Source organism: Cervus elaphus, chromosome X (genome assembly GCF_910594005.1).
Source record: "Cervus elaphus chromosome X, mCerEla1.1, whole genome shotgun sequence".
Classification (NCBI taxonomy): domain Eukaryota; kingdom Metazoa; phylum Chordata; class Mammalia; order Artiodactyla; family Cervidae; genus Cervus; species Cervus elaphus.
The window spans coordinates 66,584,916-66,729,094 of NC_057848.1; positions in this window are offsets into that span (position 1 = coordinate 66,584,916).

Sequence of the window (144,179 nt, forward strand, 5' to 3'; positions counted from 1 at the left end):
AAGGTGTCAATCACCAAAAGGGTGGATAAAGAAGTTGTAGATATGTACTATGGAATAATCTGCAGCAGTAGAAGTAATAAACTAGATTTCCTTATGGTCATCTGGGTGCATCTTGGAAACTCAGTGTACGTGCATGTGTGCTCAGTCCTGTCCGACTCTTTTGCAACCCCAAGGACTGTAACGCGCTAGGCTCCTCTGTCCATGGGAAACCTAGCCCCGAGTGAAAACATCAGAAACCATGATAGCTATGCCACAATATTATTTATATAATTGTTTTTAATACAAAAATACTATATTCTTGACAAAGACACAGGGTCTTGAAAAGTAAGACAATGAAATCTTGCCTCTTTTTTCTTTCTCAACAATAGTTATTTGTATGAGTTTTGGTTTCAGAATTATGCTTATTTCTGCTTTAAGCCCAAGGATATTCTACCTATGAAACCCACCTCTTTACAAGAAACAGACTGATCTCTGACACTGGCTTAGTCAATAAAAGACAATGTGTAAATCACTCTACAGTTGGCACTTGGCAAAGGAAGAAGGCAGAATAGAGGTTAACGTTGGTTTGTGTTTGAAGGTCACTGTTCTAAGAAGAGTGAAGAAATACTTAGTTTCTAACATTTTGCATAAACAGGATTTTGTACCAATTTGGTTAAAAGAAGAAGAGTAAAGCATATTCTTTCAAGTTACAAAGAAACAGTTCATAAAATATCATTGATGTGGCTACTGTTGGATTTGGTAAAGCTTAAAAAGATAAGATGTTCTATAGAAAGTGATCTGTGAACTTCACCAATTGGCCAGTATATAAATAATAGCAATCACATTGTAAATTCAAAGCTCTATTGCACTGTATCTAACAGTTTTATAAGCACTTTCCCTTGCATGGATTGCAAGGCCCCTAAAAAGACACTCTAAGTTAGGCAACTATTACCAGTCCCAGCTTAAGAATTAAAAACTGTGTCCCCAGAGAAGTCAGCATTTAACTAGTAAATTACAGAAGAGGTATTAAGAACGTCTATCTTCTGATTGAACTAGGGAACAATTCTGGAAATTACTAAATCAGAGAGCAGATTTTTGTTTATTTGCATAGAGTATTTTCAAGACAAAGGAAATAGCAGAAACTGAACATGTGTTACACTAAACGCAGACTTCCCCTAATGTTAAATTCTAAATTTACTGCTATCTGTTAGGGAATTAAAGTTACTGAGTACTTAAATACTTGGAAGCTTAGTAAAGTTACCAACTAATAAAAGTAATTAGCAATAAATGATCTGCTATTTTAATATTACCATCACATATCCTGAGTAGGTTCTGAAATATTAAATTAAGAATGATGATATTCTTCAAGAAGATATGCAAAACAGAAAAAAAGTTCTATTTTGCGTGGTAAAATTTCCACTTGATTCATGTTTTATTAATGAAAATTAGCTAACTATGGCACTCAAATATTTCTAAAAATATTATTCCAGAAAGATTTGACAAAGCAATGCAGCACATACGCAGTAAGTGACTATTTACCACAGATGAAAAGATAGCACTTACATTCCCTTTGGTAATTTTAGTATAATTAGCTATTGAAAAGGGTTATATATTTTTCAGAACCATTCCAACATGTAATTCAAATGCCCTCATTTTTAAATTCTTCCTCACAAATAAATCCAGATGGCTTTTTAAAATATTTATTTAAAGTTCTAAATTTACATGTAAATTCATTTTTAACACTTTTTATGAACTTTGGTTATGTGCAAGTTTCAGCATATACACGTTTTCTCAGAGGTTACTACAACAAAAGATGTTTCTGTTAAGCTGGAACATAATTCCAAGTTGCATTATCATCAATACATTATTCAACAAGAATCACTGTGCAATAAATAGTTGTTTTCATTTTTATTTTTATTTTTCATCTTAGTTGGCAGAAAAGTGGCCTGCCTTATCACTTCAGATTATTGCTATGATAGTAATTTATAAGACCAATTTCTGTACCACTACATGTAGGCTGCTTAATTCCTGTGTAAGACTGATTTGCTTCTTGAAATATATCCTAGATTCACTTGAATTTTATTAATTTATAATCCCAAGTATTTTGTCATACCAATTATTTGGTTATAGTATGAATTAGAAGGAAGACCTGCATGGTGTTCACAGTTAGGGAATTGCGTTCAATGATATTTCAACTCTAGCTGATAATGGTGTCTTTAATATAGATAAATCATATTAGAAAAGAAGCAATTCCATCGTGTTTACTTGATTTCCTTGCACAGAGGGCAAGAACTCCATGCAGACCCTAACCTATCACCCTGAACTGCCTTCTTATTCTGCCCTCATGATAAAGCTCTGAAGAATAAGAGGCTGAGTGGCCTCATTGCCATTTATTGATGTCCTAAACCTTGGGAGGTTTGCATTTCATTCAAGACATGAATGTGATGATGGTGGGCTGCATGCACGCTACATGATTTTAAGTACACGTCCCCATAGATAGCCCTTTTGTTGGAGATGCTTGAATTTTACATAAAATAATCATGATTACAGTTCCTGTCTGAAAAAAGCTAAGGTCTAGCTGGCAACAAAGGAGGAGAGAAAAATCCAATTACCTAATGAGAATAGGCCACCTCCAGGGTTGCGTAATTCAAAGGGGTATTATTCACTTAGCTTCTGATATGAACAATGGTCCCTGTTTTTGTGCAAGTAAATGAAAATATAAATGGACTGATAATAAAATAGTAACTTACAGCTGTAACTCAATTTTCTTCAGACCTCAACAAATTGTGAAGAACAGCAAAGTTAGATTAATAATACTGACCCAAATTTCTTATCTTCTTACCTTACCCACATACTTCAGAAGACCCTCAGCCTCTCATTCAGATCCCCATACTTTCAAGTATTTCCGGGAATTCCTAAAAGGGCTCTCGCATTTTCTCATGAACAAATCCAGGCTGCTATGGACAACCACCCTCACCCCACCACATTTGCTCTTAGCTATTACCATGTTCACTGCAATGCTGCCTCTGACTGGTCTGCCACTCTACCCTGCAGGACTTGTTCATAAGAAAATGCAAAATCTCATCCATCTCATTAGAACTGATTCAAATGAATTCTTTTTAATGGCTGAGTAATATTCCATGGTGTATATGTACCAATAAAAGCAAAAATAAACAAATGGGACCTAATGAAACTTAAAAGCTTTTGCACAACAAAGGAAACTATAAACAAGGTGAAAAGACAGCCTTCAGATTGGGAGAAAATAATAGCAAATGAAGAAACAGACAAAGGATTAATCTCAAAAATATACAAGCAACTCCTGCAGCTCAATTCCAGAAAAATAAATGACCCAATCAAAAAATGGGCCAAAGAACTAAACAGACATATCTCCAAAGAAGACATACAGATGGCTAACAAACACATGAAAAGATGCTCAATATCACTCATTATCAGAGAAATGCAAATCAAAACCACAACGAGGTACCATTACATGCCAGTCAGGATGGCTGCTATCCAAAAGTCTACAAGCAATAAATGCTGAGAGGGTGTGGAGAAAAGGGAATCCTCTTACACTGTTGGGAATGCAAACTAGTACAGCCGTTATAGAGAACAGTGTGGAAATTTCTTAAAAAACTGGAAATAGAACTGCCATATGACCCCAGCAATCCCACTTCTGGGCATACACACCAAGGAAACCAGATCTGAAAGAGACACATGTACCCCAGTGTTCATCACAGCACTGTTTATAATACCCAGGACATGGAAGCAACCTAGATGCCTATCAGCAGACGAATGGATAAGGAAGCTGTGGTACATATACACCATGGAATATTACTCAGCCATTAAAAAGAATTCATTTGAATCAGTTCTAATGAGATGGATGAAACTGGAGCCCATTATGCAGAGTGAAGTAAGCCAGAAAGATAAAGACCAATACAGTATACTAACACATATATATGGAATTTAGAAAGATGGTAACGATAACCCTATATGCAAAACAGAAAAAGAGACACAGATGTACAGAACAGACTTTTGGACTCTGTGGGAGAAGGCGAGGGTGGGATGTTTCGAGAGAACAGCATTGAAACATATATATTATCTAGGGTGAAACAGATCACCAGCCCAGGTTGGATGCATGAGACAAGTGCTCGGGGCTGGTGCACTGGGAAGACCCAGAGGGATTGGGTGGAGAGGGAGGTGGGAGGGGGGATCGGGTGGGGAACACATGTAAATCCATGGCTGATTCATGTCAATGTATGACAAAAACCACTACAATATTGTAAAGTAATTAGCCTCCAACTAATAAAAATAAATGGAAAAAAAAAAAGAAGAAAGAAAGAAAATGCAAAATCTCACTAAGACTAAGAGCTTGTGTGCCAGACACTAGTCTCTCACAAAGACGTTCTCCTACTGGGATGGGTGCACTGAGCCCTTAAATGATCAAAATTGTGTGTGGTGAATAGGAGAGACTGTTCAACATCTCTTTGTATTATATTCTGTTAGAGAGGACATACATCTGAAAAGTGAAATAGTCCTCTGTGTTTAAATCTACTGTCCTCTCTCTGACATCAATCCAAAGGGAACTGGACCAGGGAGATACTAACAGCTTCTAAGCTGTCCTTAAAACAACTCTTCTCCTCTAACAACTAAGGTTAAGCCACTGTGAAAAGCTTGTTTATATCTGCATCATCCTTTCATTTTGACGTGTTCTTGTTCAGAAGTCCCATCAGTTAACCACGCAGAGATTCATTAGGACAGTTCATCATACAAGTTTAGCTAACTGAACCATGGATGGGCACTGCTTTAGGGTACACAGGCCAGGAGTCCAAGCACAAATGTATGCCATACATTAGAGGTTACTGTATGTTTTCACACACATTCAGTCATCCAGTCTTCACAGCATCCCTGTGAATTAAACTATGTTTCCCCATAAAAGGCATCAAAATTCAGAGAGGAGATGTTATTTGCTCAAGGTCATTTAAACAGCTTGATAACATTAGGAAACCAAAATTCTTTTCTCCACAAGATTTCTTTTCTTGATTCTTCCTAGTCAGAGGGCTTATTTCATTTCATCTGGAAAACTTCCTGCCGAATTAGGGCATCAAAGTAAACAACACTAAAAGAATTATGCAATGTTTAGACCCTATCAACCCACTCACTGTTTCATCTACATGGACAAGTCATAACAGCAGTAACGATCACATCACCTGATGCAATACACCATACTTAAGGCATGTAAAGAGACTAACCTTACTGAGACTGGGTTCAGTAGGTTGGTGGGGAAAGAAACCTTTGCGAAGATTTGAGGAGAAGAGAGGTTCAAAAGCTGAGAAACAGGGCTAGATTATTTTGATAAACTTGAGCTATCAAGTAACTTATACTATTTGAGGAATTAAAAGACATTTATGAGGATACATATAGAGCAAGAATCTTTGCTACTTGGGAAAAGATATGTTTGACCATACTCAGTAACAGAGAAGCAGCTAATGGAGAAAAATCCAAAGCACAAAAGAGAAAGAATATATTGTAAAGTAATTAGCCCAGCTAATAAAAATAATTGGGAAAAAATAAATAAAAAGTGGGAGAAATGAAAAAAAAAGAGAGAGAGAGAAAGGCAACATCTTGATGAAGTGAGGGCCCAAAGAAGGCAGGAAATGAATTAAATACATATTGTTCTGGCCTTCCCTGGTGGCTCAGTGTTACAGAATCTGCCTGCAAATGAAGGGGATTTGGGTTCAATCCCTTCCAGGAAGATCCCACATGCCTTGGAGCAACTAAGCTGGTGTTCCACTACTACTAAGTCCATATTCTGCAACTCCTGAAACCCATATGCCCTAGAGTTTGTGCTGCACAACAAGAGAAGCCTGTGCACCACAACTAAAGAGTAACCCCCACTAGAGGAAAGCCTGTACAGCAACTAAGACCCAGCACAGCCAAAAATAAATATAACATTTAAAAAAATAAGCAGAGTGTCCTGGGATTAGTCTAGGAGCAAACATACCATAGAATAGGATAAATGAAAAGGCAGAAGAAAATGTCAACTTTCATTGTTGATGAACTGTGATGTTTGAGAAGATTTTTGAAAGTCCCTTGGACTGCAAGGAGATCCAACCAGCCCATCCTAAAGGAAATCACTCCTGAATATTCATTGGGTTGACTGATGCTGAAGCTGAAACTCCAATACTTTGGCCACCTGATGTGAAGAACTGACTCATTGGAAAAGACCCTGATGATGGGAAAGATTGAAGGCAGGAGGAGAAAGGGAAGACAGAGGATGAGATGGTTGGATGGCATCACTGACTCAATGGACATGAGTTTGAGTAAGTTCCAGGAGTTGGTGATGGACAGGGAAGCCTGGCATGCTGCGGTCTGTGGGGTCGCAAAGAGTCGGACACGACTGAACTGAACTGGATCGTTGATGAAGCTTTCAATAGTCTGGTAAACCTACTTTTATTTTAATTATCTTAATGAATATTCATAAGGAAAAATGTGAAGTGGACTTTTCTTCTCCCATCTTGAGAGTCGTTTATGGAAAAGCAGAAATAGCTACAAGAGAGGATTTAAAGTTTAAGTCCAAATTTTGATACATGTCTTGACCCCAACAATATGATGTTATCTACCTAAAAGACTTCTGATGTCTACATGAGATAAGGGACGTGTATATGCTTTGTAAATGACAATGGTAAATATTAGTTATTTTTACTAACTACGCTTTTTTGAAGCTGCTTAAAACTTAATAAATGCCTTTAAGCAGAAAAAAGTCATATAAAGATAAGGAAAGTGGGAATAAAAGATAGAAATTTAGCTAGAATGAGAGAGAGAGAAAGAGAAGTTGAGAGAGAGAGAATCAGCTAAGAAAACCAACATCAATGCCAAGCAGACAAGATTCCAACTGCCATAAATTACCGGAAAAATGGACACTTCTCTGAACTGATAAAATATTAGACAGGATTTCTATCAAAATCCAGTAATGCCACAATGGAATTTTGTGTGTGTGTGTTAGCCTCTCAGTCATGTCTGACTCTTTGCAACCCCATGGACTATAGCCTGCCAGGCCTCTCTGTCCATGGGATTGTCCAGGCAAGAATACTGGAGTGGGTTGCCATTTCCTACTCCAGGGTATCTTCCTGCCCCTATCTTTGATCAAACTCTCAAGACGTGAGATGCCTGAGTTTCTTCAATTGGTTAAGAATATGATGCCAAAATCACCAGAGCATGATTCTTGAACAAGATATTGCATATCTGTTTCTGGTTAACTGCCTGGTTGTTCATCATTAAATCTACCCCAGAGTCTATTTTACATTCTCTTCATTACCTGGTGTATCTGTCAGTGCCGCTGGACTATGACAAAGGTCCAGACCACAGCTGCTTTCTGTTACTTACCTCCTCCCATTTTTCCCCTCCAGCCCCAGCACTGTAATGAGGCCACAGCAGGTGCACCATAGAAGCACATCATGTTGAATTAAGGGGAACATCCCTTTTATTGTGTTCATAATACTTTATTTGCTGATGTTTTGATTACTGTTTAAAACACATAATAAATGTAGCCAAGTAGGCCAGTGTATTACTGGCATATTTTTGTGTCTTTTAATCTATGCTAACAACAGCAGCAATAGCAATGATATCACCCCAATTACTTGATGGCCAAACACTGTATAAACATTATCCCTCATACTTGTAATTCAGCAAGACAGGCATAATTAGCCCTGTATTACAGATGAAAACATGTGATGCAGAAACATTAATTGCCTTTCCCATGACCACACCTGTATAAATGACATGCTCTGACCTAGGTATATATGTGTCTCAAGTCCATTCTTTTTCCATTCTGCCATGTTTTCTACCCAAAAGAGTGGAGGCTTAAATGAACTGATGGCATCTTCAGAATTACATTTTATTAAAGTTAGCTATCAAGCCATGTGAGGTATTGACTTGAGTGTCCCCCTCAAGGGGCATGGTAGCACAGGCAACTCGGGTAACACAACTGAAAGAGAACATACTGGCAATACTCAGATCCCAAATTCCTCAGAGCCTTTCCCTCATCCCCGGTAATGGGATCTCAAGTGAAAAGAGTAGTATTAATCATATACTTCAATTTATGACACATTGTAACTATTAGCTTTTGTAAAGCCTCTCTCGATTTTACATATATTCATTCCCTTTTATCTCCAATTTGCCCTCCCCTTCTCCTCCTACCACAGACAACTGGTGTAATGGGGTTAACATACAAAATGCCTGTAATCTGTGTATCTTTCTCTGTGTGTGTCATGAATTTTTAAATTTGTGTGAGTGGTATTGAGATCTCACCTTCTTTCTTACTATTTTCACTCAATATTTTACTCTATATAGACTTAGTCCATTCTGTCTCTCTTGCACACCCACCATAATGAACAATGAACAAGATCAAATACCTCTCACAGAAAAAAACAACAAAATGAAAATTGCAACAAATACTTCTGTATATGGCTATGCATAGACCTGTGTGTAATTCTGCTTGGGATATTCAGCAAAACTATCAGGCCCTCAAGTATGTATATCTCTATTGTACTTTGACTAAATACCAGCAGTTTGCTTTCCAGAATGACTGCACCAGTCTAGGCACCCATCAGCAGAAGCCTTTGCTAGTATATTATCTTGTCAAGTTTCCTGGATTTTATAACCGCATTTTCGCTCTCCTGACAGCTCAGTTCCTAGTATTAGGTGGTAAACAATATGCCCAAGGAGGTCTCACCAACAAACTAATCAAATGATGAAGTGTTAAAAGAAAAGAAAGAAAGGACTTCACATCACATGCTCTGCACACTCAGCACCTGGAAGAAAAACACTGACCATGTTCATCTATCGTGTTCTAATTCACATGTCAAGTATGTTCACAGGGGAACCATACAAAAGCACTCTTCCACTTTTGTTTACATCTCTCTATCATGGTTTTGACGAAGCAAAGCTTTTTAAAAGTGTCCACGAAGGAGAAATTCATGTAATGATATCATGATTTCATGTATCTTTAGGTTACATCTATACAAGCTACCATTCATCACTTCCTTAGTTTACTGTGGTTTCAATTGTCAACAATGATAGGTGTTTGAAGGTTATGTCTTAATTAAAAATCAAGTTTCAACTCAAAGATATTTTCCTATCCATTTGGAGGCAACATGACCAAGTTTTGGTTTTGCATTCTATTTTGGATACTCCCCAGAGTTTATATGGGTAGAAGCGTGTTTCTGTTACTTACTTCTATTCTATACTTCCATGCCAAGCAATTACATGCTGTCTGATATGAGAAGCATTTAGTTATAGCCCCTTGTTAGCATAGTAGCCAATATACCTTCCATAAACTAAGACTTGAGGTTGAATTTGCCTATCAGGGAGTGTTGTTTATTCCATAAGAACGTAACTCCTTAAGAGTTGTATACACTATTACATAACCAGTGCCTCGAATCCTGAGCAAGTAGTATTAAATGATTTATTTTTCATTCAGCCTAATGGAAAAATCCTCCATAAACAACAGGAATATTCTACAAGCCCTCTTCCAAAGGCATGGAGGATTTGCACAATGAAGTCTTAACCAAAGAAATTCAAGCTAGAGGACAGCAGATTCTGGAATGACAGTCTGATTTGATTGCAACTGCTTCACCCATATCTCAGCATTCCCCAGTAGAACCAACAGAAATGGGATAAGAATATAGGTCCAAAAACCTGGTGTTTTTGACTCAAATGTCTTTATGTGTCCCCCAAAGCCTACCTAAAAACACTTATGTTCTGCTTTATCTTACCTTACTCTTTTCTCCCCTTTGTAATAGCTATACTTTGTTCTAAAATTCAAATTATCCTAATTATTAGGAGAAATAATTATATGTGAAAGAAGAAATGACAAAAAAATTACTGAAGAACACATGGAAATGGATTTAAAAGAGCAGGGGAAAAATAGCTTAGAGAAATCCTGCCCATTGAACTCATTGTACGTTTTGGTACATATGGTATTGTGGCCCAATACCACATGAGGTCACTTCTTAATTTTTAATATTAATAGAAAAGGAAATTGCATCAGGTAGATAAATATAAACAAATACACATACAAGATGTCACATAAAACCCAAATGAACTTTTTGGACAATCCAATACACACACACACACATAGATATGTGTGTGTGTATATATATATATATATATTTACATATACATGCTTCACCCAAGTATATTTAAGCATATCTAAGGAGAAGAGTGGGTTGTAATAACAGCATTATCTTTGTGATCTCAGTTTCCCCATCTGTAAAATTAAAGCATTTTTGTAATTTTCAAGGATCCTGCAATTTTTAGTTCTCAATTCTTTGGCTGATATTAATGCTGTATGTAAAAATAAAAATTTCTGATTATGCTTAAAGTTCCCAAAAAGCAAACTACAATCTATATCTGATTCAAACAAGAAAAGTGCTTGAAGATTAAACATTAGCCACTATAACATTTCCCAGCATTATTAGAATTAGGTTATAAGCTGTGTAAGAAAAATCATAGGACACTGATGATTAATAACCTGTAGTGAAAAACTCCGTGGGAGCCTGTATTGTGTGGACTATTATTAGATTTTAAAGGCACTGGGGAAATCCACCTGAGAATTTGGACAGATGCCCTTGAATTCATGTGCTTAATATTAATTTTCATTCCTAAGTAGCTAGATACTGTGCTGCAGACAGAGGTCATTGGAAAGGCCCACTATTGTGTGCCAGAGTTTTCAGAGGTTAAAAATGCACCATACCTAATACTACTGAATGCATGTGAATCAGGAAGACAAAAAGTAGGAATGGATAATGCATTTCTTATAAATAATTAATCTTTTAAGCAAAACATGTCTTATAGATGACTATATCAAAGGTAGAAGCAAAAGTCCCCTCCCTCCCAAGGAATTACAGAATTGTCACAAATATAACCATCCTTAGCTCCTATTACCTGCTGAAACTCATGCTGGATTTCACAAATGAACCAGTCTACCCACTTGAACTGTTTGGGTATCTTAGTAAAGCTAATACCAGAGCCCTGTGATGAGACATAATTCATCAACAGATCCTCATGAGTAAATGTATACATTGAATACATGGATCTTGACAAACCATGCAGAGGTGTCATCAGGCTTGATGTGTGAGTTACTTACCTGGTTATGGTGGTCCAGGGTGAGGCAGACGAAAGGGCTTAAGCCCTAGGATGTCTATGCTATAAACTAACAAAGGCCAGAGAGAGTGTAACGTGATGGAGTCACCCACGTTCCATGTAAAATTAACAGAGGATGCATCAAAACTCAGTCAACAAGATAAACAATATTTTAATGTAATACTTTAAAAAATCAAAATTAATCATAAACATGATTTTTTTTAAAGTGCTAAACTTTGAAATATGACTCCTGTACCATTTTTAATTCCACATCTTGGGTAAACGCCTCCCTTGCCCAGCTTCCAGTCCTATGTGCTCAGTCGCTCACTCATGGCCGACTCTTTGTGACCCCATGGACTGTAGCCCATCAGGCTCCTCTTTCCATGGAATTTTCTAGGCAAGTATACTAGAGTGGGTTGCCATTTCCTTCTCCAGGTTCCAGCCCTAATATCGTGCCTAAAGTGAATGTTTAATGCTAACTGAAGTCTGAGTCTCAAGATCTTTCCCTCATTTGCTGCTAACTTATACAGATATGACACTTGCATAAAATACTCATTAAAAATCCCTCTTGATAAAATGAGACTACATACTCTATGGGAATTATTTTAATCCTAATTTCACTGAAATTGCTACAAGGTTAGTTTGCAACACTTTTTTTTCCCAAATAAACAGCACTTGAAGAGATTATGAGATATAAAGTACTCCTAAAACCCTGATGCTGGGAGGGATCGGGGACAGGAGGAGAAGGGGATGACAAAGGATGAGATGGCTGGATGGCATCACCAAATCAATGGATATGAGTTTGACTAAACTCCAGGAGTTGGTGATGGATAGGGAGGCCTGGTGTACTGCGATTCATGGGGTCACTAAGAGTCGGACATGACTGAGTGACTGAACTGAACTGAACTGAATTGAACTGAAAGAACAACATTTTGATCAGGCAAGTGAAAGCAAATTGGAAACACTCTATATGTATTTGAAATCTTTGTGTTTCAAAGAATGCTTGGGACATTCAGCAGCACTGGTGAGGGAAGAAGGATGATCAATTCCAGCAATGCTTGATCCTAGGTGTGATATTTCTACATGGCCAGTCAGAAGAAAGGGATGTAGAATAACCAACAAATGGACAAGGCTTAATGTGCCTGCATATTGGCATCACTCATAGATTTGATTACACTTTCACAAAAGACATCAATTATGCTATCTACACATGTCTGGAAAGAACCCTTGATTTCAGATTCCAAACTGTTGCTCTTTATTCTCAGAAATAGACTTGAAGGAAAGAAAAACAAAAAGGAGTAACACTTGCATAAACCGAACTCCAGAATTTAATTAACACTGGCATTCTAAGGGTAGTAATGGAATGAATAAAATGCTATAGGGGCACCAAGGGTGGGTGAAAAGTTCTTCAATGGTGGGAAAAATGAAATCAGGAAAGATGTTGGAGACATGATAAATGAAATAGGCCTTAAAAGGTACACGGGGCTTCTCCAGAGGAAAGAGGGGGGTTCCAGGCAGAGGCAACCACATCAAAAATAAGAGTTTATGATGGCATGATCTTCTTTGCTTTTCTGTCAAAGAGCTAAGATGAAGGACCATGACACTCAACACAAGGTAGGAAATTCAAGGAAGAGTAAGACAGCATAGACAAAATAGCATGAAGAAGTGGGAGGAAAGAGAGAAAACATCCAGCTTGAATTTTACACGGTGGATCAAGAACAGCATCACAGGGGAGCAAACACCAGAGCTGAACACTGAGAGATGATGGAACGTGAGTGTGCACAGATGGTAACCGGGGTCAGAAGCACACATGATGTTAAAGCAGCAAAGAGTTGTTTGGTTTGGACATGACATGTATGAAAAGGAATAATGAGAGATAATGTGAGAACCTTAGCTGGAGACCGGAGAGTTGAGGACAGCAAAGTCCAGATTTGTATTTTTAGGCAGTAATTAAATGGCAATGTCGGACACTGGTGGTTTTGAAACAAGGGTGTGATCACAATTGTGCTTTGATAGATAAATCAGATCACAGAGTGTAAAATGGAATTAAGGGAAGAAAGACCAAAGGCAAGGAGATAAGGAAAGAGACTTTAAAAGTTCTACTAGGGAACTCCACCTTAATTCAGGACATGATCCTTTAAGACAAGTTGAATCTATCTTCAGGAAACTCTGTGTTGCAAGTAGTGCTGGAATGAAAACCTTACCAGAAGAAATCCCTGCCCTTTAATCCACTCTCAATTCCCAGCCTTAAGTCGGAGCCAGTGCTCTAGCCCTTAGTTGATACAGTTGCTTGATGTGCACGTCATCATTTCGTTTTATCATATACCTGTTCTTTAGTAAGCATTGTCAGGTGCCTAGCATTGTCTACATGTGGAATTCAAAATAGTTTCCTTCTCTGTGGGTAGCCCTCTGGCTATTGGTCCAACTGACTCAAATGTCAGCATGACTTTTGAAGGTTCTCCACTGGTTTACAGGTTGAAATCCAAGCTTCTTGGCTAGAGATACAAAAGGCTCTGGGACCTGGCCCTTGGTGGAATCTCCAGCTTCAATTTTCATCAGTCTCTGACTCACAATTTATGTTCCAGCAACATGAAAACAGATGTAGTTCCGTCCTCACAAAGCCCTTATCTTTGCCTCATAACTCACATTGTGCAATACCTAACTCTCTCTTTCCCTAACCAAGTGAGGCTCCTCTTGGTGTACTTCCTCAGTGAAGTCTTCCCTCACAGGTGACTTCAGATTCATGTGCCAGTATGCACCATTGGGTGCAATGTCATGGATGGTCTGATAGAAGAAGACTGGTCTTAATGCAGTGAAGAAAACAGACTGTGAGCTTGCTTCCTCCTGAGATTATGAGAAAAGAGAAACTGGATAATAGCCTTGGAATTTCCTCCTGCCTGCCTGCTCCTTTGAGTCAGTCCTGCCAATGATCTGTCGTGCTGTCATGAACAAAGGTTGCTTCATCTCACCTGCTACCCTAGGGGACAGTCTTAGACTTTTTATTAAGGCTTCAGCAAAGAATCACAGCAAGTTTTTGTTTTTGTTTTTGTTTTTTAGGAAGCTGAGTTGATTAAACAATTCCCGCCTCTGCACCTTACACTCCATCACTGTGACATGAAGACTAAAAAGCATTTTTCACCCAGGGCTAACCTTTTTTTTTTCTCTTTTATCTTTGTCCTTTGGATCCCAATTCACTGTCAATAGTTCTAGTATTTAAATGTGGACCAGGAGTCTATTAGAATTTAATATAAACATTTTAATAGTAGAAAATCTGGAAAACACAATACTATGCACTGAATGTCTCTGTCTTCTGAGTGTCTGAGTGTTGTGTATGTGTGCAAATACTTACATGGAATTATGTAGTCACATAACTCCATTCTTAGAGCAATATTCTGTACTTCATTTTAAATTTGCAATTTGAATTTTTATGAACACTTAGTCTTATAAACACTTGAAATGTACTAGTCTGTATATACTGGTTCTCAATTTTCACTTCTACAATGTTGTCAAAACATAGACTTATGGAAATTTAGAATGGCTCAAGAGACTCAGAAATCTAGTCCAAATTTTTCATTTTATGTATATGGAAACTGAGGCACAGATCAAAGAAGTGACTTGAAAGTCACACAATTAGTTACTTAGCAATGACAAAACTTAACATTTATCTCCTGCTATGTAGCCTCCCTGTTGTGCCCAAACCACTACTGCCACCAATTAAGCACTGTGCTAACCAAAAGAGAATGAAACCACAAATAATTTCCCTCAAAGGGCTAGTTCTCCTATCCCATAAAAATGGTTTGTAAATCCTGTTACTCTTATGTGCTAATTTTCCAATATTATGTACTAAATTTCCAATATCACCTCTCCGCTAGGATGACTTTCTCAGACCTCACAGGGCCAGTTAGTCACCTTTAACAACATATTGTAATTTTCTCTGTTTATGTCTTACTCTACCTTCCTAGTCTATGAAATCTTTGAAGCCAGGGGCCACATTTCATATATGTCACCATAGCCATATATTCAATTCCTCTAGATGTTGTAATAAATTTTCACAAACCTAGTAGCTTAAAACAATAGAATTTTATTCTCTCACAGTTCTGGAGGTCAAGATTCTGAATTCAGTCTTACTGGACCAAACTCAAGGTGTTGGACAGACCCTACTCCTTCCAGAGGCTCTTTTGTGCCTTGCTGCTGCCAGCATCACTTGGCTTGTGTTCACATCACTCCAGTTTCTGCCCTTCTGGTCACACTGTCTTCTCCTCTTCTGTTTATGTCTAATCTCCCTCCACCTCCCACTTACAAGGATACATACAGTTGTAGTTAGGACCCATCTCAACATACTTGACTTAATCTCAACTACAAAGTAGTATGTCTGTTTTTGGCCACATAAAGTGACAGTCAGTTTCCAGAGACTGGGACGTGGAAAATATCTTTGGAGAGGTGTCATTATTCAGCTTGCTGAAACCTCCACTTCAAGATTAGGATCTGACTCATAGCACAAAGAGTCTATATTCACATAGTTCTTTGGGTACTTAGCATATCTTTAAACCACAGTTTACAGAATCAAGCTTTTCCATTTGGCCTTTCCAGTGTAAGGAAACCATATACACTCAAGATGAGATGCAGTCAGAGATTCAGATCTCAGACACCTAGGTAATGAACTGATTTCACAGCTTAAACACAGTTAACTTTGGTTATGATAACAGTTTGGAATAAAGAATATTTATTTTCTACTGATTATAAAATCACTGCTTGCATATTATAGAACATTAAGGGGAAAAAAAAAGAAGGAAAAAACATAAACTAAAAAAAATCACCCGCAATTCCTTTACCTATAGATAATCACTGTTAACATCATGTTTATTTCCAATACATTATATATATGTACACATAAATAAGCATTCTTAAACAAATACATTTTACATTTGGTATATGTATCCCTAATATTGTAAATTATACTATTTTATATACAGTAATAGACATCAGTTCAGTTCAGTCACCCAGTCGTGTCCAACTCCTTGCGACCCCATGAACTGCAGCACGGCAGGCCTCCCTGTCCATCACCAACTCCCGGAGTCTACCCAAACCCATGTCCGTTGAGTCGGTGATGCCATTCAACTATCAGAGGACAGAGTAATAGACATATATATCATATTTTCTTAGATGGTTTTATACCATATTATGTGGAACATTTCTGTAGCCTAATTTTATCCACTAGGCATTATATCATTAGCATTTTCCCATGTCATTAAAAATTCTTTGTAAACATCATTTTAATAGATGTACAATGGTCCATCATGTGGATGTACCATAATTTACTTTACCATCCCCTTGATGTTAGGCAATTGGGCTGCTCATAAATGACTTTTTATACCACTGAATTATAAAACAAATGAGAGGCACCTATCAAAGTCAAGCCAGTATTGGTGCAAGTTGATGAGTTTATTTTCAAAGACTGGGAAACATATGTTTCCATATAGCCACACTTAATACAGAGTGTTGAAGTACTGATATTTAGACCATGTTCCAACATGGCTTTGCCCCCACTATCTAACAGTGTAGTACCTATGGTCCAATGCTCTGCAGCATATGTTTATCAAGAGCCAGAGAGTATGGGATGGGCAAAGATATGTGGCAAGTCAGGAAGAGTTTAGAAAGTTACAACCTGAAATACTTCCCTTGGAAGATAAAGCCCAATCCAGGTCCGGATGTGAGCCAGAAAAGGCATGGGGTATCCATAAGGCAAGTGAAGTTAGATGAGGAGGTGGCCACTGAGTGGCTTAGTTGCCTCCAGCAGGCCTGGGTAGATGCAAGAATATTGAGAGCTAGAGGGAAGGTAGAAAGAATGATTGAGGTTCAGATTTTTATACCTAAAGGGCCAGAGTTTAGCAGTTTCCCCCTTATCCATGGTTTCCCTTTGTATGGTTTCAGTTTCAACTGTGGCCCAAAATATTAAATGGAAAATTCCAGAAAGAAACAATCAGTTTTAGATGGCACACCATTCTGAGTATCTTGATGTAGTAGCTCCACCCACCACGGGCATGAATTATCTCTGGCTAGTGGGTCTTCCCCATTATTCAGTTAGTAGCTGGCTCAGATAACAGATTGACTGAAGCAGCATCAGCAGTGCTTGTGTTCAAGTCACCCTTATTTTACTTAAGAATAGCCTGAAAGCACAAGAGTAGTGATGTGCACAAATTGAATATTATCTTCCTGTGCCTAATTTATAAATTAAACTTTGTCATAGGCATGTATGTATAGGAAAATGACAGTATATAAGTATGGAGTTTGGTACTCTCCACAGTTTCAGGTATCCACTGAGGGGGGTCTTGGAAGGCATCTCCCACTGAAATAGGGAGAACCACTGTAATTCTTTCAGGCAGGGAGATAAGGTTTGTGTTTTTGTGCTTGCTTCTATGCACATCAACTTTCTATTCCCTGTATCCTTTTCCAAGTCTTAAAGAAACTGACCTGACTTCTCATAATTCAGTATTTAAGAGCTTCCTATGTGCTAGGTTCCATGTCAGTGCTTTTATTATACATCATCTCTTAGCATCTTCCATCAATCCTATGACAGAGCATCCTTATGTTACACATAAAAGTAACTGATGTTCAGCAAGGTTAAGCACAACTCAAGATTGTTCAATCAAGATGAGCAAATTCAGGAATCTGCTGGCAGTCAAGGGGTTAGGACTTTGCACTTTCACTGCAGGGCCCAGGTTCAATCCCTGATCAGGGAACTAAGATCCCTCAAGTCACACCGTGTGGTCAAAAAAAAAAAAAAAAAGTTGTGCAGGTCTCCAAAACTGTGCTCTTAAGTCCTCTACCTCATTCTCATCCTAGGTCTCTGGGCTCATTTCAAGATATTCTAGTTCTATGATTCCAGTTGGTACCTAAACAAAGCACTTCATAAATGTGTGTCTTTGGATACACAGAAAAAGCTGGGGCTGGAAAAACAACTCAAACCTATGACTCCCTCCCAGTGAATTAATTTCATCATAAGCACTCAGGGGTCATTTTCTTTCAATCTCCTGGTGCTTGCGTAGAATCTTTAAAATACACAGAACAGTCACTCTGTGTTTTACTGCTAGTGGAACTCTAATTATATGAAAGGAACATGAAATTTAAGAGATATAAAATTAGAGATAAAGATGTCTTTAAATAGTATAACTCAACATTGAAAGATTGGGAAAGAACTCTGAATGTCAGAGCATTAACAAATACCCTTGATATATTAAGCCAGGAAATTCATTGCTTTAAAATTTAAATGATTTCTTTTGTTGGGGCCCAGGGCAGGCTGCCCCAAATATGCCTCAATGGCATATTGATTATTTTAAATTAACGTTACTTAAGGAAAGACTGATGCAAGAGGAACACTCTGACCCTCCTTGCTGTCTTCCTGAACACATGAAGTGAATCTCCCATGTCAAAGGTGCTCTCCCTGCGTCTGAGCTAGAAGAACAACCCTAGCACCAGAGACGAAGAACTGGGGGCAAGAAGCCTGTAGAAACAAGCCTTGCCACTTTAACTGACTACCCCAAGCCCAAACTCTGTTCAGATTCTTCACAAATTCAGCACCCAAATTCTGTGTTTCTTTGTTCTGTCAACTTTATTGTTTCTTTGTTTGAAAAGTAAAAATGCTGTCTGCTTTGGCCACCTTGTAAGACCCATTTCTATTATACCTCTATGTACTCGAATTAAAAATTGTTTCTTTTTCTATTAATCTCTCTTTTGTTAATTTTCTTATCATATACAAAACTCAAGAGGAGGAGAGAGGGAAATTTCCCCTCCCTGACACTACTGAAGAGGAGAAGGACCCTATGGTCCTTGCCCAACCCCATGTCCTCTCCTTCTTTGTCTGTAGAAAACTTTAGCCAAAGAATAAGTTTAATCAGAAAAGTGAGAAATGCGGAAACAATGGAAAACAGTCAAAGGAAACTGAATAATAATAATGTAGTCATTAAGCATAGTCAAGGACCTTTAGTTCCTTCTCAAGGACTATAGACAATATTCTGAGTCATATCCTGTGAGCACAGTTTGAAACACCAGGTGAAGTTAACTACATGATGACTGGACTGCACCCACGGTAGAAGCTGCAACAATTCCAAGAACTGACCACAAAGAAATGGGAACAAATGGACCCTGAAACTGAAGATTAAATGTACCTAAAACAACCAAGATGACGCTGGTCAAGCCACAAGTGATCAATTTGAAGTTGACTGTCAGAGCTGACTGTGCTGTTTCTTCACAGCACAGTTTTTCTGTTTACAAAACAGTTTTTCTGTTTACAAAAGTTCTTGCTCCACTGGTTCCAATGTGGGGGGAGGGAATCAGCTATTGGACAGATGTCCACCACCCTCCCCTCCCCCCAGTTGCTGGCATCTGAAATAAAGCAAACTTTCCTTTCCACCAACCTGGCCTGTTTATTGGCTTCTGAGTGGCAAGCAGCCAGACTCCACATACTCTTTTCGGTAACACTATCTTTCTTACAACCAATGGTCACCCACTCATAACATGTTTAATACCAGCCACAGTGACGACGTTGATTATTCATGTTAATGAATTATACATCACTGAGTAGGAGGCATCTGAATTAATTTCCTTTGGTCCTGAACCAGTTTTGCCTAGACATTCCAAAACTTGGCTAGGTTTTTATATTTTCTTCATACTTAAACTTGTTTTCCCATAAGTCTTACTTTGTAGACATGTGATTTCAGTTCTGTTCATTCAATGCAATTAGTCTTTCTCTACCAGGAATGCCTTTTACCAGTATACAAAATCATTTACAAATATTCTCTTGAACATTCCCATTGACAGGAAATTCATTAAATCTTGGTGTGGTCTATTACATCTTTCAGCAATTATAATGTTTAGAAAAGCCTTCTTATCCTTATTTTGATCAAAATTCATCTCCCAAAGCTTCCTTTGTTTCTAATTATAGTTTTATCAGATGAACTCTCAGAGAAAAGTCTAATTTTTCTCCCACAAGTTTCAAAACACTGAGATTGTAATATTACAACACTCTGGTACTGATACAAAATAATTAATAATGATAACTAATCATTAGATAGTGCTTACTGTATGCCAGGAACTATTCTGAATTTTTACATATATTAACACATTGTAGTAGTCTCAACAACCCTACTTAGTAGATTCTATTATTATTCTCATTTTATGGAGAGGAAATTGACACTGAGGGAGAATAGGTAACTTGCCAAAGGTCATGCTATTAATGAGTAGGGGAGCCAAGATTCAAATAGGTTCTATGTTTGAGGCCACTGGACTATATACATATGAAAACTGATTTATATTATGTTATACTAGACCAGATTACATTATGTTATGATATGTGAGTTAATTATCACACAGTCTAAAGAGTTGGATGTAAAGCATGGATTAAAGAGTAAGGCATCAAGTCATAAGGAACATAAAACACAGGTAAATATATATTTCTGATCTCCCTCCACCAGCACAGTTCTCAGAATCTACACTAGATTCTAAGGGGAAAAATTAGAATATCCATTTCTGGATAAATGACGTACAGGTACTGACACTCAAGTGTACCAGTCAACAGTACCATGTATTTGCTCACACTTTCCAAATATATTTTTTATCATCCCATGCTTAAATATTCAGTCAACCAAAGGACAACAGACATTTGAGAAAATTCTTCCAAGGAAAGATAGAGACCTTAATAAATGACCATAAGAAAACATGAAGAAGAAAGAGAAATAATTTAAGGAGCAGAAGTCATCATTAACAATCTCAGGTAAATAAGATAAAATATTAAAACCATAAAATTAGGCAAGATGTTATTTAAAAATAAATATTGCCCCACAAAAGAAAATCATCTTTGAAATAAAAAATATGATTCCAGATTTAAAAAAAAAATCTTGGTAGAAACTGGGCAGTAAAGATCAGTATGTCATGCAGAAAGTGGAAGTTAAAGATCAGTGACATAGTGCCATCAAACTTCTCAACAGCATTATTGGAAGCTAACTGATAAAGGATCAATGCCATTGAAAGAGAGAAATGACATTAACTTAGAATTCCACAGCAAGAAAAAATATCAATCAACTGTGTGAGGAAAATAAATATATTTTCAGATATGCAACGGATTCAAATTAAACTTCCTTGCACTTAAAAAAAAGTCTATTTTTATAGGAAAATTTTCTATATCAAAATGAAGGAGGAAACAAAAAAGAAAGAAAGATGAGATCCAGCAAACAGGAAATCTAAGTCTGGAAAGTTCCAGCATCCTTGGACCTTATATGTCACTCAATTTGGTCCCCTTAAATATAAGTCAGACCACTTTATTCTCCTGATTAACACGCTGTAGTGTCTTCCTATTGCACTTACAAGCAGATATAAACTTTTTTTTTGGCCTATTTCTCTACCCTCCTTCTGTCTTTCAATGTTGTAGACATTTTGACCTTTGATCAGGACCCTGAATACGTGTATGGCTTCTAGCTGTAGGGTTTGCAATTTATTTCTTCTTCCCTGGCATGTTTTCCCCTCTGATCTTCACAGAGCTGCAACCTTCTTTTTATCCAGCTCCAATACCAAATACCATGTCCTTAGACTCTTCGACTGTTTATTTATAATTGTATCAATGCCACCCTTTATCATGCTTACATTGTATCATTTTTCTTCAGTCTTTACCATTACTTGACATTATTTTATTTATTCATTTATTTTAATAATTGTTTTTCTACCCTTCTAAAATGTAACTTTCAGGAGAGCAGGGGTTCTAATTTATTCCTTGATCAACCCCTATTGCACAATTGGTTCCCGAAACATATCAGGTGCTCCATTAAATATCTGTGGCATAAATCAAATTTACCAAGATGTTATTAATGTGTTTTGGTTTTTTTTGAGCACAAGGCATGGATGATCTCTTTACAACTTTTAGTGGGTTCTAAAATTTCTATAAGCATTTACTACTTCCATAATTTACAAAAGAACCAAAGAGTTTCCCTGGCTGTCCAGTGGTTACGAATCTGCTTTGCAATGCAGTGTACACTGCAGTTTGATCCCTGGTCGGGGAGGGTCTCACATACCATGGAGCAACTAAGCCTCTGCACCACAACTACTGAGGCTGCGCTCAAGAGCCCTTGAGCCACAACCACTGAGACAACAAAGGCTCCCTGTGGATGAACACTGCCTCTAACAAATTCTCTTGAGAGCTGGCACAGAGGAACAAAGAGAATGTTGCTGTGGCTTCACGTCTCAGAATCCCAGTCTGTTCGATTAGCCACCAAAATGCAATTTGGCACTTGCATCTTCCATCTCTGGTGGAAATCAGAGACAATATTCTCACTCATCACAAACCCAAGCTCTCAGGACATTGAACAAGACAAAAAGAAAATCTCATCTGGTCTTACACAGGGTACCTACAGGAAAGTTTGTTTAAACATGTCGGTCTGGTGGGAACCACGAGCTTACAAATCTCTGAGGCCAGCTTGATCAACAGGGTTTTAGGGCTTATAGCTGTGTTCTACCCTACAGTTTGCCTCCTTATGACAAATCTCACACACAACAACAGCAGCAACAACAAAAACAGAGACAAAGGAAAACAAAGACCATCTTGAGAGGAAGGAAAACAACAGTACTCATAACAGATCTTTACCAGAGTCAGTATACTTGAGAAAGAACCTTCAACAAATATTTTCTCCTGCTGATATAAATTTAGAAAGAGAAAATGACTCTTATCATTCTTTCTTCCTTCAGAGCCTGCAGGCAGCGATTGGAAAGATTGTCATGGTAAGAACTCTTACCTTCTGTTGACTCTTGTCAAAGGTCCCAGGATCTCTCAGCTGCAGCACCTCAAAACCAGCAGTGTCCGGCCAGTGGAGAGGCCCACACTGGGCGCCAAAACTGTAGGAAAGGAAATATTTTTCATTTTTGCTTTCTAGGATTTTTGACTGGTCTAATAAGCAAAACAGATTAATAAGAGAAAAACAAATTTTGTACATACGGGATACTCAAAGACAGGAGACCCAAAGACAGGCAATTGAGGTTTATATGCCATATGGAGTTAAGGAGAAGGGGTAGGGACTTGGGCTTCAATGGGGAAGAAAACAATGTACAGGAAGATGAGAAGAGCAAATGTTTGGTAAACAGATGTTTGTTTGGCCATACAGACAAGTCTTTCTGATATTAAATGTCATCACTGACATTCACTATCTTCCTGCTGTGGGCCTTCTACCTGTATTCTTTTCGGCAATTGAGGGAGAGGTAAAGACCTTTCCCTGAATCTGTGAGATCACCATTGTTTTCAGCTCAAAACAATCCACATGCTGGAGTGGCACATTTTGGGTCATATACACTAGTCCCTGGGGAAAGGAAATTGAAAAACCTCTCAAAAGCAAAAAAAAAAAAAAAAAAAAAAGCATATATTATGACCCAAGGATTCAGAAAACACATTAAAACAAAGATGAGATACAAGCTGAAAAGTGAAAGTCACTCAGTTGTGTCCGATTCTTTGCAACCCCATGGACTGTAGCCCACCAGACTCCTCTGATCCATGGAATTCTCCAGGCAAGAATACTGGAGAGGGTAGTCATTCCCTTCTCCAGGGGATCTTCCCAACCCAGGGATTGAACCCATGTCTCCTGCATTTCAGGTGGATTATTTATCATCTGAGCCACTGGGAAGCCCAAGATACAGGCTATGATTCATTAATTCAAACAGTAACCCATAGTATTAGTAGGAACTTTGAGAAGGGTAAAGGGCAAAGAAGTCAGTACTCTTTTACATTACTTTTGGAAAGCAATTTGAAAATAAGTATGAATAATCCCAAAGTTCTTTATTGCATTTGACATGGTAGTTTCATTTCTGGAAATTTATCTTAAAGATAAATATATATTTATATAATATTTATATATTTATTATTATATATATAAATTATATATACAATTATCATATATATAATATATAAATATTATATAAATATTATATATTTTTATTATTATATATGTGTATATATGTATATTGCATTTGACCTGGTAGTTTCATTTCTGGAAATTTATCTTAAAGATAAATATATATTTATATATTTATTATATATAAATTATATATAATTATTATTATATATTATATATTTATTATTATTATTATATTTTTATATATATACACACACATACACACACACATATATATATATATATATACACACACAAGGAGATAATTTAAAATCTCTCAAAACTGTAAAAACCTCAATGTTCAATAGTAGAGTATGGCCAATGAAATATTATGAGCCACTGAAAGCAATTACTTTGAAAAATACAGGAACATGGGGGAAAACTTGTGATATAGTGCCAACTAAGAATCTCTATGTGGTTGAAAATGTAAAGAGAAAAGAAAGGTTAGGGGGTATGTGTGTGTGTGTGTGTGTGTGTTGGGAGGCATGACAAAAGCTGTTGAAGACTCTTACAACCAATGAAAAAGGGTCTTGAATGCAATGAGATACAAAAAGAAGACAGTGCAGTGGTATTAATATATTTGAAGCCTATGTGAAAATTTGATGTATCTTGCAGAAATATCAGTTTTATATAAATAGTATAAGGAAAAGGGTTATGTTCAATTGACAAGTAGAGTGTGGAATCCACATTCATTACAAAGATAAATTTTGAAACTTCAAAGAAAATTGAAGTCCTTCCCAACCACTGAGCTCATGGAAATATGTGTTCATACTCTTTCTTAGGGAGAAATGTATCAGTTATACCATTTAAGAAGTAAAACAGTCAGGAGACATGCTGAAATGTATGCTTCAAAAATATACTCAAGCAGTGTAGGTTAGGTAGAAGCCACATGTAGGCTCTCCACTGAGGAGACTGTTGTGACTGTCCATTTAGAGATAGGGGACTTGAGCCAAGAAGGTGTGAGAGTAGTCATGAATGAGAGAAGATGGATGTGGGAGAGATGTCAAAGATACAATCATGATTTTTAATATGCAATTAGGGGAGATAGCTGAGAGGAAATGATCTGACATAGCTCTGATGGTGTCATTTTCCTCCTTGAAAGCTCTCGATCACATTTTCTTTTCTGGCTTGTAGTAATAACTTTATTGTTTTGTCATTTTATTTATTTATTTTTTTAAACCAACTTGTCTGCAAGAATGTATAAATCAGAGAAATCGTCATTGGTCACATAATTGGCAAAGGTTCACATTTACCATTTAGCCATTTTCAATGACAGTTCAACCAAAGACAACAATGTTTAAGTAAATAGAATGTCTTAAACATTTCAGCAACATCCTTTGAAATTTTCTTTGCAAGACTGAAGGAGGATTGGTGTCTACCTCTTACAAATATAGGATAGTTGTAGCAGCAGTATCGGTATTATCATCATTACTAATATTGCCAGTTAAGCTGTTTGGTCCAACCAGGGTTACAAGGACAAATGACATTTGGTGGCAGCAGTGTGCCAGGCTCAGTGAAAGATATAGGATCTTAACAGATGAGCAAGATATGGCCCACAAACTGTTAGTTCTATGTTCTTTACCAGAACCTCCTGTCATAAAATAACTCATGCAAATAGCTCATTGTCTCTGCTAATTCTATTATTAGCCTGACTGTAATCCAACATCATACACTTAAATAAACCAGAGAAGCGTGGAGAATAAAAATATAACAGGATAAAGTTACTGAAAGTATTTTTTATTTTTTGAGATTGTGTTTTTTTAAATACAGAGATTAATACTTTACATATTTCAACTTATAGGATTCTGATATATATATATATATATTTATTTATTTAATTTATTTTAATTGGAGGCTAATTACTTTAAAATATTATATTTGTTTTTGCCATGCATTGACATGAATCAGCCATGAGTGTACATGTGTTCCTCATCCTGAACCCCCCTCCCACTTCCCTCCCCATCCCATCCCTCAGGGTCATCTCAGTGCACCAGCCCTGAGCACCCTGTCTCATGCATTGAACCTGGACTGGCAATCTGTTTCACATATAGCAATATACATGTTTCAATTCTATTCTCTCAAATTATCCCACTCTTGCCTTCACCCAGAGAGTCCAAAAGACTGTTCTATACATCTGTGTCTCTTTTGCTATCTCACACATAGGGTCATCATTACCATCTTTCTAAATTCCATATGTATGTGTTGGTATACTGTATTGTGTTTTTCTTTCTGTCTTATTTCAGTCTGTATAATAGGCTCCAGTTTCATCCACCACATTAGAACTGACTCAAATGTATTCTTTTTAATGGCTGAGTAATATTCCATGGTGTATATGTACCACAGCTTTCTTATCCATTTTTTCTGCTGATGGACATCTTGGTTGCTTCAATGTCCTGGCTATTATAAACAGTGCTGTGATGAACATTGGGGTACACGTGTCTCTTTCAATTCTGGTTTCCTTAGTATGTATGCCCAGCAGGGGAATTGCTGGGTCATATGGCAGTTTTAGTTCCAGTATTTTAAGGTATCTCCACACTGTTCTCCATAGTGGCTGTACTAGTTTGCATTCCCACCAGCAGTGTAAGAAGGTTCCCTTTTCTCCACACCCTCTCAGCACTTATTATTTGTAGACATTTTGATAGCAGCCATTCTGACTGGTGTGAGATGGTACCTCACTGTGGTTTTGATTTGCATTTCTCTGCTAATGAGTGATATTGAGCATCTTTTCATGTGTTTGTTAGACATCTATATGTCTTCTTTAGAGCAATGTCTGTTTAGTTCTTTGGCCTGTTTTTTGAAGAGTCATTTATTTTTTCTGGAATTGAGCTGCAGGAGTTGCTTGTATATTTTTGAGATTAATTCTTTGTCAGTTGCTTCATTTGTTATTATTTTCTCCCAATCTGAGGGCTGCCTTTTCACCTTGCTTATAGTTTCCTTTGTTGTGCAAAAGCTTTTAAGTTTAATTAGGTCCCATTTGTTTATTTTTGCTTTTATTTTCATTACTCCATGAGGTGGGTCATAGAGGATCCTGCTGTGATATATGTCAGAGAGTGTTTTGCCTATATTTTCCTCTAGGAGTTTTATAGTTTCTGGTCTTACGTTTAGATCTTTAATCCATTTTGAGTTTATTTTTGTGTACGGTGTTAGAAAGTGTTCCAGTTTCATTCTTTTACAAGTGGTTGACCAGTTTTCCCAGCACCACTTGTTAAAGAGGTTGTCTTTTTTCCATTGTATATTCATGCCTTCTTTGTCAAAGATAAGGTGTCCATAGGTGCGTGGATTTATCTCTGGGCTTTCTATTGTGTTCCATTGATCTATATTTCTGTCTTTGTGCCAGTACCATACTGTCTTGATGACTGTAGCTTTGTAGCATAGCCTGAAGTCAGGCAGGTTGATTCCTTCAGTTCCATTCTTCTTTCTCAAGATTCCTTTGGTTATTCGAGATTTTTTTGTATTTCCATAGAAATTGTGAAATTATTTGTTCTAGTTTTGTGAAAAATGCCATTGGTACCTTGGTAGGTATTGTGTTGAATCTATAGATTACTTTGGGTAGTATAGTCATTTTCACTATACTGATTCTTCCAATCCATGAACATGGTATATTTCTCCATCTATTTGTGTCATCTTTGATTTCTTTCATCAGTGTTTTATAGTTTTCTATATATAGCTCTTTTGTTTCTTTAGGTAGATTTATTCCTAAGTATTTTATACTTTTCATTGCAACGGTGAATGGAATTGTTTCCTTAATTTCTCTTTCTGTTTTCTCATTGTTAGTGTATAGGAATGCAAGGGATTTTTGCATGTTAATTTTATATCCTGAAACTTTACTATATTCATTGATTAGCTCTAGTTATTTTCTGGTGGAGTCTTTAGGGTTTTCTATGTAGAAGATCATGTGATCTGCAAACAGTGAGAGTTTTACTTCTTCTTTTCCAATCTGGATTCCTTTTATTTCTTTTTTTCTCCAATTGCTGTGACTAAAACTTCCAAAACTATGTTGAATAGTAGTGGTGAGAATGGGCACTTTTCCTGAATTTAGATGAAATTCTTTCAATTTTTCACCATTGAGGATAATGCTTGCTCTGGGTTTGCCATATATAGCTTTTATTATGTTAAGGTATGTTTCTTCTAGTATTGCTTTCTGGAGGTTTTTTTTTTTTTTTTTTTTCATAAATGGATGTTGAATTTTGTCAAAGGCTTTCTCTGTGTCTATTGAGATAATCAAATGGTTTTTATCTTTCAATTTGTTAATGTGGTGTATTACATTGATTGATTTGCTGAAATTAAAGAATCCTTGCATCCCTGCGACAAAGCCCACTTGGTCATGATGTACAGTCTTTTAAATATGTTGTTGGATTCTGTTTGCTAGAATTGTGTTAAGGATTTTTGCATCTATGTTCATCAGTGATGTTGGCCTGTAGTTTTCTTTTTTTGTGGCATCTTTGTCTGGTTTTGTTATTAGAGTGATGGTGGCTTCATAGAATGAGTTTGGAAGTTTACCTTCCTCTGCAATTTTCTGGAAATGTTTGAGTAAGGTAGGCGTTAGCTCTTCTCTAAATTTTTGGTAGAATTCAGCTGCGATGCCATCTGGTCCTGGGCTTTTGTTTGCTGGAAGATTTCTGATTACAGTTTTGATTTCTATGCTTTTGATGGGTCTGTTAAGATTTTGTATTTCTTCCTGGTTCAGTTTTGGAAAGTTATAGTTTTCTAAGAATTTGTCCATTTCTTCCGAGTTGTCCATTTTATCTGCATATAGTTGCTGATAGTATTCTCTTATGATCCTTTGTGTTTCTGTGTTGTCTATTGTGATTTCTCCATTTTCATTTCTAATTTTGTTGATTTTATTCTTCTCCCTTTGTTTCTTGATGAGTCTCGCTAAGGGTTTGTCTGTTTTATTTATCTTCTCAAAGAACCAGCTTTTAGCTTTGTTGATTTTTGCTATGGTCTCTTTTGTTTCTTTTGCATTTATTTCTGCCCAAATTTTTAAGATTTCTTTCCTTCTACTAACCCTGGGGTTCTTCATTTCTTCTTTTTCTAGTTGTTTTAAGTGTACAGTTAGGTTATTTATTTGAGGTGTTTTTTTTTTTTTTTTCTTGAGGTAAGCCTGTATTGCTATGAACCTTCCCCTTAGCACTGCTTTCACAGTGTCCCACAGGTTTTGGGTTGTTGTGTTTTCATTTTCATTCGTTTCTATGCACATTTTGATTGACTTATTTTTTTTTTTTTCATTTCTTCTGTGATTTGTAGGTTATTCAGAACTTTGTTGTTTAGCCTCCATATGTTGGAATTTTTATTTTTATTTTTTTCCCTGTAATTCACATCTAATCTTACTGCATTGTGATCAGAAAAGATGCTTAGAATGATTTCAATTTTTTTGAATTTTCCAAGTCTATATTTATGGCCCAGGATGTGATCTATCTATAAGGTTTTGTGTGAGATCTGTCTATAAGGTTTTGTGTGCACTTGAGAAAAAGGTGAAATTCATTGTTTGGGGGCAAAATGTCCTATAGATATCAATTAGGTCTAGCTGGTCCATTGTATAATTTAAAGTTTGTGTTTCCTTATTAATTTTTTGTTTAGTTGATCTATCCATAGGTGTGAGTTGGGTATTCAAGTCTCCCACTGTTATGGCGTTATTGCTAATTTTCTCTTTCATACTTGTCAGCATTTGCCTTATATATTGTGGTGCTCCTATGTTGGGTGCATATATATGTTTAATTGTTATATCTTCTTCTTAAATTGACCCTTTGATCATTATGTAGTGTCCTTCTTTGTCTCTTTTCACAATCTTTATTTTAAAGTCTATTTTGTCTGATATGAGTACTGCTACTGCTGCTTTTTTTTTTTTTTTTTTTTGGTCTCTATTTGCATGGAATATCTTTTTCCAGCCCTTCACTTTCAGTCTGTATGTGTCCCTTGTTTTGAGGTGGTTCTCTTGTAGACAGCATATATAAGGGTCTTGTTTTTGTATTCACTCAGCCAGTCTTTGTCTTTTGGTTGGGGTATTCAACCCATTTACATTTAAGGTAATTATTGATAAGTATGATCCCGTTGCCATTTACTTTGTTGTTTTGGGTTCGAGTTTATACACCTTTTATGTGTTTCCTGTCTAGAGAAGATCATTTAGCATTTGTTGAAGAGCTGGTTTGGTGGTGCTGAGTTCTCTCAGCATTTGCTTGTCTGTAAAGCTTTTGCTTTCTCCTTCATATTTGAATGAGATCCTTACTGGGTACAGTAATCTGGGTTGTAGGTTTTTCTCTGTCATCACTTTAAGTATGTCCTGCCATTCCCTTCTGGCCTGAAGAGTTTCTATTGAAGGATCAACTGTTATCCTTATGGTAATCCCCTTGTGTGTTATTTTTTTTTCCCCTTGCTGCTTTTAATATTTTTTCTTTGTGTTTGATCGTTAATTTGATTAATATGTGTCTTGGGGTATTTTGCCTTGGGCTTATCCTATTTGGGGCTCTGGCTTTCTTGGAGTTGGGTGACTATTTCCTTCCCCATTTTAGGGAAGTTTTCAGCTATTATCTCCTCGAGTATTTTCTCATGGCCTTTCTTTTTGCCTTCTTCTTCTTCTGGGACGCCTATGATTCGAATGTTGGGACATTTAACATTATCCCAGAAATCCCTGAGGTTGTCCTCATTTCTTTCAATTCTTTTTTCCTCTCTTCTTCATTTATTTCCACCATTCTATCTTCTATCTCACTTATCCTATCTTCTGCCTCCGTTATTCTACTGTTGGTTCCATCCAGAGTGTTTTTGATCTCATTTATTGCATTATTCATTATTGATTGACTCTTTTTTATTTCTTCTAGGTCCTTGTTAAACATTTCTTGCATCTTCTCAATCCTTGTCTCCAGGCTATTTATCTGTAACTCCATTTTGTTTTCATGATTTTAGGTCATTTTTATTTTCAATATTCTGAATTCTTTTTCAGGTAGACTCCCTATCTCCTCCTCTTTTGTTTGGTTTGGTGGGCATTTATCATGTTCTTTAACCTGCTGAGTATTTATCTGCCTTTTCATCTTGTTTAGATTGCTGTGTTTGGGGTGGCCTTTCTGTATTCTGGCAGTTTGTGGTTCCTCTTTATTGTGGAGGTTCCTCCCTGTGGGTGGGCTTGGACGAGTGGCTTGTCAAGGTTTCCTGGTTAGGGAAGCTTGCATCAGTGTTCTGGTGGATGAAGCTGGATTTTTTCTCTCTGGCATGCAATGAAGTGTCCAGTAGTGAGTTTTGAGATGTCTATGGGTGTGATGTGACTTTAGGAAGCCTGTATATTGAAGCTCAGGCATATGTTCCTGCATTGCTGGAGAATTTGTGTGATATGTTTTGCTCTGCAACTTGTTGGTTCTTGGGTGGTGCTTGTTTTCAGTGTAAGTATGGAGGCTTTTGGATGAGCTCTTATCAATTAATGTTCCCTGTAGTCAGGAGTTCTCTGGTGTTCTCAGGTTTTGGACTTAAGCCTCCTGCCTCTGGTTTTCAGTCTTATTCTTACAGTAGCCTCAAGACCTCCCCATCTATACATCACTGATGATAAAAAATCTAGGTTAATAGAGAAAAGATTGTCCACAATGAGGGACACCCAGTAAGGTTCACAGAGTCACATGGTGAAGAGAAGAGGGAGCAAGGAGATAGAGATGGCTAGGAGGAAAAGAGGGGGAATCAAAACGCGAGAGAGCAATCTAGCCAGTAATCAAATCCCTTTGTGCTCTCCACAGCCTGGAACCCCCAGAGAGGTTCATGGAGTTACATAGAGAAGATAAAAGGGAGGAAGGAGATAGAGGTGACCAGATGGAGAAGAGGATAGGTCAAAAGGAGAAAGACAGATCTAGCCTGTAGTCAGTTCCCTAAGTGTTCTCCACAGCCCAGAATACCCAAAGAGATTCACATAGTTGGACAGTGAAGAGAAGGGGGAGGGAGGAGATAGAGGTGACCTAGGGGAGAAAAAGAAAAGTCAAAAGTGGGAGAGGGCAATCAAGCCAGTAATCAGACTCAAGTAAAAATGGGTACTGAAGATTGAATCTTCAATGGATATTGAACCTTCTTAAAGGTTCAAAATTGATAACAAATACCAAAAAGCAAAGATTAAAAATCTAGAGCAGTGGTTAGACTCTCAAAACATATAGTATTAAAAAAAATCACAAAAATTATAAAAAATATATATGAAGTTGCTTTAAAAATAGGGTCTTTTTTTTGGCAAGGTAATAGTACATTATAAAAATGAGGAGTAAAGGAGTAATATAGGACTTATACATATAATTTTTTTAATTTAAAAAAATGATAATAGTTAAAATATTTCGAGAAATTTCTCTGGAGCTGTTGTGGGCAGTGTGGGGTCAATTCAGTTTCAGATAGTTCCTTGTGCCTGCTTATAATTCTCAAGATCTATAGGCCCCTTCCAATGTAGTCGGTGCTAACTACATGGTTTTAATCTGTTGCACCTGTCACTTCCAAAGCAGTTCCCTCTGTTTATTTTGGCTTCTTCTGTTTGCAAGTATCTTCAGTGTCTACTTTCTGCCCTGACACAAGAGGGTGAAGGTGGTCACTTATTTAGGCTCACTCATTCAGTCGTGCTGTTGGGATGGAGGAACACTGCAAACATATATCACAGTCGTGTGTGGAGAGTGTTCAGTGTCTCAGCCACACAGGGTTTGCCTCGGCTCACAGCGTGTGTGCTTTCCCAGTCTACACTGCTCAGGCTCCAGGTTGCTCTGCATGGGAACTGTCTAAAGTGGACCCTGAGTTGTGTGCACTTCCCAGGTCTAAGCCACTCAGGTTCAGGTTCTCGGGTACTCCATAAAGTTGCAGACTCAGTTGGGCCTGTGTTTTGTGCCCTTCCCAGGTCCGAGCAGCTCAGGCGACCGGGTGCTCGTCGAGTGCAGTCTCCCAAGGTTTGGGGGTGCGTCTTATCACCTCCCAGGTCCTGGCTGCTCGGTTTCCTGAGTGCGCAGTGGAAACGCCATCTCAGGTGTGCTGTGTGTCTCTCCTGGGGAGCTGATCTCTGGTTGTGGCCCTCCTGGTGGATGTCAACAGTCCAGGATCCCAGGAAGACCTGGTTAGCAATTGGGAGCCTGCTTGCAGTTTGGTGGAGGATGCTGTTTCTGGGGCAGAGTTTGCCCTTTGCCTTCTGTCTCTGGCTGTCGCCCGCCTGCCTCCCTGACTCCGGCGGAGGATAGGCCTGTCTGCAGCTGGCTAGCTCTCCTCTGGTATTCTCTCAGTCCTTTGTTCTGTGAGTGGGTCCAGCAGTGCCTTAGGTTAGGGTTTTTCGTGGGAAAGTTCTCTCTCTCTCTTTTTTTTTTTTTTCTCTCTCTCTCTCTCTGGCTATCCCACAGTTTGGGTTGCTATCTCACCTTAGCTCCCTCAGATTGCCCTCAGGGCATTCAGGCCTGGTCCTTATTCCGCCCCAGCTTGCTGGTGGCATATGTGAGCATCTGGGCTACTTCTCCACTGGGAGTTGCCCTTAGGCACATAATCTGTGGGTTTTATTTATTTATTTATTTTTCCTTCAGGTTATGTTGCCCTCCGAGATTCCAAAACTCCCCACAGATCCGCCGGTGAGAGGGTTTCCTGGTGTTTGGAAAGTTCTCCTCTTTTATGACTCCCTTCCCAGGATGGGTTTCCATCCATAACTCTTTTGTCTTTTTATCTTTTATATTTTGTACTACCTCCTTTCAAAGACAATAGGCTGCCTTTCTGGGTTCCTGATGTCCTCTGCCAGCATTCAGAAGTTGTTTTGTGGAATTTGCTCAGCGTTCAAATGTTCTTTTAATGAATTTGTAGGGGAGAAATTGGTCTCCCCATCCTATTCCTAATATTTAAGACTGTTTCTCCAGTAGTAAGTTTAAAACACTGAGCCTGGCACTCAAGATCTACAAAGATAGAGCCCCAAAATGCCTGTCTTTTTGGATCTGACTTACAGTGCTAGTAGCCATAAGTCCTTGCCATTTTGCAAATAGCCCTGGCCTGTTCATGCCATTCTATATGCTTGAGATTTCTCTCACATGTCTACTTGGCCTGGCTGCACAATCTACTTCAGGGGGTCCACTCCTCAGTGAAGACACTCTAATCAGCCTTGAGCTGTGAGCTCGCATTTTGGGGAATGCTCAAGGCCCTGGAACCTCATTTCTTTTGTGTCACACACTTCATCCTCGTCTCAGCAGGGAGACCAGTTATCCTAGTTATCCTCGTATCCCGGGAGTCAGATCAAAGCAGTGCTCAAAGTTCTGTCACGGTTCCCACCTCAATGAGCTAAATGCAGAAGTCCCTAGAAATCCCCATCTCAGTGTTTCTCAATCAACTCCAGCTACACATTTGATTCCTATTGAAAACTAAATTTTAAAAATCCATGTCCAAGCTGGAATCCAAGTGAATCCAATCCTCAGGGGTGCTATTTTCTGAACCTCCCCCAGGTGATTCCCCAGTGAAGTCAGGGTTGATTGAGAGCCACTGAGCTAGTCTGAAGTGAAGCCGCAGGAACAGATGATCAGCTGAGTGCTCACTTCATGGACTAGAGGCCCACTCTGGGCCACAGGCGGCCTCTTTCTGAACCATGAACACCTTTCTCCAGTACCTGCCTCAAGCTCGAGCTTATCCACACAAATAAATCAATATGCATGAGCTTACTTAGAACATGGTCACCCTCAGAAACTGTCAGTTTCTGCCACTTGGAAACATTTTTTCCTCTGAAGAAAATTATGAATATAGCTTGGTCTGCAGAAAAAGGTAATCTTTTGTAAAATAAATATTTGATTCAAGTTTATCAAAACTGCAGTTGACAGAAAGCCACCTTTGTGAGAGTTAGCAAGTACATTGTAGAACTGACTCCAAATGCCCTGGGTGTGGTGCCCTGCCCACCTGGGGAGGGCCTGGTGGTGAGTGTGCAGCTGCCGTTCTTACCCCACATGCTGTCTGTCTGGTCTCTGTGGTTCAGGGGGGGTGCTTCAGCCTCATCCCTATACTCTAGAATTCTCTCAGTAGTGTCTTGTCTGTGAAGAACTGTTGTTTTTTCTTCTTGGAAAGGGAGTGGAGTCAGGAAGAACCTATGTCACCATTTGGTGATGTCACTCCTAGAATAGAATCCATCTGGCAAAATGAGGCAATGAAATGAATCTAAAGAAAAGCAGTAGAATTGCTGAAACACAAGCCAAATATATCAGAGGTTTGATGTAGAAGCAGCACACAGAAGAGGTATTTAGGGTGGTGACTATGAGTCAAGAGTGTGGCAGTTTTCAAACCTGAGCATTCATTAGAACCACCAGAAGGGCTTGGCAAAACCGTCTGCTGGCTTCCCCCTACTCTGATTCAATAGGTCTGGGGTCCAGTATGAAAATGCATATTCTAACAAGCTACCAGGTGAAGCTGATCTTTAGACTGCCAGTCCAGGGACAACTGTTCGAGAATCACTAGTGTAGTATGAAGTTCAAACAAGATTACTAGAAGTTTAGGTGGTAGAAGCAAAATTTGTGCAATGAATTCAGTCATTTCAGTTCAGTCGCTCAGTCGTGTCAGACTCTTTGTGACCCCATGAATCGCAGCATGCCAGGCCTCCCTGTCTATCACCAACTCCTGGAGTTTATGTCCATCGAGTCAGTGATGCCATCCAGCCATCTCATCCTCTGTCGTCCCCTTTTCCTCCTACCCCCAAACCGTGCAATGAATTAGGTAATACTACAAGTATTCTCCATCAGCTCTAGTAGGCGTCTGTGCAATGCATGCCATAACCAGCAAGACGATCAGAGAAGAGAACTGGTGAAGGGACATGTGACCGGATCATATGAGGAACTTGGGTAGGAATAAAACTGTCTAATTTGGAGAAGATAAGATTTAGCTAGGACACAATGACATTGTTCTGTTTAACTCCAAAGGGCTATTACATGGACAAGAGAGGTTTTCTCTGGATAGAGCTAGTATCCATGGCTATCCATTTTAGGAGACAGACGTCATTCAGAATTAAGACAGGTATTTCTAATAGATGGAGCTGTCCATTGTTACACTGAGCTGCTTCCCAAAGTATTCAGCTCTTATGAGTCAAGATTTTCAAGCACAGACCAAAAGGGATTCAAGCATCATATATGGAATAGGGAATAAATGGTCTCTGAGGCACTTTCAAAACTGAGAAATCCTATGAATATGTGGATATAGTTACCATTAGTTATATATAGTCTGCCAACATAAAACTAATACATTTGAGTTTCTGGTCTTACATTTAGATCTTTAATCCATTTTGAGTTTATTTTTGTGTATGGTGTTAGAAAGTGTTCTAGTTTCATTCTTTTACAAGTGGTTGACCAGTTTTCCCAGCACCACTTGTTAAAGAGGTTGTCTTTTTTCCATTGTATATCCTTGCCTCCTTTGTCAAAGATAAGGTGTCCATAGGTCCGTGGATTTATCTCTGGGCTTTCTATTCTGTTCCATTGATCTATATTTCTGTCTTTGTGCCAGTACCATACTGTCTTGATGACTGTGGCTTTGTAGTAGAGTCTGAAGTCAGGCAGGTTGATTCCTCCAGTTCCATTCTTCTTTCTCAAGATTATTTTGGCTATTCGAGGTTTTTTGTATTTCCATACAAATTGTGAAATTCTTTGGTCTAGTTCTGTGAAAAATACCGTTGGTAGCTTGATAGGGATTGCATTGAATCTATAGACTGCTTTGGGTAGAATAGCCATTTTGACAATATTGATTCTTCCAATCCATGAACACGGTATGTTTCTCCATCTGTTTGTGTCCTCTTTGATTTCTTTCATCAGTGTTTTATAGTTTTCTATGTATAGGTCCTTTGTTTCTTTAGGTAGATATACTCCTAAGTATTTTATTCTTTTTGTTGCAATGGTGAATGGTATTGTTTCCTTAATTTCTCTTTCTGTTTTTTCATTGTTAGTATATAGGAATGAAAGGGATTTCTGTGTGTTAATTTTATATCCTGCAACTTTACTATATTCATTGATTAGCTCTAGTAATTTTCTGGTAGAGTCTTTAGGGTTTTCTATATAGAGGATCATGTCATCTGCAAACAGTGAGAGTTTTACTTCTTCTTTTCCTAGACCAGAAACTATAAAACTCCTAGAGGAGAACATAGGCAAAACACTCTCCGACATAAATCACAGCAAGATCCTCTATGACCCACCTCCCAGAATATTGGAAATAAAAGCAAAACTAAACAAATGGGACCTAATGAAACTTAAAAGCTTTTGCACTACAAAGGAAACTATAAGCAAGGTGAAAAGACAGCCCTCAGATTGGGAGAAAATAATAGCAAATGAAGAAACAGACAAAGGATTAATCTCAAAAATATACAAGCAACTCTTGAAGTTCAATTCCAGAAAAATGAATGACCCAATCAAAAAATGGGCCAAAGAACTAAACAGACATTTCTCCAAAGAAGACATACAGATGGCTAACAAACACATGAAAAGATGCTCAACATCACTCATTATTAGAGAAATGCAAATCAAAACCACAATGAGGTACCATTACACGCCAGTCAGGATGGCTGCTATCCAAAAGTCTACAAGCAATAAATGCTGGAGAGGGTGTGGAGAAAAGGGAACCCTCTTACACTGTTGGTGGGAATGCAAACTAGTACAGCCGCTATGGAAAACAGTGTGGAGATTTCTTAAAAAAACTGGAAATAGAACTGCCATATGACCGAGCAATCCCACTTCTGGGCATACACACTGAGGAAACCAGATCTGAAAGAGACACGTGCACCCCAATGTTCATCGCAGCACTGTTTATATTAGCCAGGACATGGAAGCAACCTAGATGCCCATCAGCAGATGAATGGATAAGGAAGCTGTGGTACATATACACCATGGAATATTACTCAGCCATTAAAAAGAATTCATTTGAACCAGTCCTAATGAGATGGATGAAGCTGGAGCCCATTATACAGAGTGAAGTAAGCCAGAAAGATAAAGATCATTACAGTATACTAACACATATATACGGAATTTAGAAAGGTGATAACGATAACCCTATATGCAAAACAGAAAAAGAGACACAGAAATACAGAACAGACTTTTGAACTTTGTGGGAGAATGTGAGGGTGGGATATTTCAAAAGAACAGCATGTATACTATCTATGGTGAAACAGATCACCAGCCCAGGTGGGATGCATGAGACAAGTGCTCGGGCCTGGTGCACTGGGAAGACCCAGAGGAATCGGGTGGAGAGGGAGGTGGGAGGGGGGATCGGGATTGGGAATACATGTAAATCCATGGCTGATTCACATCAATGTATGACAAAACCCACTGGAAAAAAAAAATAATAATAAAAGAAAAATTAAAAAAAAAAAAAAAAAACTAATACATTTGAAAAGAGGGACTATTGAATGATGGTATCCAAAACATATCTCCAAATAGTGGTTGAAAACCTAAGACTAGGATTATTTAAGAAGTCTATGCGTGTTAGTTGCTCAGTCTTGTCTGACTCTCTGTGACCTTTATGGGTCATAGCCCACCAGGCTCCTCTATCCATGGGATTCTCCAGGCAAGAATACTGGAGTGAGTTGCCACTTCCTCCTCAAGGGGATCTTCCTGATCCAGGGATTGAATCCATGTTTTCTGCATTGGCAGATGGGTTCTTCCCACTAGCATCACCTTATCCAGTGCAATTTGATCCTGAAGGGAGGAAATATTTATAATAAGAGGTATCAAGGCAAAACCCAGACAGACTGCAAGGAAAGAAAGGTAAAGAGAGGTACAATTGATTATGGCAACGTACATGGAGAAGTTAGACTAAGAGCAGGCAAAAAAGAAAGAGATAAACATTTATACTTTCCATGGAAATTTACCACCCACAGCAAATATTTTGTCTCTATTCTGACATCTAATATTACCTGCAGTTATGTAAGAGCCCAAATTTGATGTGAAAGATCTGGGAATTGATTAGAGTTAAGAGAACACATGAAGATTGTAGGTCATATAAATATATGTGTCAGTGCTGAAGTAGTAAATCCATCTGGGGAGGGGGAAGCAAAAACATAAGGAGCATGAGATAGAAGAATGTTACTGCAAAAATACTATTTGGCTAATCTAGACACCCAGCTCTGAGGGGATGACAAGGATCTGGGGACACATGGTCCCTAAAAATGTTCTGGACAAAGTGGTGGTTTGATACTGTCAAGTACGAATTGGCAGTTGCCCTCTACCTCTACAAAGGTTAAATCATGTGCTGCTGCAGCTGCTGATTTTCAACAACCCCTGAAATGAGTTCACGATGGAGATCAGGAAACAGGCACTCTGCTCTGGGAAAAACTGGCAGGACAGGTCTTCAGACAGTTAGATATTTTTAGGAGCCAATTTTATGAGCCCAATTCATATATCTCCTTATAGAGAAAAGTACTAAGATCCTTCCTGGTGAAGACGGCTCCCTGTGACTAGCAGAAGTGAAGTGAAGTGAAGTGAAAGTCACTCAGTCATGTCTGACTCTTTGGGACCTCACAGACTATACAGTCCATGGAATTCTCCAAGCCAGGATACTAGAGTGAGTAGCCTTTCCCTTCTCCAGAGGATATTCCCAACCCAGGGATCGAACCCAGGTCTCCCATATTGCAGGCAGATTATCTACCAGTTGAGCCACAAGGGAAGCCCAAGAATACTGGAGTGGGTAGCCTATCCCTTCTCTAGCGGATCTTCCCAACCCAGGAATTGAACTGGGGTCTCCTGCATTGCAGGCAGATTCTTTACCAACTGAGCTATCAGGGAAGCCCTGTGACTAGCAGCAACCTTCTACAAAAACATGCACTTGACTGCATGTACTTCCCCCTTCACCAAAATCATGTATATACTGACCTTCCCCATTACCTCTTTGAGCAGCTTCTCAGAGTTATCTGATATGTTGTCTCCTAGGCTACTGTCCTCATTTTGCTCCAGTAAAACTTAACTAGCAACTCTCATGTTGTGAATTTTTTTAAGTCAGCAACACCACAGTATTTTCTTGATTCAAAGGTAAGCTCTTTGCCCTTTTCCTATTGTTGGCCTTTTAGTCCTCTCTGTTCCTGTTCCCCTCTGACCTATACTGAGAAAAAATTGTGATATCAGTCACTTCTACTCCATTTTGAGTGAGGGAATGTGAATGTGTTGTGATACACAATGATGTATTTCCCTTATAAACTTTATACCATTATTAATAGACTTCAGGGACTCCCCTGGTGGTCCAGTGGTTGAGACGCCACACTCCCAATGCAGGAGTCCCAGGTTCGATCCCTGGTCAGGGAGCTAGATTCCACACACCGCAATTAAGAGCTGCTGCAGCCAAATAAATAAATACTTGGGGCATCCCAGGTGGTGCAGTGGTAAAGAATCCACTTGCCAATGCAGGAGCCACAAGAGATGCAGGTTTAATCCCAGGGTTGGGAAGATCCCCTGGAGAAGGAAATGGCAACCCCTCTCCAGAATTCTTGCCTGGGAAATCCCATGAACAGAGGAACCTGGTGGACTGCAGACCATGGAGTTGCAAAAGAGTTGGACACAACTAAGCAGACGCACACAACAGACTTTAAGGCACCAAGGATAAATATGTGAAGATCTGGGGCAGAAAGAAGTATTTCCTCATGTCAGTTTCAACATGTTGTAAATCATGCAAATTTGAAAATAATATGAACCTTGGGTGTTACATGATCTGGAAAATTTAAGAATACATGTAAGTGTCATTCCTCAGGGGCAAGAGATGTTATTTCAATTATTAAATGAAGTATTTGTATTCAGTTGGCTAGCTAGCCCAGTTGTTGCTAAGGTCATTGTAGTAGATCAGTATAAAGGCTTCAGCTCTTATATATGGCAATAAGAACTAGACTGTTAGAACTGGAAGGGACATTAAAAACCAGCTAAACTCCAATCCTCATTCTCTAGATGTTGAAAATAGAGGCTTCGTGGTAGGGAAAGAATTGCTAAATTCAGAGGATGAATGAGTAGAAGCGCTGAAATATGAGGGCCACGTTGTGCTAACTTGGTCACATCTGCATTCTCAAATGGCACCCATATCCATGACCACCCCTCCTGTTCTGCCAAAACTTTCTCAGCTTTAACACTGAAAGTCCTGTGTCTGGGGAATCAGTCCAGGGTAACTGGAATGACTGGCCACCCTACCTAACCAGTTATTTTGAAAATACATGCCAGCTGACCAAAGAAGATCTGTATAGACGTGCCTCACAAAATGTATTACCAGTGCCAAAATGGCACTGGGTCAGGATCTTATCACATCATCTTCCTGATCTTCCTCCGCCCCCCCCCCTTCTTCTTTCTGCTTAAAATCTACATATTTAACAATTTACATTTTTTTTAAAGAATAAAAGTTAATAGTATGTGCTATGCATTGTACTAAATGTAGAGAATTCAGCAGCAAACATCAGAAAATCCCTGACCTCATGGAGCTTACATTCTGATTGAAGAGAGAAACAAACAAACAAAAAACCCAAATAACCTAGTGAGATAGATCATATGTCAGCAGGTGATCAGTGATAATAGAGAAAAATGAAGCAGGACAGCAGGGGATAGAGTTGTCTTTGTGGGATGCTGCATTTTTAGGTATAGTTGCCAGGGAAGGGCTCTTGGATGAGATGTGGCTTAATAATTTACAAAGTCATTTCCTACATGATTTCAATTATACAAGCATTTTCAAAGAGCATTATTATCAGATTAAACTTCAGTTTATACCCTCATTTAATTTGTGAGAGTCTGTCACTGCAGCGGCCAAATGTTCTAATTCCTCCCCAGAGTTCCTACAACTGCTCTTCCAGTAGTGGCATTTGTTCTCTTGAGGGCCTTCCATAAGAATATCTGAGAGCTTTTGAACATCCCAAAGGCCCCTGACAGTCACAATGCAAACATTACCAAGGTCTTTCAAAACTATAATTTGTGTTTATGCTTCCAGATGTTATGAAAAAATGAAAATAAAGCTCTCCTGAATGACAGCACCTAACAAGGTGTCTGGGGACAAAGTATATATTCAACAAATATCTGTGGAATGAATGAATGGATTTATAGAAATCCAAAATGAAAGCCTTTGATCTTGATTCAGATATCACTTTCTCAGTGAGTTCAGTTCAGTTCAGTCGCTTAGTCGTGTCCGACCCCTGTGACCCCATGAACCGCAGCACGCCGGACCTCCCTGTCCATCAACAACTCCCGGAGTCTACCCAAACCCATGTCCATTGAGTCAGTGATGCCATCTAACCATCTCATCCTCTGTTGTCCCCTTCTCCTCCTGCCTTCAATCTTTCCCAACATCATGATCTTTTCAAATGAGTCACCTCTTCGCATCAGGTGGCCAAAGTATTGGAGTTTCAGCTTCAACATCAGTCCTTCCCTTGACCACCCAGGACTGATCTCCTTCAAGATGGACTGGTTGGATCTCCTTGAAGCTCAAGGGACTCTCAAGAGTCTTATCCAACACCACAGTTCAAAAGCATCAATTCTTCTGCGCTCAGCTTTCTTTATATTCCAACTCTCACATCCACACATGACTACTGGAAAAAACATATCCTTGACTAGACGGAACTTTGTTGACAAAGTAATGTCTCTGCTTTTTAATATACTATCTAGGTTGGTCATAACTTTCCTTCCAAGAAGTAAGCATCTTTTAATGTCATGGCTGTAATCACCATCTGCAGTGATTTTGGAGCCCAAGAAAATAAAGTCAGCCACTCTTTCCCCATCTATTTGCCATGAAGTGATGGGACCGGATGCCATGATCTTAGTTTTCTGAATGTTGAGCTTTAAGCCAACTTTTTCACTCTCCTCTTTCACTTTCATCAAGAGGCTCTTTAGTTCTTCACTTTCTGCCATAAGGGTGGTGTCATCTGCATATCTGAGGTTATTGATATTTCTCCCAGCAATCTTGATTCCAGCTTGTGCTTCATCCAGCCCAGCGTTTCTCATGATGTACTCTGCATATAAGTTCAATAAGCAGGGTCACAATGTACAGCCTTAACGTAATCCTTTTCCTATTTGGAACCAGCCTGTTGTTCCATGTCCAATGAAGCCTGCAGTGATTTCCAGACTTAGAACAGCAACCCCTCTCCTACACTATCCTTCAGACAGTCAAAAAAATCCTTCTGAACTGAAAGATCTATTATGCTACTTTGAGACTTAAAATCCTTAGGGAACTGTCCAAACTCCTTCTCCTAATCTATAGGACCCAATTTGAGATTGTTTCTACTTCTCTTTTCAGTTATGTTTTCCCTCCTTTATTTGGTGGCTGGTGGTTTAGTCGCTAAGTTGTGTCTGACTCTTGCGACCCCAAAGACTGTAGCCCCCAGGCTCCTGTGTGCATGGGATTCCCCAGGCAAGAATACTGGACTGGGTTGCTATTTCCTTCTCCAGGGGAGCTTCCCAACCCAGGAATCGAACCCAGGTCTCCTGCATTGCAGACGGGTTCTTTACCAGCTGAGCTACAAGGAAAGCTGTATTTCTCCTCCTTTACTTACGTATGCTTTAAACTCCTTTTTTTATGACCTAAGTCAGCCCTTCTCCTTAAACATAATGTGTATAAGACGTTCCCAGAGTAAATGGCCACTCCATTCTTCCATTTTTCTCATGCCATCCATAAACCTTGGAAGCATCCTTTTGCACACCCCATGTCTAATCCAGCAACAGATTCTGCTGCCTCTGCCTTCAACATATACCCAAATCTAACCACATCTCAACGCCTCCACTATGAGTACTCTGGACAATGTCACCTCCACCATCTCTTGTCTGCTTCCAGTCCTCTTCCTTCGACAGCCTGTTATCCACACAGTGGCCAAGGTCACCTTTCATGGTATAACTTAGAAATGCTCTTCCCTTGCTCTTAACTCTCTAATAGCAACCATCTTACCTCAAATAAAGCCCAAAGTCCTTACCATGACCTGTAAGGCCCTTTGTGGTCTGATCCCTGTCTAATCTCTGGCATCACTGTCTGCCACCCTCTCTCTTCCTAACTGAGTTCCACTCACACTGGCACCTACATTGTTGTAGATCTTCATGCTAGTTCTGCCTCAGGGCCCTGAACGTGCAGGCTGTTCCCTCTACATTGTATGCTCTCTAATACATTCATGCTTCTGCTCAAATGTCACCACATTAGTAACAACGTTTTAAAAGCCCCCTTCCCAATCTCTACCCTCTCATCTTGCTTTATTTTTCTTCATAGTACTTACTATCATCAGACATTGTAAGTTTATTCACTTATTTGTTTAATTGTCCAGTTACCGTGCTGAAATCCAAACTCAATCAGGGAAGGGGTTTTATTTTGTTCCCTGCTCGATACTTCAGTACCTGGAAGAGTGTCTAGAACACAGCAGGAAGTAGGCGATCAATAAATATTTGTTCAGTGAATGAATACTCTCTTTGCACATGTTATTTTCTCAGACTAAAATGCCTTTCTTCACTTTTGGTGAAACAAGTAAAGCATTTCTCAAGCCCTAACTCAATTGTTTCTTCTTCTGTGAGGTACCTCAGTATCCCCCTCTCCAGCCCACTCCACCTTGGGTAAAATAAACTCAGGAAAATCTTTTCTCTGATTAGTCTTGATAGTTCACCCATCTACTTACAGCATTCAATCTACTGTATTATACTATTTTCCTTCTTTCTTAATCTGAGTCACTTACTCCCATCACAGTCTGATAGCCTCTTTAAGATAGAGAATATATAGACTTTTTTTTTTTATAGTCACCCATTTCCTCTGTTTTTTCATACTGTTCATGGGGTTTTCGAGGCAAGAATACTGGAGTGACTTGTCATTCCCTTCTCCAGTGGTCCATACTTCATCATAGCTTCATTGAGTTACACATGCCCCTTCACCACAGGAAGGCTTTGATTCATGTGCTCACTATGGTTAGCCTTTTGTGATTTTGGTTTTTGTTCTGGAGGCTGTGGGATTATTGCTCTTGCTTCTGTCTGCCCTCTGAAGGATGAGGATAGAAGGCTTGTGCAAGCTTCCTGATGGGAGGGACTGACTGTGGGGAAAACTGAGTCTTGCTCTGGTGGGCATTTCCTCTGCTGAAGAATCCTCCTGCCAGTGCAGGAGACTCAGGTTCGATCCCTGGGTCAGGATGATCTCCTGTAGAAGGAAACAGCAACCTACTATGGTATTCTTGCCTGGAGAATCCCTTGGATAGAGTAGTCTGTTAGGCTTCAGTCCATAGAGTTGCAAGGAATCAGACATGACTTAGTGAGTAAAACAACAACAATAACTGTTCTTCTGCAGGACTGACTAGGTAATTTTTTTAAAAGTGAAAATGAAAGTAAAAGTCACTCAGTAGTGTCTGACTCTTTGCGACCCCATGGACTGTCCATGGAATTCTCCAGGCCAGAATACTGGAGTGGGTAGCCTTTCCCATCTCCAGGGGATCTTCCCAACCCAGGGATTGAACCCAGGTCTCCCACATTGCAGGTGGATTCTTTACCAGCTGAGCCACAAGGGAAGTGCAGATAATTTTTAAAGTCCCATGTAAAATGAAAATGTGAAAATAAATTCAAGATGGCAATAGTGGAACTTAAATCAAGCATGAGATCCCTCTATGCATGGGACCATGTGTGACTACATAGATGACTTTGTAGGGCTGGCCCTGCTCATCTGGCAATCAAGGAGCTCCGTCTTTCCATCTCCTGTTCACAAGCCAGTACTTCTCTGAAGCCTTCCATGCCTCCATTCCAAACATTTCAGGTAGAGATAGTTGTGTCTCCTGAAAATTTTCACAACTCTCAATGCTTACATTTTTTATTTCTTTTTAAAAATTTTTTTAAAATTTATTTTAATTGGAGGCTAATTACTTTACAATATTGTAGTGGTTTTTGCCATACATTGACATGAATCAGCCACGGGTTTACATGTGTTCCTCATCCTGAACCCCGCTCTTACCTCCCTCCACATCCCATCCCTCTGGGTAATCCCAGTGCACCAGCCCTGAGCACCCTGTATCATGCATCGAACCTGGACTAGTGATCTGTTTCACATATGATGATATACATGTTTCAATGCTATTCTCTCAGATCATCCCACCCTTGCCTTCTCCCACAGAGTCCAAAAGACTGTTCTGTGCATCTGTGTCTCTTTGCTGTCTTACATATAGGGTTATCAATACCATCTTTCTAAATTCCATATATATTCATTAATATACTGTATTGGTGTTTTTCTTTCTGACTCACTTCACTCTGTATAATAGGCTCCAGTTTCATCCACCACATTAGAACTGATTCAAATGTATTCTTTTTAATGGCTGAGTAATATTCCATTGTGTATATGTACCATAGCTTCCTTATCCATTTGTCTGATGATGGACATCTAGGTTGCTTCCATGTCCTGGCTATTATAAACAGTGCTGCAATGAACATTGGGGTATACGTGTCTCTTTCAATTCTGGTTTTCTCAGTGTGTATACCCAGCAGTGGGATTGCTGGGTCATATGGCAGTTCTATTTCCAGTTTTTTAAAGAAATCTCCACACTGTTCTCCACAGTGGCTGTGCTAGTTTACATTCCCACCAACAGTGTAAGAGGGTTCCCTTTTCTCCACACCCTCTCCAGCATTCATTGTTTGTAGATTTTTGGATAACAGCTATTCTGAGTGGTGTGAGATGGTACCGCATTCTGGTTTTGATTTGCATTTCTCTGATAATGAGAGATGTTGAGCATCTTTTCATGTGTTTGTTAGCCAAATAATTTCACAATTTGTATGGGAATACAAAGAAACTTCGAATAGCCAAAGCAATATTGAGAAAGAAGAATGGACCTGGAGGAATCAACCTGCCTGGCTTCAGGCTATACTGCAAAGCTACAGTCATCAGGACAGTATGGTACTGGCACAAAGACAGAAATATAGATCAATGGAACAAAATAGAAAGCTCAGAGACAAATCCACACACCTATGGACACCTTATCTTTGACAAAGGAGGCAAGAATATACAATGGAGAAAAGACAATCTCTTTAACAAGTGGTGATGGGGAAACTGGTCAACCACTTGTAAAAGAATGAAACTAGAACACTTTCTAACACCGTACACAAAAATAAACTCAAAATGGATTAAAGATCTAAACGTAAGATCAGAAACTATAATACTCCTAGAGGAAAACATAGGCAAGACACTCTCTGACATAAATCACAGCAGGATCCTCTATGACCCACCTCCCAGAGTAATGGAAATAAAAGCAAAAATAAACAAATGGGGCCTAATTAAACTTAGAAGCTTTTACACAACGAAGGAAACTATAAGCAAGGTGAAAAGACAGCCTTCAGAATGGGAGAAAATAATAACAAATGAAGCAACTGACAAAGAATTAATCTCAAAAATATAAAAGCAACTCCTGCAGCTCAATTCCAGAGAAATGAACGACCCAATCAAAAATTGGGCCAAAGAACTAAACAGACATCTCTCCAGAGAAAACATACAGATGGCTATCAATGCTTACCTTTATAGTCATTTATACTATTTTGCAATTTTTTGTTTAGTTATCATTCCTGTGATTGATCATTCCATATCAATCTACTGTGAGTTCTACCAGACATCAACTTTGACTGATTTACCACTGAGCCTGACCCTTTGGGTGCTCTGCTGCTGCTGCTAAGTCGCTTCAATTGTGTCTGATTCTGTGCGACCCCATAGACGGCAGCCCACCAGGCTCCCCCATCCCTTCTCCAATGCATGAAAGTGAAAAGTGAAAGTGAAGTCGCTCAGTCGTGTCCAACACTTAGCGACCCCATGGGCTGCAGCCTACCAGGCTTCTCTGTCCATGGGATTTTCCAGACAAGAGTACTGGAGTGGGCTGCCATTGCCTTCTCTGATGGGTGCTCAATAAATGCTTACTCATCAAATGAGGGTCTACTGAAAACCCTAACCTTCCACTGTAATTCATATCAAAAGATGTTTTCCAAATTTATATGCAAACAACTCGAAACCACTCTTCTAATAATGCTGAACCTTGAGTGCTTGATATAAAGAACCACACTTTCAAGAGACTTTCTTTTTTTTTGCTTTCTTCACCCCAGTATTCTGAAAATAAGACACAGAGCCTTTGAACTTTGTGGATTTCAGATGAATTGGGTCTGTGCCATATGTATGTACTTTGATGAATTTTAAAATGGCATCCTCTAAAATATTGACATGCAACATTTGGAATGGGAAAAAAAAAAGTAATTTAGAAAGAAACCAAGTCACGTCTATTCCCCACTGAAATTTAATGCTGTTTGACTCCCGTGGCAGCCTCTAACACATTAACTTCTATCTTTTCACTTCCCCTTTAGTATGTGTTCTCATCCCTGTTTTCGGTGAATCACAAGACAGAGTTTTCTAGTCTCCTACAGTTTTATTGTCTGGTAAAATAACTGCCTCGAACATAATTGCATTATTTTCTTAAAGGTAAACAGTTGTTAAAATTCAGAATCTAATTGGATAATTAAAATTTCAAGAAAGCATGATAGCAATTTCCTTTGTTTAAATTTGTCTTTAAAATTATGCTCCCCAATCTTATTTTTACTGTGCATGGCTTTTAGTTCTAGGCAGAGCCACTATTATGAGTTGTTAACTTACACAGAAATGTAGTGAAATGCTTGATCTCCCAAGAACATTATTAATTCATAATTCAGCCTCACTGACTCCCTCCAAGTGCATTCTCAGTTAAAACCTGCACAAGAGCCTTGTGAAAACCTGCGATGTAATGAGAACCTTCTGCTGTCTCCACTAACTGAACCTTGTTGCACACGTCTAAAAATTGTATTACTCTGGTTTTGTTATTTTGAAGCTCTAGGGTTTAATTGTCTGTTATAGCAATTAGATTAATAACTCAGAAATTATCTAAACAGTTTACATCACACTTCATGAAAACACTGAATAACAGTTTCTTTCTTTCTTTTTTTCTTTTTCTTTAAATGGCACAGCTTGCAGGATCTTAGTTCCCACCAGGGATTAAACCTGAGTCTTTGGCAATAAAAGCACCAAGTCCTAACCAACTGGATCACCAGGGAAGTCCCAGAATAACAGGTTCTTATAGTTGAACTGACCCATTCTATTCTAATTTTCCATAAAGACAAAGATGGGTCTTCTATAGCATCCAGAGAGAAAGAAAAGAACCAGCCTAATCTAAAAAAAAAATATATCATTAAAAATCTATTATCATTAATGATGTAACAGCTGAAGCATTATCCTTAAAATCTAGAAAGAGACAAAGAGATTCACTCTCAGCACTTTTATTCTAACATGTACCGTAGGGTCAAGTCAGCACAGGAAGACAGTAATCACCAGTGCAAGATTTAAAGAGGAAGAAACAGAACTGTCATTTATAAATGATACAGTTTACCATGTACAAAGGGAAGCAAAAATTACCTCAAACTATGAGAAATAATAAGAATTTAGTATGGAGACACTATGTAAAATCAATATGTAATTTTAACAAGAACTATATGCATTTACATAATGTTTATTCTGAGTCAGGTTATGTCATAGTCACTTTAATTATATTAGCTAACTTTAATACTCACAACAACCCAACAAGATATTCCTATTTAAAACTTTAGGAAACTGAGGCACAGATAATTATAGTAATTAAAGCAAATTTACACAATAACAGTGCTAGAGCCAGGATTCAAACCTAAGTAAGCTACTTCCAGTAACCAAGCTCATAGTCACTATATTTTATTCAATTACACTGCTATATACTTGAAGCAGAATTAGAACATATAGTTTTAAAGGATGTGTTCCATAACATCAACAAAATAGAAAATTCCTCAGAATAAATCTATCAAACCATAACCAAGACTTTTATAGAGATAATTGTAAAGTGGCTTTGAAATATATTAATAAGAAGAGCTAAATAACTGGAGCCATGTACCATGTTCATGGAAAAGATGATATGTCTTATTAAATACCAATTAAAATCCCAACAAGGCTCTTCAAGAAAATTGGCAATATGATTCTAAAATTTGTATGAAAAAACAAGACAAAGAATATTTAAGACCCCACTGAAGAAGCAAAATAAGGTAGATTTGCACACACTTTACTATTAAGCAATAGCTATTAAGGCAATCTAGACTTCCAAGAGAAATATCAACAACCTCAGTTATGCAAATAATATCACTCTAATGGCAGAAAGTGAAGAGGAACTAAAGAGACTCTTGATGAAGGTGAAAGAAGAGAGTGTGGAAAAGTTGGTTTAAACTGCAACAATAAAAAAACTAAGATCATGGCATCTGGTCCCATAACTTCATGGCCAATATATGGGGAAAAAGTGGAAACAGTGACAGATTTTATTTTCTTGGGCTCCAAAACCACTGAAGATGGTGGCTGCAGCCATGAAATTAGAATTTGCTTTCTCCTTGGAAGGAGAGCTATGACAAATATAGACAGCATATTAAAAAGCAGAGACATCACTTTGCCGACACAGGTCCATATAGCCAACCCTATGGTTTCTTTGGTAGTCATGTACTGAAGTGGAAGTTGGACGATAAAGAAGGTTGAGCGCTTAAAAATTGATGCTTTCAAGCTGTGGTGTTGGAGAAAACTTTTCTGAATTCCTTGGACAGCAAGGAGGTCAAACCAGTCAATGCTAAAGGACATCAACCCTGAATACTCATTGGAAGGACTGATGCTGAAGCTGAAGCTCCAATTCTTTGGCCACCTGATGCAAAGAATTGATTCATTGGCAAAGACCCTGATACCAGGAAAGATTAAAGGTATGAGGAGAAGGGGACAACAGGGGATGAGATGGTTGTATGACATCACTGACTCAGCGGACATGAGTTTGAGCAAGCTTCGGGAGTTGATGATGGACAGGGAAGCCTGGCCTGCTGCAGCCCATGGGGTCACAAAGAGTCGGACATGACTTAGTGACTTAACAACAACAACAACATTAAGGCTTGTGGTATGGGCAGAGAGAGAGAGAGAGTCAGAGAGAAACAGAGAGACAGAGAGAGACACAGAGAGATTGGCTTATGCAAGAAGAACATAAAAGCCCAGAAGACCTGCTCCCACTTCATTTCAAAGCTTTTACACGTGTGCTCTTCCCTCTGCCTGGAAGGTTCTCTCCACTTTGATATTGTCACAGCTTATTTCCCTCTCATCTTCAGGTCTTTCCTCACATGTCACTTTCTCTGTGAGACCTTTCCTGACTGCCCTAAACAAAGTTCACCTTTCCCTTGCCTAGTGTTTCCCTTCTCTGCTTCACCTTGTCCATAGCACTTATCACAAACTGTCCTACCATGTGTTTAACTAATTTGTTTTATTTGCTTTCATCCTGAAAAAACAATGTGAGCTGCATGAGGGCAAGGCTCTGTATCTCTCTTATTCACTTCTGTATTGTGAGTACCTAGAACAGTGCTTGGCACAGAGTGGCAAATAGTTACTGAGACAATGGAGTGAGTGAATTTCCTGATTACTTTATAAAGCTTCCAGTCTGCCTGAAACAACATTACACCAATCCTACTCTTGAAAATGATATTGAACTTTCTTCAAAACAGCCATGCCTAGATAATTTCTCAGGATTTTGCTTTGTATTTTGTTAAAATTGTTGTTGATGTACTTTTCTTGAAAGAGTGGGGTGTAGGGATGGAAATTCTTTCCTTCTTCTGGTCTAATAATTTAATTGACAGATTAATAGGAGTCAAATTAACTTAATTATATATATTATATATATAGGAGACCCACAAACACATGAAGACTCAAGGCACTCAGGCCATTAAGGCTTATAAGCCATTTGGAACTAAGGGCAAAGGGAGAGGGGTCTGGGGTTTCAAAGGGGAGGAAAACAATTCACAGGGAGTTGAGAAGACCAAAAGTTTGGTAAACAAATTTTGGGGATAAGGTGCAGGTAAATCTTTCTGATGCCAAAAGTTTTCTCCAGTAATAGGTCTCCTCTTGGTACTGGCCCTCTCATCTTAATTCTTTTAGACAGTTAAAGGAAAGTTTTGCCTGAGTTTGCTGCATCTTAACTGCCATCAGCTCAAAACAATCCACATGCCAAATTGGCAAATTTAGGGCTATAAAATTCTGCTCCATGTCAGGGGAAAATATACACTTTCCCCCCACAACACAAGGAGACAATGAAATTCTTTGTGTTTTGGGTGTTTGCTTTAAAGGAGAACAGAAATTGACACCCCAAAATATGTCTCTTTGGTATAAGAACTATTTGTGGCAGGTTATTTTGAGAAACTGTAGACACAGGAGAAGCTGTGAAAACCAAGAAGTTACACTTTTGTAAGAGATGTTTACATATGTATGTCCATTTGTAAACTCTCTCTCTACATCCCAGGAAGTGGAGGAAGACTCTAATCTCTAGAAACATATCCATGGAGAAGGCAGCCACCCAAATCTACACAACAACCTTCCCTTGTTCACTATGCTCTTCCTGGTCACCTTGCATAACTGACTCCCCCACCCCCAACCTCTTTCTTTTCTCTTTACCTGAAGATGATACTTAATGTGGTGGCTTGGACCATTTTAAGGAGTTTTTCAGTTTCCTAGGTCATATATACAGGGGGATATCCATATTATTAAACTCCTGTTTGTTTTTCTCCTGTTAATTTTTCTTTGTATTACAGGGGGTCTCAGCGAAGAACCTACATGGTAGAGGGGAATTCACTTTCCTTCCCCACAGCTTCTTTGGCTAAGTACAATCTTGTCACTATGTTCACCAGGTTCAAAACTCGAAGTTAGAGAATACCTGGAAGACACATACACAGACTTTCCTTGTGGAGTGTGTGTCTTCTGAGAGTCTGGCATTGAGATCAAAGCCCTCTGACCTGGGAGAGGGAGTGTGAGCCTTTCAGAAAGAAAGAGACCAGCACACTATTCTTTCCATTTGCTCTTGTGTAGCACACTCCACAGTACACTATACAGGATGCTAAATAACATACAGTTCATAGGCATGGAGATCTAAAGTCAACAACAGGTGAAATTATTTCTTTCTGGAAACTTTAGTGTTTTCTCCAAAAAGATTTTGAACTCTGTAGATCTACGGTTGCCTATAAAACTTTCTTCAGTATTAATTAGTGAAGCACAGTTTGATATTATGAGCATAATAAAAAAAAAAGGTAAAAAAGTCACCCTGAATTCACCCTGAAACAATAGCTTCACAACAACTTTAAAAAAATGAAAAATTTATACAACTTAGCAAAAAGAACAAAGATTCCTAAAACATGAGCAATATTAAAATCTTCCCATCCTGGCAAGGGGGAGGAGATGCTCAAAGCCAGATTTAAATTAATTTTAGTTGACACTAAATTTTGTACCATTTCTTGCCTACATGCTTCATAAACCTAACCATTCTACTCCTCTTCTTGAAATACTCTAACTTGAAATACCCAGTGCCCTCAAGATAAAGCCTCAACTTATCAATTCACCAAACTTTCCTCTTCATGACCAGGCACCTGTAAGTCTTAGCCCTTACCATGCAACTCACTTTCAGTTTCTAGTCATACCTGCGGTTTTCCACATGAGCCATCTTCTCTCTCATCTTTGGTCTTTGTTCCCATTGCTTCAATGCCTGGGATAGAGCATCCCCTCCCTGATTCTTCCCAAGGAGAACTTATTCATCCTTCAAATCTCTGCGCTAACGAGCCTTTTCTCACCATCCAACACACACTTGAGACTATACTTATGGCCTCCTCTGCATGTGCACAGTCTGCTATGCCTGACCATCCCAACTCTCATCACACTTGTGTAACTGTTTATATGTCATCCTCATAAAGCTTTGAGCTCCAGAAGAGCAAAGATTGTCTGTCTTAACTTCTCATCAATAATGCCTGACATATATGTGCATGCTAAGTTGCTTCAGTTGTGTCCAACTCTTTGCAACCCTATGGACCATACAGCTGCCAGGCTTTTCTGTCCATGGAATTCTCCAGGCAAGAATACTGGAGTGGATTGTCATTGCCTTCTCCAGGAGATCTTCCTGACCCAGGGGTTGAACCTTCATCTCTTATGTCTCCTACATCAGCAGGCAGGTTCTTTACTACTAGCACCACCTGGGAAGCCCTGGCCTAGATAAATGAAGTAGAAATAGTTTCTAAGAGGAGCTATTAAGCAGTGGAGTGGAATGCCTCAGAGGGCAGTGGCTTCCTCACAACTGAGGCATCCTAGCAGATCATTGTCTACTACCAGTCTGGGAGATTGTTGCCAGAACACATATTTTAATTAAGGGTTAAGCAAGGTGACTTCTGAGATCTCTTCTAACTCTGACATGAAGCAAAGTCAATCTGTGCAGTGCCAAAAAAAAATAAAAATTCCGTCAGTTCAGTTAGATTCATGATGGTTGAATTCAAATATATGCTCAATTTATATCTAATATAACCCCCTGCTGTTGGCTGTCTACCCTCACATACATGATCTCATTTTGTCCTCACTATTATGTGAAACACATATTGCCATCTCTACCCTACAGACCAGGAAACCGAAGCTCAGCAAGGCAGCAGAGCCAAGATTCAGATTTTGATGAGTTTGACTCAGAATTCAGGGACCTCTCCATTACATCCTATTTAAACAATCTTGCACAGTGCCAAGATCACCAAGGAACTTACATGAACATCACATAGAAGGTCAGAGACACTTGGAAAGAAAGGTAGTCTAAGGGAAAATTTACTTAGTGAGCCTAAATGTTGGGTACCCTCACGTTGTCCTGTGTAGGAGACAGGAAGAATGAAAGAACAGCAGGCCCCAGCAAGGGCTGGAAAGTGAATTTATAATTATTGATAAACTGGATGCTACAAGGCATTAGACTCTAGGAACAAGTCCAGAGGGAACAGTTCATAATCCTGAAAACAAGATATGATCCTGGGGTCGGAAAACCGACCCCAGACTGTTTCTCAACTGGCGTCTCAGAGTCCCATGTTTTATGTATCTGGTGGAAAATCTATAGATAAGAATATTAGTCTTAGTTACTGATTTGTTATTGATTACTATTTCCTAATTACTCAGTGGTTAATGATCATTTTGTTCTTTGGCCCCAAAGGCCACATGAGTTATAATTTAACTCCCCGCATATTCTTTCCTTCACTGCTGAAAGTATAATAAAGCTGGCTTGGATTCAGTATCGGCACCTTCACCTTGGAGCGGTGTTGGTCCCCTGATCCTCGCTTTTCTCTGAACTCTCCTGTCTTGTTTCTCATTCTCTCCCCGCATCGCCTTTTGGAAACCCTGCTTGTCGAGCCGGTCTCAACAGTCCTGCTTTCGGGTGAACCCTTTATGCTTTTCTTTTACCTTCAGGCTGGTATGAGACACCTTTAAAAACTGAAATGAACTCATCCACTACTGAACCACAAATGAACTCATTACTATTAATATTAATTTATGCCAATGTTCAAAGAACTTTAAGCCTGCTTTGGAATTTGAGAGACTGCTTCAGGAATCACTGTAAAATAAAACATGGAAAGGTCTGAATGGAAAATGGTGGTCCTATTTGATGAATCTAACTATATTTTGGGTTTTATCCGTGGGGTTTGGGGGAAATTTCTTTAGGCAAAATGTATCACAAATTATTCATGCTCTTCTTCAGAAATTAATGATCAGAAGTATGAATATAGCAATGTTGAGAATTTCAACTCTCCAAGCAATATTTCATCTTCACTCACAAATATATGCAGAAAACAAACTGATATTAAATTTTTCCTTTTTTATCTTATGACATTGGACTACTACTTTATTAATATTTTTTTAGAGGAGAAAGAGCCTTAATTTTTATTTCCCTTATTCTTCAACATCAGTCATGAAAATAAATTATGAGGGAAATATAATACTTGTGATCATTCTTCCTTTTTCACCTTTTTCCTCTCTTTTCCAGGAAATGAAATGTAAAGTAAAAATGGAGAAAATGCAAACATGTCTGTCCATCTAGAGCATTTGGATTTTAACAGAATATAGCTCATCTTTATCAAAAATGAAAAGCTCAATGTCCTACTTCAAACATTTTTCCCAAACTTAAATCTTTATAATGTTAATTTTCATATCCCTCAAAAAATAGCTATAACATGGTTATTAATTTCTATGGAAAGAGAAAAATGTATGTGAAGGACAAATAAAAAAATGATGTATTGAGTGACAACAATGTTACTTGTTACAATGTTAAAATGTTACAATTTTAAAACTTTGGTTTTGCCTTTCCAAAATGCACTGGATGAAGGGGATTAAAGGAGAACAGAATTGTTCCCCCCAGAATATGTCTTTTTGGCATATTGATTATTTTGAGCTGGCTATTTTTAAGAAGTAGACATAGGTGAAGAGCTGAAAACAATAGAAGTTACCTTTTATAAAGGTCATTTACATTTGTAAGTGAAATCTCCATTTGTACCAGTGTCTCCCACTCTGTACCGGGAAGAGATGGACGACTAAATGTCTAGATACTTTCATCTGCTTAACAGCCTTACTCTTGTCTACTGTGCTCCACCTGGTCATCTCCCATAACTGACTCCTCCACCCCCAACATCTTCATTTGTCTTTAGCTGGAGATGATACTTAAGGTGGTGACTTGGGCCACTTCAGGAGTCACTCAGCTTTCCTGGATCTCTCCCATGTATATAGGAGGTATCCATGTTAATAAGTTTGTGTTTGTTTTTCTTCTGTTATTCTGTCTTTTAGTACAGGGGGATCTCAGCCAAGACCTTAGAAGGGTAGAGGGAAAATTTCTTTCCCTTCTTCATGCAGCCTCAGTTTTTCAACTGTAAAATGGGGATAATGATAGTGCCTACTTAAATGATTAATTATACAGATTAAATGAGGTAATTAAGTATTTAGCTTAATACACGAACTTACAATGAATGTTTGTTGCTATTGTTCAGTCGCTAAGTCATGGCCTACCTTTTTATGATTCCATGGTCTGTAGCCTGCCAGGTTCCTCTGTCCATGGGATTTCTTAGTCCAGATTACTGGAGTGGGTTGCCCTTTCCCTCTCCAGAGGATCTTCCTGACTCAGGAATCTAACCTGTCTCATACATTGGCAGAAAAGCCCTTACAATGAAAGTTTAGCAAATGCTAATTGGATGAATAAACAAATTCATGTGTGAGGATGAGATATTGGGGAGAGGACTAAGAAGGAACTTTTGAGGAGTGGCAATCTAGTTTGGGAGACAGAAAGGATTGTGTTGAAAATAAAAGCCAACTATATTATATATTCTTTACCAAGTGCTTATAGATGGTGAAAATTGCAGAATGTTTGAGGCTTAACCAAAATAGATGGTATAACATGACAAACTAGGCAGACAGCTGACATTGTACATATCAGCAAAATGAGATAAGGATGGAGCATTAGGGCCAAATAGAACAATTTTTCTAGAGTAGGGATTTACAAAGCAAAGGATTTCTCAGAGTTGAAATGCCCAAAGGAATAACTGAACACAAAATGTATCCTGTAAAAAGTACAATTTTGCTAACTTATGTCATCTAAATATTTTACTTTTAATTCTAATTCTTTGCTTTTAAGTTAAGTCAGGGGACTGGTTCACATAGTTGGAAAATTTCCCCTAATCTTTCTGTTCACACAGACACAACCATGATAATAGTAGTAATTCTGCACATGTCTGGGTCTTTTAAAATTTCTAGAGTATACTCACTGATTATCTCAATTTTCTAAACAGCCACTGTAATATTCAAAACATATCTCCCACTTTAGATATGCAGGCATTGAGCCTCCAAGAAGGAATGTGACTTGTTCAAAGCCTGAGATCCAGAAATGTAGATACAGAATGCACCTCTCTGGCCTCCAAGAAAAAATTAGGAATCCTTTCTCTTATACCTCAGAACCATGTGAGAACCTCTGGACTTTGTTGACTTCCCTAATAGATTAGGAATTTCTTTTTCTTGTTATTAACTTACACTTGACATATATTATTACTTTCAGATGTATAACACAGTGATTTAATATTTTTACATGTTATGAAATAATTATCACAGTAAGTCCAGGTACTATCTGTCACCATACAAATGTGTTATATTATTGACTATATTACCAATGTGTACATTGCATCTGTGTGACTTATTCATTTTGTAACTCTAAATTTATAGCACTTAATCTTCTTCACCTATTTCATCAGTTCCCATCACTAACCCTGCCTATAGCAAACATGAGTTTGTTCTCTGCATCTATGAATCTATTTCTGTTTTGTTATAGTTCATTTGTTTTCTTCTTGCATCCCACATGGGTGAAATAGTATTTTTCTTTCACTGTCTGACTTATTTCACTTAGTGTAATATACTTGAGGGCCAACCATGTTGCCATGGATGGCAATATTTTATTCTTTTATGGCTGAGTAGTAGTCCATTGTGTATATATCAACACATCTTCTTATCCATTCATCAGTTGATGGACTCTGAGATTGTTTTCATATTGTGGCAATTGTAAACAATGTTGCAGTAAACATTTGTTATTGTTTAGTCACTAAGTCACGTCTAACTCTTTTGAGACCCCATGGACAATAGCCCTCCAGGCTCCTCTGTCCATGGGATTTCCCAGGCAAGAATACTGGAGTGGGTTGTCATTTCCTTCTCCAGGGGATCTTCTGCACCCAGGGATAGAACCCTGGTCTTCCATATCTCCTGCACTGGCAGGCAGATTCTTTAACAATGAGCCACCTGGGAAGCCCACAGTAAACATAGGTGTACATATATCTTTTCTAGATAGTGCATTTACTTTCTCTAGATAAGTATCCAGAAGTGTAATGGCTGGGCTGTGTGGTAGTTCTATATATATATTTTTTTTTCTTTTTTCTTTTCTTTCTTTCTTTCTTTTTTTTTTTTTTTTTTTAGGAACCTACATACTGTTTTCCATAGTGGTTGCACCAATTCACATTCCCATGTATAGGAGAGTTCCCTTCTCCACTTGCCAACACTCATTATTTCTTGTTTTTTTTTTTTTTTTTTGATAACTAGCATTGTAACAGGTATGAGGTGATATCTCAATATGGTTTTATTTGCATTTCCATAATGATTACTGATGCTAAGGACTTTTTAATGTGCCTGTTTGCCATCTATATGTCTTCTTCAACCAGATGTCTACTCAGGTCTTCTGCCCATTTTTTAATCAGGTTGTTTATTTTTTGATATTGAGTTGTACAAATTTTGTATATTTTGGATATCAACTGCTTAAGGAATATATTGTTTGCAAACATCTTCTCCCATTCATTAGGCTCCCTTTTTGTTTTGTTGATAATTTCTTTCCTCCATGTCTTATAGTTTTCCAAGTGCAAATTTTTTACCTACTTTGTTATATTTATTTCTAGGTATTGCATTCTTTTTGATGCTATTGTAAATGGGTTGTTTGCTTCATTTCTCTTTTTGATAGTTTAAGTGTATAGAAATGCAACACATTTCTGTATATTAATTTTGCATCCTGCATATTTACTGAATTCATTTATTAGTTCTAATAGTTTTCTGCAGAGTCTTCAAATTGAAAATTGAAACTTGACTGATATTGAATATACTTTAAAATGAACATGAAAATTGAAGAATAGCAGATTCTACTTCTATCTCTAACAGAACAGAGATGAGATCAGGTTTGTGATAATAAATTTGTATTTTCAGAAATATATTTCACAGATAGCCACTAACATTTACTCCTTAAAAGTCACCCATAAATCAACCATTTTAGTAGCAGTAAAATAAATGCATGTCCATCCAGGAAATGGTGCATTCCACTTGCAAGGAAATTGTAGGTGTAAGATGCAGTTAGCAAACATCACTTTCTTCAAGTTCCAAGTGCATGTTTGGAGGTGCTTTGAGTGATGGATAGACCTTCTGTGCAATAAACAATAAACAAGCCTGATTAATTCTGTGCACTGTCTAGCAGACCAGGAAGAGTTGTACTAACCATTGCCAATTTGGGAACTTTAGAATATAAGTATAATGGCTGTGAGATATTCAGGAATTGAGATTCAAGTATCAATTTCCTTCAGTTAAAAATAAATAAGGAAAGCAGATGAATCTTTACAAAAGCAAAATGAATCAAAAATAAAAAGATAAACTTGCCTCATTTTTATAAGCTAAAGTGGCATGTGTGACAGAAGTCATATTTGTGACATTCTAGCCCCTGGTTTTAACTCTAGTGTTTCCTTATCCAGTACCCACCATCTTACCCTTAACTAAAGTGCTTTGCAACTCACATGCTGCTTTTTTTCCTTCAAAATTACACTGATTTTTTAAAGTATAATTCCAGAATGTCATGATGCCAGAGTATCACAAAATAGCACAACGTTTCAAGCAAAGTCCACATTTTACTCAAGCAGCCACTACTGGAATGATTCCCCCATAACTCATTATAGCTATTTAACAACTGGTAACATTTTGCCACATTTCATTGATCTAGACATGCATATACAGTTGATCCTTGAACAATGTGGAGGTTATTCCAAGTACCACTTATAGTCAACCTTCTATTCACAGTTCCTCTGCATCTATGGAATCAATCAACCACAGACTGTAGTACTGTATATTTACTACTGAAAAATATCTGTGTTTATAAGTGGACTCACACAGTTCAAAATCGTGTTTTTCAAGGTTCAACTGTGTATGAATGTATGTGTGTGTGTATGTGTATCTTTTCTTGAGCCATTTGGAATACGTATGACTCGTCATCTTTAAAACTTCAGCATGCCTTTTCTGAAATTAAAACATTTTAAGACTCTCAGTCACGTCTCTTTGTGACCCCAAGGACTATACAGTCCATGGAATTCTCCAGGCCAGAATACTGGAGTGGGTAACCTTTCCTTCTCCAGGGGATCTTCCCAACCCAGGGATCAAACCCAGGTCTCCTGCATTGCAGGCGGATTCTTTACCAGCTGAGCCACAAGGGAAGACCTAGATTAGTGGAGTGGGTAGCCTATCACTTCTCTAGTGGATCCTCCCTACCCAAGAGTCAAACCGGGGTCTCTTGCATTGCAGGCAGATTCTTTACCAATGGAGCTATCAAGGAAGCCCTTCCTACATAACAGGAATCATTATTACCCTAAGAAAACAGACAACTTCTGAATACCTTTGAGTATATAATATTTTTAAAAAATTTACCACTGTACCCTAAATATCTTTAATATATTTTTCCAAACCAGAATCCAATCACATTTTACTCATTGCATTTGGTTATTCTGTATCTTTAGTTTTTGTTGTTGTTGTTGTTTTTCATTTAATTAGTTGGAGGCTAATTACTTTACAATATTGTAGTGGTTTTTGCCATACATTGAGATGAATCAGCCATGGATTTACATGTGTTCTCCACCCTGAACCCCCCTCCCACCTTCCTCCCCATCCCATCCCTCTGGGTCATGCCAGTGCACCAGCCCCGAGCACTTGTCTCATGCATTCAACCTGGACTGGCGATCTGTTTCACACTTGATAATATACATGTTTTGAAGCTGTTCTCTCAGATCTTCCCACCCTTGCATTCTCCCATATAGTCCAAAAGTCTGTTCTATACATCTGTGTCTCTTTCTGTCTTGCATATAGGGTTATCATTACCATCTTTCTAAATTCCATATATATGTGTTAGTATGCTGTATTGGTGTTTATCTTTCTGGCTTACTTCACTTTATATAAGGGGCTCCAGTTTTATCCATCTCATTAGAACTGATTCAAATGTATTCTTGTTAATGGCTGAGTAATATTACATTGTGTATATGTACCATAGCTTTCTTATCCATTCGTCTGCTGATGGGCATCTAGGTTGTTTCCATGTCCTGGCTATTATAAACAGTGCTGTGATGAACATTGGGGTGCACGTGTCTCTTTCAGATCTGGTTTCCTCGGTGTGTATGCCCAGGAGTGGGATTGCTGGGTCATATGGCAGTTCTATTTCCAGTTTTTGAAGGAATCTCCACACTGTTCTCCATAGTGGCTGTACTATGGGTTCCCTTTTCTCCACACTGTCTCCAGCATTTATTGCTTGTAGAATTTTGGATAGCGGTCATTCTGACTGGCGTGTAATGGTACCTCATTATGGTTTTGCTTTGCATTTCTCTGAAAATGAGTGAGGGTGAGCATCTTTTCATGTGTGTGTTAGCCATATGTCTGTCTTCTTTGGAGAAATGTCTGTTTAGATCTTTGGCCCATTTTTTGATTGGGTCATTTATTTTTCTGGAATTGAGCTGCAGGAGTTGCTTGTATATTTTTGAGATTAATCCTTTGTCTGTTTCTTCATTTGCTATTATTTTCTCCCATTCTGAAGGTTGTCTTTTCACCTTGCTTTATCTTTAGTTTTATTTAACCTATAATATTAACTTTTTCATGACATGGCATTCAAAGAAATCAGACCATTTACTTTGTATAATCTTCCACATTCTGAATTTATCTAATTGATTTCTCTTGGTATCATATAAATTGTTCCTTTATTCTAAACTTGAAGGTAATTTTTTTTTTTTTTTGCTCATTAGATTTGGGTTAAAACAAGCAAACAACAACAAGAAAACCCCAAACAAAAAACTTGGCAAGAATAAATCATAGGTGATGTTCTTTACTTCATATTGTTTTACAGATCTTCTCTTTCCTTTCCTCTGTCAAAGCTTGCCTGGATTATTCCTCTAGCCATAGGTAGTTTGGTTTAAGTAAGTGCCAGCTATAGGAGACAGAGAATGCATTACCTATTACTGTCCTTCGGCCTCTTTTTCCCTGATCTTAGATGTTCTTTAGATCCAATTTTGCTTGCACTGCACCAACTTTTTGCAATTCCAAAATATATCCAGCCTATCTTTTCAAAATGTTTTTAGTGAAGTAATATCTTCTTGCCATACAGATTTCAAATAGACCATCTGCAACCTAATTGTCTCTTCCTCACACACAAGACTTGCCTGAAGGCCACAAGACGAAGATAATACATGACAATATCTTAAAATTTTTCCTTTTTCCCTAATAATAGAGCCTTAGTGGGATATGATATACACATTTTGCCTTTGTTTTTTATTTTTTGCATTTTATGTTCAATCTATCACTTTATTTTAGGTCCATCTCTTGTACAGTGTATATAATTGGTTTACACAGAAAAATCACTGCATTTCTCCTTGCATCTTGTTGTCCACGATGTTCCATCTGAGAGAGTTTGATGTACTTTTAGGCTCTGTGTGACAGATCAATTGTGTTTGCAGGAATCAAAGAGACTGACAGTTGGGTAGGTCAACAACTTTGAAATGGAATTTTAAACTATCTGTATTTTTTGTCATGTGTCTTTCATCTCATTTTATTTATTTATCTCATTTTACTTTTGTTGTTATTTTGTTTCTTCCATGAGTGCTCTGTTTCCTGATAAGTCCTTGGTCTTTTGTTTGCTTTCATCATCTTCAGTGGCTTAGAAAATATTCTATTCACTTTAATTTTTGTTAGCAGTTACCAGTCCTTAGCATGTATTTCTTTATTTATTAGAGTGTAAAATGAAATTATGCTTAAGAGTGTGCTCTATGAAAAAAATGAAATTAACACACTTCTGTTTCCCCTCTTTACTCTTTCTAGTTTTGCTAATAATCTAAAGTTTAAATCCAGATTATTGTTATAAAATTACTATTGCTTCCTTTGTCTAGTTTTGTTTTGCACCAGGTTTTGCAATTATATTTACAACAATTATTCTGATATCAGCCTTTGTTTAATTGCACTGTGCATACTGTCAGTACTTGGTACCAATTTTCTTACACATATACTTGAATTTCATTTTATTTCTTAGTAATCCTGAGTATTATTCAAATGTTTTTTCTAAGATAAGAACTTGAGTGGCATACTTTCTAGTCTTGCCCTTGCTTTTATAATTTGAAAGGCAATATGGCTAGATTTAAAACACTTGATTCACAACCCTTTTCCCACCAGATTGTCTAGAACATTGGTTTTCTTTTTCTTTATTCCTTTCTTTTTTTTTTTTTGCTGCTCTGCATGGCTTGCAGGACCTTAGTTCCCAGACCAGGGATTGAACCCAGGCCCTCAAACTTCCACATGTCCAGATCAATAGAATGGTCAATCATACTTTCACTGGCCCATGGCATCTCTTATTTAATATGGCAAGAATCTTCTAAATATTTGGTTTTACCCAAAAGGCCAACCCTGTGTTTCTCACTTAACCTTGAAAGCCTGATCAAGTTGTACCTTTCAAGTGCAACAGATTCCACATCTTTTACAGTTTTCTCAGTGCCTTGAAATATGTAGATATCAAACAGTTGTCTTCCTATATTTAGTATTGCAGAGGAAAAGCCTGAGGGCCATCTAACTTTTTTGGCAAAACAATTTTATTTTTAATAGATGGGTATATGTTTCCTAAAAATGCATCTTTAAAATTATTTTTTTTGTTGTTTTTTTACCATGATGTATCTGAAATATGGGTCTTCTTACTTTTTCTTGATTTGTTGATCCTTTCCATTAGTTCCATAGGTCTCACAGTGAGTGCACTTAAGAGGTACTGTTTTTCTTATATCTGCGTGGATTTATTAGTGGAAACCCATTTAACCCTGCAATACTTCCTTCTTTACATATGTACCCATAATCTTCCTATTAAAAAACACATTGTTAACATCATATAATATTTCAAATGTTAAGTAACTGAAATAGGTCTCTTGGGCTTCCCTTGTAGCTCTTTTGGTAAAGAATCTGCCTGCAATGCAGGAGACACAGGTTCAGTCCCTGTGTCAGAAAGATCCCCTGGAGAAAGAAATGACAACCCACTCCAGTATTTTTGCCTGGAGAATCCTATGGACAGAGGAGTTTAGCAGGCTACACTCCATGGGGTTGCAAGAGTCGGACAGGACTTATTGACTAAACAACCACTACCAATAATCTGTATTTTTAGACTGTATTAATCCATAGAATTCAGGCTCCCTGAACACATACACAAAAGTCTTTATACTTAAAATATGAAATCAACATACCTCTTTAATTTTAAAAGAACTATTTAAACAAACAGTATATAAGTGCATTAGAATAAGTGCATTAGAATGGTACTCTAAGTATATACTCTGATTCTACAATTTTAACAGGGAAGATTTAGTTCATTATGTCAAATCAAAAATATTAATATTACCGTTGTGTTCTTGACTGTTTTCATGAATTCCTGAAAATATCACTCAGTTAAAATTTATTACTATAAAATTTAAGAGTCTTAACTTTTTGACTCTTTTATCACACAGGCAGGTTGAAAAGCAACATTGATCACTTCACCTAGACATGTTTGTAGCAGACAAATACCTACATAAATCAGTCATTCCTCATCATTAAGAAAATGAAAAGACAAACAATAGACAGGGAAAAATATTTACAGTACATATATCTAAAAAAGATTGTTATTGAGAATATATGGACCACATCTCCAACTGAATGTAAAAGGTAATCAACTCAATTAAAAACCACACACACACAAATTTGCACACTCTTAACAAAAAAAATATATACTAACGGCCAATAAGAACATGAAATGAAACTCAGTGTCATTAGTCAGCAGGGAATGCCAATTAAAATCACAAAAGACATCACTATATTCACACTAGAATGGTTAAAATGAAAAGAATGATGGCAGGAAGTGTTGATGAAAATATGGAACAATTCAGAATTCTCATGATTGCTGGTGTAATTGCAAAATGGTGCATACACTTTGGAAAACGATTTGATAGTTTAACAAAGTTAAACATATACTTACCATATGATCCAAAATTTCACTCCTCAGCATGTAACCAAGAGAAATAAAAATACATCTAAACAAAAACCTGCATATGAATGTTCATAGCAGCATTATTCACAATAGCCAAAGTCCAAAAAATCCCAAATGTCCTTCAACTGGTGAGTGAATAAACAGTGGAATATAACACAGCAATAAAAAGGAAATTAAATTTTAGTTTACACACAACACAGATTAATATCAAAGGCATTATGGTGAAAGGAAGAAACCACACACAAATAGCTCATACCATTTGATTTCATTTGTGCAACATTCTGGAAAATTTAAATCTAATCTATGGTGACAAAAAGCAGATAGGTCTTGAATGCTGGGGAAGAAGAAAAAGTGATTTCAAAGTCACAGGATAGAATGTTTTGGGTCATGGAAATATTTTATTTCTCGATTGTGGTGACAGTTACATGACCACATATGTTTGTCAAAACTCAAACTACACCCTTGAAATGGGTACACTTTATTAAAATATAAATTATGCAATAAATTTGTTTCAAAAATTATAATAAGAAAATGTTAACTTAAAAACAAGAAAGAATGTGAGATTATAACTATAGTTAGTCCTAGGTATATTCTACCAGCAGCAAAAAAAAGGGTCAAAAATCTTCCTCTGTGGACAGAAATGAGCGAGTGGACTATGTTATAAGTGCTGAATGTGACAGAGCAGCTGATAAATCTAGCTGTTTATTCTGTTGCCTCAATCTGTGCCTCTAAGTCATGCTGCCCAATTACCCCAACAAGGCATACACACTCTGGTCAGCATGAGGTCAGTGTCCAGCAATCGTGCTCCCTATTCCAGATCCCTGGCCTGGCAGACAGTATACCTTTGTCGAATGGTCTAGAATTCCTCACTTACCAATCAACTTGAAATGAACTGAGCAATCATGAGATATACCATGTATCCTTTGAGATACTAGAAAATAAAGTGTTAGGTAAATGATCAATTTCAGCTCAGGAGGAGTTGCAGACATGTGTTTAACAACCCAATTAATAGACTGCAGTGGGAGAAAACAGAACAAGTGAAATAGTTATAGATTTCAATGTTTTTCAACTTTGGTTTGTTTCCCACTTGTACTAATTCTTATTTGCCTCTATTACATGCTGTGAACTTACGTAAAATAGAATCTATAAAAGTACTTGCCGAATGTTTCAAGAGTCTTCTCAAGTGGAGCTGCTTCCCATACAACAAACCAAAATGGTTTTCATGAAATTAGTTAGAATTTACTAATTTAGTAAATTAGTTACTAAATTAATTAGTAAACTTTGACCTCAGCTACAGTGTGAGGTAGAAGCCTAGAACTATGGAAACATTTTTCTCCTATTTCCTAAGAGAGTAATTAGGGAGGTCATTGTTTAAAATGTCCCAGGCTACACTGAAAGAAGGAATTTGACTAACTGCTAGAAAGAACCACTTTTATGCCTCAGCAATTCTGTTCCCACCAGAGGTCTGGTCCTTTTGTTCAGTAAGCAGGTGAGTTCCTAAATGGCACACATTCATATGAGAATTCATCTCAGTCCAATTGCCTGGTTGTTAGGAATTCCGCCACCAGAGATAAGTGTCAAATCTAGATGCAAGCCTAGGAAAGTCTGTCTGTACACAGGGCATAAGATTTTCTTATGAAGGAGAAGCACAAGAAACAAAGATGCATTCACACCAGCCACCACCACCAGTATCCCAGTGAACCCTGAAATTCTCAAACATTCAACTCACACTCTAGGCTTAAAAATCCAGAATCTTATAGTTTCCTATGCTATCTAGGCACCATGTCTTGCTTTATTTAGGGTATTTTAAGATTTTCTGTGTTAGAAATATGCAGCAAAGAACAATGTAAGTATACAAAACATGAGTATTGGGTGGATTTTCACAATAAGAAAGGAGTCTGGTTTTAAAAATTGGATCCATTCTTGACCTTCCTTGAAATAGAGAATTTTCCCAGCATGTTTAAAAGCTATCAGTTAACCTTGAAATTTAAATTTGCATGAACTTTTCAGGAACATATTATGAAATACATTATATTAGATTCTTATTGCTGCTGTAATAAATTGTTACAGAGTGGCTTAAAACACACAAATGTATTCTCTCACAGTTCTGGAGGTCAGAAGTCTGAAATGTGTCTCACTGGGCTAAAATCAGCTTGTCAGCAGGCTGCATACCTTCTGGACACTCTAGGGGAAAATCCATTTCCTTGCCTTATTCAGTTTCTCAAAGTCATCTAACTTCCTTTTCTCATGATCCTTTCTTCTGTTCTGAAAACCAACAGTGTAGCATCTTCAAATCTCTGTCCTCTGACTCTCCTTGTATCCTTGCATCTCCTTGTAATACCTTCTTGCTTTCCTTTTATAAGGACTTTTGTGTACATTCAGCCTACCCAAAATACAGGAAGAGTCTCCCCATCTCAGGATTCTTAGTCACATCTGCAAAGGCCCTAGTGCCATGTAAGGCAACACAGGTACAAGTTCCTTAGATTGGAATGTGAATGTCTTTCAAAAAGTCATTATTCTACCTATCATACACAGTGGTATTTTTTTTTCTATGTAGTTTGGGGGAAGAAATTTTTTTCTTCTTCCTTTCTTGGTTCTTCTGGCTGGTCTAATAATTAAGTTAACATGGAGAAGATTAGTAGGAGAAAATCAAATTATGAATTTCGAATTCTTACAGGACCCCATAAGAATACCAGACCTACAGGTAGTCAGGCAATTGAGGCTGATATGCTACCCTGAGCTAAGGAGAAGGGGTAGGGGTTTGAGACTTCAAAGGGGAGGAAGATAAATCACAAGGAGAAGGTAGGAAGAACACATGTTTGGTAAATAAATGTTTACCAAATAAATAAAAGATGGCTGAGGAATAGGATGGGGAGATCACTTTCTTCCCCACAAATTCATCAAAAGATCATTTGAATGCAGAGCAACTCCCACAGAACAACTTCTGAATGCTGGCAGAGGACACCAGATACCCAGAAAGGCAGCCCATTCTCTTCGAAAGGAGGTAGGACAAAAATGTAAAAGACAAAAAGTGAGACAAAAGAGTTAGGTAGAGATATCTGTCCTGGGGAGGGAGCTGTGAAGGAGGAGAAGTTTCCATACAGTAGGAAACCCTCTCATAGGTGGGTCTGTGGGGAGTTTTGCAAACAAAACAAAACAAAAAACAAACTATAGAATACAAGCCTAGCTGCAACTGCGGAAAAGAGAACTTCCCCGCAAAAGGCTCTAACCTAATAACCTAATGCGCAGCCTGGCCCCCTCACAGAACAAAGGATTAAGCAAACTCCAAAGGAGAGCTAGCAGGCTGCGGACCAGACCCTCCCCACCCAGGGGCAAAGAGGCAGGCTGTGACAGCCAGAGCTGAAGGCAAGCGGCTGCTGCAATCTCAGACCCATAGATGGCATCTTCCACCAAACCGTGAATAGGCTCCCAGCTGCTAACCACGTCTTCCTGAGATTCTGGATGGTTGACATCCACCAGGAGGGTTGCAGCCTGACATCAGCTCTCCAGAGGAGACACATGGCGTACCAGATATGGTGCTCCCATGGCGCACCCAGGAAACCCAGTGGCTGGGACCAGGGAGGTGATTAAGACACATGGCACATCTGAGACAATGTGCTTGCCAAGAACCTGGTCTCCTGAGCGGCTCAGACCTGGGAAGGGCATGAAATACATGCCCAACCCACAGAGACTGAGCTAAAGCTGTGTCTGAGTGTCTCCTGAGGAGGTATAAGTCAGCAGTGGCCTGCCACAGGCGCTCTGGGTGCAGCAGATCTGGGTATGGCATAAGCCCTCTTGGAGAAAGTCACCATTAACCCCACCATAGAGCCTCCAGAACTTACACAGAACTGGGGAAACAGACAATTAGAGGGCACAAACAAAACCTTGTGTGCATCAAGACACAGGAGAAAAGAACAGTGACCTCACAAGAAACTGACCCAGACATGCCCGTGAGTGTCCAGGAGTCTCCAGTGGAAGCGTGAGTCAGGGGTAGACTGCTGCAGGGTCGGAGGCACTGAGCGCAGCAGTGCATGCACGGGACCTTCTGAAAGAGGTCGCCGTTATCTTCATCACCTCCACCATGGTTTGGCCTCAGGTAAATAACAGGGAGGGAACACAGCCCCGCCCATCAACAGAAAATTGAATTAAAGGCCTACTGAACATGGCCCCTGGAGAAGGGAGTGGCAAACCACTTCAGTATTCTTGGCTTGAAAACCCCATAAACAGTATGAAAAGGCAAAAAGATAGGACACTGAAAGACGAACTCCTTAGGTCAGTACATGCCCAATATGTTACTGGTGATCAGTGGAGAACTAACTCCAGAAGGAATGAAGAGACGGAGCCAAAGCAAAAACAACACCCAGTTGTGGATGTGACTGGCAATGGAAGCAAAGTCTGATGCTGTAAAGAGCAATATTGCATAGGAACCTGGAATGTTAGGGCCATGAATCAAGGTAAATTGGAAGTGGTCAAACAGGAGATGGCAAGACTGAACATCAACATTTTAGGAATCAGTGAAATAAATAGGCTGGAATGGGTGAATTTAACTCAGATGACAATTATATCTAAAGCTGTGGGCAAGAATCCCATAGAAGAAATGGAGTAGCTATCATAGTCAACAAAAGAGTCCAAAATGCAGTACTTAGATGCAATCTCAAAAATGACAGAATGATCTCTGTTCATTTCCAAGGCAAACCATTCAATATCACAGTAATCCAAGTTTATGGCCTGACCAGTAATGCTTAAGAACCTGAAGTTGAACTGTTCTATGAAGACCTACAAGATTTTCTAGAACTAACACCCCAAAAATATGTTCATTTCACTATATGGGACTGTAATGGAAAAGTAAGAAGTCAAGAAATACCTGGAGTTATGGGCAAATTTGGCCTTGGAGTATAGCATGAAGCAGGACAAAGGCTAATAGAGTTTTGCCAAGAGAACGTACTGGTCATAGCAAACATGCTTTTCCAACAACCAAGATAAGACTCTACACATGAACATCACCAGATGGCCAATACTGAAATCAGATTGATTATATTCTTTGCAGCCAAAGATGGAAAAGCCCTATACAGTCAGCAGAAACAAGACCGGGAGTTGACTGTGGCTCAGATCATGAACTCCTTATTGCCAAATTCAGACTTAAATTGAAGAAAGGAGGGAAAACTACTAGACCATCAAGGTATGACCTAAATCAAATCCCATACGATTCTACAGTGGAAGTTACAAATAGATTCAAGGGATTAGATCTGATAGAGTGCCTGAAGAACTATGGATGTAGGTTCCTGACATTGTACAAGAGGCAGTGATCAAGATCATCCCCAATAAAAAGAAATGCAAAAAGGCTAAACAGTTGTCTGACGAGGCCTTACATGAACTCTGAAAAGAAACAAAGTGAAAGGCAAAGGAGAAAAGGAAAGATATACCCAATGCAGAGTTCCAAAGAATAGCAAGGAAAGATAAGAAAGCCTTCCTCAGTGATCAGTGCAAAGAAATAGAGGAAAACAATAGAGTGGAAAGAATAGAGATCACTTCAAGAAAATTAGAGATGCCAAGGGAACTTTTCATGCAAAGATGGGCACAATAAAGGACAGAAATGGTATGGATCTAACAAAAGCAGAAGATATTAAGAAGAGGTGGCAAGAATACACAGAAGAACTATAAAAAAAGATCTCGACCCAGATAACTAGAGCCAGACATTCTGGAATGCGAAGTCAACTGGGCCTTAGGAAGCATCACTGCAAACAAAGCTTGGAGGGGATGGAATTCCAGTTGAGCTATTTCAAATCGTAGAGAGATGATGCTGTATAAGTGATGCACTCAATATGCCAGCAAATTTGGAGAACTCAGCAGTGGCCACAGGACTGGAAAAGGTGTTTTCATTCCAATCCCTAAGAAAGGCAACGCCAAAGAATGCTCAAACTACTGGACAATTGTGCTCATCTCATACGCTAGCAAAGTAATGCTCAAAATTTTCCAAGCCAGGCTTCAACAGTACATGAACTGTGAACTGTGAGATATTCAAGCTGGATTTAGAAAAGGCAGTGGAATCAGAGATCAAATTGCCAACACCTGTTGGATCATCGAAAAAACAAGAGAGTTCCAGAAAAACATCTACTTCTGCTTTATTAACTATGTCAAAGCCTTTGAGTTTCTGGATCACCACAAACTGTGAAAAATTCTTCAAAAGATGGGAATACCAGAGCACCCGATCTAGCTCTTAAGAAAGCTGTATGCAGATCAAGAAGCAACAGTTAGAACTGGACATGGAAAAACAGACTGGTTTCAAATAGGGAAAGGAGTACATCAAGGCTGTATATTGTCACCCTGCTTATTTAACTTATATGCAGAGTACATCATGAGAAATGCTTAACTGGATGAAGCACAGATTGAAATCCAGATTGCCAGGAGAAATATCAATAACCTCAGATATGCAGATGACACCACCTTATGGCAGAAAGCGAAGAAGTACTAAGGAGCCTCTTGGTGAAAGTGAAAGAGGAGAGTGAAAATGTGGGCTTAAAACTCAGCATTCAGAAAACTAAAGTCATGGCATCTTGTCCCATCACTTGATGACAAATAGATAGGGAAACAGTGGAAACAGTGAGAAACTTTATTTTTGGGGGCTCCAAAATCACTGCAGTTGGTGACTGCAGCCATGAAATTAAAAGCACTTGCTCCTTGGAAGAAAAGCTACGGCCAACCTAGACAGCATATTAAAAAGCAGAGACATTACTAACAAAGTTTCATCTAGTCAAAGCTATGGTTTTCCCAGTAGTCATGTATGGATGTGAGAGTTGGACTATAAGGATAGCTGAGTGCCAAAGAATTGATGCTTTTGAATTGTGGTGTTGGAGAAGACTCTTGAGAGTCCCTTGGACTGCAAGGGGATCCATCCAGTCCATCCTAAAGGAAATCAGTCCTGGGTATTCATTGGAAGGACTGATGCTGAAGCTGAAACTCTAATACTTTGGCCACCTGATGGGAAGAACCATCTCATTGGAAAAGATCCTGATGCTGGGAAAGGTTGAAGGTGGGAAGAGAAGGGGACAACAGAGGATGAGATGGTTGGATGGCATTACTGACTCAATGGACAAGAGTTTGAGTAGGCTCTGTGAGTTGGTGATGGACAGGGAAGCCTGGTGTGCTGCAGTCCATGGGGTTGCAAAGAGTTGGACACGACTGAACTGAACTGAAATAAACTTTTGCCCTGCCAAGGGGAGAAGTCCTTCTTCTTCTTTTTTTTTTTTTTTCTTTTTCCTTATAGGTTACTTTTTTTTCTTTCTTTCTTTTTTTTTTTTATTAGTTGGAGGCTAATTACTTCACAACATTTCAGTGGATTAGAAGTCCTTCTTATGTAAGAAAAAGTTATTGTTGTTGATGTTGTCTTCCAGGTACAAGCTCCCTATCTAAATTCTTCTAGGCAGTTAAGGAGAATGTAAAAAGAAAATAATTCCTGAGTCTTCAATTTCTTAATAATCATCAGCCTAAAATAATACTCATTCTAAATAGATACATTTTGGGGTGGCAAATTTTGCTCCCCTCCAGTGGCTAGAAAAGAAGTACACTAATAAACTAATTTTTAAATTTTTCTGTCCTTGTGAATGGAGCTGCAGTGAGGAACAATTGATAATATTTGTATATGAACTAGGGGCTTCCCAGGCAGTGCTAGTAGTGAAGAACCCTCCTGCCAAAGCAGGAGACATAAGAGATGCTGGTTTGACCCCTGGGTAGGGAAGATCCCCTGGAGGAGGTAACAGCGACCCACTCCAGTATTCTTGAGAATCCCGTGGACAGGGGAGGCTGACCGGCTATAGTCCATGGGGTCACAAAAAGTCGGACACGACTAAGCAACTTAGCATGCATGTATATGAGCTAGGTTTAGAATAATGCCAATGTCAGAGATAAAAGCTTGAAAACATTAAGTTCCATTGAACTAAACCTGATTGAGTTTGAGGCAGGAGATAGATGGGGCGCAGGCTGAGCAGCTGAAGTTAGTCCCCTGTGGACAGATACTCTATGATAAAGATACTAGCAGGAACAGAGTGGTGCTGAGTACTGCCCAGATAAGAGATAAAGAGACCACAGATTTCTCATTCTTGAGGTCAAGGAGAACTTCCCAACTATATATGCACAGAAAGGCTCCTCTGGGGTCAAAAACGGAGGGGGTGCCACCCCACAGTAAGTAGTGTCAACCTTTCCACAGGCCTCTGCACTGGAATCCATCTGAGACAAACTAAATATGGACTCAGAACCAGCAAAGCAAGATGATCGGCTAGAGGAAACCTGGAAGAAATGCCCCATAGAAGTGATTTAAAATACCACAAAGTGGTTAGGATTCAGTTCTCTCACTGCTGTGGACTGGCTTCAATCTCTCATCAGGGAAATGAGATCCTCCTTCAAGCTGCTTCCGGCCCAGGCCATCCAAGATTAAGCTGAATTCAGTTAGAATTTTGTGACAGAAGCAATACGTATTCTAGTTAATGACATACATATTTTGTCAAACTCATGTAAGGTATTTAGCTCCCTTCCCATCTATGTGATATAGAATGATGAATAGTAAGTAGATAATTCTCTTTTGTGTGTTTTAGTTGCCCAAATAAATCCCCCTCCTGAAATAATGGGCTGAATTATTTATTCTTTAATAGCATAAAATCTAAACATATCTTTTAGCTATTTGGAGGTCACTTAGGCTTTAAGAAGCTGTTCTGTCATTATTGAGTCATAAAACTTAACAGCCCATGAATGCTGCCCGAGTTCAACACAAAAGGCTAAATAGGATAAAACACTGCATTAATTACAGTCTATTATTATCAGCAGTTGGTTAGGGGAAATGTGGTTATACTGAAAGTTCGAAATACATTTAAAAATTAAACACTTTCATAACAGTAACAATGAAAACATTTTTAAAGTCAAAATCTATTTCACACCTCAAACAGCTTGCTTGTGTTTGCTCTGCATTGCTATGTTCCAGTTCCCATGTAGGTACATATTCATACATATATCCCTTGTTTTCAGATTCCTGTAATCATAATGTAGATACCAATTTCTATTTGGCCTTTTACACCCTATCTAGTATGCTTATTTTTTGAAGTAATTATGTAGTGCTCATAATTTTTATTTTGAGGGCTACAGTGTATTCTACAGTAAGAATGTAATATGATTTTCTTGATTCTGTGATTAGACATTTATGTTGATTCCACTTTTAAGTCATGATAAACACTGCCATACATAAGGCTTTTGGGTGTGCTTTTCTTGGAGATTGGGGAGATTATTTTCTTGGGACAGTTTTTAAATGTTATAGTAATCACATGAAATTTTAAAACTAATAATGGGAGATTTTTCTCCATGTTTGTACATAGAAAAAGTCTCAGTGGAGACATGGAAAGTACTTTCAAAAGATGTCAATAATATCTTTATACCAACATTTATACCTTGCTTGAAATAATTTTCCTGAGGACAGAGATAAGTGTGAAGAATATGCTGAATGAGTACAATGAGTACAATGGTTAGATTATACACAGATTATTGTTGATTATGCAGAAATGGTTACATATATTTTAAAAAATGTAAAGGAATAAAAGGAATAGTGAATTTAAGAAGACTAGTGCTACATGCCAATGGAGCAAAATATGAAATTCTGTACAAATTCATGTATGTGGTTTGTATACAGTTGTATATTAAATATTTAATAATTACTGCTCCTCTCTTGAGCATTCAATTCCTAACAAATAGGGCTTTGAAGTTCTATTTATGTTGTATAGACTGCAACATTTTAGAGGTAATAGAGACATGAGACAAGTTAAAGTTCTCAAAGTACGTATATTTTAGTGTCAGTAATAAAGTATAAGGCAAGAAGTAGATTTGGTCTTATCAGATGATGGAATAACAGCAATTTCTATTGAATTCTTCATGCTGCTTGTCTTTTTGCCCTTAATTCAAATATACAAGGAGGAAAGACATTTTGTTAAAATTGTCACTAAAATACTTAACAAAAGAAGCAAGCCATGTGTTAAAGGTTCCCAGAGATGGGGGAAACACTGAAATAAATCGAGATCTTCTCCAGCTTTAATTTCATTATGTAGCTGCACAGCGTTTACCTAAGGAATTCACAATCATATGCAATTTGACTTTTAAGTAGAAATATGACCAATATAGACTGAAGCATTAAAAGGTGTAAGTGCCTGTTCAATAACGTGAGAGAAGTCAGGATGTATGCTAATGGGAAAGCTGGTTGGCTACCTTTACAGAGGAGAATATCTTTCAGTTGAATAGCTGTCCCTAACCACAAGTGGATCTACTAGAAAATTCCCAGTGCTTAATATCAGAGAATACTGATACACTCAACATTTTAAATGGGCTTAAGGTCCCATTCTGAAGCACTGAGAATAAATGTTGTCAACCTGAATCCCTGTGAGGTCCTATTGAAATGATAATAGCTATCAATTTAATAAAAGGAGAATCTTTAAGTTGAGAGGCTCTTTTTTCTGTTCAGTCGTGTCCAACTCTTTGTGACTCCATGGACTGTAGCATGCCAGACTCCTCTGTCCATGGAATTCTCCAGGCAAGAAGACTGGAGTGGGTTGTCATTCCCTTCTCCAAGTTATCTTCCTGACACAGGGATCAAACCAATGTCTCCTGCATTGTAAGCAGATTTTTTACTACTGAGCCAGCAGGGAAGCCCTTAGGGTAAGAGGAGTTACTATTAATTGGTAAACCATAGAGAACTTACACAAAGTGGCATGGTTAGTCTTGGTGAACAATTCTAAGCTAAGCATTAGAAACTAATTTTTTGTTAAAGTAACTTTATTTCTATATGCCATCATTTTATCCATATTTCAAGCATATAACTTTAAATTAATTAATTCTCTCATTCACTCATTCAGAGTATTAAGTGCCAGATACTGTGACTATCTAACTGAACAAGACAAATACAAAATCCATGCTCTATGGAGCTTACTTCTAATAGATATCTTTCTATGGCACATATTTTTCTGCAGTTCAAAACATCAAAAGAACCCATTATTATTGGTAAAATGGGAAAATGACATAGCAGTATAACTTTCAAATGGAGTTACAGAGACATTCTAGAAAAGAGTATAACAAGCAGCAATATATTTCAGTGAATATTGGGTAGGAAAGAGACAATGCAAACTCATGGAGGTGTTAGAATTCACACCCAGTTTGTTTTTTCAGTTGTCCAGATCAGTTTGATATACATCTCACCATTCTGTTTTGGGTGGGCTCAACCTGAAGAAAAAGACTGCTGCTTCCTTTGCCCCCAGGTCCTTTTCAATCTGTGGTCTTTCATAACAATAGCACTCAGTTGCCACCCAGAGAAAGGCAATAGCCAATAGGTAGTGTTACTCACAACTGTTTTATTTTCATATCCGTTAGATCCCCAAGCTACACCTGGCTACATTGCTTAGAGGAAGAATGGGGGATGAATGGAGGGCTTCACTACCGACTGTAGTTTGTATCAGGTTTCTTCTGAGAAAGAAATTTAGGTAATCCTGGGACTGCAAATATGTTTAATTGACCTCCGACTAGCTGAGGCATTGATACCAGGCCAAAAGAGCTGCATGAAGTGACTAACCCACCTTGGTGGCCTCAGGTGGCCTCATTTTGGGGTGCTTTTAAAGCAATGGATTCCCTCATAGCTCAGTTGGTAAAGAATCTGCCTGCAATGCGGGAGACTGGGTTTGATCCCTGAGTTGGGAAGATCCCCTGGAGAAAGGAAAGGCTACCCACTCCATTATTCTGGCCTGGAGAATTCCATGGGTTGTATAGTTCACGGGGTTGCAAAGAGTTGGACACGACTGAGCGACTTTCACTTTCACGTTCACGTTTAAAGCAATGAATGCTTTACATAAGGGGTACAAAGGAAGCTAATCACTTTTCATGTATTTTAAATGTACTTTCTTATAGCTGATACAATCCAAACAGTTTAAGTACTCTCACCACCCATGTGCCAAAGAGGAAATTCAACACTAGCCATGACGGTATCAACTTTAAAGATATACTTTGTAATAATTAAGCTCATTATATTTGAATATTTAATTTCTGTCAATACACAAATAAGTAATTATTCAAAATATTGTAATGAAATCTACCAAGACTATTAAAAATCTACTCAATTGTCATCCAGAAACATTACAAAGTTCCTAGCCAGGAGCATAACAACCTTTAGAGCATTTTCCAGTATCACCTTGGACTCCTCCTTCTTATTTATTTTGTTTTAATTTGGCCACATCAAGGGCATGTGGGATCTTAGTTCCTCAACCAGGGATTGAACTCGCAGCCTCTGTACTGAAAGCTCAGTCTTAACCACTGGATCTCCAGGGAAGTCCTAACAGTTTCTCATTATGGTAGACAATGATCATAGCTTATCAATAACCAAGACAAATTCCATTCATCTTTCACTATTTGAAGTTGAAAATTCACCACTTACATAGACAGTCATTAAAATTATTAGATATTGGCAAAATTCTCATAATTTACAAAATGAAACTTTGATTTTTAGCCCTTCAAATTTTAAGTTATATTTTTGTCTTTGCTTTTCAATAATAGATACAAATTTCAAATTATGGCAGAAGAAGTAATGTCTGTTATTCTTGGCCTAAATATCCAGTACAGTCAAGTCTGGAAAACTTTCTCTATATCTCTTTAGTCAATAAATAATGGCTAATATATTGCCTATGGTATCTCTAAATGACATGTGACCTACATTATGTTCACTGGTCCCTAGAGACTTAAAACCAATTAGTATGCAGCTTCTTTTCAGATATAATGATCATATGAAAACAGGTAATACAGACCTCCTGAAAGATTCAAAATTTTTGATTTTATGTATCTTATGAGCATAAAAGAGATAAATAAACAATTTCTGTATCTATGTGTTATCCATAATGGGTTTACTCGTGGCTCAGTGGTAAAGAATTTGCCTATTAAGGCAGGAGATGCAGATTCTATCTCTGGGTTGAGAATATCCTGTGGAGAAGGATGGCAACCTACTCCAATATTCTTGCCTGGAGAATCCCATGGACAGAGGAGCCTGGTAAGCTACAGCCCATGTGTTGCAAAGAGTCAGACATGACTTAGCAACACACACACACACACACACACACACACACACATCATTTAAAGCAGTGTGTTCTTCTGCTGGAACTTCTTGATTTCTTTGTTACAATGAACCAGAGTTGTTTTTTTCCTCCTGTAAAGTTCCAAAATGCAACGTGAACAATGCTATTTATAAATCATTCAACTTCAGGATCACCATTTTTCACTATTACCTATTTCCTCAGAGTCTGCTCATGCCTTGGGGAATGCTGAACACTTGCAAGTGCTTGATATGGCAAAGGTTTTTACTTGGTTAGCCATTGGGAGAGAATGTGAACTAACTTCTGCCCCAAAATTAAATCTATGAAATGTCAGCCCAATAGCCTTCTCCAAAAATAATACCCTGGCCCTTAAAGGAACACCCATCTGACATTTTAATACATAATTATAAAGGAAACTATGAAAACTATGCAGAATCTGCTCTGCTATAAATAATAAATAGCACACTTTAAAAAATAAGTATATAGATTAAGATCATTCATGATTTGTTAACAATAATTTGTTTTTAATAAAACCAATAGGGAAAATACAATTTGCATTCAGGTCACCATTATTAGGAGCTGGGGGGTCTACATTTTTCTTACTCTGTAGTCAGTATCTCCAGTTGTCAGCAGGAGACTTCTACTTGAATTTTTCTCCTCTCAATTCAGATCAAGTGTGTCCAAATGTGTATTCTTCACCTTCCCAGGACATGTATTTTAGCACTTTCCTATGTCAATTGGAGTTATCTTCAACCTTTCATCAGTCCTAGTAAGGACTCTTAGAGCCCTTCCTGAATCATTTTTGCCCTTATCTTCTGCAACCCTTTTGACCCATGGTTATCCTTCTAATACATCCTTTTATATCTGTTCACTGCTTCACCTAGTCTGAATCCTTGTCACCTCACATGTGGATAATTACAACAGATGATTCCTGGCTCTAGAAACTGTCAAGTTACTTCTGCTCCAATTCATCTTAGACTTTGCTGCCAGAATAACTTGCCTAAAACTGTTCAGTTCAGTCGCTCAGTCATGTCTGACTCTTTGTAGCCCCATGGGCTGCAGCATGCCAGGCTTCCCTGTCCATCACCAACTCCCAGAGCCTACTCAAACTCATGTCCATCACATCAGTGATGCCATCCAACCATCCTGGAATGGGAAGTCAAGTAAGCCTTAATAAGCATCACTACAAACAAAGCTAGTGGAGGTGATGGAATTCCAGTTGAGCTATTTCAAACCTAAAAGATGATGCTGTGAAAGTGCCTAACACAGAAATCTCACTAAAATGTATCTCTATTCAAAACATCCCATGGTTCTTCAATGACCTTTAGGATGTAGCTCAAACACTGTGATATCTGGAATTAGTTCAGCCTTTTTAGACAGGTAGTCAAGGTTCTTCACGTCCTCCTCGACCTTGCCTGTATACTCTCATCCTCCTATTCCATGACAGTGACCCAATTCTCCAGTCAAGGTACCTCATCACTGTTCACCAACATTATAATCATTCCCAATTGCAAGCTTTTCTTCTTGCTTTATCTGACTGTGTCTACTACTAGGCAGCATTCCTTAATGTGTCACCTACATCAGAATCATCTGTGTTAGTCATTCAGTTATGTCCGACTCTTTGCAATCCCATGGACTGTAGCCCACCAAGCTCCTCTGTCCATGAGATTCTCCAGGCAAGAATACTGGAGTGCATTGCCACTCCAGTCTCCAGGGATCTTCCCAACCCAGGGACTGAACCTGGGTCTCCTTCATTGCAGGCAGATTCTTTATCATTTGAGCCACCAGGGAAGCGTGTAAGAATGATCTGAAATGCCTATAAATCATACAGATCCCTGAGTCCACAACTCAGACCTACTGCAATTGGAGACTTAAAATTTTTACAAGCTTAGAATATTTACAACCTTCCCAGGAGTTTCTGGTATAGGCTAAATTGCAAGCGCCTTTGTGTTATGGGCATGTGGAATTCCACTCAGTATCTCCAAGACATAGTGCCTGGCACACATTAGAAGGTTAATATTTTTTAATGGGTAAAATTTATTTTGGTATGAAGTGAAGTGAAGTGAAGTGAAGTCACTCAGTCTTGTCCGACTCTTTGTGACCCCATGGACTATAACCTACAAGGCTCCTCTGTCCACGGAATTTTCCAGGTAAGAGTACTGGAGTGGGTTGCCATTTCCTTCTCCAGGGGATCTTCCTAACTCAGGGATTGAACCCAGGTCTTCCACATTGCAGGCAGACACTTTACCATCTGAGCCACCAAGAAAGCCCTATAGAATATCTTAAATAGAAGAATGTCTTTGAATTCTAAATTTCAGATAGGATGAAATTGTCTCTCCTTCCTTTGGTATCCAATGGTGCCTTAACTTTTGGCTAAGATCAGGTATAATAGTCTAGTTTGCACCTGAAAAGCTTGGAGAACTTCATAGCAGGCCCCAGGTGAACTCAAATGTAAGCTGGGTATCAGTCCAGCAAGCATGGAGGGTATAGGTCCTATTGTAAGTTCTTCAAAGTCATTATTAGAAAGAAGTCAGGAAGTGAAGGCCAGTGGCAGGTTCACAACTAAGCAAATACGCTTTTCTGAGTGACAACAAAATGAAGCCCAGAAAGTTGTCAATTTCACAACCAGCGTTAATGAAAAACTTGATAGGCTGCTGAAGAAGCATGGCATACAGAGTTTCTGGTCAGAAAGAGTAAACAACCACCACTGAACAAAATGAATTGTATTCCTCCAACAGTTGCTCAACAATGGAAATGCTCTGGTTAATTTCAAGGTCTAGATGCAACACCACACACAGAGAAAATGAAAACAAAGAAAAGAAAGAATATATCTTAATGGAGACTCCCTCAAGAAAAAACACTGAAGGTTAAGAACCTTTTTGAAAAATGCACTAGTTTTTAAAAAAGTAACATATACACATGATCCCTGGAGAAGGGAATGGCAACCCACTCCAGTATTCTTTCCTGGGAAATCCCATGGATGGAGAGGCCTGGTGGGCTACAGCCCATGGAGTTGCGTTGGACATGATTGAGAGACTATCACTCACTCTCACATGATAAAAAAAACAAAACAAAACAAAACAAACCTCATTCCTAGTAAGGTTATATGGTTAAAATAATTATCCCTTCCAAGCTCTTTCCATTTTGTATGAAGGTTTAGATTCTTTAAAAAAAAATGATTCTTATATGTTTATTATGTATTTTGACCCTTTACTCTTGTGAGAGATGAAAAAATAATTTTCCTTCTATCCTCCTAGGTTCTTGGCTGAGACCTCCTGTAATAAAAGACAGATTAACAGGAGGAAAACAATAGAAGTTTAATAAGAAGTATTCCTCTCTATACATGTGAGACACCCAAGCAAACTGAGTAACTTTCACAAAATGTCCTAAGCCACAACCTTAAACATCATCTTCAACTAAAGACAAAAGAAGATGCTGAAAGGGGGAGAGGCAGGATTTTAGGCAAAGCACAGTAAACAAGGGTAAGATTATGATCCAGGATTAAATTCATGTCTTCTCCACTGATAAGGGTTTCTAGAGTTTTAATCACTTTCCTTCCTTGTAGAGATGGAGATTTCTATAAATGTAAATGTCTCTTACAAAAGGATAATTTCTACTCAGTTTTCTGAGCTTTTCCTATAAATAATCAGCCTAAAATAATCATTACACAAAACAGGCATATTTTGGAGTAGCAAATTCTGCTCTCCTTTAATTACTACTAATAATATATAACATTTTGAGTTCTCACTCTGTACTGGACAGAATTTTAATCTAACCTAATTCTCACAGTTATGCCATATTTTACAGAAAAAAAAAATATGATTCAAACATAGTTGTAGGATCAGAAAAAAAAAATCTTCTTCCATTCTAGGTTCTTTGGCTGGTCTAATAATTAAATTGACATAAGACCAATTAACATGAGCAAAACAAATTTGATTACATATGTACAGGAGATCCATGATGATACAAAGACTCAAAGGGCAGCCAAGAAATTGAGGCTGACATATCAATCGAAAGCTAAGGCAAGGGGAAGGATCTGAAGCATATAAAATGCAGGAAGGCTATTCACAGAAAGGGAGAGGAAATGATTAGAGAACAGAAGGTTATCTCTGGGAAGAACTCTTTTCAAGGAACAGACCCCCTTTCCAGTGTAAATTTAAGCAATTGAGGGGGAGGTGAAGAACTTTTCCTGAATCTGGTGAGTTTTCATTGCCTTTAGATAAAAAATAATCCTTATACTCAAAGGACAGAAATTGGGGTGGCAAAATCGGCTCCCCTTCATTATCAACTTCCCAACATTTTTTACCACATGACAAACTTAGCATCGGTAATGTTTATAGAACCCATGAAAAGTGAAGTGAAAATATTAGTCACTCAGTAGTGTCCAACTCTTTGCTACCCCGTGGACTGTAACCCTCCAGGCTCCTCTGTTCATGGGATTCTCCAGGCAAGAATACTGGAGTGGGTTGCCATTCCCTTCTCCAGGGAATCTCCCTAACCTAGGGATCAAACCCAGGTCTCCTCCTTGGCAGGTGAATTCTTTACCATCTGAACCACCAAATAAGAACCCATGCAATAACCAAATATGACTACTCATGCCCAGAGGCCACAGGCTTACAGATTCTGGCTGCCCTAAGAATGAGGGGAACATATCTTAGTCCTCCAGAAATTCTTTCACAGAGCACCTGTGTGCTTTGGCAGTAGAAGTTAAGAAGTTTGCAACTTGCCCAAAGGACTATGTTAGTAGATACTGGGACATGAACCTGAAAACAGGTTTGTTTGACATCAAATCTCTTAACTATGTTATCCTGACTTCCAGCCCCAAACCTTTAGTCAAAGTCTATGTGTTTAGCACTGGGGGACTATGTTCAGTTCAGTTCAGTTCAGTCACTCAGTCATGCCCACCTCTTTGTGAAACCATGGACTGCAGCATGCCAGGCTTCCTTGTCCATCACCAACTCTTGGAGCTTACTGAAACTCATGTCCATTGAGTCGGTGATGCTATCCAACCATCTCATCCTCTATTGTCCCCTTCTCCTCTGCCTTCAATCTTTCCCAGCATCAGGATCTTTTCCAGTGAGTTAGTTCTTCGCATCAGGTGGCCAAAGTAATGGAGTTTCAGCTTCAGCATCAGTCCTTCCAATGGATATCCAGGACTGATTTCCTTTAGGATGGACTGGTTGGATCTCTTTGCAGTCCAAGGGACTCTCAAGAGTCTTCTCCAACACCACAGTTCAAAAGCATCAATTCTTCGGCACTCGGCTCTCCAACTCTCACATCCATACATGACTACTGGAAAAACCATAGCTTTGAATAGTCGAACCTTTGTTGGTAAAGTAATGTCTCTGCTTTTTAATATGCTTTCTAGGTTTGGACTCTGTTAAATTGCATAAAACTACGAGGTAAAGTAAAAACATGAAGTCAGTTATTATTTCCTTTTAATTTTTGAATATGTGATTCTCTGAGTAATCATCTATCTCATTCTGTGCCACATACCGTTCAGGCTTACAATATGGATTTTGTTTCTCCTCTACTTGGGCTTCCCTGGTGGCTCAGTGGTAAAGAATCTGCCTGTCAATGCAGGAGACCCAGGTTCGATCTCTGAGTCAGGAAGATCTCCTGGAGAAGGGAATGGCAACCCACTCCAGTATTCTTGCATGGGAAATCCCATGAACACAGAAGCCTGGCAGGCTACAGTCCATGAGGTTGCACAGAGTCAAACACAACTGAACATGTATGCATTCATGTACTCGTCTTCCTAGCTAACATTCTTCAAGCAAGGAGAAATGTCATAAAATGAAATTTATATAAGCAAGTTATAAATAGTTTCATGAAAGATTTGGATGTGAGAGTTACTGTCTTAAGTTTTTTAAGAACTGTTGAAACTAAAACCTGGAAAATAATTATTTTTCTCTCCATATACCTTTCATGTATGTTCATGACTATAAATTGTTAAATTATCTCATGTCTTAAGGCCCAATTCGTTCAGGTAGGTATTTGTCTATTGGAAATATACACCTTCCTTTGGTTTACTAGATACTAACCTCAGTTTTGACATAAAAGTGTAGTCATCATTCAGAATATTTGATTTCAATGGTTTTCATTCAGAAAGCAAGAATCAGTACTAAAACCTATATGATTCCCAACATTAATTGTTATTTATAGAATTTAAGAAAACTTAGAGCTCAGTTAGTAAAGAATCTGCTGCAATGCAGGAGACCCCCATTCGATTCCTGGGTTGGGAAGATCCCCTGGAGAAGGGATAGGATACCCACTCCAATATTCATGGGCTTCACTGGTGGCTCAGATGGTAAGGAATCCTCCTGCAATGTGGGAGACCTGGGTTCAATCCCTGGGTTGGGAAGATGCCCTGACGGAGGGCATGGAAACCCAATCCAGTATTCTTGCCTGGAGAATCCCATGGACAGAGGAGCCTGGCGGGCTACATAGCTCACCAGGCTCCTCTGTTCATGGGGTCACAAAGAGTTGGACACAACTAAGTGACTAAGCACAGTACAAAGTGTTATTAAAGGGCAAAGGTCACTATTTTGTCTTTGCATAATATATAATTCTGAGATTACTTAACGTTTTAATTTTCAAAGTATTTTTTCAACTATATCCAGCCTTTCAACAAATGATTCTTCAATTCTCACTGGTGAAAAATCAAATGAAAATGCTGTCCAAATGATTTAGAAACACTGATTGTCTTACAAGCTGATAAACTAAACAACACGAACAAATACAACTCAACAGTACAATTTCTTTGATGCAGCAGCTAAAACTCTATATAGAGTAAAAATTTTAAAAAAATCACTTAAGGTAAATGTACTTGTAATTTTATAATCACGTTGTAAGCAGCTTTTGGCAGGAAAGCTCTCTGAAGGAGGCCCCTTTATGTAGTCAGTAACCTTAAACGAGGTACCCCCATGCTCTCCTCACCTCCAGCCTTAGCACACCTTTCAAATCTTTTGATGACACAATATCTTACCTAACTTGTTGGTTCTTTCTATAGATTAAAGAAGTAGAAATGAAGAATAAGCAATTAACAGATGGCCAGATCTCTTCCCAAGCTTACCCTTCAGTAGCCATGTGAACAAATTGTGTGAACAAGGTAACATCTAAAGAAAAATCACAAGTTGACAGGACTGCACATAGTTGGGAGTGGTGATGACTCTGACCCCATATCACAATGATTAACTGAGATTTCTTCCCTTTTTCCCTTTCATGGCAGAGTGAAATCTTCAGAGGTCACTTCAGAGGACACTGAGTCTACCATTTCCCCAGATTACCAGCATTCTGCTTAAAAGCAACATTCCTTTGTATCAACAATTGCTTTTTGGTATGGATTTTTGAGCAGTAGAATCTGATTCAGTAACAATGTGTGTAAAACTACATATTTTAAGTGGTTACGTTCCTGGTGAATTTACATTTCTTGACTCATTGGGAAAGAATTTGGAGACAAGCAGATAAGTTAAAGTAAAGTGCAAGTTTATTTAAGCAAGAATATGCTCTCACAGAAAAGGCAGGCAGACAGGTGAGGAGCTGCTGCCCTGGGTTTCTTTGGCAAGCAGGTTATGATGGACATTCAAATGAAGTGGTGGAATATTCACTGAGGAAGCAGGAATTTGGGGGTCATATTCATATTCCCTGATTTTCATCCCAGCTCCATCTTCCTGGGGGGAGGAGAGATTTTTTCCCTTATTTAGCTTAGATCAGAACATGGTGTCAGTGCATGATGGTACTTCTTATTGTAATCAGGATATACTGAGTAACAGGTTACATTTGGACTTAGGAGATTCCCATCTTTCTCCATCTTCCTTTGTCTGCCTCCAGAACACTTACACCCAAAATGTGTTCCTGTCAGTCTTGAGGTTCCTGCTTTCCTTTGTCTTCCCTTGAACCCCTGCTGTATACAAGATTCCTGCCTTCCCACCACCTGGCCCCTGTCCTCATTTCTCTGCTCATATCTAGCTATCTGAAGTTATAAGTAACATTTTAATTTATAAGACTTACATGAAATATACACTGTAAATTTATTGATGTTGTAATGATACAACTATGGGGTTTCCCTGGTGTCTCAGTGGTAAAGAATCCACTGTCAATGCAGGAGACCTGGGTTAAATCCCTGGATCAGGAAGATACCTTGGAGTAGAAAGTGGCAATCAAGTCCAGTATTCTTGCCTGGGAAATCCCAAGGACAGAGGAGACTGGCGGGCTACTGTCCATGGGGTCACAAAGAGTCAGGCACGACTTAGCTTCTAACACTTGCACTTTATCACTTTTCTGGACCACATGGCAGTCCAGAGTGCTGGAGGCAGAGAGGTGGAGTGGCTGGAAACCTCTGTCTCAGCGGGGTGAGCAGAGGGAAGAAACTAAACAACAACTTGATATTTACATAGATTTTTTTTTAATTAACATATTATATATATATCTCAAATTTTCTTGAAATTTTCTCCTCATTCACAAACCCTCATTAAAACCACACTTTCCATGTTCCATTCCTCAAGATATTAAAAAAGTATGCTTCTAAAGTGAGAACAAGCTTTATGTGGAGCTGGCAGAAGAATAAAGTCTTATATCAATCTGCTATAGTCTATATCAGGGCTTCTCAGCATTGGCACTATTGATATGTGAGGCCAGATTGAGACAAGAAAGGGGCAGAGCACAACCTTTAAAAGAATGACAGCCATTGAGGATGTGACATAAACTGGTTAGAACCAACTAGGTCCAAGATGGCAGATGATTGACTTCCACTAGACCTTGAGCCTCAGTATATGCTCATTGTAATACATCAGCAAGCTAAACAATACACCCACAATACACCCATGAAAGTTCCAAGGCCAACCATCAAAGATCAAAAAGTGGAAGTCCCTGATCCTTTCGCAAAATAGTTGTAATAATCCTCCTACTCATTAGCCTATGCAATTACCCATCCCTATAAAAACTGACACAGAGAAGGCAATGGCACCCCACTCCAGTACTCTTGCATGGAAAATCCCATGGACAGAGGAGCCTGGTAGGCTGCAGTCCATGGGGTCGCAAAGAGTTGAACAGGACTGGGGGACTTCACTTTTACTTTTCACTTTCATGCATTGGAGAAGGAAAAGGCAACCCACTCCAGTGTTCTTGCCTGGAGAATCCCAGGGACGGGGGAGTCTGGTGGGCTGCCATCTATGGGTTCACAAAGAGTCGAACACAATTGAAGTGACTTAGTAGCAGCGGAGGCAGCATAAAAACTGATAACCCTGCATACCTTGGCTCCTCTCGTATTCCAAAATGGCCCACACCCTGTCTATGCGGTGTGTTACTCCCTAAATAAACCTTCTTTCACTTTACTATGGCTCAAGCTTGAATTCTTTCCTGTGGAAAGCCAGGAACCCACACTTGGCGGCTGTCTCAGGGACTTAGATGTGATCTGGGATGTTACCATTCTCTCATGCCCCACCACTCTTTCCTGCAACAAGATGATTCTGTAGGGGAGCAAACTTTTCCACCCCCAAATGTCTCTTTGTTATATGGATTATTTGAGCTGAAACAATGAAAGTGCAAAAGACTCAAGAAAAATCTTTGACCTTCCCTCTGTGTGAAGAATTTAGATGGAGGACTTTGCCCAGGCAGTGAACTATCACCATAGATAACTTCAGTATGAACTAGGTGTGTAGAAAGGAACAGTCTATTTATTAAAATCCCCCTCTGGGTCCCACTGTCTCTGCCTGGCCCAATAAACATTTATTTACCAAACACTTGCTTTTCCATCTCCATGCCAATTGCTTTATTCCTCTTTGAAGTCCCAAACCACTACCCCCAATATCCTCTCTTTTCTGTACCTGCAGATAGTGTTTAAGGTGAAGACTTTGACCATTATGTCATTACTCAGTTCTCCTGGGTCTCACCTGATGGTTTTTCCAGTAGTCATGTACAGATGTGACAACTTGACCATGAAGAAGCTTAAGCGCTGAAGAACTGATGCTTTCAAATTGTGGTGCTGGAGAAGACTCTTGAGAGTCCCTTGGACTGTAATGAGATCATTGGAAGGACGAATGCTGAAGAAGAAGCTCCAATACTTGGGCACCTGATGCAAAGAGCTGACTCATTGGAAAAGACGTTGATGCTGGGAAAGACTGAGGGCAAGAGGAGAAGGGGGTGAAAGAGGATGAGATGGTTGGATGGCATCACTGACTCAATGGACATGAGTTTGAGCAAGTTCCAGGAGATCGTGAAGGACAGGGAAGCCTGGCATGCTGCAGTCCATGAGGCTGCAAAGAGTTGGACACAACTTAGCAACTGAACAACAACAAATTGTGATGTTGAATGGTTTGCCTTGGAAATGAACAGAGATCATTCTGTCCTTTTTGAGACTGCATCCAAATACTGCATTTCAGGCTCTTTTGTTGACTATGAGGATTACTCCATTTCTTCTAAGGTATTCTTGCCCACAGTAGTAGATATTATGACCATCTGAATTAAATTCACCCATTCCGGTCCATTTTAGTTCACTGATTCCTAAGATGTCGATGCTCATGCTTTCAATCTCCTGCTTGACTACATCGAATTTACCTTGATTTATGGATTTAACATTCCAGGTTCCTATGCAGTATTGCTTTCTACAGCATCCAACGTTACTTTTACCACCAGACATATCCACAACTCAACATCACTTCCACTTTGGTCCAGCCTCTTCATTCTTTTTGGAGCTATTTCTCTGCCCTTTACCAGTAGCATATTTGGACACTGACCAACCTTGACGGGGGGTGGGGGGTGGGGCAGGCGCTGAACTACCAGTGTCATATTTTTGGCCTTTTCATTACTGTCCATGGGGTTCTTGAAGCAATAATACTGGAATGGATTGCCATTTCCTCCTCCAGTGGACCATGTTTTATCAGGGCTCTTCACTATGGCCTGTCCGTCTTGGGTGGCCCTGCATGGCATGGCTCATAGCTTCATTAAGTTACACAAGCCCCTTCGCCTCAACAAGGCTGTGATACATGAAGGGGAAAAAAATGCCCTAGACTTTGCCAAATATCCCCTAGGGGGCAAAATTATCCCTGGGTTGAGAACTCCATATTAATGTTTGAGCTAAGACCTGAGTATTTGTCTACATCTCTAACTAGTGGAGCAAGAAAATGAACAGTTTAAAATTTTATACAGCCCACCAAAAATTAAAGTGGAAACTGAGAAAGAATGATCAGTGTAATGCAATTTTTTTTTCCTGGATTGATCTAAGAAAAGTAAAAATATAGGATCTTTACAGAACTAAGCAGATTTTTCAAGTCATTTTTTTCTGTGAAGACTTTAATACACAATTAATCACAGCTAATAATGTCATCGCAGATAGGCATGTACATCTATCATAGTGATTGCGCCAGCGTATTGGCCGTGCAATGTATATCCGGAGGGCAAGGGAACAAGGAGAAAAGCTGGAGCTCAGAAATCAGACTGCAAATAAAATATGAGGACAGTGGTGGAGTAGAAAGTCAGAAAAACAAACAGAAATCAAGTGCCATAAATTGTTTGCCAGCACAGAAAAGAGTCATCACACAGGACGTTGTCAGAAACAGAATAAATCAGGGCAGGGGGCAAATTATATGCATGGCCCCAGCAACAAGAGAGGTGCCCACACTGCTACTGCCTCAGATAACTCTCCTCATCTCAAAAGGCTCCTTTCCCCTCCCTGCAGAGAGACTTGTCCCCAGTAAATCTGGCCCAGAAACCTACATGTGGTGACCACTGACAGCAGCAATCTGGGTCAGCAGTGTAGGATCAGATATGCTGGCTTGGCAAAGACATTTCTGTGACACTGTCCAGCAACAAAGAGCAACTGTGTCTGCTCTCCCCAGTTTCCAAGTCATTGTTGAACGGATGGCTGCTGGTTTTCAATAGGAACTGTGAACATAGACTGGGATCGTGACTGATTATCTGTATCTGCTTTCTCATTTTTCAAGTGAATTACCCCCAGAATACCTCTTCGAGGTGCTGAAAGGCCTTGATAAGTACATTTAAACTATGCCAGAAGTCACAGTTTTTCATTAGTGTTTTTCTCATCTGTTTCGTCATCTTTACAGCATTTATTACCTTCTGGGATTCTTTTCCTCTTGATTATTGTGTCTCCTGCACAAAAACATGAGTTCTAGGAATGCTGGAACCTTTCTGTCTTGCTCTCTGCTGGGTCCCCAACACCTAGAAAAACCACCTGGCATATAACAGACATTCAACAAAAGTTTGTTGAATGAGTAAATGAATGAATGGACTGACAATAAGCAATTAGATGAAAAGTTTCTTCAAGTTGTTCCTCCAAGTACTGAGTCCTTTTAAGTATTACATTCTCAAATGATGCGACCTACCTGGAAATAGCATGCTATCTTCAGATTTTGTCAGTCCCCCTCCTCTATGCTTTGGTGTCAGTGACGATGTCACAGAGGATCTGAGGACTTCTCTGTGAACCATAGATGAGCAATTCACTCTCATCACCCCTATCGGGAAATGAGCCACTACGTACTGCATTCTAGCATGAGAACTAGAAGCAGCATTAGTGGCTTTGGGGCAAGAGATAGACCATGGTGCAGAGTAAGTGATAAAGAGTTATGTTTTTACCTGCCCTGCGTACAATTAAATCTTGACCTAGAGCTGGATCTAAATAGGAAACAGAAACGTTTGAATTTAGATAACCCAGTGAAGTCCTACCAATGTCAGATATAATACATGGGATTAACAACTCTCACAGAAGAAATCAGTGTGCTAATTAGATCCCAGGAGCCATCACCTGAATCAGTGAGTAGAATAGTAAATGTGGTACCATATGCATGTTGAGCTCAGTGGATGAATAAATCCTAGCTGTTTGAATCCATCCCTGGTACAGCCTCTGAACAGTGAATACTCTAGATCTAAGAAGCTGTGGTAAAAGCAATGCAGATTGGTTGTATAAGGGAAAAATTGCATCAAAAACATTGGTATTTTGAAGGAGGAATTCACAGCTGGACAAGGCAGGCTCTAAAACTGCTGCTTCCTTGCTCAAAGAACTGGCACAGTCTTTGGGATGGTGCCTCATGCTAAGGAGCTCACAAGACGCAAAAGACTGAGCAGAGTTCTTTGAAAATTATGCTATTTGAGGGGCACACTACTCCAGTTTGCTCAGTTTTGCTTTTATGCATAGGCTTTACTTTTAATGAATCATAAAACAGTTATTTTCCTTAATGGAGAAGAATTTTAGGAAAGTCCTTTGGATTCTTAGAATCTCCATACAACCTTACACTATTTCTGAATGTAAATGACAACCTGCGTTTAGTTTTAAAATATAAGAGATGACAGGGATATAAGAATTCAAGATGTCTCTGGAATTTAAGCTGCATTTAGTAACTATAAGCTTGAGGAGTATCAACAAAAAATATAAGCATTCTCACTCTTGAAAAGAACAATGGTTTCAACCCAACTGCTAATACGGAGAGAACAAGGTAAAGAGGAAGACAACTTCAAAGAGAAAAATCTTCATCCAAATGTTGGTGTCACTTACTTAGAGCTCGCCAGCTCCTCTCTTTCTTATAGGGCATGATTCTAAGTGGTCTGGATAGCCTTTCTCAACTAAAAAAAATGGATATGGCTAAAGAATGCAGAGGCTGAGCCAAAGTGAAAACAACACCCGGCTGCGGATGTAACTGGTGATGGAAGTAAAGTCCGATGTCGTAAAGAAAAATACTGCATAGGAACCTGGGATATTAGGTCCATGAATCAAGGTAAATTGGAAGTGGTCAAACTGGAGATGGCAAGAGTGAACATCGACATTTTAGGAATCAGTGAACTAAAATGGACCGGAATGGGCAAATTTAATTCAGATGACAATGATATCTACTACTGGGGCAAGAATCCCTTAGAAGAAATGGAGTAGCCCTCATAGTCAACAAAAGAGCCTGAAATGCAGTACTTGGGTGCCATCTCAAAAATGAAAGAATGATCTCTGTTCGTTTCCAAGGCAAACCATTCAATAGCACAGTAATCCAAGTCTATGCCCCAAACACTAATGCCAAAGAAGCTGAAGTTGAACAGTTCTATGAAGACCTACAAGACCTTTTAGAAATAATAACAACAACAACAACAACAACAAAAAAGATGTATTTTTCATCATGGGGGACTGGAATACAAAAGTAAGAAGTCAAGGAAGCTATGGTACATATACACAATGGAATATTACTCAGCCATTAAAAAGAATTCATTTGAATCAGTTTTAATGAGATGGATGAAACTGGAGCTCATTATACAGAGTGAAGTAAGCCAGAAAGATGAAGACCAATACAGTATACTAACGCATATATATGGAATTTAAAATGATGGTAACGATAACCCTATATGCAAAACAGAAAAAGAAACACAGATGTACAGAACAGACTTTGGGACTCTGTGGGAGAAGGCGAGGGTGGGATGTTCTGAGAGAACAGCATTGAAACAAATATACTATCAAGGGTGAAACAGATCACCAGCCCAGGTTGGATGCATGAGACACGTGCTCGAGCCTGGTGCACTGGGAAGACCCAGAGGGATGGGATGGGGAGGGAGGCAGGAGGGGTGATCGGGATGGGGAACACATGTAAATCCATGGCTGATTCATGTCAATGTATGGCAAAAACCACTACAATATTGTAAAGCAATTAGCCTCCAAATAATAAAAATAAATGAAAAAAAAATAAAAAAAGAAAGAAAGAAATACCTGGAGTAACAGGCAAGTTTGGCCTTGGAGTAAAAATTGGAAGCAGGTCAAAGGCTAACAGAGTTTTGCCAAGAGAACACACTGGTTATATAAAACACCTTCTTCCAACAACACAAGAGACTACTCTACACATGAACTTCACCAGATGGTCAATACCGAAATCTGATTGATTATATTCTCTGCAGCCAAAGATGGAGAAACTCTATACAGTCAGTGAAAACAAGGCCGGGAATTGAATGTGGCTCTGATCATGAACTCCCTATTGCTAAATTCAGACATAAACTGAAGAAAGTAGGAAAACCACTAGACCTTTCAGGTATGACCTAAATCAAATCCCTTACGATTATACAGTAGAAGTGACAAATAGATTCAATGGGTTAGATATAATAGGTAGAGGGCCTGAAGAACTATGGATGGAGGTTTGTAACATTGTACAGGAGGCGGTGATCAAAACCATCACCAAGAAAAAGAAATGCAAAAAGGAAAAATGGTTGTCTGAGAAGGCCTTACAAATAGATGAGAAAAGAAAAGAAGTGAAAGGCAAAGCAGAAAAGGAAAGATATATCTATCTGAATGCAGAGTTCCAAAGAATAGCAAGGAGAGATAAGAAAGCCTTCCTCAGTGATCAATGCAAATAAATAAGAGGAAAACAATAGAATGGGAAAGACTAGAGATCTCTTCAAGAAAATTAGAGATACAAAGGGAACATTTCAAGTGAAGATGGGCACAATAAAAAACAGAAACGATATGGATGTATGTAACAGAAGCAGAAGATATTAAGAAGAAGTGGCAAGAATACACAAAACTATACAAAAAAGAGCTTAATGACTCAGATAACCACAATGATGTGATTACTCACCTAGAGCCAGACATCCTGGAGTGTGAAGTCAAGTGGGCCTTAAGAAGCATCACTACAAATAAAACTAATGGGAGTGAAGAAATTCTAGTTGAGCTATGTCACAACCTAAAAGATGATGCTGTGAAAGTGCTGCACTCAATATGCCAACAAATTTGGAAAACTCTGCAGTGGAAAAGGTCAGTTTTCATTCCAATCCCAAAGAAAGACAATGCCAAAGAATGCTCAAACTACCATAAAATTGCACTCATCTCACACATAGCAAGTAATGCTCAAAATTCTCCAAGGTTAACTTCAACAGTACATGAACTGAGAACTTCCAGATGTTCAAGATGGATTTAGAAAAGGCAGAAGAACCAGAGATCAGATGTCAACATCCACTGGATCACAGAAAAAGCAAGGGAATTCCAGAAAAAAAATTATATTTCTGCTCCATTGGCTATACCAAAGCCTTTGACTGTATGGATTCCAACAAACTGGAAAATTCTTAAAGAGATGGGAATACCAGACCACCTTACCTGCCTCCTGAGAAACCTGTATGCAGCTCAAGAAGTAACAGTTAGAACCAGACTCGGAACAATGTACTGGTTCCAAATTGGGAAAGGAGTATGCCAAGGCTGTATATTGTCACCTTGCTTATTTAATTTATATGCAGAGTACATCATGTGAAATGCCAGACTGGATGAAGCACAAGCTGGTATCAAGATTGCCAGGAGAGATATCAATAACCTCAGAAATGCAGATGACACCACTCTTATGGGAGAAAGCAAAGAGGAACTAAAGAGCCTCTTGATGAAATTGAAAGAGGAGAGTGAAAAAGCTGGCTTAAAACTCAACATTCAAAAAACTAGGATCATGGCATGTAGTCCCATCACTTCATGGCAAATAGATGGGGAAACAATGGAAACGGTGACAGACTTTATTTTTCGGGGGCTCCAAAATCACTGCAGATGGTGACTGCAACCATGATATTAAAAGACGCTTATTCCTTGGAAGAAAAGCTATGACAAACACAGACAGCAAATTAAAAAGCAGAGACATTGCTTTACTGACAGAAGTCTGTCTAGTCAAACCTATGGTTTTTCCAGTAGGCATGTATGGATGTGAGATTTTGACCATAAAAAACCTGACCACCCTAAGTATTGATGCTTTTGAACTGTGGTGTTGGAGAAGACTTTTGAGAGTCTCTTGGACCACAAAGAGATCAAACCAGTCAATCCTGAAGGAAATCAGTCCTGAATATTTATTGGAAGGGCTGATTCTGAAGCTGAAGCTCCAATACTTTGACCACCTGATGCAAAGAACTGACTCATTGGAAAAGACCCTGATGCTGGGAAAGATTGAGGGCAGGAGCAGAAGGGGATTAAAGAGGATGAGATGGTTAGATGACATTACAGACTTGATGGACATGAGTTGAGCAAGCTCTGGGAGTTGATGATGGACAGGGAAGCCTGGCGTGCCTTTGTCATGGGGTTGCAAAGAATCAGACATGACTGAACTGAACACATGAGAAGGCTTTGAAACTAGCTTCACTGTTCACTACTGTACAAGTTTATGTGTTCTGAGATTCCAACGTGGATTCTTCATCAACATCTTATCAATTTGCTACCTATCTATGCATCAGCACATTGTTAAAATCTCCAAAAACTTGGTTCTATTTCTTAGTCATAAATATTAATAATAAAGCACAAGTTAAATAACCCTTTTCCAAGGAAAAGTAACAACTTCTGTACTGCAATTCCGTGCACAAGTGTTTAAGAAAAGTTATGTTTAACCCAATGTTTCTGTCATTTATAAATAGTCACTTCTCATTTATACATTATAAGAATGAGTAGTGGCAAAAGGAAATATATTTTATTATATAGCCATGACTCAACAAAAGAGCTCACAAACTACAGACTCAGCTATCTAATCTCCATTTCTTTTTCACTCATGTTTAAATGTATTAAGATCATCAGTTAATTCAAGGGCAGAGAAATGTCAGGTTATTGCAACAAGTGTCAAATGATCCTGAATGTGGAAATCATTATGCTTTTCTATCAAAGTGAAGTATAAAAATTTTTTTTCAAAGGTAAGTGTACAAACTCACTGGTCTTAAATAAGCCTGATGTGGAAAAGGAACTTCGGAGAAAGGCATGACCATAGCCTTACTCCTGGGTGTTTCTTGGACATTTTTTACTTGATTTTTCTTCTTACCTTACTCAAGTTCCTTTGTTAGAAATGTAATAAAGACTACTAGTTACTAACCCAGTATCTTTGTTTTTTTTTCCCCAAACTTGTTTCTTGTGTTGATATGCTTGACTAAATGACTGCATTTCTGAACCTACTTTACAGAAAAAACAAATGAGAGAAATAAATTTTGGCTAATGTAGTAGAAGTGAAAATGTTGTGTGGGGCATTCAGGAATGCTCCTTAAAGATAACTGACTCCACTGCTTAATCTTCTTTGTTACTTATTAATGGCCAAAACACAGATGCAACAGAGTTTCAACAGCCATATTAGACCATATTAGGAGGGTGGAGCCGAAAAAGAGAAGAAACTTCAATTCCTGATGACTTTACAATTACACTTCCAGCCCTGGATATCCATTTCTGAAATTACTTTAGATGCAAGAAAAATAAACTTCTCAATTGCTTAAGTCATTCGCAATTTGGAATTTTTGTATTAGATCATTGAATCAAATTCTAATTGATATAAAACACCAATAAGAATTCCCTAAAGTTAAAACAATAGGAAGAAGATAAGAAAAAGCAGATGCAAGAGTATTAAAGAAATGAAGGGGAAAAAAAAAAAGAAATGAAAGGGAGCATAAAGTTTGTCATCCCCAAAATATGTCTCTTTGGCATTAGAATTATTTTAGGTTGTTCGCTTTGGGAAAAGAAAAAAAAAAAGAAGCAGCAGCAGATGGGAGAGAAACTCTGAAAGCCAGGTAGAAATTAGTTACCTTTTTGTAAGAGCAATTTACATTTATAAGGGAAATATCCACGTGTAGGAGTGTCTTCCTCTCTGTACCAGGAAGAGGGGGAACTATCAAACCTGGAACTCTTTTCCATGGAGAAGGCATGGACTTAAGTCTGTATAACAACCTTATACTTACCATGCTTTGTCTGGAAACGTGGCTCCACGCCCCCTAACATCTTCATTTGTCTTTAGCTGCAGATGGCATTTAAGGTGGTAAGTGGGCCATTTCAGGAGTTACTCAGTTTTCCTGGGTCTCTCCCACATGTTCAGGAGGGATACATACTATTAAATGTTTGTATGGTTTCTCTGTCAGAGTCTCCCAAGGAATCAGCTCTGCTGACACCTTGATTTCAGGCTTTTGGTCTCCCGAACTATGAGAGAATAAATTTGTTATTTTAAGCCACCACATTTGTGATAATTTATTACAGTAGCCCTAGGAAACCAATACTCGAACCTAACATACATTTTCTCATTTAATCTTCACAACAGCACTATCATAATTAAATTAAATTATAATATATGTATTTTTGTATAAAGATGGTGAACAAGAAAGAAAAGCTAACTTACTCCATACCTCTGATATGAATGCAGTGCCTGTTCTATGCTAGACTCTGCTTATATACTGGCAAGCACAGATGTAAAGAATTGTGTAAGGACGGACTTCCCTGGTGTCCAGTGGTTAGGACTCTGTGGTCTCACTGCTGGGGCCCAAGTTCAATCCCTGGTCAGGGAACTAAGATTCCACAAGCCCCGCGGTGCAGCCTAAAGAGGGAAAAAAATGTGCAAGGAAGCACAAATTACAAAAGGTCAAGCCAGAATTTAGATCCACATTGCCTGTCTCCAAAGGCATGATGTCCTCATCATGCTGGTCAGCAATGATCCTACAGTTCTCCTCCACCAGGTGGCGCTAACACAGTCCCAGTGCTGTCTACAAAGTCTTCCTATGTAGAAATCACACTTCACTGATGGTCCCATCTGGGTTTCTGTGTTTTTCTCCCAATGAGACCAAGCAGGGCAATAGGCCACATGATTTATTTTCTGCAAACAAAATGCTAACGGTGAAATTTCTATCTTCAGATAAGGAGCTGAAATAACGGCCTCTCTTCCTTTGAAAGTGGAAATATTGTCTTTTGTACTCCATTGTAAAGAGGATTTTTTTTTACCATCTGCTCGTCACATCTGGGTCAAGGGCAGTATATCTGAAGACAATTGTTTGATTTCATCGAAAAGGATAAGGGTTTGTTCCTTCCCAACTCTGAAATTGTATGGTGCCAAGCTTGACTTAAGAGCTTTCACGTGCAAATCTCAGCAGAACCTCATTTTGATTTATTCCCCCCAGCAGAATGAGGATTGTCCTGCTCTAGGCACAAAGAGCAAAGGGCAGAGTAAACTGTGTGGATCTGAGCTCAAACAGAACTGTAGTCAATCCCTGACTATGCTACAGTGACAGAGTTTAGAATCATAACATGAGAGGATTAGAAAGTCATTCATTTTCACTTCTCTAGTTTACAGATGATGAAATTGAAACCAATAATGGGGAAGAGATTTGGCCAAGGTTATGCAGAAAGGCTAGAAGGCAGTCTTGGAAATACAGAGCACAGTTCATTCCTATAAGATGGGTGCTGTTTCCACAAATCATGTTCATTCTTTGAACCTCAAAATCTTTGTCTGTAAAGTAAGACTAAAGAGATCAGCTTGGCATAACTCATCGGGTTATTGCAATCATCAGATGAGAGAATCTATATGAAAGACCTTGGCCCAGACACTTCCCATCTCTGGGCATAAAATTCAACTACTTTCAAATGAGGTGGCTCCACTGTATGATACCTCAGTTATAATATTTGTTGTTCCTATGTGTTATATCAGTGCAAAGTGCTATATGATTGTATTCTACCCCCATATTTCCATGGTTCCTGAACTGAACAATTTGTCTTTTCCTGATTCAGTTTATTTTAGCAACAATGAACAAAATTTTTGAGGTCAGATAGAAACAAAACTGGCATCTCTACCCCAAGGGCACTGCCATATTATACATTTCATAAAAGACTATAATTAAATGAACACATGCAAGGAAGTTCTGCTAAATGATCAAAAACAGAGACTTTGCTGCATTCAGGAAGTAGTGTTCCCTTCAATTGTGGTATTCTGTTATTTTCTTACACTTCCAATTTTGGTTGAAATAGTTCTTGGTTCTAATATAAATTCCACCATTTTTTCAGGATATTCTATTATGAAAGTGATTAATTTGCTCTCTAAATGATAGTCGAGTAAACACTCTCTGTGAGGTTTATAATGTACAGCAGAAATAGAAATTCATGTAAAGACAGTTGTTAGGTTTAAGGTTTTGTCGGTGTGGGCAAGTGTGGAGAGAGGAAGATAGGAGAGGATCCTTTACCGGTAGACATGTGCTGTATTTATTTTCCAATATTAAAAAGAGAGTGAGGTGAGACTATGTCTGAGAGTCAGCTTGAGGGGAAACTTAGTTACAATGCAGAATTGTAACTAAGACTTCTGATGCAGACTTCTCATAGTTTTTAGAAAGACAATTGAAAATGCATGTACACAATGTTTTATTAATCATACCCTGAAAGGCAGAATCCAGGTATGTCTAATATTACACATCCATCCATCATTTCATCATCCATTCAACTGTCCAGCCATTCAACAAATAATCCTGAGTACATATCAGACATCCTTCTATGCCTTGGGGCTAAAGCAGTGAACAAGCAAACAAAAATTCCTATCCTCATGGAGTTTGCTTCTTTTGGGCGGGGGCAGGGGGCAAGGGTGTGTTGTAGTGAGAAGGAGTTAGACAAACATTAATAAAGTATACAATGTGTAAATTGGGGAAGAGGCTATAGAAAATAATGCAGTAAGGAAAGTGATAGGAAGACTGGTGGTACAGATAAGAGGTGCAATTTCTGCAGAGACCTACAGATGAGGGAGTCAGCCATAAAACTACATAAAGGACAAACACCTAGGCAGAGGGATCAGCAATTGCAAAGGCCTGAGGCAGAGACAGGCAGAGGGTGTTCAAGGAAGCCAGAATGTCTACAGCAATGAGGTAGATGAAGAGCAGCAAGGGCTGACACCAGAGAGGTAAGGCAGTCGGGGAGATTTCTCAGAGACACATAGATACATAGGCCCCCAGATAACTGTTGACTTTCAGTCAGAATGAGATGAGAAACCATCAGAGCTTTTTGAGCAGAGAAGAATATGATTTGATATACACTTTAATAGGCTCAGTGCAGCTCCTCCACTGAGAACAAACTAAAGAGAAACAAGGATGGAAAAGGGAGATAGTTAGCAGGCAGTAGACATCATCCTGGGGAGATGGTTCAGATCAGGGTGAGAAGATAAGAGCAGTGTTGATTACAAAAGTGATCAAGTTATGGCTATATTTTGAAGACTGAACAAATATAGGACATTATTTCAGGCATATCATGTAAAACACTAACACTACAAGCATCTCTCATGCTCAGGCTAAAAGAACTGCAAACTTTAGAGTGCTTCTTATATTCTTTGAGGCGGTGGGAATAGCAAACCTGATTGCCTGGCTTTCACCCAAAGGAAACTACTCACTCTTAAATCTTAGAAAAACAATTTGGGGGAAAAAATCTATTCTACAAATATCCAAATGTACCTAAAAGTTGCTCAGAGGAGTTATACCCCTGGCACATTTTTGTGTTTGTGTTTTATACTATTAGTTCAAGTTTGTATTTTCATTGGTCAGATATTGGAATATGTGATGTGTAACCATACAGGGAAAACAACTGTGAAGGGTTCAAAAAGTAAAGATTGCAAGAACATAATACAAACAAGAAAGCATGTAGCAACATCAATATGTGGGTGTTTTTTTTCCTGTTAAAATCAGATACAGTGCCCAAAAGTCACAGGTGTATGTGACATGTGAAAGTGAGAGAATACCAAGTAAAGAGATTTATATACAAGTTTCATTCGACAGAGTGGTGGGCACTATTTTAATATAGTTTTGGAATATTTTATTATTCCAAATTATGTTATTTTGGAATATTTTAGTGTAGTCTTGGAATATTTAAGAAAGAGGATAGCAGTAACTCCAAAATGTAAACAGGGAAAGGATAGAATAACAAAGGTCATAAAATACTGGAAAGCTCCTGCTAACCAGGTTTTATTCTTTGTTCTTTATGAGGTTTGACCATATTCTCATGTGACTGCATTCAAGTTGTAATATTTAGCATTTGCAATAAAATGTAAATAAAATTAGCAATTTACTCATCAATATCATTGTTAACATGAATGCCAAATATACATATATAGAGGATTCCTACCTCAAAATATTTTCACTAATTTTGTTATGCACAGATATAGCTGGCCTGGGGCATAACTGATGGCTGAAAGCCAATTCTTCCTCCACTTCTTCTAAGTCCTGACTCTGGTTATAGGAAAGAAGAGCGTTTATTTATAATTCTTTTATGTAGAGAAGTCTCTTTGTACTGTACGCAAAGATATCTTATGTGCTGGCCTTGGCTCCTCACCCCATTCTCTTTGTTAAGTAGCTACCTTTTAGAGTAGCTACAGATCAGGTGAGTTCTAATCCTAGTTTTCCAACTTATTACATGTATGACCTTGATTCAATTTGTAGAAGGAGGATAATAATTTTTGATTATCATAATTCACAGGGTTATTATAAAATCAAACAAGAAAATATATATCAGAGCTTCCTAAATCAGGCTTTGCATCAGAATCACCTAATGCTTATTAAAAATACAACTGTGTGGGCCTCCCTCACAATCCACTAGATCATTGTCAGGAAGCATTTAACAGGAGGCTTCCTGTGTGCTGTTTTCTATCTATCTTGAGCCCTCTGTTCCTTATCAGTCCATGTCTGGTGAGAGGAGCAGTCAAGCCAGTCCCAGGACAGAGGTCAAAGAGACTGGATGCTTGCATAGGATTTCCTTCATTAGCTTTTCCATACAGTGAAAAGTAACTATTTACGACCCTCTTTTCATATGGATCGCCTCTTGGTCTTATGGCCTCTATTGCTCCTTGCTTCCTTGGTAAACTTGTAAAGTCTGGTCTCTTGATCTTTATCTAAAGAAGCTACTGGTATACATACTCTTACAGAATTCAATAAAGCATCTTTGCTCCATCAGAGCTTGGGTACCCGTGTCTTTCTCTCTCTCTCTCTCTCTCTCTCTTTCTGGCTGATTCCCTGGAACGTGAAAGCCAGCTGCATAACCCAGAAAATATTAGCCTCTTTCCTTCTTTCACTCTCTCATCATTGACTCTGGACCACCAGGTTCCGGTCCAATAAAGGACCAACAGATCATAATTCTTGATAATAGGTCTTGGCATTCCTTTTACCTCTCTCCCATATTGGAGCCCATTTTCTGGATATTACATTTCCTATTTTCTTATTTTACAACCTTGTTTTAAGTGTAACACATCATTCAGCAGATTCCTGAGAAAGAGTGCAGGCGAAGAATTCAAAAGATTTAAACCTGAGATTATTCAACCCTATAATAATCAGTTTTTGGTTTGACTAAATATATGATATTATGGGGGGCTTCCCTGGTAGTTCAGATGGTAAAGAATCTGCCTGCAATGCGGGACACCTGGGTTTGTTCCCTGGGTTGGGAAGATCTCCTAGAGAAGGGAGTGGCTACCCACTCCAGTATTCTTACCTGGAGAATTCCATGGACAGAGGAGCCTGATGGGCTACAGTCCACGGAGTGGAAAAGAGTTGGACATGACTGAATGACTAACACATTATATTATGTAGGAAATTATCTCCAATCAAAATTTTTAAAGCATAATTCTAATGCATATGTGATTTAGTTTTTTTTTTTCCCCAATAGTTTTCTCTGTCATGGAATTTTTGTCTTTATCCATTAGTTAACTTTTCCTCTTATTCTACGTTACTTACTGTCCATTTGAGCTTCTATCAGGCATCGCTTCCACTCTTGAAGAAATAACAGCATTTCTTTGAATGCAAGTCTGTTGATAACAGTCTTTCAGCTTTTGTTTATGTAAAAACCTCTCTATTTCACTCTTTTGTGAAGGATATCATTATCTAATATAGAATTCTGTGTTGACTGATTTTCTTTTGACTCTTATAAGAAAGAGTAGTCAGCTCCTTTGTATCTTTGTTCCTCTGTATTTAACATCTTTTTCCCCCACTGGCTAAAGACTTCTCTGCCTTTGGTATTTAGTAGTTTGGCTAGATAAAACTAGGGGTTCAGGCAGATATGTGCACCTGTGTGCTAATTTATCCTGTACAGGATCCACCGATTTGGGAAAATCTCATGCATTAACTTTTCAAATATTGTGCAACTCATTCTCACTTTTCTTTTGGACCTACAAATAAATGCTTATTGAATTTTCTTATTGTGACACAAGACTCTGAAGCTCTATTTGTTTTCTTTCAATCTCATATTATCTCAATTATTCAGATTAGATAGTATTGATCCACATTCAAATTAATCAAAACTTTCTTCTTCTTCTTTTGAAAAAAAAATTATTGGAGTATAGTTGATGAGTCTTTATTCTGCCATCTCCAATCTGCTGTCAAACATATCCAGTGGACTTTACAATTTGGTACTGTGCTATGTAGTTCCAGTTTTTCTATTTAATCCTTTTCATAGATTTACATTTTCTTCTGCTGAGATTCCCTATTTGAGGCATTTTCCAAAAGGGATTATTTTGACATATTTTTCCTTTAAAACTTTGAAGATATTTAATATATCTACTTTAAAGACTTTGCTAAATCTAAAATCTGGTTAATTTGGAGTTTGGTTTCTATTGATTGCTTTTTTTCATGAACATGGACTGCATTTTCCCATTTCTTTTCATATCTAGTATCATTTTAAGTAAACTATGAAGTTTACTTCTCTGTGGGAGAAGGCGAGGGTGGGATGTTCTGAGAGAATAGCATTGAAACAAGTATACTATCAAGGGTGAAACAGACCACCAGCCCAGGTTGGATGCATGAGACAAGTGCTCAGGCCTGGTGCACTGGGAAGACCCAGAGGGATGGGATGGGGAGGGAGGCAGGAGGGGGGATTGGGATGGGGAACACAGGTAAATCCATGGCTGATTCATGTCAATGTATGGCAAAAAACACTACAATATTGCAAAGTAATTAGCCTCCAACTAATAAAAATAAATGAAAAAAATAATAAAAATAAATTTAAAAAATTAAATTACATTACTTTTACAAATATATACATCCATGTAACCACCATCGCAATCAAGATACAGGACATTTCTATCACCATAATATGTATCTTTATGCTTCTTCCCAGCTAGTCTTCATTTACTACTGTGTCTTTAGGCACCTATTAAGCTAAACTCTGTTTCTACAGAGTAGATTTCACTTTCCTAGAGTTTCACATAAATAAAGCTATATACGATGATCTCTTTTATGTCTGGCTTGTTTTATTTAGCATAATATTGTTGAGATTCATGCACACTGTTGTGTTTATCCATAGCTCTTTTTTTCATTACTGAGTATGGTTTTATTATATGGATATACCAAATTTCATTTATCCACTCACCTATTGATGGAAATTTATTTCCAATTTTGGTTATTATGACAAAAATGTGCTATAAACATTTGTGTACAAGTCTTTGTGTACACGAGAGCTTTTATTCTTCTTATGTAAATACCTAGAGGTAGACTGGCTAAGAAATTTTGTAAGTGTATATTTAATTTTATAAGAAATTGCCAAAATGCTTACCAAAGATGCCAAACGATTTAACATTCTCACCTGCAATCTATAAGAGGTCTGAATATTCCACATCCTCAATGACACTTGGTACTGACTTCTTTTTAATATTAGCCAATCTGGAGTGTTATGAAGGTGATGATGTGGTCTTTTTGGCCTGCCTGAACTGAGGTGCTAATGTCCCCTAGCAGTACTGAACCTTTAGTATCTCTGTTCTGATTTTAACCCCATGGAAGATGCTCTTTGGTAAACCTTGGATAGTCTCATTCTCCATATGTTAAACCCAAACCTCAGGAAGTAATTCATGGGGAACCCCTACCAGACTTCTGGAGCCACTCCTCTGCTCAGGGTTCTCCTCTCTGCTGTCTACCACCCCTGGGTTCTGACTAATTCAGCTGCTATACCATGCAGATCTCGGCCTCATTGGCTCAGGGTGACCATCTCGGCCTCCAGCATGCTGCACTGTGGTCTGCAATGAATCCCCAGGCAAAGCCTACAGTAATCATGGGGCTCACCTCAACAATTTTGCCTCCCTCAGAGATTACAGTTTGTATTGCCTGTCATCAAATGCCTGAAAGCAGTTGCCTCATATAATATGTCCATTTTTATTATTGTTATGGTGAAAGAGCTACTCTCAGACTTTTTACCATCAATAGCCAGAAGTATCTCTGTAAGTTTGTCACTTTTCGCTTTATCCCTGGGTTTAAAAAATTTCATGATATCATGAACTTTTTTTCATTTGTCTTCACGCTGGGTCCCTTTGATCTGGAAAATCATACTCTTCAGTTATATGAATTTTATTTACTTTAAAAATTCCCTCTCACTTTTCTTTATTCTTTCTCTTTGGAACTTTCATTACTCAGATACTGGATATGCTTAAATGATCACCTAGGTTTTTTCTTTTAAATGCTTTTCTATCTTACATTTCTTCTCCTTTTAATTTCTGGAAGATATTCTCAATTTTATATCCTGCATTATGTATTGAATTTTTTTTAATATGCTCTCATATGTTAAAATTCTAAGATTTACTTATTATTCTCTGAATGGTCTCTTTTTTATAGGTAACTTTTATTTTGGGTTGGTATGGTACATCTTCTCTTATCTCTGAATATTTTAGTGGTTATTTTTTCATTAAGTGAATGTTTTCTAGTGTAACATTAAAATTCCTTAAGTGATTTTTTTTCACAAGCTTATATTTTCCTAGTGATCACTCTAGGGTTTGCTGTATTCATTTTGATTTACCATAATCTACTTCAATTTATGCTAATTTGAGTGAAAAATGTTACAACTGTAAAGCTCTCATCTCTGTAGAATTATGCAGCTCTATTCTATTTCCCCCTTTATGTGCTATTATGATAGCTATTAATAGAATTATACATGTTACACACCTAGGAATATATTATTTTAATTATTATTTTATATAATTTATGTAATAAAAAAGTTTAGAGAAGAGAATAAGTATATTTGTAGGCTGTATTATTAACCTTATTTACCATTTCTGCTTTTTTCACTTTTTCTTGTGGATCTGAGGTCTCATCTTGTCTCAATCCCTTAGTCCAATGCAACTTTGTACCTACTGCTTCCTTTGTGTTTATATTGTGAAATACATTACATTTATATATGTGTATATATGTGATACGCTTATATGCATATTATTTTATACCATTAAAAATCATTTAACAGGAAAAGAAGAAATATGGATTTTATGAGGTCTTTTTATAATTACACAATTACCTTCACCAGTGCTCTTTGATATTTTGTGTGGATTAAAATTTCTGTCTGGTGTCACTTGCTTTCAGCCTTGAAGAAATTCCTTTAATGTTTTTTGTAAGCTAGATCTCCTGGCAAGAACTTCCCTCAGTTTTTGGGAAATATTACTTTCCCTTATTTCTGACAAGGTCTTTTCTCTGGATATGAGATACTAGGTTGAAAGTATCTCTTGGCCTCTGCTATACCATGGGTCCTATGGAGCAGTAGCAAGCCACACTGTTTTTTTTTTGTTGTTGTTGTTGTTATTGTTCTCACAGGCCCCCAGGCATTGAGAGCAAGCTAGTGCTCATCAGTACTGGAGACTGGTGAGACAAGCAAGTCAAAAACCAGCCCCTTAGGGAGGCCCCCAGAAAAGCTGGAATGTTGGCTGTGTGGTCAACTCCTTACTCCTGGAGGAGAGGCTGCCAAGCTGTATCAGCCTGTCTGTCAGTGGCAGCACAGGTCCTTGGGAAGAGCAGCACACTGCCTTGCTCTTTTTGTGCTCTCAGTGGCCGCTAGGCATCTAGAGGATGAGATAGGCAAAACAGAAGCCAGTCCATCAGGCAGCTCCCCTGAGAAGTCAGAATGTTGGATTGTGGTCTAATCTTCCCTTTTCCTCCCTAAGGGAGTCTGGGAGCTGCGAGTTCCCTCCCAATGGTGTGGCAAAGTCCAGAGGAAGGGGCTATGAACATGGGGTACCAGGAATTTTCCTTCTGGCTCTGATATGGCTGAATTTACACTTAACCTTGGATACAAAGGCCTCCTAAATGGTTTCTGGATTTCTCACACAAAGGGAGTTGATCCGTATATTGTTGTTACACTGTTGTCTCCATGGGGAGACAGCAGGTCTTGGGCTTCTTATTCTGCTATCTTGCTGTTCTTCCACAAGGATCTCTCTGGCTTCTGTGTTGAAAATAGTGGGGACAGGGAAGAAACAGGTCAGTTAGGAGGCTATTTTCAGTTGTGATGTAACAATGATTTGGGTCAACATGGTAGCACTAAAGGGTGAGGTGTGGTAGAACTCTAGAATTGTGGAGAAGACATGACAGTGATGATCCAAGGATTTTGTTCTGAGCAACTGAATGGATAGCATTGGTTTTATTTGAAATGAGGGAAGATTTTAAATAGAACAGATTGGATCCATGGGGAGAGGAAAGATCAAGAGCTTGTTTTGAAGATGTTATAATAGTTTAGAGCCGCTTCGGTTTTGTTATTCAGTCACTAAGTCGTGTCCGACTCTTTGAGACCCCATGGACTGCAGTACATCAAGCTCCTCTGTCCTCCACTGTCTCCTGGAATTTGCTTAAATTCATGCCCATTGAGTCACTGATGTCATCTAAGCATCTCATATTAAATCTGTAACAGAGAGTGTGCTAAACGGCATAACACATTTTAGACATGAGTTTTCATCAGTGAAATAAATAATATTGCAGATATATGAAATGGCTGGGAATATTTTATAGGCCTCACTGTCTTTACATACATAGGGTAAAAGAAAAAAAAATAGGTCCAGTAGTTTTTGTCCTTTGCAGTGGCTCCCTCAGCCGAAGACTCCATCCCATTTTCCTGAGATTCCATTGCCTGATATCACTAGAAGTGTAACTGAATTCTACAAGGTGTTGTGCCACATTTGGTCTGAAATTGGCTTGAATGTCCGTCTCCTTTGTGGAGTATCCAAAAGGACAGAGATCTGGGCTTTCATCTGACTTACAGAACAGGTTGAATAACTGTTGGGGGAACTCACTCCTAAAAAAAAAAAAAAAAAAAAAATTGTCTATGGTAAAATCCAGATGAAACTTTGCTTGCATTGTAATGTACTACTCTGTCATAATGTTGTGACGGAGGGTGGCGGGGGGAGGAGACCTATGACCCTCACTTGGCAAAAGAACCTACTGCTTGTGAAAAACCCTTTTGGTTTAGGTCCATTTGCAACTCTGTGTTTTCTGTACTTCTCATGGCACTTACTCCTCATTTTCTGTTACAAGTTTGAAAAACATAATTGTCTTCCCTGCACTAGCCTGTGAGCTCCTTAGGGGCAGGGAGAGTGTTTTATTTGTTCATTTTTATGCTGCCCTTGCCTTGGCCCCTGCCTTGCATATAATAAACACACAGTGAATCCTGATTGAGCACAGTGAACTTGCGAGACTATTACCCAAGCTAAACTGAATTTGACCCTACACCTTGAATCTAACAAAAGTTACTGCATAAACCGTGATTAAAGCTGTCTGTATAATCTGTTCAAGAAAAATAAGCACATTACTCTTTAAAAGGTCTTACCTTTTCAAGATCTTTATCACATTAATGAAAAATAAAAACTCTTCTTTAAATAGTGCCAACTTGCATTGAAATAATTAAAGAACTCTAAGGAAAAAGTAACTTAAAATTTATTTGGTATTATGTGTATTGTAAAGTTTTAAGAGATAATCTATTCCAAAGTGGTACATAATTCATATTTTTTCAAGTTTTAAAACTAATCTTTTCCTATATTTTCTATTAGCTTCACTGGAACCCATGTTAATTCTTTCTGAAAATTTAGAATATGAACAAGTGAAGTGAAGTCGCTCAGTCATGTCTGACTCTTTGTGACCCCAAGGACTGTAGCCTACCAGGCTCCTCCGTCCATGGGATTTTCCATGCAAGAGTACTGCAGTGGGTACAAAGCATCTGTTAAACCTTGCCCAGTATCTCATATATTTTATCACATCATCCTCCATATATATTTTATTTGGATACAAATTTATTTTCTGTTAATGAAAACAAAAAGATAAAATTTCCAATAAAAAGTCAAAACAGTTCTAAGCAGTGGATCTAAGAAGATACTGCTATAACAGATGTCTGGGGCACTCTTTTTTTTTTTTTTTTGGTAATAGAAATCTCAAATTAGGAATACTAGATGAACATATATTTACAGGAGGTTTTGTAATTTGCTTTGCAAATGCACTTCAGGCTAAACTTTTTAGTTATATCGCTCCTTAGAAAAACAAACAAACAATACTACACAACACCTTAGATAATTTTGTCTTTGAAATGCAAAATCAATATCTCCAAATTTTATATCCCTTATGACTTATTGCCAGCAATATTTTCATTCCTTCTACAGAAAACATGTGTAAGTAATGTTTTCCTGCATTTTTATTTTATAATAAAAATGTGTACATAACAACCAATCCAGCAATCCACTTCTGGGTATATGCCCCAAATAATTGAATGCAGTGTTAAAAAGTTATTTGCATACACATGTTAATAGAAGGTCTTATTCACAATAGTTAAAAGGTAAAAGCAGCCCAAGTGTCTATCCATGGATGAATGTATAAACAAAACAAAGCGTGTACACACACACGTGCGCGTGCGCACACGTGCACATACAATGGGATATTACTCAGTCTCAAAAAATAAGGTATCTAAAATAGGAAAGCAGAAAGCAGAAGAGTGTTTGCCAGGGTCTGCAGGTGGGGTGGTGATGGTAGAGGGGAAAATGGCTTGTTGTTATTAAGCTTCAGTTATGCATGATGACTAAGTTCTAGAGCTGTACTGTGCAGCATCCTGCCTAAAGTTAACAATACTGTATTGTACACTTAAAGATTTATTAGTAGGATAGCTCTCATGCTACATTTTTTTAAAGGAAGGAAATTCTGACACATGCTGCATATATCATGAAATTTGCTCATGAAATTTGATGACTGTATGCTTAGTGAAATAAGCCAAGCATAAAGAGAATCACTGAATGATTCCACTTATATAAGGTACCTAGAGTGGCCAATATCTTCCCTTGTAGCCTAGTTGGTAAAGAATCTGCTTGCAATGCAGGAGACTTGGGTTTGATTCCCAAGTCGGGAAGATTCCCTGGAGAAGGAAATGGCAACCCACTCCAGTATTCTTGCCTGGAGAATCTGATGGACAGAGAAGCCTAGCAGGCTATACAGTTGAGGGGGGTCACAAAAATCAGGCACGGCTCAGTGCCTAACCCACCACCAGAGTAGTTAACGCCAGACTGGATAAAGCACAAGCTATAATTAACATTTCAGGGAGAAATATAAATATCCTCAGACATGCAGATGACACCACATTTATGGCAGAAAGCAAAGAGGAACTAATGAGCCTCTTGATGAAAGGGAAAGAGGAGAGAGAAAGAGCTGGCTTAAAACTCAACATTCAAAAAATGAAGATTATGGCCTCTGGTCCCATCACTTCATGGGAAATAGATGGGTAAACAATGGAAACAGTGACAGACTTTAGTTTCTTGGGCTCCAACATCACTGTGGCGACTGCTACCATGAAATTAAATGACTCTTTCTTGCTCCTTGAAAGAAAAACTATGACCAGTCTAGACAGCATATTAAAAATCAGAGACATTACTTTACCAACAAAGGTCCCTCTAGTCAAAGCTATGGTTTTTTCCAGTACTCATGTATGGATGTCTGAGTTGGACTATAAAGAAAGCTGAGCACAGAAGAATCGATGCTTTTGAACTGTGGTGTTGGTGAAGACTCTTGAGAGTCCCTTGGACTGCAAGGAGATCAAACCAAGCAATCCTAAAGGAAATCAGTCCTGAATATTCATTGGGAGGACTGATGCTGAAGCTGAAGCTCCAATACTTTGACCATGTTATATGAAGAGCTGACTCATTAGAAAATACCCTGATGCTAGGAAAGATCGAAGGCAGGAGGAGAAGGGGACAACAGAGGATGAGATGGTTGGATAGGGTCACCAACTCGATAGACATGAGTTTGAGCAAGCTCCAGGTGTTGGTGATGAATAGGGAAGCCTGGAGTGCTGCAGTCCATGGCATTGCAAAAAGCCAGACATGACTGAGTGACTGAACTGAATTGAGGGTGGTCAAATTCACAGAGACATAAAGGAGAATAAATGATGGCTCTTAAGGGTTGAGAGAAGAGCAAATGGGGAGCTATTTAATGAATAAAGAGTTTGTTTTGCAAGATGACTTTTCATCTTCTGAAAATCTGTTGCACAATAGTACAAAGATAGTTAACACTACTGAACTGTACACTTAGAAATAGTTACAATGACAAATTTTATGTTATGTATATATATAATATGTATATATTATGTATATGTGTATGTTTATGTTATGTATATTTTCAGTTCAGTTCAGTCACTCAGTCGTGTCCTACTCATGCCCATGCCCATCGAGTCAGTGATGCCATCCAGCTATCTCATCCTCTGTCGTCCCCTTCTTCTCCTGCCCCCAATCCCTCCAAGCATCAGGGTCTTTTCCAATGAGTCAACTCTTCACATGAGGTGGCCAAAGTATTGGAGTTTCAGATTCAGCTTCTGTCCTTCCAATGAACACCCAGGACTGATCTCCTTTAGGATGGACTGGTTGGATCTCCTTGCAGTCCAAGGGACTCTCAAGAGTCTTCTCCAATACCACAGTTCAAAAGCATCAATTTTTCAGTGCTCAGCTTTCTTCACAGTCCAACTCTCACATCCACACATGACCAAAGGAAAAACCATAGCCTTGACTAGACGGACCTTTGTTGGCAAAGTAATGCCTCTGCTTTTTGATATGCTATCTAGGTTGGTCATAAATTTCCTTCCAAGGAGTAAGCATCTTTTAATTTCATGGCTGCAATAACCATCTGCAGTGATTTTGGAGCCCCAAAAAATAAAGTCTGGCACTGTTTCCACAGTCTCCCCATCTATTTCCCATGAGGTGATGGGACCAGATGCCATGATCTTAGTTTTCTGACTGTTAAGTTTTAAGCCAACATTTTCACTCTCCTCTTTCACTTTCATCAAGAGGCTTTTTAGTTCCTCTTCACTTTCTGTCATGAGGGTGGTGTCATCTGCATATCTGAGGTTATTGATATTTCTCCCAGCAATCTGGATTCCAGCTTGTGCTTCATCCAGCCCAGAGTTTCTCATGATGTAGTCTGCATGTAAGTTAAATAAGCAGGGTGACAATATACAGCCTTGACGTAATCCTTTTCCTATTTTGGAACCAGTCTGTTGTTCCATGTCCAGTTCTAGCTGTTGCTTCCTGACCTGCATACAGGTTTCTCAAGAGGCAGGTCAGGTGGTCTGGTATTCCCATCTCTTTCAAAATTTTCCACAGTTTATTGTGATCTACACAGTCGAAGGCTTTGGTGTAGTCAATAAAGCTGAAATAGATTTTTTTCTGGAACTCTCTTGCTTTTTTGATGATCCAGGGGATATTGGCAATTTGATCTCTTGTTCCTCTACCTTTTCTAAAAGCAGCTTGAACATCTGAAAGTTCACGGTTCACGTATTGCTGAAGCCTGGCTTGGAGAATTTTAAGCATTACTTTACTAGCGTGTGAGATGAGTGCAATTGTGAGGTAGTTTGTACATTCTTTGCCATTGCCTTTCCCAGGGACTGGAATGAAAGCTGACCTTTTCCAGTCCTGTGGCCACTGTTGACTTTTCCACAATACAAATTAAAAATAATTTAGAAAATTATTGCTGAGTGTTCACTATGGGCTGAAAACACATTAGAGTTGAGAATATTAAGATACAAAGATAATGATTCCTTTCCTAAAAATGTTTAGAGAATAGATAGGCAAAGAAACTTTCATATTTGTGTATACTTTTGAAAATTCACAGGGAAAGGAACATCTATTTCTACATGGGGCAGTTACTGAGCTTCTGCATAAATAAGACTGGAGATAACCAAGAAAAACCATAATATTTGAGAATGTTTTTAATACTTGCTGTGTGATCATAAGTCAATTTCTTAGCCTCTCTGAGTCTCAATTGCCATATCAGTAAACATAGGAATGTCCTACATCAAGAGTAATTTAAAAAGATTGTAATTGTAAAGATTAAATAAAATAATATATGTTAAGTCCCTGGCAAAGTTTCTGGCACACAGTAAGCATCACATAGTAAGTTGTATCTATTAGTCCTGTTGCCGAAATTATGCAGGACCCTGTGGGGCCCTCCAAGTACAAAGGCCTTTCTGTGTCCCCCTCACCGTTTCTGTTTGCAGGAAAAAAGTTTCAGCTTCCAAGACCTTTTCTGAGTCCCAAAGGGCAGATTCAAACAGTTATTAGGGGAGTGAGGGAATGCAGAAAGAAACAACACTTCAGGCATGTAGCAGGGTCCTGGCTCCTCCTGGGGGCTGTGCATAACCATCTGGTATCTATCTCTGAGTTCTTCTATGGAACTAGAGCCTGCACCCAGATGGAGGATGGTTAACTTCAGACTGAGTACACACAAATGGGTCCCAGACAGGGTGGAATCGGAAGACTGATGATTGATAGTCCTGGATTACCATCCTGTTGCTTCACCACCAATCAATCAGAAGGAAGTCCACACCCTGCAGACCACCTCCAGAATTTTGCCTATACAAGCTTCTTCCCTGAAACGCAGTGCGGAGCTTGGGTCTTTTGAGCATGAGCCACTTGTTCTTGCTGGTCCTTGCAGTAAATCTTTCTTTGCTCTAAACTCCAAATACTTGGCGGAGGGGGGGGGGGGTGTGGCCTCACTGTGGCCAGGCACACAAATGTGTGTTTGATGACATTGTTTCATTATTTTTACTATTGTTTTCTTCTAGAATCACTTTTTCCTCTTGCATTGTTAAATCTTACTGCTTTCAACTTGACTTTTTCTTTGGTATCTACTGCTTCTTTCTTATACCACTCCTTCTAACTAGTTCCTCATAATTTCTCATCTGGACAATCACAATTAAATCTTCATTGGTCTTATTGCTATCTTCCAAACCATCCTTTAAATTCTAGCTAGAGTTGTTTGGGTTTTTAGTTTTCAAAAGAGCAGCTCAGATCATGTGACCATGTTCTTTAAGAATCTTTGAAGATTCCTCTGTTCACAAAACAACATCCAAATCCTTTGGCATGCAGTTCTGAGCTCTTCTAAATTGATTCCTCCTTACCCTGTCTTTTCAGTTTTTTTCTGTCACTATAGCATGTGATGCTCTCCTTTTTCCAACCACAGTGGACTACTAGCCATTTCCCAAATAGATAGTGCCTTTTAACCATTTGTGCTTTCATACACAGAATATCCTTTGACTGATATGCTATTCTTCACCTTTCAAAATTTTCCTTCTTATCCTAGTTCAAATATCACCACCTGCATTCATTATTGAGTAGCAACTTATACGTGAATGTTATTGTTTATTATCCTTAGTACTGACTTCTCCTTGCCCAAAATAATATAATCTAAATTCTTGAACTTGGACTTCCCTGGTAGCACAGTGGATACGAATCTGCCTGCCAATGAAGGGGACACGAGTTCAATCCCTGGTCCAAGAGGATTCTGCATGCTGCAGAGTAACTGAGCTTATGAGCTCCAACTACTGAGCCTTTGTTCTAGAGTCCCTGAGCTTCAACTACTGAGCCTGCATGCCACAACTACTGAAGTCTGCATGCTCCAGGGCCCATGAGCCACAACTATTGAGCCCTTGTTCCACAGCTACTGAAGTCCATTCGCCTGGAGCCTGTGCTTTGCAATGAGAGAAGCTACTGTAATGAGAAGCCCATGCACCATAACTAGAGAGTAGTCCCTGCTCGCTAAAACTAGAGAAAGCCCATGTGCAGTAATGAAGACCCAGTGCAGCCAAAAAAAACAAAAAAACAAACAAAAAAAAAAGTAAATTCCTGGATTTGGGCTTCTGAGTCAGCCATGATCTGATTCCTTCCAAGTATGCCTCTAACTGTTCCCTTACAAATATCAGTAGCTCCAACAAGCTGCCAATTTTCTTCAATTTTCCTCATATGTAAAGTCATTTAAGTAGATATACTCCTAAGTATTTTATTCCTTTTGTTGAAATGGTGAATGGTATTGTTTCCTTAATTTCTCTTTCTGTTTTCTCATTATTAGTATATAGGAATGCAAAATACCTGTATATAGAAAACTAAAAAACACTGATGAAAAAAATCAAAGAGGACACAAACAGATGGAGAAACATACCGTGTTCATGGATTGGAAGAATCAATATTGTCAAAATGGCTATTCTACCCAGAGCAATCTATAGATTCAAAGCAATCCCTATCACGCTACCAACAGTATTTTTCATAGAACTAAAACAAATAATTTCACAATTTGTATGGAAATACAAAAAAACTCTAATAGCCAAAGCAATCTTGAGAAAGAAGAATGGAACCAGAGGAATCAACCTGCTTGACTTCAGGCTCTACTACAAAGCCACAGTCATCAAGACAGTATGGTTCTGGCACAAAGACAGAACTATAGATTAATGGAACAAAATAGAAAGCCCAGAGATAAACCCACATGCCTGTGGACACCTTATCTTCGACAAAGGAGGCAAGGATATACAATGGGAAAAAAGACAACCTCTTTAACAAGTGGTGCTGAGAAAACTGGTCAACCACTTGTAAAAGAATGAAACTAGAACACTTTCTAACACCATATACAAAAATAAACTCAAAATGGATTAAAGATCTAAATGTAAGACCAGAAACTATAAAACTCCTAGAGGAGAATATAGGCAAAACACTATCTGACCAAAATCACAACAGGATCCTCTATGACCCACCTCCCAGAATATTGGGAAAAAAGGCAAAAGTAAACAAATGGGACCTAATTAAACTTAAAATCTTTTGCAAAAAAGGGAAACTATAAGCAAGGTGAGAAGACAGCCTTAAGAATGGGATAAAATAATAGCAAATGAAGAAACAGACAAAGGATTAATCTCAAAAGTATACAAGCAACACCTGCAGCTTAATTCCAGAAAAACAAATGGCCCAATAAAAAAAATGGACCAAATAACTAAACAGACATTTCTCCAAAGAAGAAATACAGATGACTAACAAACACATGAAAAAATGCCCAACATCACTCATTATCAAAGAAATGCAAATCAAAACCACAATGAGGTACCACTACACGCCAGTCAGAATGACTGCTATCCAAAAGTCTACAAGCAATAAATGCTGGAGAGGGTGTGGAGAAAAGGGAACCTTCTTACCCTGTTGGTGGGAATGCAAACTAGTACAGCCACTATGGAGAACAGTGTGGAGATTCCTCAAACATCTGGAAATAAAACTGCCATATGACCCAGCAATCCCACTCTTGGGCATACACATCGAGGAAACCAGATCTGAAAGAGACACATGCACCCCAATGTTCATCACAGCACTGTTTATAATAGCCAGGACATGGAAGCAACCTAGATGCCCATCAGCAGATGAATGGATAAGGAAGCTGTGGTACATATACCCAATGGAATATTACTCAGCCATTAAAAAGAAAGCATTTGAATCAGTTCTAATGAGCTAGATGAAACTGGAGCCCATTATAATACAGAGTGAAGTAAGCCAGAAAGTAAAACACCAATACAGTATACTAGCACATATATATGGAATTTTAAAAGATGGTAACGATAACCCTATATGCAGGACAGAAAAAGAGACACAGATGTATAGAACATATTTTTGTACTCTGTGGGAGAAGGCAAGGGTGGGATAATCTTAGAGAATAACATTGAAACATGTATATTATCAAGTGTGAAACGGATCGCCAGCCCAGGTTGGATGCATGAGACAAGTGCTCAGGGCTGGTGCACTGGGAAGACCCAGAGGGATTTGATGGGGAGGGAGGTGGGAGGGGGGATCAGGATGGGGAACACACGTAAATCCATGGCTGATTCATGTCAGTGTATGGCAAAAACCACTACAATATTGCAAAGTAATTAGCCTCCAACTAATAAAAATAAATGAAAAAAAAAAAAAAAAGTCATGGTCACTGTTTGGTGGTCTGCTGCTGATCTGACCAACTGCAGCTTTCTGAATCCTGGAGAAACCATTGCATCTGAGAAGTACGCTCAGCAATTGACGAGATGCACTATAAATGGCAAGCTTGCAGTGGCATTTGTCAACAGAAAGGGTCCGAAATTTCTGTATGATAATGCCTAACTACATGTTGCACAACCAATGCTTCAAAAGTTGAAAGAATTGGGCTATAAAGTTTTGTCTCATCCACCATATTCACTTGACCTCACACCAACCAACTACCACTTCTTCAAGCATCTCGACAATTTTTTGCAGGGAAAATGGTTCTACAACTGGCAAGAGGCAAAAAATGCTTTCCAAGAGTTCATCAAATCTCAAGTCATGTATTTTTACAATACAGGAATAAACTTATTTCTCATTGGCAAAAATATGTTGACTGTAATGTTTCCCATTTTGATTAATAAAGATGTGTCTCAGCCTAAAAATAAATAAATAAATAAAATCATTTAAGTGTTAAGGCCTACCATGAATCCTCAGTGATAGTTCCCTGAAAGCCTGTTCCCTGAGCTCACCCTTGATGTGAAATTCTGCAATAGCCTCTGTTGATAACCCTCACTTCTCCCTTGACTCTGTGTTCTGTGTACTAGCTTTTGACTTGTTATTATCCTTCCAATTAAATTGCTTCTCAAGAACAGGAAGAATCTTAAGCTTCTCTGTATCCCCAGCATCTTCCGCCATCCCCTAGATTACAGATGCTTGTTCAGACACTCAGTTTTAGAGAAAGAAGGGCTGAAAGGGATCTGGGCATGCATCTAAACTTGTCTCCTATTTGGGGATGTTTGTGATGTTATTTTAAATTTTATGAGGTAGATCATGTAATATTTGTTGAAAGGTTTTGTTGTTGTTGTTGTTGTTATTGTTGTTTCTTTGTTTTTTTGCCATGTGGAATGCAGGATCTTAGTTCCCAACCAGGGACTGAACCCACACCCCTTGCAGTGAAAGCACTGTGTCCTAACCTCTGGACCACCAGGGAATCCCTCTTGAAAGCATTTTTTTCAAAATATTCCTTGGTTTGTGTGGAAGCCAATTTAGGTTTGGATCAAAAAGTTTATTATATATGTGATAACATTTATGCAGAAGTAGAAAGTTACTATTTTTAAATAAAAAAAATTAAAATAAATAAGCATGCACTTTAAAAGGGGGCGGGGGAAAAGGGCAACAGGTGGCACAACATCATGAATGCAAAGAACACCCCTGAATTACACACTTTAAGGTAGTTAGAATGTCAAATTTTATGTTATATATTTTTACCATAATTTTTCTTTAAAATAAACAAATTTGTAATATAACCAACCCATTGAATGGTAAACTTTAAGTGGGTGAATTGTATGATATGTGAAGTATGTCTCAATTTTTTTTTAACAAAAAAGAGATTTTTCAGCCTTAGTATTACTGTTATCACTGAAAATAAAAGAAATTCTGGTGTTACTCTATAGTTTTCAACCAACTAGCTATATTTTCCTCTGCAGAGAGTCTGATTTTTTGTGTTTGTACCATCAAAAGAGGACATAATTTTACATTTAACCTCTTGAATCTTTTGATTACAAAAAAAAAAAAAAAAACAGTGCTGCCTATCGATCTATGACAATCTGGCTGGTCTGCAATTATTATATTCTTTTGGTAAGTATCTCAGCTTTCCATGGTTAGAGGGAGATAAGGGCCATGCTCCCTCTACCCCATAAGGTTGCTAAAAGTAAGAGGTTACAGTGTTAAAATAAGGCAAGGTAGATCAGTTTTTGTTAAACCTATGTTAATGAAAAAGCAGATACAAAACCAGTTATACAATGAATCTTTGTAGCTCATGGGAATCCCACTCACTAGCCTCAGGCAGTCCCAGGAGATCTCTGAGGCAGAAGCAATCACATTCTGATAGTCTTATTGGCCAGTCTTATTCTGGGGTCAGACATCAGAGTCCTTCTGAAATGCAGGAATAAAGGAACACAAAACCAGTCACATTGATATGTCAGGGAGTTTGTAATTTCCTCTGTTCTGTCTCATTGCAACAAAAATTTGAAGCAACAGACAGACCAGTGTTACAGCTCCATGTTACAGCTCAGTTTTATTTAGAAAGTAAAGGAAAATACATCCTAGAGGCATGAAGGCATGCCAACCCAAAAGACTCGAAGAGAAGAGAGGCCCCTGGCCTGATTTTGGCTCCTCTTTTTGTATGTTTTTTCTCCTCCCCCTGGGCCTGCCCTATGTAAATTGGGCTAGTTAGGAGTGTTGTTTGTTTTACCTGAGGTCCTCACTCTGGTCCTCTGTCCTTCCTTTTTTTCTATTTTCACAGGCTTTTCCCTTCCTTGTCTTTTAGCCACGCCATTCTGGACTCTTTTTTCCTATTCTAACTACCTAACAGATATAACACATAGAAATAATTTAGACGGTTCCCTTTTCTCCACACCCTCTCCAGCATTTATTGCTTGTAGACTTTTGGATAGCAGCCATCCTGACTGGCGTGTAATGGTACCTCATTGTGGTTTTGATTTGCATTTCTCTAATAATGAGTGATGTTGAGCATCTTTTCATGTGTTTGTTAGCCATCTGTATGTCTTCTTTGGAGAAATGTCTGTTTAGTTCTTTGGCCCATTTTTTGATTGGGTCATTTATTTTTCTGGAATTGAGCTTCAGGAGTTGCTTGTATATTTTTGAGATTAATCCTTTGTCTGTTTCTTCATTTGCTATTATTTTCTCCCAATCTGAGGGCTGTCTTTTCACCTTACTTATAGTTTCCTTTGTAGTGCAAAAGCTTTTAAGTTTCATTAGGTCCCATTTGTTTATTTTTGCTTTTATTTCCAATATTCTGGGAGGTGGGTCATAGAGAATCTTGCTGTGATTTATGTCGGAGAGTGTTTTGCCTATGTAACCCTCTTACACTGTTGGTGGGAATGCAAACTAGTACAGTCACTATGGAGAACAGCATGGAGATTTCTTAAAAAACTGGAAATAGAACTGCCATATGACCCAGCAACCCCACTTCTGGGCATACACACTGAGGAAACCAGATCTGAAAGAGACACGTGCACCCCAATGTTCATCACAGCACTGTTTATAATAGCCAGGACATGGAAGCAACCTAGATGCCCATCAGCAGATGAATGGATAAGGAAGCTGTGGTACATATACACCATGGAATATTACTCAGCCATTAAAAAGAATTCATTTGAACCAGTCCTAATGAGATGGATGAAGCTGGAGCCCATTATACAGAGTGAAGTAAGCCAGAAAGATAAAGAACATTACAGCATACTAACACATATATATGGAATTTAGAAAGGTGATAACGATAACCCTATATGCAAAACAGAAAAAGAGACACAGAAATACAGAACAGACTTTTGAACTCTGTGGGAGAAGGTGAGGGTGGGATATTTCAAAAGAACAGCATGTATACTATCTATGGTGAAACAGATCACCAGCCCAGGTGGGATGCATGAGACAAGTGCTCCGGCCTGGTGCACTGGGAAGACCCAGAGGAACCGGGTGGAGAGGGAGGTGGGAGGGGGGGATCGGGATTGGGAATACATGTAAATCCATGGCTGATTCATATCAATGTATGGCAAACCCACTGGAAAAAAAAAATAATAATAATAATAAAAAAATAATTTAGACGGACTCATTTTAACAATTAAATCTTGTTCACAATTTAGGCAATTTAGTGGTATGTGGCAGACCAGTTAAAAATAACACATAATTTGCCCTTGATCTTAAAGCTAGGGAGTAACAATACTAATAATAATCTATCACTTAGTCAGTACCTACTATGGGTCAGGTACAATCTTGATCTGGTTTTCCACTAAATTAGGAATGAGATGAGATGTTGGTAGTAGGTTTTTTCAGGAAACCAAAATACAACAGTAGGTGGAGACAATGAGACAGGGAAAAACAAACAAACAAAAAACAAATGAACAGTCCATTATGAGGAACCATGTAGCAAAGCAATTCTAAGAACAGCAGGACTCAGGGACCCTTGTACACTTAAAAGTTTGAGAACCCAAAAACTTTTGTTTGTGTAGGTTATATCTATCCAGATGACACTGGAATTGTCTTCTAGGGTGAGTAGGACTTGAAACGAAAATTTGTTAAAAGAGACATTCTTAGATGGGGCATAAAATGTGTGTCAGAGTATGATCTAAACAGGGGACATCAATAGGAACAAAAACAATGTTTGCAACTGTGCAAAAGATGAGAGCTACCCTGCTGCTGCTGCTAAGTCACTTCAGTCGTGTCCGACTCTGTGCAACCCCATAGAGGGCAGTCCACCAGGCTCCCCTGTCCCTGGGATTCTCCAGGTAAGAACACTGGAATGGGTTGCCATTTCCTTCTCCAGCGCATGAAAGTGAAAAGTGAAAGTGAAGTCGGTCAGTCATGTCCCGACTCTTAGTGACCTCATGGACTGCAGCCTACCAGGCTCCTCGTCCATGGGATTTTCCAGGCAAGAGTACTGGAGTGGGGTGCCATTGCCTTCTCTGGAGAGCTACCCTACATGTGCACAAATGAGAAAATGGTTAAACAACAATGGTGCTTTCATGTTTTGTAATAATACATAATGAATAAAAGCAATATTCCAGATCAGAAATTTTCAATCATTTTGACCTTAGGACCCTTTTGCATTTTTTATAATTATTAAAAACCCTAAAGAGCTTTTGTTTAAAGAGTTTTTTTTTTTAATTGCTATTCTCCAAGTTAAAATTTAAACTGAAAAAAATTGTAAAATAATTATCTATTAATTCACTTAAGTATAGTAATAATCCATTATGTGCTAGCATAAGGCACTTTATATTAAAAAATTGTATTTTTCAAAATGAAATATAAATTAGCATGAAAAACATCACGGCTTTACATTTTTGCAAACCTCTTTAATGTCCAATGTAATAGAACACAATGGGATTCTCAAATCTGTGTTTGCATTTAATATGTAATGATATGCTGTTTTATTCAGCCTCTTTCAAATAGCTAGTTGGAAAGGAAGGAGCATTTTAATCACCTTTCCAAATAATTTTGGATGTTCTTTGATACTACAATACGGCCCACATGAGATTTTCTTAAAGATAACTGCAGTGTGAAACCTGAAACCATATCAAGAAACACTTTGCATGCTGAATGAATTTTCACATGGATGACTTTGTAATGTCTACATGGCCATTTGAAAAGTATAACTTCACATTTCTTAATATCACCACCCGCCTTCTCAGAAAAGTTATCAGTATTGGGAAGCTATGAAACTCATGGTGGTCAATACAAAATTTCCTAAAGTCTAATTTTCATTTGAGTTGTCAAATATTTTCATTGGCAGCAACTACTATCATTTGTTTTATTTGACATATAGGGTCATTTCAATTATGTTTTAAGATACGTCTGCAAAATAATCATCTGAATAATCATAGTTTTTTTTTCTCTAGTTCATTTGTGTAAAAAATGGTGTTACATGAATCATAGCTACTTTAAGACAACAATCTGATTTCAAAATGTGCTTTTATAGGTGCTTTATGTCCACTTACCATTTTGTCACACAGCATATTAAACACATGTGTTCAATGATGTGTAGGGGAACAAGATTTGCTACTTCAAAATATGTCCCTTGGGCATGAGGATTAATTTAGGTCGATTTTTTAAAATTATTTTTTATTTATTTAGCTGTGCTGAGTCTTAGTTGTGGTACACAGGATCTTCAAACTCTTCGTTGCAGCATGTTAGATCTAGTTCCCTGACCAGGGATTGAACCCAGACTCACTGCATTGGGAATGAGGAGTCTTAGCCACTGAACCACCAGGGAAATCCTTAGGCTGATTATTTTTATGAAACAAAAGATTCAGGAAGTCTTTCTTTTTACTTCCCCCTGAGCTGTCTAAAGAATTTCAATAAAAGGCTTGTTTCAGAATAGAGCTATCTCCAGTGATACCTGCTAAGAATATGGGCTAGGTATGGTAAAGGAGCAGGGCCTAGAGATCAGAGCCCACCTGTGTTTGATTGTCTCTGCCTGACCCAGCCAACATCTGTTTACCAAATATTCATTTTCCCATCTCCATATCAATGGCCTTCCTCTCTTTTGAGGTCCCAATACCTACCCTCAACATCTTCTTTTGCTTTAAGTGAAGATGATATTTAAGGTGAAGATTTTAGTCATTTTGGCAAGTTACTCAGTTCTCCTGAATCTCTCCCATGTATACATGTTATTAAGTTTTGTTTGATATTCTCCTGTTAAGATGTCTCATGTCAATTTAATTCTTAGACCAGCCAAATAAACCTAAAAAGGTAGAAAAACATACAGAATTAGTTAAATTAACATCTTCACTGTTTAATCAAGAACTTTCATAAACAAAACTGGATTTTTTAAACTGATAGTGCGTAATAGTGAAATATACAATGACTACTTGTACAATTTGATGCCACTTCCTTGACCTGTGCTAAGACACCAGCAGTTACCCATTGTTGATTTTACACCATTAGTACAAATGTCAACACAGTACAAAAAAAGTAGTTTTTATCTCACAAACCCTCTCAAAGCTTCATGGATAACCCTATGTGTCTATGGAGCACACTTGAAGCACCACTGGGATAAATATTTCAAAAGTACCGCTCCAAAATGTGGGAGGACAGAGTCTTTGTCTTCTTATTTCAACCCCATTTTTTGAAGCCTCTGCTTGAGTTTGTTCATGTTCTTGCATTTATGATCTTCCCTGCCACATTAGTTTGGTGTGCTGAGAAGCAAATCCCAAGACAACATTAGATACGCAAGAGGATTTTTGGTGAGGGAGCAGGAGGATAGCCTTTACACTGTGACTCTGATCTGACACTTCTGGAAGGAGAGAGGGAAGGAGCTTGAAAGAGGTTAGAAAGAGGCTCAGACTATAGGGTAAATACAAGGGTGATTTGGCTGGGTCATTGAAGGGACCAAAAACCAAAGTCTCCTACTGTGGGAGTTCCATGTCCAGCCACAGTGGACCTGCCCTTAATACCTCCACCATGTTTGGCCATTGGCTAGCTGAATCCCATGGGCAGTAAGACTTTGACAGGTGGGTAGTGGTGGATCCAGAAGGGCAATGGCTAGAGCCATCAGTCTCTCATGCACCCTGAAGCATAAGATATGAATGTCACATTTTCACCCTTTGCACCAAACAGATCCACTTGTCCAAGCAAGTTTTGGGAGCATTCTCCATGGTTCCTGTGGTTCCTTCTTCCTGAGAAAGGGAAACTGAGACACAAGGGTGTAGTGAACAGCCTATATTTACTGTCAGAGTAGTTGACTTGGGGCTGCGACTAATATTCATCTGCTCCTCTCTTCTCTGCTGTTTATTCTCGATTCCCCTCACCCTCAGCTATCATTGTAGTAGGAAAGAGAGCCAGCAGCTGCAAAAAATTTCACAAGTGGATGAGGTGATATGGAGATAGATCAAGACACCTTATTTGCTATACCTATCATGTTAGGTGATATATACAAAAACTAATTTTCCCTCTACCTTCTAGGTTCTTGGATGAGACACTCCCTGTAATAAAAGACAGATTAACAGGAGAAAAATCAGTCCTGGATGTTCATTGGAAGGACTGATGTTGAAGCTGAAACTTTGGACACCTAATGCGAAGAGCTGATTCATTTGAAAAGACCCTGATGCTGGGAAAGATTGAAGGCGAGAAAAGAAGGGGATGACAGAGGATGAGCTGGTTGGGTGGCATCACCAACTCAATGGACATAAGTTTGAGTAAATTCTGGGAGTTAGTGATGGACAGGGAGGCCTGGCCTGCTGCAGTCCATGGGGTCGCAAAGTGTTGGACACAACTGAGCGACTGCTCTGAACTGAACTGAACAGGGGAAAAACAAACAGAATCTTAGTACCACATATCTCTTCTTACTCCAGGGAGAGACCTAGGAAAACTGAGTAACTCCTGAAGTGGTCCAAGTCACCACCTTAAATATCATATCCATCTAAAGACAGATGAAACTGGAGGGGTGGGGGGAGTCAGTTATGAGAGGTTATCAAGCAACCCATGGTAAATAAGAGTAAAGTTGTTACACAGATTTTAGTTACAATATTCTGCTTTGATAAGCGTTTCTAGACATTTACAACCATCCTTCTCTTCATGGCACAGAAAGGGAGTGTGTGTGTGTTTGTTGCTGAGACAGGTACCACTCTTTGCGACCCCATGGACTGTAGTCCACCAGCCTCTGTCCATGGAATTCTTCAGGCAAGAATACTGGAACTGCTTGTTATTCACATACACAGAGAGGGAGACACCCTTACAAATGGAGATTTCCCTTATAAATGTATCTTACACAAGTGAAACTTCTCAATTTGCAGAGCTTTCGCTAAATCCAAGCCTAGCCTGTGTCTGCTGTTTCTTAAAAATGATAAGCTTAAAATAATCCATGTGAAAAAGACATATTTGGGGATGGCAAATTCAGCTCCCCTTCAGTATATCTACACATAAAAATTTCACGAGTATGGTAGGTTAATGTTATTTCTATTTACAAATAAGGGTATTAAAATTCCTTGAGGTAAATTTTCTTGTTCAAGTTTATATGGCTGGTAAATGAGGTAGCTGATATTTGCATCCCATGTTTTAAAAATGCCTGAGTCACTCTAGTTTAGAAAAAATCTTTAGGCCACCTGATACTTGCTTATTCTTCATATCACTCTGCAAGGTCTCTCAATGGAGATAAAATAAAAGAAGCAAGAGGTACTGGCATGCAGCAGTTAAAATCTCTGGAGGTGGTTCCTGCTCTCCTGGTATCATAATATTGTGAGTAGTATAATAATTGATAATATTAATTGTCAATTAATATTAATTGGTAATATTAAAATATCATAATATTGATAATAGTAGAGCTGATATCTTCCATTAGGTAATTCCATAAGCAAGGTGTCTTATTAAGCCATAATCTTTCCTTTATAAAGTAATATGAAAACTTAACATTTAAGGCCTCATTAATAGTAGTTGTTACCAGGCATTTGGTATTTGCTAAATGATTCCCACTGTTCCCTGAAAAGTAAATATAATCTTACAGCAACTAATTTTCTCTGAGTCTATCATCAGGCCTCATCTATAGATCCTCAAGGATATTTAGTTTTAACTACTTCCTTTGGTTTTCTTTTCAGTACCTTTATTTTATAAATGATTCACTGCTTCCTTAAAATATTTGCTCCTCAAAAGTAGCAGTACTCTCCTTATTCCTGGGGAAAATACAGCTAATCATATTTTTAATAAGAGGTTGAGACTGTCACCTGGTCCATTCCCCTCCCCATTTTATTTTACAGATCAGGAAATCCAGACCAAGCAAGAAAAAATATGAGATTTTCAAGTAATAAAGCAATTTAGTGGCAGAGTTGATATTAGATAAGTTTTACCCTCAAACAGCTTTCAGGTAGAGAAGAGAAACATATAATTTGGGACACAAAAGGTAGTGCTATCTGGCAAGGTGAGAAGTAAAGGAGACAGTTGGGCAATCAGAGATAATGGCAATATTTGTAGAATTAGTGCAAATTTTCCTCTGATTTGACTTTAAAAAGTCAAATTTTTTACTTTAAAAAGTAAAAAAAAAAAAAAAATTCTAAGTAATCTTTTCTCTTGGGAGTAGAGGTATCTCTAAGATCATGCATACTGTGTATGCTTACTCAGTCGTGTCTGACTCTTGGGACCCCATAGAGTGTATATAACCTGCCAGGATCCTCTGTCCATGGGATTCTCCAGGCAAGAATACTGGAGTGGGTTGCCATTTCCTTCTCCAGGAGATCTTCCCAACCCAGGAATCGAACTCAGGTCTCCTACATTGCAGGCAGATTCTTTACTGACTGAGATACAAGGGAAGCCCTCCTGATTTCAATTCCTTTGGATAGTGGGATTGCTGGATCATATGATAGTAGTATTTTCTGAGGAACTTCCATACTTTTTTTCATAGTGGCTGCACCAGTTCCTGCACTTTCATTTTTCATCCAGGGCTGGAGCTGCGGGTAGTGAAGTGGGGAACTACAGAGTTGGAAAACTGAGAGTGAAAATTGTTATTTGTACCAGATGTATAAAAAAATGTTCATTAGGGTCTGCTAAGTCATCTCCTAGATGTTAGACCCAAGCTTGTGCAAGTCAGTAAAGACATTTGGAATTCAGTATTGTCGTAACCGTCAAAATAGGTAAGGTTATGTTGCACTAATGAACAGCCCTCAAATTCCAATAACTTAAGTTCATTTCTGACTCAGATAACACATCTGTCACTGTTCCACAGGGAGGCTCTGTTATTGAAGTTTTTCATTCTACCAAGTTGTGGAGAACAGCCGTTATCTTGTAACATTGCTTGTCACTGCACCACTGGGAAGAGAGGACTCTGTAAAGGTCTTGCATTATTAATTGAATGAGCCACTGAGGAAGTGCTGCAGTCACCTTTGTTCACATGCATCAGATAGCATGAGTCATACAGTCTACCCAGTCACACCTCTACCACGTGCTCAGAAATAAACAACATATACAGCAAACAATGAATGGCTACCACAATAACACAAAATACTTTCTTTTGTTCCCTTGGCTAATACCTCTCAAGGATATATTAAAGCATTAAGAATCCAAGATTCTTAGAGTTATACATGTGACTCCTGTGATCACCTAACTTCCCACTCAAGATGGGAATATCCTCTGCCTTATCCTGGCAGTAAGTCTGTCCTCTTTCTGGGCTCTTTCAATGGTAGAGACCTCCCTACCTAATGAGATAGTATATCCTGTATTGACATGCCTATTATTGATATTAAAAAATATTCATGCTCATAATTGGCTGACATCTGTTCTAACATTACTGGTCCATCTTCTGCCCTCTAGAAAAATAAGAATATATTAATAATAGTAAAAACAGTAATATGCATATATAAATATACTCATGCAATCACCAAAAGAACTCTTTGCATTAGGCAGTGTAATTATCATCCCCATTTAAACAATGACTGTGATTTTTCACTCTTTCACATAACAGCCTTTTAAATATATGAAAATCAGTATTGGCTAATCTTGCCCATTTTCTCCAGTTGTTTCTCAGGAAATGGTTTCTAGATACTTCATCATCTTGTTTGTACTATTCTGAACAGTACAAACTATGATATCCTCCTAATGTTGTGGTTTTTAGAAACATCCATTGGAATCTAGATGTCGTTGGAAAAATTAGACTTATTTTCAGTTGCTATATTATATTCCTAGTGGCACAGACAAAGTACAAATGAGTTGGTGCTTTTGTCTCTCTGTGTCGGAAGTCAGGACTCAATCATTTATCCTGTTCTAAACCTGATTTGATAACCTCAGCCCAGGATTTGGACAATATAACCAACATTTAATATTCAATCACAGATTAAACTCAAGATGGATGTTACTTAATCCAACTACTTAGTATTCTTGCCTGGAGAATTCCATGGACAGTAGAGACTGGTGGGCTACAGTCCATGAGGTCGCAACGAGTCGGACACAACTGAGCAACTAACAAAACATGGTGAGAAGGTATTTTCTGCTAATTGTCTTCACTTTGAGAAGATGGCATCCTCCTATTCAGAAAGTCAAATACCATCAGACGGGATATTCTCAATTTCAAACATGCATATGCACACACAGCCTCTCTTTCTTTTCTCTTACTTTAAAATAAAGCTTTTTTTCCTCAACTGAATCTAGTCTCTCTGCCAGTACTTGTGTTCAATCTGTCTCTTTCCTGAGACTTTGGCATCATTCAATCCCCCTTTCACTTTGCTCAAGATTTCCATCTCTATGACCAATGTACAAGTTCAAGCCATCACCACCTCTCACTCTCACTGCAGCAACAGCCTCCTAACTAGTGTATCCTCATTCACTCTAGTCTTGGCCCACTCTAGTGAATTTCTCCATATAGAACAGAGTCATATTTTAAGATCATATATCAAATAATGTGATTTTCCTGCTTAAAACCATCCAATTGTTTCACATGATACTTAAAACCCAAACACTTTATTACAACCTATAAGGCCATAAGAAAGTTTGTGCTTTCCTCACTGACAACTTCTCTGCTTTAGTTTCCTGTGGCTGCTATAACAAATTATCACAAACTTGGTCACTTAAAACAACACACATTTATTTCCTTAGGTTCCAGGGGTCAGGAGTCTAAAATAGGTTGGCAGGGCTGCACGCCTTCTGGAAGGTCTAGGAATCCACCCCTTCCCTTTTCCAGCTTCTAGAGGCTACCAGCCTCCCTTGGCTCATGGACCTCTGCTTCCATCATCACCTCTCCTCCTCATTGTCACCACTAACCCTCTTACTGTCCTCTTCTAAGAACTATGGCAATTACGTTGCACTACTTGGAAAATCCATGATAATTTTCTCATCTCAAGATTCTTGATTGTAGCTGCAAAAGTCCCTTTTGCCAGGTAAGGTAACATATTTGCAGGTTCTGAGTTTTAGGATGTATACCTCTTTCTGAAGCCAATATTTTGCTTGCCACAAACTCCTCCAACTAAACCCCAATCTCACTATGCTTCAGTCATACTAACTATGACATTTAAGGTTCTAAATTAGAAGCAACAGAGGCTGATGCTGAATAATTAATGAGAAAAGGAGCTCATTAAAATGAATTTTTAAATAAACGTGTTGTAAGGGTTTGAGAACCAGGATCCAGACTATGCTTCCACAAACAACAGTCAAAAACCATCCTCAGAAATTATCTCATGAGGTAATTTCCATCATCACAGCCCTGAAGCACTAGATAGGTACCACTCTCACGTTTGGACTAGGCACATAACTGTGTAGTGCAATGATTACTGCCAAAGAGGAAAAGATCCACTTCCTCTCCCTCTTGTGACTCTAATTCTTGAGTCAAAATTTCAAACAATTCTGTCTGATTGGTGGAGTCTGGGTCACATTCCTCTATCTCATTTGCAAGGCAGACCAGAAAGGCAAATACTTAGTATTTAATATCTTGAAGAAAGAGGCGCACTTTGTGTCCTACTGAGTCTAATGAAGAGGAGGTGTCTCAAAACAAAGAAAGATACTGTGATGTCAGAACAAACTGAAAATGTCTACATCACCTTAGTTCTCTTTCTAGATTATGCTGTTGTTCCTGTCTTAAGGCCTATGTATTAATACTTGCAATTGGTTCCTTTTCCTGGAACATTTTTCTTCATGTCTTCTCATGGCTGTTTCACACTATTCAAAACTGAGCCAAAATCTCCTCAAAGAGGTACATCTGAACACTTTAATGTTCTCCCCAAGTTACTATCACTAACTTGTTCTATTTTCTTCATACCACATATCATTATTTAAATTCATCACAGTTGTTTTTTTTTTTTTTTTTTTTTCACCTGTTGACTTCTTACTGTTATGCGCTCTGTTAAATTGTTAAGTTCCATGACGGTAGTGACCTCAATTTTATACATCATGATATTATCCCCTGTCACTAGCAGAGCACCTGCTGAATAGTGGGTTATCAATACATATTTGTTGAAATGAACAACAAATGTAATATAATAGAAAATACACATGCTTTAGAATCAAACACACTTCAATGTGAACTCTTGCTCTACCAGTTAAAACTATGTGACCCTAATTAAATGGTTTAAACTCTTTGAGTTATCAAGTTTCTTTTTGAAGTGATAATGATGCTTGTCATGTACAGATGTTATGAAGACTAAAGCAACAAACGAATAGAGTTTATGTGATAGACAGCTGTTCCTCTTAGTTGCATGCCATATGAAAATGTGATAAGCCAGTCTTATATGACTTTATCAGTGTTCTGAATATCATGTTGAAAAAAAATATGTTGATTATGTCCTAAAGCATGTCACTGGAGAAGTTCTTAAAAGTCATCACTGATTCAGTAATTAATTCTGAAAAGAGTACATGAGAGAAATTACACACACATATATGTGTGTGTGTGTGTGTGTGTGTATTTTTTTTTAATTTTAACAAGAAGAAAGATGAGGAGGATGGCAAAGAAGATGGAAATAAAAAGTAGTTTAGAACAAAATAGCCGACACTGGGCAAGGTGCATGGCACATAGTATTGTCATGTAACGTGTATGTTACTTAACATGTAACATGATAAGTGAGACGACCATTGTGGAAAGTGATTTGTCAATGTCTGCACAAAGTAAAAATGAGCTTAATGTTTGGGCCAGCAATTCTTCTAGGAATTTATACTTGTTAAAAAAAAAGGCTACATGCAACGTTTTTACGATAGAAAATCTCACTGAAACACTAATTATAATATCAAAAAATCAAAACAACTTAAGCATTCAGCAGTATAGAAGTACTTAAGTAAATGCCATTAGTCTATATAACAGGACATTAGGAAGCGATTAAATTGTATTAAAGAACATCAGATATATGAAAAGATGTCTTTATACATTATTTTTAACCACTATGCTGCTGCTACTGCTGTTAAGTCGCTTCAGTCATGTCCGACTCTGTGCGACCCTATAGACGGCAGCCCACCAGGCTTCGCCGTCCCTGAGATTCTCCAGGCAAGAATACTGGAGTGGGTTGCCATTTCCTTCTCCAATGCATGAAAGTGAAAGTGAAGTCACTCAGACTTGTCTGACTCCTAGCACATGGACTGCAGCCTACCAGGCTCCTGGGTCCATGGGATTTTCCAGGCAAGAGTACTGGAGTGGGGTGCCATTGCCTTCTCTGCCATATTAAAATATAATTCTTATACCATCCAATTAACCCATTTAAATATACAATTCAGTGGGTTTTAGTATATTCACAGTTGTGCAATCCACACCATGGTAAATTTTAATATATTTTCTATCACCCTCAAAAAGAAACCTTATACCCATTAACCTCCTTCAACCTCTGGCAAACATTAATCTATTTTTTGTCACTATGAATGTGCCTACTTGGGAAATTTCATATAAATGAATAAAATAGTGTGTGAATCTCTTGAGTTTGACTTCCTTCACTTAGCATCATGTTTCCAAGGTTCATCCATTCGTTGTGACATTCCTTCCTTTTTATTGCCAAATGATATTTCATTGTATTAGTATACTAATGTTTGTTACCATTCATCAGTTGATAAACATTTGAATTAGTACTGCTTTTTTTGGACTGGAAAAGGTCAGTCTTCATTTCAATCCCAAAGAAAGGCAATGCCAACGAATGCTCAAACTACCACACAATTGCACTCATCTCACACACTAGCAATAATGCTCAAAATTCTCCAAGCCAGGCTTCAGCAATACGTGAACCGTGAACTTCCAGATGTTCAAGCTGGTTTTAGAAAAGGCAGAGGAACCAGAGATCAAATTGCCAATATCCACTGGATCATCACAAAAGCAAGAGAGTTCCAGAAAAACATCTATTTCTGCTTTATTGACTATGCCAAAGCCTTTGCCTGTGTGGATCACAATAAACTGTGGAAAATTTTGAAAGAGATGGGAATACCAGACCACCTAACCTGCCTCTCGAGAAACCTATATGCAGGTCAGGAAGCAACAGTTAGAACTGGACATGGAACAACAGACTGGTTCCAAATAGGAAAAGGAGTACGTCAAGGCTGTATATTGTCACCCTGCTTATTTAACTTATATGCAGAGTACATCATGAGAAATGCTGGGCTGGAAGAAGCACAAGCTGGAATCAAGATTGCTGGGAGAAATATCAATAACCTCAGATATGCAGATGACACCACCCTTATGGCAGAAAGTGAAGAGGAACTAAAGAGCCTCTTGATGAAAGTGAAAGAAGAGAGTGAAAAAGTTGGCTTAAAGCTCAACATTCAGAAAACTAAGATTGTAGCATCTGGTCCCATCACCTCATGGCAAATAGATGGGGAAACAGTGTCAGACTTTATTTTTCTGGGCTCCGAAATCACTGTAGATGGTGATTGCAGCCATGAAATTAAGAGACACTTACTCCTTGGAAGGAAAGTTATGATCAACCTATACGTGTAAATCTATTGCTGATTCATGTCAATGCATGACAAAACCCACTGAAAAAATAAATAAATAAAAAGCAGACATTACTTTGCCAAAAAAAAAAAAAAAAAAAAAGCAGAGACACTACTTTGCCAACAACGGTGCATCTAGTCAAGGCTATGGTTTTTCCAGTGGTCATGTATGGATGTGAGAGTTTGACTGTGAAGAAAGCTGAGTGCATAAGAATTGATGCTTTTGAACTGTGGTGTTGGAGAAGACTCTTGAGAGTCCCTTGGACTGCAAGGAGATCCAACCAGTCCATCCTAAAAGAGATCAGTCCTGGGTGTTCGTTGGAAGGACTGATGCTGAAGCTGAAACTCCAGTACTTTGGCCACCTCACGCGAAGAGTTGACTCATTGGAAAAGACCCTGATGCTGGGAGGGATTGGGGGCAGGAGGAGAAGGGGACGACAGAGGATGAGATGGTTGGATAGCAACACCGACTCAGTGGACATGAGTTTGAGTAAACACCAGGAATTGGTGATGGACAGGGAGGCCTGGCATGCTGCGATTCATGGGATCACAAAGAGTTGGACATGACTGAGCAACTGAACTGAACTGAACTGATGAATAATGTTATTATGAACATTCTTGTATGTTTTTATTTGAACATAAGTTTTCAATTCTTTAGGTATATACCTAGGAGAATTGCTGTATCATATGATGATTCTGTATTTAAATGACTAAGCAACCACTCGCTGTTTTGCACAATACCTTCACCATATTACATTTCCATGAGCAGTATATGTGGATTCTCATTTGTCCACATCCTCACTAACACTTATTATTATCTGACTTTTTGCATGAAGCTGAAACTCCAATCCTTTGACCACCTAGTGTGAAGAGAAGACTTGTTAGAAAAGACCCTGATGCTAGGAAAGATTGAGGGCAGGAGAAGAAGGGGGTGACAAGATGAAATGGTTGGATGGCGTCATTGACTCAATGTACATGAGATTGAGAAAACTCAGGGAGACGGTGAAGCACAAGGAAGCCTGGTGTGCTACAGTCCATGGGGTCACAAAGAGTTGGACATGACTTAGCAACTGAACAACAATCCTAATAGATGTGAAGTGTTATTTCATTGTGCATTTCTCTCATGACTAAGGAATTCAAGCATCTTTTCATGTGCCTGTTACATATTTGCATATTTCTTTTGGAGAAATATCTGGTTAGTTTATTTGCCATTTTTTAAGCAGATAATTATATTGAGTTCTAACAGATATTCTGGATTTGAAAATCCCTTATCAGATATGGGCTTTGCAAATATTTTCCAGAATTCTGACTGTGGTCTTCATTTTCTTGATAATATCCTTTGAAGCAAAGTTATTAGCTTTGATGAAATCCAGTTTCTTTTTTCCATTTATCATTTATACTTCTGTTGTGTTATATAAGAAATCTTTGGAGAAATGTCTGTTTAGATCTTTGGCCCATTTTCTGATTGGGTCATTTAGATGGCTAACAAACACATGAAAAGATGCTCAACATCACTCATTATCAGAGAAATGCAAATCAAAACCATAGTGTGGTACCATCTCATGCCAGTCAGAATAGCTGCTATCCAAAAATCTACAAACAATGAATGCTGGAGAGGGTGTGGAGAAAAGGGAACCCTCTTACACTGTTGGTGGGAATGCAAACTATTACAGTCACTATGGAGAACAGTGTGGAGGTTCCTTAAAAATCTGGAAATAGACCTGCCATATGACCCAGCAATTCCAGTCCTGGGCATACACACTGAGGAAACCAGATCTGAAAGAGACACATGCACCCCAATGTTCATCACAGCACTGTTTATAGTAGCCAGGACATGGAAGCAACCTAAATGCCCATCAGCAGATGAATGGATAAGGAAGCTGTGGTACATATACACAATGGAATATTACTCAGGCATTAAAAAGAATTCATTTGAATCAGTTCTAATGAGATGGATGAAACTGGAGCCCGTCATACAGAGTGAAGTAAGCCAGAAAGATGAAGACCAATACAGTATACTAACGCATATATATGGAATTTAAAAAGATGGTAACGATAACCCTATATGCAAAACAGAAAAAGAGTCACAGATGTACAGAACAGACTTTTAGACTCTGTGGGAGAAGGTGAGGATGGGATGTTCTGAGAGAACAGCATTGAAACAAGTATACTATCAAGGGTGAAACAGATCACCAGCCCAGGTTGGATGCATGAGACAAGTGCTCAGGGCTGGTGCACTGGGAAGACCCAGAGGGATGGGATGGAGGATTGGGATGGGGAACACATGTAAATCCATGTATGGCAAAAACCACTACAATATTAAAAAAAAAAAAAGAAAAAGAAAAAAAAAATAATTAAAAAAATATATATATCCAAGGGAATATTATTCAATCATAAAACGTCCACCATTTGAGACAACATCAATTAATCTTGAGGGCATTACCCTAAGTGAAATAAATCAGATAAAGGCAAAAAAAAAAAAAATCTTTGCCTAACTAAAGGTCATGAAAATGTACACCTATGTTTTCTTCCATGAGTTTTATGGTTTTAGCATCTACCTGTAGGTTTTTCATCAATCTTCAGTTGATATTTGAATATGGTATGAATACTGTGTCCATATTCATTATTTTCCATGTAGATATCCAGTTGGCCCAGTACCACTTCCTGGTATCTTATTTCCCTACTGACTGGTCTTGGAACCCTTGTTAAAAGCCTACTGACTGTAAATGTGAAGATTTATTTCTTTACTCTCAATTCTATTTTATTGATCTATATGTCTACTATGATTTCAGTATGGCATTGCTTTTATTACTATACCTTTCTGTTAGTTTCTGAAAGTAAAAACTGTGAATCTCCTAACTATGCTATTCTTTTTCCAGATTATTTTGACTACTGTGGGCCCCTGGAATTTCATATACACTTTAGGATTGGCTTGTTAACTTCTGCAAAAAAAAAAAAAAAGTTCAAATTTTAATAGCAGTCACATTGCATCTGTAAATCAATTTGAAGAGTACTGCTATTTTATCAATAATAAGCATTTCTATCCATGAATATGAAATATCTTTTCATTCATTTAGATCTTATTCAATTTTGCTCAACAACATTTTATAATTTTCAGGGCACAAGTATTATACTTTTTGGTGTAAATTAGTAAATTTATCACAATTTATATGATTCTTTTTGGTGCCTTCTAAAATATAATTTTTTTCTTCACTTCCTTTTCTCATTGGTCACTGCACATTTGTAGAAATAACACTAATTTTTGTAATTTGGCCTTATATCTTGCAACATTGTTGAACTTGCTTATTAGCCCTAATAGTGTGTATGTGTATATGTGTGTGTGTGTTTTAGGTAGATATGTGTAAGATCATCTCATCTCATCTTCAAATAGAATAGATTTGTTTCTTGCTTTCAAAACTGGATATACCTTTTATTCATTTTATTGCCTAATTTGTCTGGCTAAAAAGCCTTCAGCACAATATAGAATCAAAGAAGTAAGAGTAGACATCCTTGTCTTATTTGTGAACTTAGAGAATAAATTTTCAGTATTTCAATATTAAGTATAATGTTAGCTCTGGGATTCTTTAATAAAAATATTCAACTGACTAGGTAACTTCCTCTACCTGCTATCTTTTCAGCATCTATCATACTGATGTTGTTTTTCATCTGTTCTTGATGTTACAAATCTTATGAATGGTTTTACAAATATTGAATGATCCTCATTAACTGAATGAATATTCTGAGGCCAATATATATATGATTTTCAGTATATTGCTAAATCCAAGTGCCAGTATTTTATATTGCATTCCTGCATCCTTATTCTGCATGATAATACATAAAATCCAACTGTAATTTAAATGATCTTTTCTATGTTTTTTTAATCAGGATTATATTAACTCCATAAGATGTACTAAAGGAAATTTTCTTTTTTCTTTATGCTCTGAAACAGATTAAATAGCTTAGGAAAGTATTTTTTGAAGAAATGAAATGACTCATAGGTGAATTTTTCTTAGCCCAGAGTCTTTTAGAAAGAAATTTATTTTTACACTTAAAATATTTCTTTCATGTTTTTGACCTTTTCAGATATTCTATCTTTACCTAAGTCAATTTTATAATTTATATTTTACTAGAAAATTATCAGTTTCATGGATATCTTGTAAGCTTTTTGTTCACTTATAATTTTCATTCTTCAGATTTCTGAGAAATCTAGTTTTTTTCCTTCATTTTACATTTTTGTTTGTATTTGATTATTGAATATATTCATGCTATATTAATTTACCTGTATTCTTATGGTGTTCTATTTCATCAGTCTATATATCACAAGTTTTCTTTGAAATAAAAACAATTTTGATCCTACTAAGATTATGAATTTTTTAGTGGAATAATATTCTAATTTTCTTTGTTAATTAGGTGAATATAAAAATAACTTGAATTTTCACTACTTCAAAATATGACTAAAGCATAACTGTCTGATAACCGTGTACTGTAATTTCAGACATATTTGATGCTGCTGCTGCTAAGTCGCTCCAGATGTGTCCGACTCTTTGTGACCTTATGAACTGAAGTCCGCCAGGCTCCTCTGTCCATGGGATTCTCCAGGCAAGAATACTGGAGTGGATTGTCGTGCCCTCCTCCAGGGAATCTTCCTGAGTCAGGGATCAACCCAATCTTTCAGTCTCCTGCCGTGGCAGGAGGGTTCTTCACCACTGGCACCACCTGGGAAACCTTCAGACACAGTATCCAAAAGCAAGTAACTGACTTTTTGTTTGTTCCATGTCCAATTCTGGGGATGAAAATACAAGTTGATATCAACATTATGCTTCCCAATATTGAAAATAACCAGCTATTTTCTGTAATGCCCATGTTTTTAAAAGATTTTCTTATATTTTGACTACAGGAACATATGATTTTATTAATAACTTATTCATCTCCTTACATGTGTATGGATATAATTGCTCCTTCTCAGCAGGAAGAGTTTCTACTGAAAATCTATTGAGCATAACATAGAATATATATTTTATTCCATTTTCATTCAATAATATTAGGGCCACATGATTTTTTTTTAATACAGAAGTAGTAAAACATCTTAGAAATGAAATAGAAAAATGTTATATGTACATCTTAGAAATTAACTTTACTCATATACAAATGAAACTGACATCAGTTCAACTGGATATGCACTTTAGTAGATGGATGTTATGTTCTCAACTAAATCATTACTCTAAAATAGCTGTTATTGCAGACCTTTGTTACTGTGTATTTGATTTTTTAGGCTTCCTAAAGTCTCAGCAAGAACAGATTACTTAAGCTTGGAATAAAACCCATGTGTCACTTGACCTTCTTTGAAGGGGATTTAGCCTCATTATTTTAAGTAATTCTGAAAGTACAGTAAAGAGGCTAATATTCAAACACATGAATTACTAATGACCATCTGGATTTGATTTCCCTAACATATGTTTATGACAAAGTATTTTTTTGTAACTTAACTGTGAACTGCAGACCCAACTTAATTGTTCTGACGAACTGAAACTTACTTTGTTTTAAAGATTTTGGTGGAGGGTGGGATTGGAATTTATATACACTATTTAAAATGACAGAATAATGTTTAAATGCAATAAAGTTTCATATATGCCACAAAACCTGAAACGAAGGATCATAAGAAAAATGGACATACATGCTAAACTACAGAAACATCAAAATTAAACTTCATTTTTTAAACCATTGTTTTCCAAACATTTGTGGAGAAAATTCCTGCATGAGAATGACTTGGGTATTTGCTAAAAATGCAGACTCCTTGGAACTATTTTAGACTTAAAAAATTAGAATAAGTGGTGACTCAGATGGTAAAGAATCTGCCTGCAATGTGGGAGACCTGGGTTCAATCTCTGGATCGGGAAGATCCTCTAGAGTAGGAAATGGCAACCCATTACAATATTCTTGCCTGAAGAGCTCCATAGACAGAGGAGCCTGGTGGGCTACAGCCCATGGGGTGACAAAGAGTTGGAATGGACATAACAGAACAACTAACACTTTCACTTTCAGGCATGAGATTAGGGAGTCTGCATTTTAACAAGTTTACTAGTTGATTCTTACTAACAATAAAATTTGAGAATCACTGTCTCCCATTCCTTCTTGAATCACCTTTTCAGCTTTCTTAGCCTTTCCCCCAGCTTATAACCTCCAAGCAGTTGTCAATTCCTGATGGTATTATTCAAGAAATAAAATTATATTGAATCAGTCACAGTGTTAGGCACTAGGGATAAAAGATAATTAAAACACAAATCCTTTCCTAAAGGAGTATAGCCTTGTTATGGAGCGATTCATGAAAACAGAAAATTTTAATATAATAAAGTTTTTATTATGATAAGATGTGCTCCAGGGGACTGTGCGATGGTAAGTAGAGTTCCCTCAACCATTCTGAGGAAGGAATATATGGCAATTACCCAGAGGAAGTTATTGTATCTTATTATTAAGGGAAGAAAATGAGTGAACTAGACTAAAAAGTAAGTCATGGCATTACAAGTAGAGGAAATATAAGCAAAGGTAAAATGGTAAAAAAAAAAAAAGGGGGGGTGTGCTAAGGAAAATATTAAAAAAAAAAAACACACACACACCTCTGTTCAAGTGTGCAGTGAAAGATAGGTAAGCAAGAAATAAATCTGGAGACACAGTTAAGAGCAAGATCATAGAAACTGTTTAATACACAGCAAGGAATTTAGACTTTATCTGGATGGACAAAAATATCCCTGAAAGATTTTAAGCAAAAGATGAAGATGATCTTAGTTTCAATTAGAAATATAATGCTGGCTACTACGTGGAAAATTAATTTTATAGGGCAAGCTTGGATCTAGTGAATCCAGTTAGGTACTGGCACAATAATTCAGATGAGAAAGGAAACCAGGGAAGATTTAGAAGGGATACAAAAATGGTGCAAATCTAGGAAATACTGAAGAGTTTAAATTGGCAGGATTAGATGATTGACTGAATGTGGAACATGAGAATAATGCCTAGGTTCCCAGAATGGATGACTGAGAAGGATGGGGTATCACAATTTCAGAGAAAGTATATAAAATGATGAACTGATTTGGGAAGCTGAGATGATAAGTTTCATAAATGGTATGTTTAGTTATAGGTGCTTATTGTAAATTAGGAAAGAAATATTAAGTAGGAAGTTGGCCATATAAACACGAAACTCAGAAAAAAAATATCTATTCTGGAAACACAGGTATTGGAGTCATCCATATATAGACTGGAGTTAAACCTGTGCAAGTAGATAAGACCATTCAGAGAAAAGCGTGTAGAGTATGAACACCTGAACTGGAAACAGAACTGGAAAACACTAATATTTTTCCAAAGCCACTCATGTATTTTAAGTGTGTTTGACAGCATCATCCTATTTCCAGTTACCAAAATCTGTATGTTACCTATTGCTATATAATGAATTAGCAGCAGAAAGACAACAACCATTTATCATATCATACAATGTCTGAGTGTCAATAATCTTGGAGCAGCTTGGCTGGGAGATTCTGGCCCAGGTCTTCCATGAGGTTGAAGTCAAGAGATTCAATAAAGCTACAGTCATCTGAATGTTTGATTAAGCCTAGAGAATTAACTCCTAAACTTATGCCCATGAATACAGGCAAGATCCTTGGGTTCCTCAAGACATAGACCTTTTCATTCAATTGTATACTATAAGGTGTGACTTTACCTAGCATAAGCAATGAAAGGCAGAGACAGAGAGGGATGGAGAGAGGTCTTTTATAACACTTCCAGAAATGACATGCCATCATTTCTGCCATACTATACTGGTCCCACAGACCAACTCTGTGAGAGTCACCCAAGGGTACACAAAGCTTTTTGATTCAAAGCTTCCCATCACAGAAGATGAACAGTTTCCAATTCTTCTTACATGACTGCTATTACTATTATTTATGTGAGGGTTGGACTATAAAGAAGCCTCAGGGCTGAATAATTGATGTTTTTGAACTGTGGTGTTAGAGGAGACTCTTGAGAAGCCCATGGACTGCAAGATCAAACCAGTCAATCCTAAAGGAAATCAACCCTGAATATTCATCAGAAGGACTGATACTGAAGCTAAAGAGCCAATACTTTGGCCATCTGATGCAAAGAGCCAACTTATTAGAAAAGACCCTGATGCTGGGAAAGATTGAAGGCAGGAGGAGAAGGGAAAGACAGAGGATGAGATGGATGGATGGCATCACTGACTCAATGTACATGAGTTTGAGCAGACTCTGGGGGATGCTGAAGGACAGGGAAGCCTCGTATGCTGCAGTCCATGGGGTCACAAAGAGTCAGACACGACTGAGCAACCGGGCAACAACAACAAAGCATTTTAAGGCTAATAAGTATAAACTCTTCCAGAGGAGAAGAGTGAGTTGTTAGCTACCTTCAGACTTTATATTGATTAGGCACACTAAAAGAGTTGGACACAACCGAAGTAACTTAGCACGCATGCTAAAATGTAAGGATACATGTTACAAATCAAAGTAGAACATAACTTCCAACCCATGGGAAGATTAAAAAAAAAGTGTAGAAGAAAAATTAATTTAATTCAATAGAAAGTAATTAAAGAGGTACATATAGGCCACTAGGCACGGTTTTATAGACAAGAAAAAGTTTTGTGGATTAGCTCACTCACTCTTCACTGGCTGTTCACAGGAAAGTTACTTCTCTTTGGTTCTGGACTTTTCTAAGTGACTTGATCTAAATGACTTTTAAGGTCTCTTTCAGTCCTAATAGTCTATGAAAGAAATGCGTGTTTTTTTGAAAGTATTAATTAGTTTGTATACGCTAGAGAATATCATCACTACGTCTTTTAACTATGCACATGATTATGTGATATCTTCATGAGCATATATGCACATGAATATTTCAGCAGCATCCAAGAATGGAAAACATTGCTTTAAAGTTGCCTAATTTAAATCCCGCAAATGGTGTTCCTTAATAAAGTTACTATTTTTTCCCCCTTCTCTTCTTCCAAACAATTTCCTATTGCAAAACAAATTTGTCCACTACTACACGTCTTGGGATTTATATTAATTGAAGCAATGATTTTATAGAATGACCTGATTTAGGAAATCTTGAAATGTCCTCTGATTTCCCAAAACTGACCTCCATACATTTTGTCTTTGTTTCATGTTGGTAAAAAGTTCTTTATTTTATCCTCACCCTAAGTTCACTTGTACCATTGTAACCCTTTCCTTGAGTGCGGGCTTAAGTGTTTGCCCTTTGAAGCACTTCTCCATTGCACATAATCAAAGAATAACTAGTGTGAGTTGTCAATAGAGTAGTTAATTAAAACAAGTCCTGTTAACTATGAAGAAAAGATTTTGCTAAGCAAAAAATAAAGTAGAAAATGCAGCTGTTAACTCTCAAAATGAAATTATTTATCAGCCTTTACCTAAGGATCAGCTATACCAAAATATATACAGAGAAGGTGCTACACAATGATACAAAGGAATCAGACTCTTTTTAAAATAACCCAAGAAAATCTGTTTATGTAGTTGTGAAGATATAAATTATAATGGTTAGAAAGAGAGATGGAAGGTTAGGAATGATACATTATCTAATCCACATTCTCCTTGAGAAAAGGGTGGTTTATTGTATGGTGTCCTGATACATGTCCAAATATTTGCCAAAGTTTGAATTAGCAGACCTTATGATGATGAGATGGCAGGAAATGGGTCAAAAGAGTAATTTTGAATTTCAACATTTCATTTTCTTCATATATCTTGATTTTACCAAACGGATGATCTAAAAAAGATAGTAGAGATCAACTTAAGTAACTTAGGTTCATTTTTTGAATTGAACCTTTAGTCATGGAATTTCTAATAAATTCATAGTACTGTGATAGAAGATAAAAGATGAATATGACAAATAATTCTCAGAGAGTTTACAGGATGGATTGTGAGGGATTAGCTATGCACACAAGCAGCCATAATATGTAGTAGAAAATCCCATATGTGCAATAATGAATATAAAGATGATGTGCCATGAGAATTCAGAGGAAGGAGAAGTAACCTCCTAGAAGAAGAGAAGTCAAACTTGACCTTGAAGATGATGTAATGTGAATATACATAGGGGAGTAAAGTGTATTCCTGCCTGAGTAACCCCTGGAAAATTCATGGAGTCCACAAAGCATTACAAAGCTTTGGTAATTAAAATAGTATCATACTACCATAAAAAAAAATGTAGATCAGTGGAATGAAGAGTTCAGAAATATACCTAAACAGTCAACTAATCTTTGAAAAGGATGCCAGGAATAACAATGTGGAAAGGATAATGTCTTCAATAAATGGTGCTGGGAAAATTGGATATCCACATACAAAGGAGTGAAATTGTAAAGCTTCTAGAAGAAAACACAGGGGAAAAAACTCCTTCACATTGGTCTTCGCAGTAATATTTTGGATACCACACCAAGACACAGTCCAAGAAAGCAAAATTAAACAATTGGGAATTCATCAAAACAAAACAACAAAATGAAAAACAAACATGTGGAATGGGAGAAAATATTTGCAAATTATGTATTCAATAAGATGTTAATATCTATAATATACACAGAAGTTCTACAAATTAATAGCAAAAAAACAAGTTATGCAATTAAAAAATGGGCAGTGGATTTGAATAGAAAATTTCCCATTGAAACAGTGGTTGACTTTTTTGGGGGGGGCTCCAAAATCACTGCAGATGGTGATTGCAGCCATGAAATTAAAAGACACTCCTTGGAAGGACAGTTATGACCAACCTAGATAGCATATTGAAAAGCAGAGACATTACTTTGTCAACAAAGGTCCATCTAGTCAAGCCTATGATTTTTCCAGTAGTCATGTATGGATGTGAGAGTTGGACTATAAAGAAAGCTGAGCACTGAAGAATTGAT